This window comes from Pangasianodon hypophthalmus, chromosome 8 (assembly GCF_027358585.1).
Source record: "Pangasianodon hypophthalmus isolate fPanHyp1 chromosome 8, fPanHyp1.pri, whole genome shotgun sequence".
NCBI classification, from domain to species: domain Eukaryota; kingdom Metazoa; phylum Chordata; class Actinopteri; order Siluriformes; family Pangasiidae; genus Pangasianodon; species Pangasianodon hypophthalmus.
The window spans coordinates 16,582,420-16,694,722 of NC_069717.1; the positions used below are offsets into that span (position 1 = coordinate 16,582,420).

Genomic DNA, 112,303 nt, shown 5'->3' on the forward strand with positions numbered 1-112,303 from the left:
ATTCTTCACTTATATTTTTAATATTTGGGTTTGTGTATTTATATTTGGGTTGGGGCTTTTCCAATTTACATATGTTTTTAAGGCTTTTGGGGGCAATTAGCAGTCAGGAGGGTATTTATGTTTCTGCTTAGGGCAATTAGAGGACACTGGTGTATTTATTTTTTCTGTTGGGGCAATTTGCAGGCAGGGGAATATATATATTTTGGGCTAGCCTTCGCTAGCCTTCGTTCCCCACGCCTTGGGTGCGCCCATGACCCTGTCGACGGTTCACTAGTTGTCCTTTCTTGGACCACTCTTGGTAGGTACTAACCACTGCATACCGGGAACACCCCACCTGACCTGCCATTTTGGAGATGTTCTGACCCAGTCATCTAGCCATTGCAATTTGGCCCTTGTCAAAGTTGTTCAGATCCTTACACTTGCCCATTTTTCCTGCTTCCAACACATCAACTTCAAGAACTGACTGTTCACTTGCTGCCTAACATCCCACCCCTTGGCAGGTGCCACTGTAACAAGATAATCAATGTTATTCACTTCACCTGTCAGTGGTTTTAATGTTATGGCTGATCAGTGTATTCTCTTTATTTTTACTTTTGCTTTTCAGCTGACTCATTCAAAGATACACACGCACACACACACGGCTCTGTGCTGGTCGTCTCTCATCTCTCTCCTCCTTATCCCTTCTGCCACTCACTGTGACAAAGAACATTCATTAGTCACATTCCCCACAGGTGTGTGATCCTTAACACTCAGTTTCATTTATATTGGTGACAATTATAATGGTGATGCGTGCAGTGCATAGCAAGCACCAATAATAATAAATTCAGAGAACAATTAGTGTTATTTTGTCCCCTTGCACCATCCATATGTCCGGTATTAGACAAAAGAACTAATTTGTCCCTTTTCACCATCCATATTACCAGAAGTCAGAAACACGAAGCACGCAGTAAAGACAGTGCAAATAAACGCTCGAAACTCGAAAAATATGTCCCCTCCCCCAGCGTCGCCGCCCGCTAAACCCCTCCCCCCAACTCTAACGTTGTAGCTCGACCGCACTAAGGCCGGAAATGACGTCGATCCGAGCTCCTAATTCCCAATTCCGAGGTAGGCCAAATGTAGTATTACTCGTAAGTAGCGTACCCGCAAATTTCTGCGAGTTTTTGCTTAATGCGTTAACTTTGTACAGTCTCAACTACTTTTGTTACACCGGAATGCACCGATTGACTGAAGAATGCACTCGTTTGTGCACGCATTAATTCATCCGTTCTTTTAATAACGATATTTCGTTCATCGCATTTGTCTCTTAAACGAACAGACGTTAGACCACTGTCTAGTGTTAGCTAACTGGCTAATGCTGTTGAAACCATTAACGATGGTAAGCTTGGAGAAACTATAAACAGTTGGATCAACTAGATATATAGCCGGTGAATTCCAAAACTACAGAATGACAGGTAGGTTATGTTAAAAGTCTTGAGTACATATAACCTGAAATGTAAAGTAATAATGCATTTTCTGTGTTCTGATTTGCTAAATAGCTGGCAAACATAACGACTCAAGTTTTATTTACACCTCTATTTAACCATTGTGATCAGTCAATTCTTACTCAGTTAATTATCGTTTTTTTTGTTAAGGTGAAATGTCAAATGGCATTTTCCCCCAGCCCACAGACGTTGTTCTGTTAAACGTTCCGGTTATCCGGCAGCTGTACCACTGGGATTGCGGTTTGGCGTGTTCGAGAATGGTATTAAAGTAAGTGCTATTTCATGCTAAGTGATCTTGTGTAATAAGACATGTATTTAATGTGGTTCATTAAACATCACTCTGATAGTATTTCTGAAATTTCCCAGATATCTACATCCAGTGAGTGAAGAGGCGTTCCAGAGAGCTTGCTGTGATCTGAAATTAACAGAAAGCGTGTGGACTATTGACCTCGCATATCTCATGTGTCAGCTAGGCGTAAAACACTGTTTCTGCACACAAACATTAGGGGTAGACAAAGGCTTTAAAAATCAGGTATACCAAAATTTATGTAACTGATGTGTATAAAAGTTAATATTGCTTAAAAGCTAATGACTAATTTGGTCACATTGCACGAGTCATAGTTTTTATTGTATTAGTCAACATATTGTTATTAATTGTTATTATAAATCTTGACCTATTTTGCAGGCTGCACACTTTGTAGCTGCTCATATTACGCACTGCATATAAGTAATTTAGTAATTTACTGTATGGTGCTGGAAATTAAAAATAAAAAAGGATTATGAATGGAGTTGGGAAGGACAGGTCAATATGGCCAGTGTGTTCTCCAAAAAAAAAAAAGAGAGCATTTTGTTTTGAATTTCTATGCAGGTGCAGGCATCTTTTGACACCATGGCAAAAGATTTTTTTAAATTGTGCAGTGTGACCCAAGCTTAAACAAATGTTAATATTTATTCTTTTCTCCTATTGTAGTCCTTCTACAAAAAGCATTTTGATACTGAAGAAGACAGAGTAAATGAACTCTTTCTGAAAGCAGAGAGCAGTGGCGTAGTGGTAAAGAAATGGTAATAAACATGTTCTTCCGTATATATGTTGTTGCATGATTGTTCCAGTTTCACTGTAGGTCCTAGCACATAAATCAGGATTCCCACAGAATCTGGAAAATGGAAGGTTACATAGGTAACTGTGGTTCTAAGACTGTACCAGGGTGGTTTTCTTTTTGGAATACCAATTTCAAAGTCGTCACCTTGTGACTATGACCCCACATGGGTAGCCAGTAAAAGGTCCTTGCTATGTCACGCTTGTCTTATGGTTATTCACAACGACTTGAGTGACACAGGTGACCAGGTAATTTCCAGTTAATCACAGAACTATGGGTTGTGTACTTTGGAACCAGAGCAGTCTGTATATTAACTTTGTCATGTGCATTTCTAACACGTCCTATAGTGCACTTTGCTATGACAGCACTCATAAACAGTGCTGATACCATACTTCACTGAGGATTATAGTAGCTCAAATTGTTGATATGGAGCGTACTGGGAATAGCGATCACTGATCAGCAGTTGTAATAAGAAGAGATTTAGACTTATTAAATTCCACCTTTTATTTTATCTCTTTTCCCTTTTTCTGTAGTAGAGACTGCACTTCAGTCAATATAGCCAGTTGGAGTGGGTCTCACGCATGTGTTGGGGCGGAAGCTTGTGTTTGTTAGTGGTTGACAGTGAACTTGTATTTGACTGCGTATTTTCACATATGATGCCAAGATTCCTTGGAACTTTTGGGGAATTATACCTGATGAAAAGCACCATCAGACTTAATTTACACATGAATTGCTATGGGTTCTGCGTTTGCACAGCAGCACCCGCGTGCAAGGTAAATGTAAAAAGCTCCTCCAAGTGCTGCACTTAATTGCTTTGTTGCATTCCACTAATAGCCTTTGCATTTGTCTTACACCCACTGCCAACTCCTTTTCATTCCAGTATTGTAAAGCACTCAGTTTGATCAAAGAGCTTACCTTTTTCTTTCTAGGGGCATTATAGCAGCTCTTTAAGTGCTTGCTGAAAATGCCTTGGTCCCAAGCAATTTGTGCATTGACCATCTTCCAACCCCATGAGGGGTCGTCAGGACAAATAGCTTGCCGTCCTTCTTTGAAAGAGGTTGTGGAAAAGTCTGTGGAAGTAATTCACCAGTTGCAAATTTATGATTTTATAACATTAGGAAATACTCACCAACACTGCTACGCATCAACACAAACAATAAGTCATTCACTTCTCCTGACAGTGCAGATTCAGCAATAAAAAAAAATTAACAAGAAACAAAGGATTAGAGAACTTTAATTAGTGCCTTGAATTCACTTCCTTAACAACATGAGAATGGGAAAGAGATATGATATAGCATGGTCGTAGGCTGGGTCAGTGTCACGACATGGCAACTTTGCTATTGGTACTTGACAAACGTGCAAACAGTAATACACCACTAGTTCTGAAGGAAACCATCCTTGTGGTCCAGAACAAAAGGGAGTAGTGAAATTTAGTGATTGTTTTTTCAATCATGGAAAATTCCTGCAAATATTAGTCAATTGAAAATTGATTATATATATACCGGTGACAGGGTCATGGGCGCACCCAAGGCTCACTGAATGCACGTGTATATACAGTCAGGTCCATAAGTATTTGAACAGTGACACAATTTTCCTAATTTTGCCTCTGTACACCACCACAATGGATTTGAAATGAAACAATCAAGATGTGATTGAAGTGTAGTTTTTCAGCTGTAATTCAAGGGGTTTAACAAAAATAGTGCATTAAAACTTTAGGAATTACAGCCATGGAGTCCCTCCATTTTCACAGGCTCAAAAGTAACACAAACTAACATAATCATAAATATCAGGATTATTTTTAATACTTGGAGTCAATGACTGCCTGAAGTCTGGAACACATGAACATCATCAAATGCCGAGTTTCCCCCTCCAGATGCTTTGCCAGGCATTTACTGCAGCCGCCTTCAGTTTTGTCTTCAGTAAGTGAGAAGCATGCTCAAATGGGTTGAGGTCATCGGACATTTAAGAACATTTAGTTTCTTTGCCTTAAGAAGCTCTTGGGTTGCTTTCATGCTATGTTTTGGGTCATTATACTGTACTGTGAAGTGCTGTCATATCAGTTTTGTAGCATTTGACTGAATCTGAACAGAAAGTATAGCTCTATATACTTCAGAATTCATCGTGCTATTTCTATCAGCAGTCACATCATCAATAACCACCAGTGACCAAGTTCCATTGGCAGCCATACATGCCCATGCCATTACACTTCCTCCAGATGTTTGACAGGTGATGTGGTATGCTTTGGATCATGAGCCCTTCCTTTCCTTTAAAAATTAATCTTGCATCAGAACTGGGCAGGCTTTTTTTTTTTTTTTTTTTTTTTTTAAAATATATATAAGTGTTTTTCTTTTTTTTTTCTTTTTTTTTTCTTTTTCTTTTTTTTTTTTTTTTTTTTAGCAAAGTATAACCTGGGCTTTCTATTCTTGAGTGTTACCAGTGGTTTACATCTTGAGGTAAACTATCTGTATTTACATTCATGAATGCGTCTCTTGACTGTAGACTTTGATAATGATACGCTTACCTCCTCCAGAGTGTTCTTGACTTGGCTAGATGTTGTGAAGGGATATTTCTTCAACAAGGAAAGAATTCTGTGATCATACACTTTGAGTAGCTACCAAATGGAAATTCAACACTTGGAATCAACTCCTGACCTTTCATCTCCTTGATTTGTCATGAAATAATGAGGAAACAGGCCACATCTGGCTATGAAACTGCTTATCAGTCAGTTGTCCAGTTACTTTTGGGCCTGTGAAAATGGAGAGACTATGTAAAAATGGCTGTAATTCCTAAATAGTTAATTTAATATTTTTGTTAAACCCCTTGAATTAAAGCTAAAAGTCTACATTTCAATCACATCTTGATTGCTTCATTTCAAATCCATTGTGATGGTCTACAGAGGCAAAAATATGAAAACTGTGTCACTGTCCAAATACTTATGGACCCGGCTATATAATGTATGTATTGTGTTCATGTGACAATATTCAAGCCAAAAATGGTGATACAAAAAAACTGTTCCATTACTCTGACCAGTGTTTCTTGTCTGTAGCTCTGTGACTGTTCAGGAGATCCAGGCTCATCTGAGCCATGGACATGTGGCTATCGTGCTGGTAAATGCTGTAGTGTTAGTGTGTGAACTCTGCTCCACTTCAGTCAAGTACTGCTGCTTTCTACCTGTGAATCAGAAGTGTTTCTGCAGTACACCTGATTACCAAGGTCACTTTGTGGTAGTATGTGGATTTAATCGTACAGCTGGCTGCATCTTTTATAACAACCCTGCTTATTCTGACCGTAAGTACTGCACATGCACATGATAGTGTATGTATTGCTAATGGTTTGTTTATTGTTAATTTCTTTTAAATAAAACATTCACTAGGAGAACCTAGTGACTCATGCTTTATGAATTTATATATACAATATACAGTATATAAGATATTTATAAAGTGCTAGGGCTGCTTTCAAACCTATTAGTCTGTTTACCAAGGCCAAATGTGAGTGAAAATCATAATTTTAGCTTATTTACTGTTTGGTTTGGTTTAGTTTAGTTTCACATTATCATTAATGAAAAAAAAATGCTAAGGGATGTGTAGGGCTGGAAACGTAATCCAACGCTTCATTCATTGGTCAAAAATTCAACGAGAGAAAAAGTTAACCAAACTGTTGCCAAGTGCACAAATGACAAGATAATTATGTAAATAAGTAGTTTAAAACCTTTTGTGTAACACAACAGCTTTTATTTTCTCTTTTTGTCAGTTGGTCAAATTCTTTAGAACACATTGCATTTCTGCAGCATTAAAGCTCTTTCCTATGACTCAGTTTAGCAGCTGACACAAAAAGTGCTGCCCACAACCCAAAATACACCAATACAGGTCAAGACCTTCAGTTAACTCAAACTGGGCAGTTGAAGATTAGAAAAACATCTTCAGCTGTCCAGTTTTGGTGAACCTGTGCCCACTGCAGCCTCAGATTCTTGTTCTTGACTGACAGGAATAGAACCCAATGTGGCCTTTTGCTGTTGTAGCCCATCAGCCTCAAGGTTCGACATGCATTCTGTGATGCTTTTCTGCTCACCATGGTTGTAAAGAGTGAATATGTGAGTTACCATAGGCTTCCTGTCAGCTCAAACCAGTTTGGCCATTCTCCTTTGACTTCTCTCATCAACAATCAACAAGGCATTTCTGCTCACAGATGGATTGCTGGATTGGTTTTTGTTCATCACAACATTCTGTAATCAGCATATTCTGAAATACTCAGACCAGCTGGTATGGCACCCACAACCATGCCATGGTCAAAATCACTAAGATCAATTTTTTTCCCCATTCTGATGTTTGATGTGAACATTAACTGTAGTTCTTCATCTGCATGATTTTATGCATTGTGCTGCATAATTGGCTAATTGGAAAATTGCATATATGTGCAGTTGTACAGATGTTCATATTAAAGGGCCCAGTGAGTGTATATCATAATTGAATAATCTGTAAGTCCTGATCAAGTGGGTTGTTAATTATTGAGTTGATTTGAGTGTGTGCTCTGGCCGAAGCTGAAGCAATACAACATTTTTCTTTTTATAACTTGACCTTATGCTTATTCTTTTTATTATTTTATTACTTGACAAGTTATACTGTTCTTTCTGATGTAATTTATGTATCATGTTTACGTGACTGTATATGCTTAGTACAATACGGTTTATAGCAATATTGTAGATTGACAAATATTCTTATCCAAACAACATTATTGAAAGGATCAGAGTTTCCTTTTATTACCAGTATTCAGTTGGAATGGCTCAGTGACTAACAGACATTTCTTTGAACAGGTGTGTGCTGTACTAGCATTAGCAATTTTGAAGAGGCAAGAATGAGCTATGGAACAGATGAGGACATTCTTTTCATCTTCAAGGACAGCTGATCACAGGATGCGCCTTTTTCTTTTGAGTCATGGTGAGGGCTTTGTGTAGGCATATAATATATATCAATCTTGGTATAGTTACAAATAAAAGGGGAGACCTCCAGAAACTTGGGAACAAATGTATATAGCCCACACTCATGAGCTGACCCCTTAACTTGTGAACAAACATAAAAAGGCTTAAACTCTATCACCTGGTGCAAACAAAAACAGGTATAGCTGTTATGTGACATTAGTCTTAAGGTAAACCAGTACTGATACAAGTGTTAATGCACAAATATATAGACAATATAGTCCCACCATTTTGCACAAATAAATGGAAAACAAAATGCACAAATATATCTACATCTACAAATGCTCAAATACAACTATATACTAACAATGCAAATACACAGTGGATATAAAAAGTCTACACACCCCTGTGAAAATTCCACTCCTCCTTGCAAAAATGTCCTGAATCTCCTGTGCACAGCTCTCTTCAAGTCATTCCACTGGCTTTTGACAGGATTTAGATCTGGGCTCTGACTGGGCAATTCCAAAAATGTTGATCATCTGAAGCCATTCTTTTGTTTACTTGGATTTGTGCTTTGGGTCATTGTCGTGCTGGAGGTTGAAATTTTCTTCATCTCCAGCCCTCTAACAGAAGCCTGTAGGTTTTGTGCCAAAATAGATTAGTATTAGGAGCTATCCATATGCCTCTATTTTGAATAGAGACCCAGGACAAACCCCTGGTTTGAGTATTTCAGAAACTGATGATCTCCTGAGATGAGATTTTAGGCACAATAGTCTATATAGTTGACACAGAAATGGTGCAAAACCCCCCCCCCCAAAAAAAACAACAAATAAACAACAACAACAAAATCCAACGAGTGGCAGAAACAACTTTGTGATGAGAGAGAGAGGAATGGCTAGACTGGTTCTAAGATAAGATAAACTTTATTGTTCTTGAAGGAAATTCTTGAGATAGAACTGACAAGACGGCTTTGGTAACTCTAATAACCATTCTTTACAACTGTGGTGAGCAGAAAAGCGTCTCAGAATGCACAACATGCTGAACCTTGAGGCGGATGGGCTAGAGTGGCAGAAGACCACATTGGGTACTGCTGTTCTGAAATACTCATTCAGATGTTTTGATGTGAATATTAACTTTTAATGCTATTAACGCTCTAGACCTGTATCTGCATGATTTTATGCATTGCACTGCTGCCATTTGATTGGGTAATTGCAAGCATTCCTATTAAAGTGGCCGGTGATTGTATTCATATTCGGGTTGTAATGCACAGATCTGAGTGGCCTGGTGTGTTTCTGCATTACATTGATTTGCAATAGGTATTGCCATTTTCTTGTAAGTATTATTTTATGTTTGTTTATTATTCTATGCCTTTTCAAATGATGTGCAAGATACAAATGACTTTGCATTTATTTGTGGAATGTGTTGTGATCATTTCAATCTATAAAGTTATATGCTTTGCTTGGCATTTAAGTGTTTGTGGACTGTTAGATACTGTATATTTGTGCATTTGATGCTTGTATTTGTGATTTTGGTACTGTTTTTCTTTTACTTTAGCTGTAGTGTCAGCTAACCTATGAGATGAATTTTGTTCACAGAATCTGTTCTCTGAATTCTGTCCTCTATTTCACAAAATCAGTACGTGCATATATTTGCCATGCTTCTGTAACATTTTGCTGAATAACATATCTGGAATCAATAAACCATAATTTATTATGTAGTTAATATAGTTAATAGAGCCGCAATATATATCACCACATAATGCAGTGCAGCACATTTAATTTAGTTTTGAACACTTACCATGTTTATCTGCTTGAAATCAAGTGCAATGCTTCACAATTTGTAGGATTGTTTTAAGTACCAAAAATGACTACACTTAGGTGTTGTTCCTTTAATGGTTACTTATTATGGACAACCAGCAAACATCAGAATGATCAGGAATGTGGGTCAGAGAGACCATGTGAACTAAACCTGGTCATCTAAACTATGTTTAACTAAAATATTCCTCAGGGCCTGTTTGGTATCAATCTAATCCATGTTTCATTGTGAACAATGTGGTGACATCATAACATACAAGTTTAGGAAATAACATTTACAGTATATGATTTTATATTTTGCAGTGTATGATTGTTCTTCCCACACACACCCACACCAACACATACACATACACAGGAGACCTTTTCCTGTTGTTCCAAAGACACATTCTCAGGAATTAATTAACATATAAAATCCTAGGGTGACCCTACCCAACTGGGGAGCCATCCTGCCATAAAATACATTTTCTCTCTCCCATTTGGTCATTATATATTTCAAAGAGGCTCAAAGGTATAAAAAGGTATGCATTATACAATGGCGAGAAATGCGTTTACCATCAAGCATCCTATGCCCACTTCTCTGTTCATTGACTCTGTAAACTCTCTTTAAATTTACTTTCTGTACATCATGTATTTGTCTTTTGTACAATAAACCCATTTATTACTTTCTCTAACTAAAAGATTGTTCTTTGGAATCAGTTACATTAACAGTTATTATAAATTGGATTCAGATAATTAATTAAATGTACTGGAGTCAGATATTTAGTCAAAGATATTTAGTCAAACATGCATTTAACCTTTGGCTGCACCTGTTTCTGTCCTTGATCATAGGAGAGCAGTGGACTAAGATAATATTATTTTATATTTTAGTCCTACAACTTTTTTATATTTCAGCAGAAGGTATATTGTGTTTTAAATGTAGTTGTTAAATAACAGTTAATTTCATACTAGAACCTTAATTTCTAACAAAAGATTATATAGAAAAGATTATCAATCAACAATACAAAATTCTATTGAAGAATAGTTATTTATTTATTTTTGTATGGATATGTTCTTTGGGAGCTGACAATAACCACTGAAAGCACCAAAAAAATATTATTCTGGCTAAAATAAAATAGTCCTCCACTGGATTTAGGCACAAAAAGGAAAAACTTTGTTTCCAGTGGAAGTAGAAAGATTTACTCCTTGACAATATTGGGTTTGAAGGCATGCTGGACAGCCTTTGTGAGCTCCTCAGCATACAAATCATATCTCCCTGTCATCTGCAGAAAAACAGGTCACACATAGCACAAGACTTTGACACATGCACATAAAGAACATAACATAAAAAAAGAACTGAGCCTGTTTATACTTTCCAACTGTTTTCCCAATTTTAAAAGAAAAATGTATGATAAATAAATACAATAGGCCTGTGGTTATAGTTCATATCTATGACATATTTAACTCACCTTAAAATTCCACTTGTCTGCAATTTGTCGGTTCAGGTTCAAGTCTATTTCTGCGACCAGTAACCCATCTTGAGTTCTGGATAGACCTGGTGACCGACTGCCATCAGGTGCAGCCACATAGCTGGAGCCATAGAAGTGACCAAAGTCATGATGGGCTGTTTTTGAGGAAGGAAATATGAATTAGAATATTTGTAATACATTTTTCTAATTAATTTCTAATAAACCTTGACACCATCTGTTAATATCAAAGCCCAGAATATATGTTCCCTAGGCATGTTATCAATCTTTATACATATATACTTTTTATATTACAACAATATAATATATACTTTTTAAATTATAAGAAAATTATATAGTCCCCTCCAAAAGTACTGGAATTGTAAGGCCAATTCTTTTGTTTTTGTTTTTTGATTTTCATTTGTTGTTTGTTTTGGGGGGGTTTCTCCCTTCAGTCTCCTCTGCAGGTGGTGAAATGCATGCTCATTTTGGTTAAGGTCTGGTGATTGACTTGGCCAGTCTAAAACATGATGTTGACATGAAGTCCTCTGTTGTGGATTGGATCATTATCTTGCTGCATGATGAAGTTCCTACCAATTAGACTGGATGCATCTCTCTGTAAATTGGTAGACAGAATGTTTCTGTGGACTTCTGAATTCATTCTGCTACATCATCAATAAAGATTAGTGAGCCGATTCTAGAAGCAGCCATGTCAGTCCAAGACATGACACTACCTCCACCGTGCTTGACCGCTTGCATCTTATGGAACATGAGCACATCCTTTCTTTCTCCACAGTTTCTGTTACTGTGGTAGAGGTTATTCTTGATTCCAGAACTTTTAATAAATGATTTATAACCTCATATAACAAATAAATGAACTTACATATTGAGGTGGTAAGGTTGTACCTCATAAGTGTTTACAATGGAAAATATCGGTTTATTAAATACAATGCATATGCTGAATCAAGTGCAAAATTAATTAAACGTGACATTAATATGAAAATTACATTAATATGAAAATTAATATGAAACTGTATATATTGCATTCCTAGTTTTTAAAAATATACCAAATTGTTGATTTGGCCACCCCTAAAGTTCTCTCTGATTGGTCTGTTTTGTTTTTTTCAGTCTAATAATGATGGCCTACTTAACTTGCATCGACACCTCTTTGGACTACATTTTGAGAGTTCCCATGAACAGCTACCAAATGCAAATTCAACACTTGGAATCAACTCCTAACCATTCCTAAATGGTTAAAACCCCTGAATTAAAGCTATCACATCTTGATTGCTTCATTTCAAGTCAATTGTCGTGGTGTACAGATATATATATATATATACAGTTAGGTCCAGAAGTATTTGGACAATGACAGAGTTTTTGTGATTTTGCCTTTATACACCACCACAATGGATTTGAAATAAAACAAGTTGTGAAGTAAATCAAGATGTGATCGAAGTGTAGACTTTCAGGTTTATTTTAAGAGGTTCCACAGAAATATGGCATTTACCATTTAGGAATTACAGCCATTTTAAGCAAAGTACTTCCAGTTTCAGGGGCTCAACGGTATTTGGACAATTGACTGACAAGAAGTTAATTGACCAGGTGCGGTCCATTCCCTCGTTACTTCAAGACAAATGAAGCAGATAAAAGTCTGGGGTTGATATCAGGTATTGAGTTGGCATTTGGCAGCTGTTCGACTGGAGCTACCAATATGAAGTCCAAGGAGATCTCAATGCAAGTGAAGGAGGCCATCATTAGGAAGATAGAAAAAAACTTTAAGAATGGCCAAATCAACAATTTGTTACATTCTTAAAAAGAAGGAATGCACTGGCAAGCTCAGCAACACCAAAAGGCCTGGAAGACCATGGAAGACAACTAAAGTGGATGATCGCAGAATCCTTTCCTTGGTGAAGAAAAACTGCTACAAAAAAATGCTACAAAACTGATAGGACGCCGCTTCACAGTGCAGGTGGATAATGACCCTAAACATACTGTGAAAGTAACTCAAACTTTTTGAAGGCAAAGAAATGGAATATTCTTCTATGGCCAAATCAATCGCCTGATCTCAACCCAATTGAGCCCTACTGAAGACAAGACTGAAGGCAGAAAGACCCACAAACAAGCAGCAACTGAAGGTGGCTGCAGTGAAGGCCTGGCAAAGCATCTCCAGGGAGGAAACTCAGAATTTGAGTTTTGAGAACATGGGCTCCAGACTTCAAGCAGTCATTGACTGCAAAGGATTTTCTTCCAAGTATTAAAATTATGGTTATATTTGCAATTATGTCACTTTGTCCAAATGCCTTTTAGCCCTGAAAATGGAGGTACTTTGCTTAAAATGGCTGTAATTCCTAAATGTTAAATGCCATATTTTTGTGGAAGCTCTTAAAATAAAGTCTACACTTCGATCACATCTTGATTGTTTTATTTCAAATCCATTGTGGTGGTGTACAAAGGCAAAATCACAAAAACCCTGTCATTGTCCAAATATTTCCGGACCTAACTGTATATATACACTGATCAGCCATAACATTATGACCACTGACAGGTGAAGTTAATAATATTGATTATCTCGTTACAAGGGTTGAGATATATTAGGCAGCAAGTGACCAGTCAATTCTCAAAGTTGAAGTGTTGGAAACAGGAAAAATGGGCAAGAGTAAGGATTAGAGAGACTCTGACAACGGCCAAATTGTGATGGCTAGATGACTGGGTCAGAGCATCTTTAAAACGGCAGGCCTTGTGGGGTGTTCCCGGTATGCAGTGGTTAGTTACCTACCAAAAGTGGTCCAAGGTGAACTAGTGACAGGGTCATGGGCGCCCAAGGCTCACTGATGCGCGTGGGGAGTGAAGGCTAGTCCATCTGGTCTGATGACCCACAGAAAAGCTATTGTAGCACAAATTGCTGAAAAGTTAATGTTGGCTATGATGGAAAGGTGTCAGAACACACAGTGCATCGCAGCTTGCTGCGTATGGGGCTGTGTAGCCACAGACCTGTCAGAGTGCCCATGCTGACCCCTGTCCACTGCCAAAAGTGCCTACAATGGACAGGTGAGCATCAGAACTGGACCACAGAGCAATGGAAGAAGGTGGCCTGGTCCGATAAATCACATTTTCTTTTACATCATGTGGAAGGCCGGGTGCGTGTGGGAAGAACGCAAGCTGACGGAGGCAGTGTGATGCTCTGGGCAATGTTCTGCTGGGAAACTTTGGGTCCTGGCATTCATGTGGATGCTATTTTGACACATACCACCTAAGCAACCTAAACATTGTTGCAGACCAGATACACCCCTTCATGGCAACGGTATTCCCTAATGGAAGTGACCTCTTTCGGCAGGATAATGCGCCCTGACACACTGTAATGCTCATGCCATGTTTCATTATTAAGTTTCAATTGGCCTATTGTACTTTTATAATGTTAAATATTTTAATCAATTGACATTAAGGCATGTATTCAGGCAATGCTTATTTTTGCTGCATCGAAAATGTATTTTTAAATTTATATATTCAGTGTCCTAGTTATTGTATATAATGTTACAGGTCTTCTTAAACTGTTAAGTAGACTGATTGATAAACTAATTTGGGATGGTTTTCATTATGTGTTTTGCCAACAAATTAACATCAGTAGAGTGTGGAATGGTTTGCTCAAGTACAGTCCGTAAAGGACTAATGTGGCTGCAGGTTTTCATTACAAATCAACAGGACCACATGGGCCCAACTTTGGACACCTATTCTAGGTTGAGGTTCCCACAATCATGGAGGCATGGGGAAAAGGTAGAGAATTGCTTAAGGGGTCTAGAACTGAATTTGAAAATGAAAGATAAAATGAAATATCCATGCGTTTTGACAACCATTGTTGTGTTAACGATTTCACTTGTTCATTTTGAATATTTTGTTCAAGTATATTTTTATGATTATGTTATCATTTGTGTTTATTCTCTATTATCTACTTTACATCCCCTATATTTGCATTCCCTGCATTTTCATCCCCTGGCCACTTTAGTAGATATACATATTTTATAGGTACGTTTTATCATATGCTCATCTGATGGCATGCACAACTCATCAGCTAGTTTCTGCCCTGTTTATTCTGTCACAGGTGGGCACCTTTTACCATCAAGACAGATGGAGGATGAGAAGGAGACTGACGGACAGTGTCGTACAATATTATAAAAATGATATCCTAGCCTTTGTATAAAAACTATGTTGAGGCTAACTTTGCCCAATGAGGAAATGTGTGTGCGTAAAAACTTAGGGGACCTGGACTTTGGGTTTGACCGTACTTATAGACCTGCTCCACATTTTATAGAAACTCCACATTTTTACATTGCTATAAGTTAGCACTCAAAAATACACAAAAAGAGCCCCATTGGCAGAGGAGGCAATTGATGTATAAATCTGAAATGATTGACAGCTGTGCAGGTCTTTTGAATGTTCCAATAATAACTGACCTCTCTGGAACCCCACCCCCCATCACACATTAGTCTCTCAGTTTTCTTGCTTGAAATATGTGGCCTTGCTTTCAGGCAAAATAAATGGAGAATATTTTGAATTAATTAATGTGAAATAAAATCTATCAGTGTATGTATGACTTAGCTAACATTAGACATACCACAGCACACCTTCATAGGTCTTGTGGAGTCCATGCCTTGACAGGTCAGAGCTGTTTTGGTGGCACAAGGGGGACCTACACAATATTATGCAGGTGGTTTTAATGTTATGGCTGATCAGTGTATAGTAACATCAGATGCCACCAAAATCTTCATCTGAAAACTATACTTTTTCAGCCAAAAGGGACAAAATGATTCAATAGGCCTACCAAAAAGTGTCAAATCTAACCCTTTACAAATAATTTTAACGGTATTGCAGACGGTCAATGCAGACACATTCAAACGGCATGTCAAAGTAGAAACTGGAGTGCACGTATATACTTGATTGTATGGTAACCACCAAGTGCTGTACGTAACATCTTTATATTTCTTTCCTATAATAGGAATAAAGCAAGTAAAGGACATTTTTTAAATATTTTTTTTGGCAAGTGTCACTGTGATGGGCAGGGGAGACAGGGCATGACACCTCTTCCACCCAGAGAGCATGGCCAATTTTGATCTCTTGGACTCCTGGTCAAGGGTGGCTGTCGCATCATCAGGATTCTAACTCATGGATGATAAGGCGAATCCTTTTCTGTTGCACCACTCAGGAGCCAGGAAGTACAGTAAACATTTCTATGTAATTTTTCTGTATCGTATGTGAACTAAAAGAGACAAGCAAACAAACCCTGTATATATGCACACTGCATTTTCTACCTAGGACAAGTGATTTGTCTAAGAACTATACTGAAAATGTGCGTTCTGAAACCCTCTATCCTCCCCTGATGTGTCTGCACATTATTCCTTTTTGGGGTTGGCAGGTCTGTACTTAATAACAAATAGTTGCTCACTGCCACTAAAATCTTATTCCATCCACAGTAATGTAGGCAGGTTAAATAGACTAATCTGGAAATACAAACACTGTATTCTCATGGATTGTTTTAAAAAGAACGCTTGAATACGATGGCTAATTTTTTGAATTGACATTTCAATTCTTAGTTAATAAATCCTATTTAACAAATCCATAACTATTGTCCCTACATGCCTGGGCCAAGTGTAGTATGTTTAGGAAATGTTCATTATCGTTAATGCATTTTATACAGAACAGCAGCAAAAAAAAATGCACAGCTGATGGTGTTGCATGTTTCTTCCTTGTTTTCCAAAATACTGAACTATAGACCACTTTCTCCAGATTTGTTTTGGAGGTTTTTGTTAAACTTTTTTGTCTTAGAGTGTCTGTAAAAGAAATTGCTTGTCTCCTCCATGATAAAACTCAGGCTTTCAGGCTTTCAACTGTGAATGAACACATGACACATTTTTACACGACTTTCCAGCAACTTTCATCCAGATATTTGCTTCACCTCTGCCTCCCATGTCCCAGTGCCAATGCATAGATGTTTCTAGTAGTTTCTTCACCTTCTGTCACTGGATGCATACCAGCATACAAATAGTGTGCGTGGAATTGTACATTGCTGTAGGCTGCCTGGTAGCATGTTAGGTATACTATGTTGCCATACTATTTAGTACACTGGTGATGTGAACGGGTAGCATCGAAGACAATTATGTCTAAAACTGACACTATGGTGGGTCAACACCACTGATATTGTATGGTATTGTAATCCATAACAAAGCATGGTATTTTGTGTATGTTCTATTGGGCCTAAATCTAAGATTTTGTCTGAATAAGCCTATTGGTCATGGTGCAGGTACCTGTGTGGACCATTCTCAGCACAGCAGTGACACTGACATGGTAGTGTGTGTTAATGTTAGCAATAAGCAAAATCATGATTGTTTTGTATATTTTGAGAGGTTTAGCTTGCCTACTGTTAAATGAATTGCTGAGGATATGATAAAACAAATTGATACTGAGACACTGAAATCTGACTTGTGCCAACTTGTGGCAAGCCACCTAGTTTACTAGTGCCTAAATGACAGGAGTATGTATCCAGATTGCATACTTATGCATATACAGTGGACATAAAAAGTCTACACACCCCTGGCACATCTTGACTTGGCAATATTCACCCACTCTTCATTGCAGAAACGCTCCAAGTCTGTCAGATTGCGAGGGCATCTCCTGTGCACGGCCCTCTTCGGCCATTCCAAAACTTTAATCTTCTTCTGGTGAAGCCATTCTTTTGTTGATTTGGATGTATGCTTTGGGTCGCTGTCGTGCTGAAAGATGAAGTTCTTCTTCATCTTCAGCTTTCTAGCAGAAGCCTGAAGGTTTACCAATATTGACTGGTATTTGGAACTGTTCATAATTTCCTCCACCTTGACTAAGATCCCAGTTCCAGCTGAAGAAAAACAGCCCCAAAGCATGATGCTGCCACCACCATGCTTCACTGTGGTTATGGTGTTCTTCTGGTGATGTGCAGTGTTCTTTTTGTGCCAAACATACCTTTTGGAATTATGGCCAAAAAGTTCAACCTTGGTTTCATCAGACCATAACACATTTTCCCACATGCTTTTGGGAGACTTCAAATGTGTTTTTGCAAAATTTAGCCAGACTTGGATGTTTTTCTTTGTAAGAAAAAGCTTCCGTCTTGCCACCTTACCCCATAGCCCAGACATATGAAGAACACGGGAGATTGTTGTCACATGTACTACACAGCCAGTACTTGCCAGAAATTCCTGCAGCTCCTTTAATGTTGCTGTAGGCCTCTTGGCAGCCTCCCTGACCAGTTTTCTTCTCGTCTTTTCATCAATTTTGGAGGGACTTCCAGCTCTCTGGAGCTCTCTACAAATTCTTTTGTACCCTTCTCCTGACTAATACCTTTTAATAATCAGATCGCTCTGATGCTGTGGAAGCTCTCTGTGGACCATGGCTTTTGCTGTAAGATGCGACTAAGAAAATGTCAGGAAAAGCCTACTAGAACAGCTGAACTTTATTTGGGGTTAATAAAAGGCACTTTAAATGTTGGCAGGTGTGTACTGACTCCTATTTAACATGAGTTTGAATGTGATTGCTTAATTCCGAACACAGCCACATCCCCAGTTATAAAAAGGTGTGCACACTTATGAAACCACATTATTTTGTTTTTTTATTTTTACTCGCTCAACCTAAAAGATTTCAGTTTGTTTTTCAGATGAGTTGTACAGGTTATAGGTTACATTAAAGGTGGAAAAAGTTCTGAAATGATTTATCTTGGTCTCATTTTTTACATCACCAGAAACCTGGCATTTTACCAGGGGTGTGTAAACTTTTTATATCCACCGTACATGGATCATGGCATTTAATGAAAATACCGGAAGAGCATTGACAGTGAAAGAGCACACCTAATAATCTGTGTTCTCTCTCTCTCTCTCTCTCTGTGTGTGTGTGTGTGTGAAGCTACATGTTACACTGAAACAGTGATCCTGTTTCAGTTAGCCTATTCCATCCATGCCTGTTCCACCCTGATGTCCCACTTCTGCTTGGAGCTTTCAGCCCCTGAAAATCATTCACTGCTGCTGAGATCACAGTGGGATTACTGTGGATGGTACCACATAGACACCCTAAAGATGGCTGTGGATGTTCTTCCTTGGATAGCCTAAAGACTGCAATTGCTAAGAACAGAGACTGATGTCTCCACCATTGAACAGTTGATAAATTCAGTTTCATATGATAGACTTACTTAAAGTTAAAACCCTAATGATGCTCATAATTAAGTTCCTGTTAACACAGTTAGCACTATTTGATTCTATAGTATACAGTTATAGAAGAGAAATTGATTAGAATCGCACTATCTGGTGTCACCCAGAAGAGGATTGGTTCCTTTTTGAGTTTGGTTCCCCTCAAGGTTTTTTCCATTTGTCATCTCAGGGAGTTTTTCCTTGCCACCATTGCCTCTGGTTTGCTCATTAGGGATACATTTTAAATTTTACGTTTTATATCCAGATTTCTGTAAAGTTTTGTGACAATTTCCATTGTTATTTCACAATATTATTATTCCACTCTATAATCCCCCTTTCCCTCTCCCAATGATTGAAATATATCTTACAACAGAAGTGGTACTATCTAATGTAGACACACTGTTTGCACATGGCACTTAGCCTTTTTTGCGGACATTTGTTAGATTTAATTCTGATTATTCGCTGTAAGTCAAGACCTTGGTGGCCACAGATTAATTTTTTAACTAGCTCAATCTGTCAGTCCTGTCATTAACTATCTTGTCCTTCCCATTTTTGACTACTGGGTGCAATAATAACTCTGTCAAGCTAAATGGGGCAGTAATCAGTAAGCTGGGGCAGTAAAATGCCTCACAATTACGCAACTAGAAGGGTGAACAAATCGAATGAACATCAGCTTGTATCTTTCAAATAGCAAAATGTTTCAAAAATCATTGATCACTGAGTTGTGAACGAGGACATTATGAAAATTATCATTTGTTATACAGCTGATATAAGCTAGACTTATCAGTCTAGTGGGAAGAGTTGTTGTGTTATAGGAAAATGATCCATGCCAGGGTGCTGTGATACCAATGCGAAGCAAAGCGGTCTGGTTATACTTGATGTATGACTTTGTGTGCGCATGCAGAAGCAGCAGCAATGTGAGCTACATTGTTCACACACTCACCTGTCCATCTTATGTACACCGGAAGATTTAAAAGAGATATTCCCTAGATAGAACGTCAGAGACAAATCATTCCTGTCTGTCAGGGTTCCAAGTCGGAGTGTAAAATGTTTAGCGATTTTATGCACAGAGATATTAAACACACTGAAGAGTTCTGTCTTTCATAAAACTTTCTACTATCATCATGATTGTTGTCATGGGCTGCGTCTCAAATCAAAAACTCTGACCTTATGTTCTAAAGTATTACTAATCTAGAAAATTTTCACCCCCCGGCTCTTAATGGCTCATTCAGGTAACAACACAGTATTAAGAATCAAGTGGATGTAAACTTTTGAACGGGGTCATTTTTATAAATTCAACTATTATTTTCTCTTGTGGACTATATGTAAACATCTTTTATGTGAAATATCTTATTCAGGTCAGCACTAAATAAACAATAACAGACAAGTAAACAATAGCAGATTCTGAAAGGGAGATGTAAACTTTTGACCTCAACTGTAGGTAGTCACACTTCTTGATGATTAACTAATCTTGTGCATTTCATTAGTAACATCTGCTAATTACTCTCTTAATGACTGTGGAAGTAGGAATGGTGCACTTATTTTTTCCCACCTGGTTTCTGAATGTTGGTTTACTTTTTTGGGGAAAACAAAGGACTAAAAAATGATGAAAAATGAGGGCCACACAATTGTTATTTAGACCCAGATAAATAAAAACAGAGAATTGAAGGAGGGTGTACTTTCTTTTTCCCATGATTGTTTGTTAGTGAAACATGTCAGGATAGTGAAAAGACTACAGTAACATGTACCCTATTAATTAAAATGTGACTTGTCTGAATGTGACTCCCAGTAACATTTCAAAATATTAAGATACACAAAATCCATCTTCGAAATTTAATATTAAACATTAAATATAAATTTAATATTTAATATAAATATTACATTTAACATTAAATGAAATATAAAATAATTGAATGAAACAAAAGAGGAGAGAGTTTTCTTGTGATCCCATTTGTATATCAAGCAGCCCCACGTTTAGGAACCCCTGTGCTAGTCATTACAATATGATAAATCAAGCTGATGCAATAGTTATAATAATTAAAAATGTAAACAGAACAATCTTTTTTTTGTATCCAAACAGATAGACATGAACTTTGGACAGGAAGCACACAGACAGACAAAGGACAAAATTTACTTGATCAGCTAGTACCAGTTAAACAGGACACCAAATAATTTCTATCTTTAGAACTATGAAAAATTACCTTTCTTCCCATCTCCAGATGTGAATTCATTCTTGAAATACTCCTAGGTGGAAACACACATAATACAATCGGTATATTATTCAAAGGTCAAACATATTACATTGGATATTAATATGTGTGGAAGAGTATTCAAAATTTTAACCATTAAGTGACTAAAATTGGACCATTCACTTCCCAGCGGGAAAGCGAGAGGGGCGTCAAGCCAGGATTATCATGCGAGCACTCGACTTTATCCATTTTTCTCAGTGGACTTCCATATCCCCCGGATGGCTTTACAGTTTACCCAGAATGCTACCTGCAGCATTGCCATAGACTTTTAAGAGCCTGGTGGACCCCAAGCCTGACAAGAAGCAGTTGCTGGAGTTCTTGTTGTTCCGGCTCACTGGCCCAGCCCGCCAGTGGTTGGAGATCTTGATCACCATGGGAACCAGAGGGCTTTGCAATGTAGCCGAGTTTGTCAGTTTATTAAGAAATTTTTTGGGGAGGGCCATTCTGAAGGCCGAACCTGCTCGGCCGTTCATTGGGTACTATGAGGAGAGGAAGGTGGGAGATGAAGAGGAAGCGAAGTCTCCAGAAAAGCTCACGCCTCGTCGGCCTCAGGCTGCAATTTTAACGGAGGTGTGTAGACTTTGTATATCCACTGTACACACATTAGGACCGGAAAGTATTCAGACATAGTCAAGGGGCAAAGGGCTTCAGGAAACATTTGCGGCTTCAGGACAAGTACGTGAATGTCTCCGAGTAGTCCAGCTACAGTGTGAATCTGTCTGAACATCTCTAGAGAGACCCAAAAATAGCAGTATGGCGATAATCCCCATCCAACCTGACAGCATTTAAGTAATTTAAGTATTTCAATGGCCTATGAATCTCAACTTCCACTTTCATTCCATTATATTCATTTGAACAAAAGGTGTACTTTCAGTAAAATGATTTCATTTCTACTGACTGTGATTATTTCATTACTATTGATCATCCCATGATTAACAGACATGATTTTGGAATTTTTCTGGATATGCCTATGTTTCTTCTTTTTTTATTTTTATTTTTTTAATTAAAATCTACATACCATGCCCACTCTGTTGATAGCACAAGTAAAGCAGTGGTTAGCAATGGCAGCATTTCTAGCTTCAATTGACCACATGGGTTCACTGAAACACAAAGCCATAAAGACCTGTTAGCAATATTATAATTAGCTATTTTTTTGGGAGAAGAGAAAGGTGCAGGTCTCTTACCTGAGAGCTCCCACTGTAGCTGAGGGGTTGAAGATAATCTCAGCTCCATTCATGCTGTACATGAACCAGTTAAGTGGGTGGTGGCGGCCATAACAGATATTCACAGCTATCTTTCCAAACTGTGTCTGAAAGACTTGGTGGCCAGTGTTTCCCTCCATATAATATGTAGACTATTTTGAATAAGTAGAAAACAGATTAGATTTGCAAATGACCATGGAGTTTTAAAACCATGGAGATTTAAAGCATGCCAGCTTTAAATCAAATGAATAGTGGAAATGTATAGAAATCAAGGAATTTTTCAAAAAGGATTTCCCTTATTTAATGGGTACATATGTTACAGAACAACTGACTGCAACTGCAACATGTATTTTATAGCATGGTAAAAATCAAGAACTTATAACCTTAGCAAGAACAAGGAACTTTGGCAGTGCATGAGCAAAAAAATATTCTCAATCATGAAAACTGTTAAACAGCATAACAACACTGTCCAATATCCAGGTACCATATATGTTAGGCCTAGAAGAAGCTAATTTCATGATTAGCTTCTTACTGTTAGCCATCGCTTCTGGGGGAACCTACAATTAGAGGTGTGCTCACACAGGCAATCTTGACCAATCCCACCCACTCTCACAAACAATCTTCACTGGTCTCATCAGTTACTGTTGACTAATTCTGCCCATTCCTGCAAACACCTATGACCTATCCCAGTTCTTCCTGCAGACACTCTTTACCAATCTTCTGGGGTTTTCTTCTTTTTTTTTTTGTCTAGACCACCCACCAAGACAAGCACTTACCCTTAAGTGTGATTAACTTAAGTGTGGACAAATGATTGGCCAACAGTCTTCTGTTGGTTTCCAGTGTATAGCTGATTACATCTCTTTGTCCAATTGGTAGGAGATAAGTAGAGGTTTGTTTAAAAAGGGAAGCTGTCTCGGAACCATCCTGAAGGATTTTGACATTTTGAGTATAATTTCTTGTCAGGAGTGAATCATCAGGCTAATAGAATCTGTGGCATTGTTGCATGCAATCATTCTAAATGTTCCACATGCAAATTCATTAACAAGGCCACTAAAATCACAGGCCCTAAAGGATCATTTTTATTACCCATCACTTGTGCATCACTGCAGGAGTGATGAAGAATAAAAGATTTCTCCTTTCCAGCGGCAAGACACTTTAACAGCGATTGACATAACATTAATAACATGTCTGTGTGCATCACTAACTCTTGTTATGGTAGCAATTAAGTGAGGAAACTTGAAAAGAAAGAGCTCATCATATTATATATATATATATATTATTCTTTTTAATGTAGAAACGTAATTTAATTGTTTCTGAAGGCATTGTTGCATTACAGCATGTGCCTAAGTGCAAACATTTGCTGATATAATAGCCTCTGACCTCTGGGAAGGCTTTTCACTAGATTTTGGAATGCTGGTTGGGGAATTGTGCCTATTCAGCCACAAGAGCATTTAGCAAGGAGGCTTGGTGTGCAGTCAGCATTCCAGTTCATTCCAAAGGTGTTCAGTGGGGTTATGGTCAAGTCTGATCACTGACCGCACAGGCCTCCTCCACCTGTGGAGATGCTGGCAAACCAGTTGCAGTAAGGCCTCAGCAACTGGTTTGCCAGTATCTCCACATGAGGCCTTACTGCAGCCTCTTCAGGAGAGTTCAGATTTAGAATGATTAGAAGTCATTCTGAGTATCTTTGCTCACTGCAAATGTTACTGTACTATTTAGAATCAAGTAGCTGAAGTACTGCACATGCCAGATATTATATAAAATTTTAAATATAGAGATATATAGAATATAGACATCATTTCATGATGCACCCCTAGTGCCCCCCAAAAGAATAAATTTCATCATGACATATTGTGGTTATATCAAACTGTCAGACATTGCACTGGACTTAATACAGCTACTTGCTCATGCCAATATCAAGTTGTAGAATTGCATGTAACTGAGACACTCTTCACAGTTGAAAAGTGCTTGCTTTCCTATGACTGAACATAAAGGACAAGGTATATGACAATGAAATTAAACTGTTTCTGCCAAAAATCAAGTTAGTTAAATGTTACTAATGTATTTTAAATTAGATGTAGAATGAATTTAGATGCAAGCAGATTTCAGAACAGACACTTAGACTTAGCAGTTATTTTAGGTATTGATAAAAAATAACATTAATTAACCAAGCCCTACTTCATTTTTATATTTCATGTAAAAACAAAACAGACCGATCAAAGAGATAGCAGAAGCTTTAGGAGTGGCCAAATCAACAAGTTGGAGATTCTTAAAAAGAAGGAATGCACTGGTGAGGTCAGCAACACCAAAAGGCCCAGATGACCATGGAAGAAAACTAAAGTGGATGATCGCAGTATTCTTTCTTGTTGAAGAAAACCCCTTCAGAACATCTAGCCAAGTCAAGAACACTTTTGAGGAGGTAGGAGTATCATTGTCGAAGTCTACAATCAAGCGATGCGTTCATGAAGGTAAATACAGAGGGTTTTCCTCGAGATGCAAACCAATAGCTGTGGCATAGTTCCTGGTTTCAAATTATTTGCTGGGAGTTTCTTGCCTGTGTCCTCATTTAAACTATACCGTTTTTTTTTTTTTCTCTTTTCATCAATAATTTTGCTCTATTGTATTCATTTGTTGTATTTTTCACTTTCCCCTTCTGCCGCATTTTTTATTTTCTCAAAGAACACTTTTGTTTTTTGTCTAAACACAGCGAGCGGAGGCCATCCGGGCCGGCTCTGTCTAATATAATCTCGACTAATCTTTGACTAGGGTATGTTAAACACTCAACATGGCAAACATTCAGCTTGTTCATTGTGTTGAGCGCACGATGTTTAGTCATTCTTCCACCATCATTAGTAATAGCTTTATTTGTGATAAGTATATTAGTTAGCTCTCTGATGAAGAAGATTGCAGCATTAGAGGTGCACATCTAGACACTAGAGAAGGTTAGCGAGAGTGAGAGCAGCGTATTTTCTGTAGAGGAAAGTCTGGATGCCTTAGGCAGAGTTAGCAATCCCCCACCTCCGGCATTAGAGCCCTCAAAGTGGAGTGAATGGGTGACAACTCAGCGGCATAATCGCAAAGCCAAAGCTAACGTTAAGGCTTGCCCACAGAAGCACCACTCCTCTCCACTTCATGTGTCTAAAAGGTTTGCTCTCCTCAGTGAAGCACCCGCTCAGAAAGTTTGCACTGTGCAAACAATTTACATAGTCCTTAACCATTACATGACAATAAGCATACCTAATAATCTCTCTCTCTCTCTCTCTCTCTCTTTCTTTCTCTCTCTTTCTGTCGAGCTACTCCAGAGATACCAGTGATCCTTACCACTTCTACTGTCTGGACCTGCCTGATCCAGCCCTACTTCTGGTTGGAGTTCTCATGTCATGGAAACCACTCACTGCTGCTGAGGATAGCCCCATATGGACAGCCTAAAGATACATGTGATTACTGTGGATGGTACCACTTAAAAACCATGAAGATGGCTTTGGACTGCAATTGCCACAAACAATTTTGCACTCAAGTCTCCATCAGTTAACAGTTTGATAACTTCAACAAAATACACTTGAAAACTATGATGAATTTCCTGGTTACACAACTATACTTTTGACCATATAGTACACAGTTATAGAAGGGAATTATATAAATTATTGACAGTTGCACTATCCGTTGTTACCCAGATGAGGATGGGTTCCCTTTTGAGTCTGGTTCCTCTCAAGGTTTCTTCCTCATCTTGTCTCAGGGAATTTTCCCTTGCCACCATTGCCTCTGGCTTGCTCATTAGAGGTAAATTTATAAATGTATAAATTTAAAATGTATATCCTGAATTTATATTTTTCTGTAAAGTGGCTTTGTGTCAATGTCCACTGTTAAGTGTGCCAACTTAACAGCGACAATCCTTCCATACATATTAAATAGCCTAAATGTGTCCTAACATAACTTTACCTTATCAGTGATTATACACCTTTCTTTGTTATATAATGCATTAAATTATGTGGATCTTCTACCTTACAAGTTCCTCTAAGTGTTGTTATATTGTTAGGAACAATAACATAATAAATCTATATAAATCATTTACGTTACATGTCATAAATAATCAGATCTGTAATGCTATATCTGTGACGTCAGCGCATGCCACATGTATGGTGCTTAAAAGTCAAGCACCCTCCATGTAAAATGCCTTCCCATGTCCCTCTACACACATCTGTGAATATTGCCGACTTTTGTGATGTAAAAAAAAAATGAAACCAAGATAAATCACGTCAAATCTTTTGCTACCTTGAATATAATAGCAGCCAACAAAATTCAGGTGGAAAACAAACAGAAACTTTTTTAGGGAAACAAAGAAAAAGAAAAAAAACTTACAAGAACCTGGTTGCACAAGTGGGCCCACTCTTAACTAATACTTCGTTAAAGCACCTTTTGCTTGTAATACAGCACTCAGTCTTTTTGGGTAGGTATCTACCAATTAATTTTATTACATTCTACCTTGCAAAAATGCTCCAGATCTATCAAATTGCAAAGATATCTCCTGTACACAGCCCTCTTCAAGTCATTCCACAGGTTTTCAATAAGATTTAGACCTGGGCTCTGACTGGGACTATTCCAAAATACTAATCATCTTCTTCTGATTTGGGTCTATATCATGCTGGAAGGTGAAATTTTTCTTCATCTTCAACTGTCTAACAGAGGCCTGCAGGTATTTTGCCAAAATTTAGGTGGGCTTGGATTTTTTTTTTAATTTTGTGAGAAAGGGCTTCTGTCTAGCCACCCTACCTCACGGGCCAGACATGTGAAGAATAAGAGACATTGCTGTCACAAGCATAGCGTGACCAGTACTTCTCAGATATTCCTGCAGCTCCTTTTTATGTTCCCTTTGGTCTCTTGGCAGCCTCATAAGTTTCTTATTGTGCTTTTGTCCATTTTGGAGGGATGTCCTTTTCTTGGTAATATTCTTGGTAATATGTTCTTGTTGATGATGGCCTTCACCGTGTTTAATGGTACCTCTAATGTTTTGGAATTTTTTTTGTACAACTTCCCTAGGAGAGATCTAGCTAGTGGGTGTGAATTGGCAAATAATATAGGTAGAAATAGAAGATAGAAAAGAGTAAAAAAATTAATTTGAACAGTTTACAATGATTAATGAATTAACTATAAATCTATGAGATTCACTACAAATTATATAGCCTACATTTACAAGAAAAACTATAAACTGGATTTAACAACACAGCTGATAGCAGGGTGCTCACAGCAGCTACAGTTTCTGGTTCAGAGTCCACATCAGGGTTAGTTTAATTTGTCAGGGGCAAGCGTGACAAACAGTCTGTGACCTGGTTGTCAGTGCCACGCTTGTATTCCATATCATAATTAAAGCAAAGCAATCTGGCGGACCATCGGGCAACTCTCAGTCCAGCCCTTCCCATACCCTTAGTAGTCAAGAGGGTAGTCAATGCTTGATGGTCCGACCTCAACTTGAATTTGATGCCCCACAGATACGTTCTCCAACGCTCAGTGGTCCAGACGCAAGTGAGGGCTTCTTTTTCGACTACTGAATATTTCCTCTCTGTAGCGGTTAGGGCTCTGGAAGCGAAAGACACAGTCCCTTCCAATTTATCTGGATGGAGCTGGGTCAGAACACCACCGATACCGTAATCCGATGCGTCTGTTGTGACAATTGTAGGCAATGCAGGGTCAAATAAAGCCAGTGCAGAGCTCTGTGCAATCAGTTCTTTGACTGTCTGGAAACTCTTCTGAGCTTTGGTAGTCCATTTGAAGTCTAAGTTTGCTCTAAGCACATTTCTCATAGGTTCGACTATGGCTGCAAAGTTTGGAATGAATTTTGCATACCATGCCATAAGACCTAAAAACGATCTTGGCATCCGAAGGAGGTGGAGCATTACATATTGCCTCCAGGTGACTGTTATCTGGCATCAGTCCCTCTTTAGAGATGGTATGGCCCAGGAATGTGAGTTTTTCCAGGTGAAATTTACATTTCTGCTCATTTAGACACAGCCCTGCTTCTTGGAGTTTGTGCAGCACTGTATTTAGGTGAGCATCATGACTAGCAATAGAGTCACCAAACACGATGACATCATCCAGATAACACTGGACACCTGGAACATCTTTTACGATTGTGGACATCAATTTTTGGAATGCGGCCGGGGCTGAAGCTAATCCATAGCAGACTCTTTTGTAACGGAACAGACCCTTGTGTGTTATCAAGGCAGTAAGGTCTCTGCTATCTTCATGTAAGGGGACCTGATGGTAGGCATTTGCAAGATCAATTGTGGAAAACAGCACTGCACCTCTCTGCTGCGAAAACAGTTCCTCAGTGTGTGGAATGGGGTAACTGTCCACAACGATTGCCTTGTTCGGTTCCCTGAGGTCCACACACATTCTGATATCTCCCGATTTCTTCTGGGTCAATACGATAGGTGATACCCAGGGTGAAGCATCTACTCTTTCAATAATGTCTGCTGCTAGCAAACGGTTCAGTTCTGTTGACACAGCGTCCCTCACAGAAAACGGTAATCGACAATGTTTCTGTTGCACAAGTTCTTTGCACAGCCAAAACTTGCTGTGGAGATTGACACCTCAAACACAGATTCTTTGGCAGTGAGTACTGTGTTTCCTTTTATGCACAGATTCAAGGAAGATATTAAGTCCATGCCCATTAGCGGGTTTCCACTTTTCACAATGTAGAACGTAGTGGGTACTGAACAATGTCCATGTGTTGCCTGAGTGTTAATGCGTCCCAGCACAGGAAGGTTATCCTTGGAATATTTGACAAGACGCACATCAGCATGTTCCAGAGGCAATTCAGAAAAGTACTGTTTGTATATACACTCTGGCAACAAAGGTACAGAGGATCCTGTATCCACAATTAGTTCCTGCATTGTAGTACCGGACAATGTGCTCATTTGGACATTACACAAAATTTTGTTTGGTGCTGGAGATGTGCTAGTCATGTACAGGACAGTCACTTCAGGGACTTCAATTTCTCTTATCTCTTGTTTCCGCGTTGAACGGCATACCTTTGCAAAATGTCCAATATTGCCGCATGATTTGCATGTCTTATTTAGAGCCGGGCACTGCTTGGAATTAGCTAAATGACTGCTTGAATCGCAACGGTAGCAACTGCGTTCAGTCTGTACTCTCATCCGACTCTGTTGCTTTAACTGTGTACCCTTATGTGCGTTCGCTTCTTTTTTTCTCACGTGCAGTCTCTGTACTGATAGCTCGGCAGGTTTTGCGAACTCACTAGCATTGGCCATTGCATTTTCAAGCTGATTTGTGATTTGTATAGCTTTGTCCAAAGTTAAATCTGCTTCAAGCAATAAATGTTCCCGAATTCGGTTGCTATGCACTTTCTCAACGATTTGATCTCGCAGCATTTCCTCTTCTTTGTCACCAAATGCACATAAAGACACCATATCACGGAGCGCGGCCACATATTGCAGAATATTTTCGTCATGCCATTGCTCTCTGTCGAAATTTGTGTCGTTCCGCAATAATATTAACTTTCGGGACAAAGTGTGCCCTGAGTGCAGTTAGTGCAGATGCATAGGTCGTACTCGTATTTGGAAGGGTGTAAAAGATTCGCTGGGCTTCTATTCCAAGGCAATGAAGCAGTGTAGCACGCTTTCTAGTATCAGGCCAGTCATCCCCCTCTCAAACATTTGCAATGCCCCGGGGAACCTGCAATTCCGTTCAGTACATGGATACAGCCATGTACTGAACGGAATTGCAGGTTCCCCGGGGCATTGCAAATATGTAGAAGGAAAATTAACTGCTATCCTCGTCGTCAATTTGCTGTGTCACCAGCATAAATCAGAAAAGAACACACTTATCTTAATACATTCATCTGTTTACTGAAGCACTGCACGACAAAACATCACATTTCTCCTTCACTTACATGTATGCATGACAATCGCTTACAACAACTCCCCCTAGTGGTACTTCTTAACCAACAGACTTCATAATTGAACACAACACATGTAGATTAAATAAGACCATTTTGTGGACTTGTTTTCCTAGAAATAAAGCAGGCTGGAGCATTCTGAGCTAAGTTTACGTGAATACCCCAAAGAATTTGATGAAGTCACTGAATGCTTCCCCATTTAAAAGAAAAATAAATAGGGAGAAAGACCTATCACCCTAGTATAATGATCACACACAGGCTTTAAAACAGGGAAACTTGAGTTTCTCATTTGAAAATGAGAAAATGGCTGTTACATAACATCACAGGTTTTGGATAAGAATGGGAGGAGAACAACAGGTCTATAGTTAGCAATATTAATAAGAGATTAATGAGAGTGGGCTTCTTAAGTAGAGGAGTGTCTTAAGCCAAACTGAAGCTGGAAGAAACCAGATTACCTACTCATACAATCTCTTATTGCATAAATCATAGTGGTCACATAAAATGCAAGGTCACAAAGATGAGTTGATTTGTGATCATTAGTGTCACGCATAACATAATATAAACAGTCATTGCATAAAAAACATGAAATCAGTGAATGTTGTATTGTGCTTCTTCACTGGACTCCCACCCTTATCTTTGTGCAACAGGCACTATGTGACTGATGGAGCAAATAAGAGCCAGACTGACCTCACTGAAGTCTCCCACACGCGGAATATGATTTTTCCGGCTTTTTCCCAGGACAGTCCCTGTATTTGAAACAACAACTGCTGTGTTCCACAGTGTTCCTCCATGGATCTCATCCCTCTCCAGAATGGGAGACACTACCACCATGTTGTATTTTTTTGCCAACTACAAATTAAAAGGAGTATATACAGATGATTTATTGTTAATAAATAATAAACAATAAGAAGTTATTATTAAACTTCTTTTAATTATATAAATAAACATCTTCCCTCTCCCCACAACTTTTCCTTTCTTTAATTATGCCAGAATACATATCACCTGTTTAGCCAGTAATACAGTATTTTTTGGACTGAGAACAAGAGTGAGCTACAACTGAGAAGACTAGGATAGCTAGTTAACATGATATATAGACTGTAGAATATAGACTGTAGACTATAGACTGGTAGGCTAGCTAGTCAACAAGAACAAACACATGGTCTTTTGTATGTTATCAGTTGGATACCAGCTGTAAGAACCAGAGAAAGAAGCAGAATACAAAAGCAACACAAAATAAATAGAAGAACCTAGTAATAGAGCAGACTGAAGGAGAAGCAAATGGTACTTTCTAATCTTAGTCTGCACTGCACACATTACTGTATTATAAATAATTATATAAATACAAATTACTGTTACTGCTCCAGGACAATTTACTGTAAAAGCCCACATTTAAGTGGCTAGACTTTCTTGGTATTAGTTTAAATTAAAATACATTTTTATTCTAAAGTAGGCTGCATATTGCAGATATTCCTTTTCCTACAGAAATGACAAGGCAATAAACATAAACCACATCAAGAAACCCAGTCTCACAGAAAAAGTGTTCACAAACAACTTATTTACAGCACCTTGTAGACAATGAATAATGGTGTCAGAAGGACATGATGTATATCAATGTATCATATTTCACTTGACTACGTGTCCTTGTTTCTCTGTGATTGTGAAGTTTTGTTCTATGCATGTGTGTCTCTGAGCCGTTGACCCCCAGTGTGCCTTTTCTATAGTTACTTCCCAGCATTGACCCTCACCTGTCTTTTGTGTGTTTGATAATTGATTATCCTTATTTATTGCTTCCTACCTCCCCAAATAAACTACAGGTTGAGAATACGCACTTGCGTTCTGCTGCTTATATACGCACATTACAGAAGACGATAAAGGATGTAGAAAATCAATGTGTGCAGTGTGAGAACTTTTGTGCTGCATAGTTTAAGTCCGGTAAGCCATGCTCTCTCTCTCCCTTTCTCTCTGCAGTTGTTTGACTCCAATGTGTGTGCACAAACATTTCCGATGAGCATCCTTTCAATGGCATTAAACAGCAGGGGTGGATTTAGTGATTTTGGGGCCCTAGGAAAAAGAGAACAATGATTTGATCTTGCACCTGTTTCTCCTTTTGGTTATGGATCACACCTTTCTGATGCTGCCTGCTTGCATTCTGACAAAAGCTACAGACTTTGAAAATGATTTCCTTGCCCAAAATAAATGCACTTGATAATACGCATTGATTGTGTGCTATTTGAATAACATCAATATGTAAATATAGCTGCAAGCAACAATTATGGGGGATCATAATTGGGATCATTGTTCTTGGCATGACCCAAGGAATCTAGCAAGATCAGTCTCATGACAATAGGCAAAAGTACTCAAAAGCTATTAGCATTTTTAAAAATATTGTTATAATTTTTGACCACAAGGTGGCACTGTCTAGAAAGTTCTGAGTGCCTTCAGGGCATGGTGCCAATGGCAAATATTGAATTTCGTAATGACTTGCCAAGTCATTCATAAAATGAAGATGTGTTATATGGAAACAGTTTGAGATATCAAGAAGTTTTGTTGCCAGCATGCTCTGATGATGATCTATGTGAAATTTGGTGAAGATTAGATAACTCTATGAGGTTTTTGACATGACTCAAAATGGTGTACAGGCAAAATGACCTCCTGTGGAAAAATGTATCACTGGTTTCAGCCCGACAGTTCGGTTTGGTCTATCAACACGAAATCCAAAACTTATTGCTGGCATGGACTGAAGATGATCCGAGTCAAATATGTTTTTTACATATCTGTTGAGCACTAGGTGGCACTGTTCTGAAACTGTGCAGGTACCCTCAAGTCATGATGGCTAAGATACACTATATTACCAAAAGTATTCGGTCACCTGCCTTGACTCACATATGAACTTAAGTGCCATCCCATTCCTAACCCATAGGGTTCAATATGATGTCGGTCCACCTTTTGCAGCTATTACAGCTTCAACTCTTCTGGGAAGGCTGTCCACAAGGTTGAGGAGTGTGTTTATAGGAATTTTTGACCATTCTTCCAAAAGCGCATTGGTGAGGTCACACACTGATGTTGGTCGAGAAGGCCTGGCTCTCAGTCTCCGCTCTAATTCATCCCAAAGGTGTTCTATCGGGTTCAGGTCAGGACTCTGTGCAGGCCAGTCAAGTTCATCCACACCAGACTCAGTCATCAGTCATCCAGTCATCAGTCATCCATGTCTTTATGGAGCTTGCTTTGTGCACTGGTGCACAGTCATGTTGGAAGAGGAAGGGGCACGCTCCAAACTGTTCCCACAAGGTTGGGAGCATGGAATTGTCCAAAATGTTTTGGTATCCTGAAGCATTCAAAGTTCCTTTCACTGGAACTAAGGGGCCAAGCCCAACTCCTGAAAAACAACCCCACACCATAATTCCTCCTCCACAAAATTTCACACTCGGCACAATGCAGTCCGAAATGTACCGTTCTCCTGGCAACCTCCAAACCCAGACTCGTCCATCAGATTGCCAGATGGAAAAGCGTGATTCATCACTCCAGAGAACGCGTCTCCACTGCTCTAGAGTCCAGTGGCGGCGTGCTTTACACCACTGCATCCGACGCTTTGCATTGCACTTGGTGATGTGTGGCTTGGATGCAGCTGCTTGGCCATGGAAACCCATTCCATGAAGCTCTCTGCGTACTGTACTTGGGCTAATCTGAAGGTCACATGAAGTTTGGAGCTCTGTAGCAATTGACTGTGAAGAAAGTCGACGACCTCTTTGCACTATGTGCTTCAGCATCCGCTGACCCCTCTCCGTCAGTTTATGTGGCCTACCACTTCGTGGCTGAGTTGCTGTTGTTCCCAAACTCTTCCATTTTGTTATGATAAAGCTGACAGTTGACTGTGGAATATTTAGGAGCGAGGAAATTTCACGACTGGATTTGTTGCACAGGTGGCATCCTATGACAGTTCCACGCTGGAATTCACTGAGCTCCTGAGAGTGGCCCATTCTTTCACAAATGTTTGTAAAAACAGTCTGCATGCCTAAGTGCTTGATTTTATACACCTGTGGCCAGGCCAAGTGATTAGGACACCTGATTCTGATCATTTGGATGGGTGACCGAATACTTTTGGTAATATAGTGTATATACTAAGTTTGGTCTGAACACGCTAAAGTGTTATGGAGATATAGCCTCATTTCCATTTCTGCATGCTTGCCTTCAAATTTGACTTCAACTTGAATTCCATATTTTTTTTTTTTTGAATTCCATAATTTTTAGCATGGTTTAACAATGATCTGATTTGATTTTGGTGAAAATCGGACAAACAGTCTAGGAGGAGTTTAAAAAAGTAGGTTTTCAAAGCATTTCACAATTGTGGAAAATCTAAGCTGAAAATTGAAACCACGGTATGCAATCAACTCAGTATGAGCCAAGGAATCAGAGAAAAAAAGAATTTTGTTCTACTCCTTATGGTTCAAAAGTTATTTGCATAAACATGAGTGAAAATTTGACCTGCTGGTGGCGCTAGAGGGCTTGAAATAGCAACTTTAAATTTACTATGGTAACATTTCAGACTGTCCTCTATCTGTGTGCCAAATTTCATAACTGTCTGATGTATGGTCTGTCGGCTGCCATAGACTAAATGGTGGAAGAAGAAGAAGCAGAATAATAAAAAAATTAAAGCTGCAAGCAGCATTTTCGGGGGCCAAGCACCCAGACTCGGTGAGCCACACATTCACAGGCATGCTACAATTGTTGCCTAAGCAATCACAGGAAAGCAGAGCCATAACTTTAGGCAAAGAGATTCAAGAGTGATTTGTAGTTTCACTCATGCTGTGTATGTTTTAACCGCAGACAGTGGTTGAATTCTCTGACTGTAGGAGGAAAGGTCTAGATGAACAAATGGGCAGCATTGCTGCAGCGTTGTGTAGACAGATGTCAAGATGATGTTGGCCAAATTTGGTGAAGATTGGACAAAATTTGGAGGAGGAGTAGCAAAAATGGCAGTTAGATGTAAGCATTTTTGGCATGTTATTGTTACTTTTGATCAGTAGGGGGCACTATCACGAAATTTGTTGCATAGCCTCAGGTCATGGTCCTGAAGATGCCTACCAGGTTTTGTGGTGAAAAAATCCAAGATGGCATAAAATCTAATTGATGTCATAGGGTGCGTTGAACTCGTCTCGAACCAGGGAATCCAGGGCTGCCTGGATTTTAAATTTTGGACACAGGGTCCAAAGTTATGACCATAAATGTACTTCCAAATTAGGCCCAAATTTGACCCGATGGTGGCGCTAGATCTCTGGCAACACTTGGCCCAAATTGGTCAGAATGTTCCTTAGATCCTGTGTGCCAAATTTCACAACTTTTTACCAGATGGTTCTATGGGCTGCCATAGACACCCTAGCCAGAAGAAGAAGAAGAAGAAGAAGAAGAAGAAGGAGAAGAAGAAAATCTAGAATAACAATAGAGTGCTTATGCACCTTCGGTGCTTGGCCCCCTAAATAGGGAGCCTATGAACCTTCAGTGCTTGGACTGAATAAGACCCCTAATAATAAGAAGAAAATCAGTACAAATACAATAGGGTTCCAGCACTTCATGCTTGGACCCCTAATAAGAACACTAATGAAAAAAAAAATGCCAACGCAATTTGGTGCTTACTTAAATATAGCTACAAGCAGCAATTATGGGGCCAAGCACCATAGGGGCAAAGTAAGGAGCTAAGCAAGCATCAGAGCATAGTCATGGTTTTACATAACACATTTCAGTGCAGTAGGCAGTAGTGCTGCAAAGATATTGCACAAAACACTATGCGACGCTTATGTCAAATTTGTTGAAGCGTTATATGGTTTGAGATATCAAAAAAGATCAGTCCCCACATGTCAAAGTGTTACTTTTCTCAATGGACATAAAAGCCTGTACACAGTCATTTCTTATAAGGATGTATTGAGAGGTCTAGAACATTTGACTGGAAAAGGACCCACCCACTGACATTCTCTGAATACTTACTCTAAATTGCTTCAGCTTCAATTCCAAGTTTTACTCTCAGGTACAGTAATTTACTGCACAGATACCAACACTTTTCTGAGCATAACATTTTTAGACGTATCATTGACAAAAAATTCCACTTTGAAATCTACCATCCACTGTAAACCTACTGACTCTTACTCCTACTTGGAGTGTGTAACCACTGCTGTTTGTTCAGAGAGTCAGCCAGACCCGGGACTCTGTTTATTCTGGGCAACGTTTTAAAATGTGCAAGTCTTCACTTGGAAAAAGATGACTGCAGAACTCACCCTTGTCCATCTTAAACTTCTTGTTCATCTAATAGTGGTATATCATTACCGAGTGCACTTAATCATATAGCTTTACATAAATTACACATTTTCCAAAACTAGACAAAAAAGCATTTCATTGTATTATAACAAAAAGAATCATTGTTAAAACATTTTCATGTAAAACAGCTTTTTTTTTTTTTTTAAATAAACAGACTGTTTTAAATGTAAACCAATTATAGTGCAGAATACAGTGCCCTCTGAAAGTGCTGGAACAGCAAGCCCAATTCTTTTGTTTTGCTATACACTGAAGACATTTGGGTTTGAGATGAATATAAGATAATAGAACAGAATTTCAGTTTGTCTTTCCTGATGTGTTAAAGAACTCGGAACATCGTACCTTTTGTGGCAGACCAGCCAATTTATAGTGAGCAAAAGTATAGGAAGAGATAAAGTAAATCAAAGTAAATAACATTTTATATTTGGTTGCATATCCCTTACTTGCAATAAATGCATCAAGCTGATGATGCACTGACATCACCAAACTGTTGCTTTTGTGATGCTTTTCCAGGCTTGTACCCCAGCTTCTTTCAGTTGTTGTTTGTTTTGGGGGTTTCTCCCTTCACTCTCCTCTTTAGGAGGTGAAATGCATGCTTAATTGGGTTAAGGTCTGGTGATTGACCTGGCCAGTCTAAAACCCTCCACTCTTTCCCCTCATGAAGTCCTTTGTTGTGTTGGCAGTGTGTTTTAGGTCATTGTCTTGCTGCGAAATGAAGCTCCTCCCAATTGGATTGTACGCATTTCTCTGTAGATTAGCAGAGAAAATGTTTCTGTAGACCTCTGAATTCATTCTGCTGCTACCATCATGAGTTACATATCAATAAAGATTAGCGAGTCCATTCCATAAGCAGCCATGCAAGCCCAAGCCAGGATACTATCTCCACCATGACTGAACGATGAGCTTATATGTTTTGGATCATGATCAGCAGTTCCTTTCTTTCCCATACTTTGACTTTTTCATCACCTTGGTGGAGGTTAATCTTGGTTCCAATGTCGCTGCTACAGCTCTCGCAATGTTTCTTTCATCAACAGCTGTTGTTTTCCTTGGCTAACCTGTTTGATGTCTAGTTGTTCCTACACCAGTGATTTCTTTCTTTTTCAGGACATTCCAAATAGTTGTATTGTCTGCCCAATGTTTGTGCAATGGCTCTGATCGATTGTCCCTCTTTTCTCAGCTTCAAAATGGCTTGCTTTTCTCCCATAGCCAGCTCTTCATGGTGCTTTATCCTTTTAAACAACAAATGCAGTCTGCACAGGTGAAATCCTAGGCTCAAACCAAGAGTAGACATTCAGAGCTATTAATTGTTTAAATCAATCTAACAGTGTACACCTGGTCAACAAGAAAAACCTGTCAGTCATATGTTCCAATATACTTGAAAAATGTGTGGGTTCAAACAAAAGGTACCATATACTAAGTTGTTTAACACATATTAGATAGATAGATAGATAGATAGATAGATAGATAGATAGATCACTTTACTCATCCCAGAGGGAAATTCAGATATTACAGCAGCACAGAAAGTTAGAAGTATGCTAAAAGTAATTTAACATTATAAATGAAAAGAAATAAGAATAAATATATATAAAAAGAATACAGTGTAAGAGTGTGATGTGGTGGTACAGTGGGGTGTAAACATTGTAGATATATGCAGCCGACTTGAGTGGAATTAAAGTGGCAGTGCAGTGCAATCATTGTCAACAGTGTAAACATTGTAAAATGATAAAATGAACAGGGATATACAGTATTGTAAAGAGTAATTATGAGAAAAGGAAAGAAAAAGGAAAAATGAATAGAAGTGAAGTGCCAGTGCATATGGATATGAATAGTGGATAGTGGTAAAGTTCAACTACTGCCCAGTGAGCTTATTCTAAGACTGGCTCAGTGCAAAATAGTGTCCCAGCACAGTGCTGAGCTGTTGTACAGTGTGACTGCTGTTGGTACAAACAACCTCCTGTACTGCTCCTTTCTACAGTGGAGCTGAATGAGTCTTCTACTCCACTGTTTAACCAGTAGGAGCTCCACTGTTTAACCGGTAGGTCATAGAGTGATGCTGTTTATTGCCCAGAATGTGGGTTTAGGAGGGTGCTGTCTTCAGAACAGGAACCAGGCAGTATGTTTTCCACAGCTCTGGCACCTTCTCCTGTTGAAGGCTCAGGTTGAAGAGGTTGATGTAAATGTCATAAAAAACGATGTAACTTGATGTAAGTTTCAGTAAATGAAAGCTGAAATTCTGATCTTTCGTTTCATATTTATCTTTTGATCTGAAACCCAAATACATTCAGTGTATAGCAAAAAAAAAATACAATTGGTCTTGCTGCTTCAATACTTTTGGAGGGGCCTGTACCTGGAAGACATCCAAGTCTTCACTTGGAAAAAGATGACTTCAGACCTCATCCTCTGGATATGAATATATTTTTTAAAAAATAAATAAAATAATAGGCTAGTCACTCTACCATGCGAGAAAGCAACACATCCCCCACGTTAAGTACACAACGGCTGCGTCCAAATATCCCTACTACCCTACTACACAGTAGGTGAAAAGCAGTACGCCAAAGGAGTAGTATGTTCGAATTCTCAGTATTCATAAAACAGTAGTTGAGAAATACCCGGATGATCTACTGCTTCCACTGAAGTTCTGCAGTATGGAAACACTGCACTATCCCATAAGGCAATGGGACTGGCGCAGAAGAGCTGTCAGAATCAAAAATGGTAGAAGTCAGCATGTCAGCTCTTTTTTAAGTGCTATAGGTATTAAACATTGTTCCTTGCTCCTTGTGGTTAAACTGTACTTTTTTAACAACACCTGAGTAAATTATTAACTTGTTGAAGGTTTAAACCAGAAAAAAACAGTTGCTCTAATCTGGTGGGCTCTTTAAGTTTTTGCGGTTACTATGACGTCGTAGGTCACATGACAATACCAACATGGCGGATGTAGTATTTCCGGATGCCGTGCTGTATCAACGGCAGAGCAGTAGATACTGAATTGAATGCAGTACGTACTCTCACAGTACGTGATTTCGGACGCAGCCAACGTGGCATGATAGAGCCATTCTATAAAGCTGCTGTTATAGGGTGAAACTACTCACTAACGATCACATTATACAGTGTTATAAGTGATATATCTTTGTGTCCTTGGAGGACTAGTGGTTAGGCCTTGGCGCTTTGACCGCCACGGCCTAGGTTTGATTCCTGGTCAGGGAATCAACCCCAGCCAAACCAAGCCCAGATGAAACTGGGGAGGGTTGCATCAGGAAAATCATCTGGCATAAAGACTGTGCCAAATCAGATATGCTGACCAAAAGAAGAAGAACAACATAAGCGTAATATATTTGATGCTTAGCTCAAAATAAATTAATCCATAGAAAAATAACAAAAAAAAAAAAAAAAAGAATTTTAGAGCTCTCACATAGAGTATGTAAAGAGCAGAGGGACAGTACTGTTCTGAGATGATGTCCCTCTCTATAACTGTTATAGTGCCCCCATAATGTTTTGTAAAAGTAACTTTTAAATGTTATAATAAAATAACCTAATAATGGTGAAAATCACATTTGGTCAATGACAAAATTCCAACACTGTTACGAGTACAGCTCTTTCCATCCCAAGCACTGCAAAAATTTCATTCCCTACTCACAGCTACTAAGACACACTTGCAGTAACAATGAAAACTTCCTTCAGAAAAGTAAGGAAATGTGCAATTATTTTCATTAGGGCTGCAATCAATAGTCTGAATATTCACTGATGATGATTATGAAAAATTATCTACATGAATTCATTTATATTCAACTAGTTATGTGCTTAACCAATAAAAGAAATGTAAGTGTGCACAGGCCTCTATTCCCGGTTAGAATGTAATAAAATAGCTGCTGGGGGAACAGCAGCACTGATACTACTGCGCCACATAGTGCTGTGGACAAAGCAGTTTTCTGTAGGATGTAGGACAACCCAAAGGTGTGATGAAACTACGCTACCCAGCACAACCACGCAGCACAGACAAATTACCTGTGTGACTCAGTGAGCAGCATGGCGAGATCCAAAGCCACAAGTACATAAAATCCTAAGGTTCTGCACTCTGACATCAATTGATTAAAATATGATATATGTTTGAAACCAATATTCAAAGTTAATTTATATCTAAGAAATTTCATCTTTAGTTTATATTTTATTTTTAAAGTAATATAATTTTACTTTTTTAATAATAAAGAAGCACTTATGGATTTTCCATTTACTACATAGTGAATTTTTTCATGTTAGAAACATAAAAGTATTGCTAACTAATAACTATTGCTATATTGCCTTTCATGATTCTCATAGTTTGTTTTAATAGTGAAAAAATTGGGTGGAGGCAAACAAAGCTGAAAACTCACTAACCCAGCAGTGGCTTGTAACCATAGATTTTGGCATAGGATGACACACAAGATCTGAAACTAGCACCAAAAAATTGGCCATTGTAAAAGAGAGACACATTTTCCTTTTGTTTCTCAGCCTTTGCACAGGAATCAAGGTCACCATGGTGCACACACATTTCTGATGTACAGACATTATCCACTCCATAGTCCTTCTTTCCCTCTTCCAATTACAATATATTTTGCAATAGGATTCATTCTGTACATTATAGATACACTGTCTGCATTTACACTTTGCCTTTGTATGTAAAAATTTAATAGATTTCATTCTGAATTGTTATATTTGCTATAAAACAAGATCTTGGCAGCTGCAGAGTATTTTTTTAATGTAGCCCAGTATTGCAACCCTGTCATTAACTGTCCTGTACACTGCTTTTCCCTGGGCATGGGGCAGCATGATACCTGCTCCAGTGGGCCTCCTTTAGTGCTTGTTGCAGTTCCAGTTTTTATTCTTATTCAAATTAATCAATTATTTGTTGATTAATTCACACAAATAAATGACTATTAAAATAGTTTTTCAGTCATAATTTTTTATCACTGGATTTGCTAAGAATGTCATAGATGATGCTATGGCCCATGCTAGCACTACTGAGAAAATGGATGCACTGACCTCTACACAGTTTACTGATAGGACAGAGAGAATTCCTTTGTTGCTCATCCAACTAATAAAACAGTTGCCCAAATTGTACTTAAAATTCTAAAATCCTCCAAGACAATCCTGAGACTGTTTCGCTTTTTAAGGAGCCTTGACTGATCTCCTACAATTGTGGCAAAAACATCACAGACCTGCTCATCTGGGGTGAATTAAATGATCAGCTTAATACAATCTGTGGCAGTATATTGGGGAAACCAAATAGAGACCGGCTGATCATTTTGTCCATGTCACATAAGGCAGAAATGGATACAACTGCAGTTAAGCAGTTTTTCAAAAAGAAAAATTTTATTAAAGAGCAGGTAGACTATCCAAAATGTGAATCATTAACAGGAACAAAAAACAGGTGGAGGTCAGGTGATTTACAAAGAACAATGTTGGTGTAATCCAAAAGCATATATATGCTTTTGGATTATGGATTTCCAGGAAACAGAGCAAGTGGCAATGTAAATGTAAGCACACGCTTCGGTGCTGTTGAGGGAGATTCCTGACAGTTAAGCACCTTTTTACAATGAGAATGAAGGATTTCTCCTATCCAGTGGTGAAACAGTTTAACAGTGATGGACACAACATTAATCACATCTCTGATTGCATTACTAGTTGTTCTTACGGGAGCAATGAAGTGATGAAATGTAGGGAAAAATAGCTCATATTCACTATCAGAACAAATAATAAGTCTTCGTGACAGCTATTTCATCATCACGCATTTCAAATATCAACTAGTTTCACTTTGTACAGCCTCAGAAGTGCTTTCATCTAAAATGTCCTCTTTCTTTGGAAACTTTTTGTACAATGCTTAACTTTTACAATACTATATACAGTATATGGAATGACAGTATTCATGTGTCATGATCTCACTGAACAATTCCATACCACAGCACCAGAGGTCCCCATCTTTACTGTACCTGTAGCATATCTCTTCTGCATTACTTGTGCAGCATGTACACTCACTGCCAACTTTAATAGAAACACCTGTACACCTGCTCATTTATGCAGTTATCCAATCATCCAATCATGTGGCAGCAGCACAATGCATAAAATCTTGCAGATACAGGTCAAGAGATTCAGTTAATGTTCACACCTACATCAGAATGAAGAAAAATGTGATCTCTATGACTTGAACCATGGCATGGTTTTGGTACCAGAAGGGCTGGTTTGAGTATTTCAAAAAGTGCTGATCTCCTGGAATTTTCACACACAAAACTATCTAGAGTTTACACAGAATGGTGTGAAAAACAAAAACATTGCGGAGGGTTTGCAGGCTGAAACACCTTGCTGCTGACATGTTAGGGGAGCTGAGAGTGCCATAACACCCTAAACTTTCAGGATTCCTTTAACTGCAACTGCAGCAGCTGCTAACATAATAATAACATAGGCCAAATAAATAACAAATTAAAGTATTTTGAGTAGTTTAAGAATTTGTATGTTAGAGATATTCCTCTTACAATGTAAATGATTACATTTTTTTATTTATTAATGAACTAATGCTTTGAATTAATGCTTTTAACTGTTATGGGTCATTAACATTGTTGTGGATCATACGCAAGACTTGAGTCTTCAGGACAGAGGAGTTTATGCTTTCCATTTTCTCAGTAACATAATGTACTTTTTTTTTGTGTCATTAACTTAAAAAAAAAGGGGAAAAAAAGAGGCTGGTGAGGGAACAACTGTATAGGTTAAAGTGTCTATAATGTAATCAATAACAGGAACTAACTTCTTGTATTAAAAACCTACTGACTGCTACAATGCCTACACTTGAGAGTCTTTCCATAAAAGTAAAATAAACATCTCCTAACAAAAAACTTCATCATATCAATGATTCCGCACATTTATATTCTGTTTATGTAGAGTGTCCACCTTACAAGTCCTTGTGAATGAGTTGTTACTTTGGAAATTCTTTTACTTTGGATTTACAGAAGTCCAGAAAGGCCATGAGGTATTTTTTTGTGATCTCAAGATAACAAAAGTTGTTTTCTCAAGATCATAATTTATTTTTCCTGTGATCTCACGATAACAAAAACTTATTTTCCAAGATCACGTAGCAGTACTATTCTAGCATTACATTGTCGTGGCCAGTGCCAGTGGCACAATGGTGATTCTGCAGTAATTACATACTATTTCCAAAGATTTTCATCACCTTTTGTCTTGTGAGCTGCAAAGCATTTAGACGGCATCTCTCAAACATCATGTGATAATTGTAGAGACATCCTGATCCCTCAAATTGGCTGGCATTGAAACTGGTCATATACTACCATCACTGTAGTGTCCATGATATTAGTATATTTGCAGATTTCTGAGTCACCTTCTCAAGTGACAGACACTAATTTGAAAATTGTCTACTACTGACAAATATAAGGCTAGATAGATAGATAGATAGATGTACTTTATTGATCCCGAAGGAGAAATTTGGGCAAAACATAGTTAAACAAAGTCACCTGAGCTCAGGATCAAATCAAGAATCTCACAGCTACAAGACAGTAACACTACCCCATACCAGCTATTTTCTCTTATGCTGGTCCCTGATTGATGTAAAAAGGGATGTGCTCATCCCTGATGTACATTACTATGCCTAATCATGCATTTCGTCATCATGAGAAAAATAAGCTGTCATCTCAAGAAAACAACATATCTTCACAGACACCAGAATATGGCTTAAGTGAAGCCATGATCCCAAACTGTAGGCATTCATATTTTCACTTTAAGCAATTTAACCCAGGATAAGGGTCTAAATCGCTTCCAGGCTACAACAACGTAGTCCAGATATGCACCCTTGAAAATTAGTAGAATCAATATTTTTCATTATTGCAGTTTCATTTTTGTATTTTATGATTTCAGCACATTAATTTAATAAATAACAAAGAGGAAAAAGATAATACTGAATTTACATTTCCAAATATTTTGAAAAAGGAACAATTCTTCGTTACACATTGATTATAGCATTTTTAAAAATCATAAAATCACTTGTTTTTGGTTTTCTGTTTCTATGTTAAAATAGTATAATGAATGAATGCAAAAGTACACAGACACTCTGAACACTGAGAAAAAAGTGAAAAAAAGTTTTTGAAAAAAAAAAACTAGAAAAAAAGACTGCAAAATGGTACAGACAAATGAGTGGCTATCATGTAAAGAAAAAAAATCTGTACTATGTTAGCTTGTGATTTGCAAGCCTTTTCATAAACACTGTGTGCTTGTGACAGAACACTGATATTCATAATCTGTAGATGATGCTGCAAATACCTATGTGAACAGTTTTCTATGAGTGGGCTGGATAATGTCATAATTCAACTATTTCCATTGGAGGCACATTGGCACAAAATGAAAAATGAAAAAAAAAAAAAGGAGAAATGATGCATGCCTGGATTTTACCACAGCAGTGGTCAACCTTTTTACCTAAGCCTGAGAAATATTAGAGATACAACCTCTTGGCAGAAGTGAGTGGTGAAGCCATCTTCAGCAGACTCTGCAAACTCTGTCCATGGCTCCCTCTCTCTGGTGCAGAAGGCAAAAGGCATTGCTGTAGGCAAAAACACAAACCAATCTTATGGTGGAAGCATCCAGTTTATCACAAAGATATAGACAGATAGATAGAGTACTTTAGTGATCCCTGAGGAAAATTGTTTGTGAAAGATTGTGAAATATGGGGGAAAAGTTTTCCCAAAAAAGGGTTCCCAAGTTGCATTCACCCTATCATCTGGAGATCTCTATGTGGACACCTGGCGATGACACCCATATGTGCTTCAGTATACACAGTATACAAAGGCATTCTAAACAATCACGTGCCTCCAACTAGTCTACACACCCCTGTTAAAATGGCAGGTTTTTGTGATGGAAAAAAACATGAAACTAAGATAAATCATGTCAGAACTTTTCCCACCCTCAGTGTGAAATTACAACATATAAAAATTAAGTGAAAATCAATCAGAAACATTTTAGGGAAAAATGGGAAAAATAAAATGTTAACAGGCTTGCATAAGTGTGCACACCCTATTATAATTGGAGATGTGGATGTATTCAGAACCAATCACATTCAATCTCATGTTCAAATGTAATTATCATACAGCCGTCTTCAATTGTTCTGATTAACCCCAAATAAAGATCAGCTGTTTCTGTAGGATTTTATTGATTTCATTTGACTGCTGAAGCCGTGGTCCACAAAGAGCTTACAAAGCATTTATGGGATCTCAGTTGTTGAAAGATATCTATCAGGAGAGGGGTACAAAATAATTTCCAAACATTAGATGTACCATGGAACACCATGAAGACCATCAACAACAAATGAAAAAACATCCAAGAACAAAAAAATAAATCACACCAAATTGGCAAACCATGTGGCAAAATGTGTTATGGTCTGATGAGACCAATTCCAAAAGGTATAATAATTCCATAATTCCAAATGGTATATTTGGTACAAAAAAAATCACTAAAAGAACATACCTATGGTGAAGTATGGTGGTGGCAGCATCAGGCTTTAGGGCTGCTTTTCTTCAGCCAGAAATTTTATCAAGGTGGCAGGAATCATGAATAGCTACAAATACCAGTTTATTTTTAGTGCAAAACATTAAAGTGTCTGCTAGTAAGCTGAAGATGAAAAGGAAATTAAACTTTCAGCACGACAACGACCCAAAGCATAAATCCAAATCAACAAAGGAATGGCTTAAGCAAAAGAAGATCGATGATTTTGAATGGCCTAGCCAGAGCCCAGAGCTGAATCCAACTAAACGGGTGCATCTCAATCAGCTCCCTAGGTCGTGAATCAGTATATCGTGTACACGAGTTTGGGCACTGGTAAGGACCCTGGCTCACTACACACTGGGACACTGATAATTCAATTTTCGGCACATGACTACATACTTGCGTTGTGAAACATCACCATTGGCATTTATCAACAACAGGCAAGACAGATAAGACAGATTTATATGACATAATTATATGTCATATAAATTTGATAGCTTAATCACATGCATTTCTGTCATGGTACTTTAAGCAGGATCATAGGCTAGCTCAGGGGTGCTCACACTTCTATGAAGGAGAGATCTACTATTTCATGCTATTATTATGGTAAGAGTCACCATGTAAAATATGCATGTACACTCAAAATTTTGAGACACAACATTTGTATTCAAATAATGTTATGCAATCAATTTTCATTCAAAGAAATAGGAAAAGTAATATACAGCAGCGGGGGCATGGTCGAATGTCAGCGGTGGACTGAGAGGAGGTGGGTAAAGCGTGATGATTCTGACCTGTGTAATATTACTGCCAGTCTACTTATTTGAGTCTCTTTGTGCACTCTGTAACTGCCGTGACGAGAGAGAGAGTGTGATATAGTTGGTGGACCTTGCAAGACACACACGCACACATACATATGCCTCGAAGCGTGAACTTGAACTTGAGGGAGTGAAAGCTGCGTGTCCGGGACAGACACAGCTCTGTTGAGCTGTTTTGGGTTTGTTGAGTTTTCGAAAGTGTGCAGACTGAATAAACATGAGCTCAGCAAAAATTCCGCCTGTCTCCCAAGTCTTCCTCCACACTCTCACACACCGGGATTTTACACTGACCTATTAGAAAGATCAACCAATGGCTGTCTTGCGATTGACTGGTCGATCGCGATTGACGTAATTAGCACCCCTGGGTTAGCTAGTGGATATTTTAAAATCATTAAACACTTAAAAGTCTTTAGACTCAAACTGTATATAGAATGTCAAATAAAGTTAAAAGTCACTAACATAAGTAATCGTTTGAGAGCTACAACAATGATAACAAGCTACTTACATTTGTAGACGAAGTTGGCTGAGAGATCATCCGCCATTTTTTTTTTGAGCTGAGAGGCTTCAGTAAAATATGACATCATTTCCAGTAAGGGAACATAGTGAGCATCAATGCTCCCTGTTTTTTCGGTGCATTGTGGGATTTTTTAGGGAGCGAAAGTTCCAGTGCCCTGGAAGGAGTTTGCAATTGAGACAGCCCTTAAAATGGCTGACTCCCTGATCAGTGCCCTGACTACTGAACTAAGGAGTTGATTAAGATGCACCCAAAATCTGCAGGATGACCTGAAGCAGGCTGTGCACAGGAGATGCCCTCACAAATTGACAGATCTAGAATGTTTTTGCAAGGAAGAGTGGGAAAATATTGCCAAAATAAGATGTGCCATGCTGATAGACTCTTACCCAAGACTGAGTGGTGCAATAAAATCAAAAGGTGTATTAGTTTAGGGCTGTGCACACTTTTGCAACTAGGTTATTGTAAGTTTTTTGTTTTTCTTCTTTTCCCTAAAAAAGTTTCTGATGGTTTTTCACTTTATTTGTATACTTTGCAATTTCACATTAAAGTTTTTTTTAATTCACAAAAACCTTCCATATTAACAAGGGGTGTGTAGACTTTTTATATCCACTGTACACCAAGTATATAGTATAGTATACAGAACTGGAATGGCAATGCCACTTCTTTTGTTTTTGCTATACATTGAAGACCTTTGGGTTTGAGGTCATTGATGCATATGCAAAAAATATCTCAGAATTTCAGCTTTCATTTCCTGATATCTACAGTAGATGTGTTAAACAACTTAGAACATGGCACCTTTTGTGGCAGACCACCCAACTTTTAGGTGAGCAAAAATATAGGAAGAGATAGTCTTAAATAACATTTTAAAATAAATAAAAAAATTTTGCACATCTAGATATGTTAAACAACTTAGAACATGGCACTTTTGTTTGAAGCCACCTATTTTCAAGTGATCAAAAATATAGGAAAATGTGACCGATAGCTGTTTCTTGTTGCCCAGGTGTACACTGTTAGATTGATTGTTTAATCATTTAATAGCTCTGAATGTCTACTCTTGGTTTGAGCCCTGGGTTTCACCTGTGAAGACTGCATTTACTGTTAAAAAGGATGAAACAACATGAAGACCAGAGAGCTGTCTATGGGAGAAAAGCAAGCCATTTTTAAGCTGAGAAAAGAGGGAAAATTTGATCAGAGACATCACACAAGCATTGGGCATAGACAATGCAACAATTTGGAATGTCGTGAAAAAGAAAGAAACCACTGGTGGCCTAACAACATGACACATAACAGATTGGCCAAGGAAAACAGTAGTTGGTGACATTGTGAGAGCTGTGAAGAAAAACCCAAAAACTACAGTCAGTGACTTCACCAACAACCTCCAGATGGCAGAGGTGAAGGTATCACAATCCAGAAGACTTTGAGAGCAGAAATATAGAGGCAATAGCACAAGATGCAAACCACTCACCAGCAGTAAGAATCGGAAGGCCCAAATGGAATTCACAAAGAAATGAGAGAGCCAAAGAGATGAGCCGCAAAAGTTCTAGAACAAGATTAACATCTACCAAAGTGATGGAAAGGCCAAAGAGTGGAGAAAGAAAGGAACTGCTCATGATTCAAAAACATACAAGCTCACTGGTCAATCATGGTGGAGGTAGTATCATGGCTTGGGCTTGCATGGCTGCTGCTGGAATGGGCTCACTAATCTTTATTGATGATGTAACTCACGATGGTAGCAGCAGAATGAATTCAGAAGTCTACAGAAATATTCTATCTGCCAATTTACAGACAAATGCATCCAATCTAATTGGGAGGAACTTCATCATGCAGCAAGACAATGACCTAAAAACATCACAAAAGAAGAATGCAACAGTTTGTTGATGTCAGTTTGTCTCCGGTTTGCAGCAGTTATTGCAAGCAAGGTGTATGTGACCAAATATTAAGTGTTATTTTCTCTAATTTACTTTAAGACTATCTATTCCTATACTTTTGCTCACCTAAAAATTGGGAGGTCTGCCACCAAAGATGCCATGTTCTAAGTTGCTTAACACATCAAGATGTAAATATTGGAAATGAAAGCTGAAATTCTGATCTATCGTCTCATATTCATCTTTTGATCTCAACCCAAATGTTTTCAGTCTATAGCAAAAACAAAAGTATTGGCCTTGCCATTCAAACACTTTCAGAGGGGACTGTATCCTGTGGCAAAGGGAAATTTTAAATTCATCCAGTGTTGACCTATCCATAATGTACAGAACCATTTCTCTTTTCTATGGAAGTCTAGAAAGGCCATGAGTTTTTTTTTTCTTGTGATCTCAAGATAACAAAAGTTGTTTGTCCGAAATCACTTTTTATTTTTAATTTTCTCATGATGTTGAAATGCATGACTAGGCATACATGCTATACATCTTGGTAGTGTGCACCCAATATAATTTTAATCAGTGGCTGACATAAGAGACAATAGCTGGCATAGTGTTCGAGCTGCTGCCTTATAGTGCCAAAGTCCTGGATTCAGTTCTGAGCTTGGGTAAATGGGTAAAGTTTTATTTTACTTTTCCCAACTATCCCTTTGTGGATCACTAAAGTACATCTATCTATGTATCTGTTTATCTAGCTGTATGTCAGGGCTAGACAATTTCCAATTACTGTCCATCACTTGAGAAGGCGACCCAGAAATCTGCAACTATATCATCATGGAGTACGTAGCTCCCCCTCTTGCTTCGCAGAGGACATAGCTCCCTTCTCTTGCCTCGCAGAGGATGTCACTGCCCCGTCTGGCTCTGTGGAGGACATCCCTCCCCCTTCTGGCTTTTCAGTGGACGTCACTTCCACCTCTGCCTCCACCTTGGGCTTCGTTCCCCTTCCTGGCTTCACAGTAGCCGTTGCTCCGCTCTCAGGCTTTGCCTTGGACATCGCTCCATCACTTAGCTATGTGGAGGAAGTTGCTCTGCCTCACTGCTCAGCAGAGGATGTCACATCTCATGCCTGCCCTGCTAAGGCTATCACTCCTTATGAACCTTGTTGACCTAAGGGCCTCCAGAAATGGAGAGACAATTTGCCTGGTTGTCCAGGACCCCCTCTTCACTGCAATCATGCTTCAGGAGCCACCTGTGAAAACAGAAGTGACCACCCTTTCAGGATCACTAAGTGTCCACGACAATATCACTGGAGATTTATGAGTCGCCTTCTCAAGTGATGGACACTAATTTGGAAATTGTCTAGCACTTACAAACATACAGCTAGACAGATAGATAGATATATGTACTGTATTGATCCACAAGGCGATACGAGGGAAAAGTAAAGTTAAATTTAACACAGTCACCCAAGCTCAAACCCAGAACCTTGGCGCTATCAGGCAGCAGTTCTGCCAATTCAATTCAATTAAATTTTATTTGTATAGTGCTTTTAACAATTTAAATTTAAATTTATTTATAAATATATACCACTGTGCCAGCTATTTCCTCTTGTGTCAGTTCCTGATTAAAATAAAAATGGATGCACTGATCCATGCTGTACAGCATGTATGATTAATCATTCATTTTGATGTCATAAGAAAAATAAGTTGTGTTCTTAAGAAAACAACCTTTGTTATTTTCAGATCACAAGAAAAAAAAACTCATGACCTTTGGATTTCTGTAGAAAACAGAAATGGTTCTGTACATTGTAGATCACTGTAGGTCTACACTGTCTGCATTAAAATTTCCCCTTTGCCATAGCATATATTTGTAGAAATTGATGTGATGTAATTCCAGTTATTTTCTTTAAAAGAAGATCTTGTTGGCTATGAGCTGCTTTTAAATCAGCCCAAAAATACAAGTGGACTTGCAGAAGACAAAGGAACAAAATGATATCCAAACTCCTCTGGTGGTAGATGACCAAAAAAACTTTTTCAAACACATTAAATCTGAAAATTGTTCAGGACATTCATATCCTTTTTCCTTTTCTTTTTCATATAGAAGTTGTCTGAATGCATAAGACAACAGTTTCATGAACTAGGCATTTTATGAACATGCAGAAAGTTGGGAATGAACTGGAATTCCACCCCAGGACTTCCCTTTGAACAACAACCAATCAGCACCACTGAATGAGGAGAGGCAAGAAGCCTGACTCACCTCATCACAGCTCAGTATAAAGTCCAGAAACCCACAAACATCTGTGAGTTGGGCATTTCCATCCACCCAGAGTCATGTTTTTGACTCCAAGTCAAGGCGGATCCCACATTGACTGCAGCATTTAGAATTTTATTTCATATATACACTGATGAATTACCATCTACATGTAACAGAATAGCCTCAAATGTTCCAAAAAGTCAGAAAGAAAAGAGTATACAACTTTTTAAATTTCAAAAACATTTCAGCCTCAAAAACAGGCATTCTAAGTAGATACCATGTATTGCTTTTACACATTGCAAAATACTTTTACCACACTTGTATTAGCAGTGTTTATGTAGGTACTCACTCCAGGCTTCCTGGAAACAGACTATATTGACACCACAAATAGCAGCTACCTCCACTATCTCACCCACTCGCTTGTGCAGCACTGTAATCTACAAAAAGATTTAGGCAATCAGTTAACGGTGTAATGGACAAATCCATAATATGTTAGAAAGTATGCCATACATGAGGACCTTAGATGCAAGACTATGATACTTATTAAGAGATTAGGTTGCCAGCATGAGGGGCTGATACTTCTATCTTACTTGGTCAAGTACAGGAGCATCAGTGGGAAGAATGATCTTGTTCTGGATGAGTCCCACCCGCACAACTTTAGGTGCTCTGAGCTGCTCTGGTGCTGCCTCAAAGACATAACCCTGCAAATCAAAATCCCTCTCCAATGCCGCATCCAGTGCAGTCTGGGGTAGGATCAACTTCCTGGGAATAATTAATGCTTTATTTAATAAGTATGGTAAATTCATAAATGAAAAAACACATAATTCTTAAAACTCAATTACAATGGCAGCTCATATCATATTAGTCTCAGTAACAAATCTTAAAATTACTTTTATAAACTCATGGCAATTTGAGTGTGTATCTTTGTTCATGTGTTATCTGGTAAGTAATATACACAGAATCCGAAACTGATGTGTTTTCGATGCTTGCTTGTCTCTTTCCTTTCATGGCATTTCTAATCACAGCAAAAGCCTGTGCTAAATTTTTTTAATAAAATCAATCAAGACTCGAACATAACATGTACCTACACTGTAAAATATGAATCAGTGGTCCATTAGATCTTAGATTCTACAAAAATGTAGAATTTAAAACTGAATTAACAGAATTGAGTCCTTGTGGCAATTTTGAGGCAGTTATTTGTGTTAATGTTATTTAATATGTTGGAGTAGAATCTAATTATTTTATTCTTAAAAACAGTCATTTAATTTGAGTAATTCTAAATAGAGATAGTACTGTGTGAATGTAATCTAATGCAAATAAATTGTTTTCGAATGAAGACCTGGTACTGTGGCATCCATCATTTCGTTATTGACCCTGCAAAGAGTTCATTGACAAAGGTAAAAAAGCTTATTCTATTTCTATCTAGAACATCCTGATACCATAATCAGACCAACAAATATCTTTTAAGATTTGCTTTAATTTAACTTAACTAGCTACTATAAACAGCTAGCTAGCTAGCTAATATTGTTAGATAACTTTTTCAATAAATGCACTGTTGGAATAAGTGTTATTTTTAGGGTATATTTGTATTGTCTACCCACCCCCATAATTTAATTGATTGTAATGAGCAATATTTGGAACTATTGTAACTTTGGACATTTCTCATTTGAACTGAAGTGGTTAAGTTAAACTTTGCTAGCTAGCTAACATTTTTTTTTGCTTTGTCATTGCCATTTGATAGTTAGCTACATAGTCAGGATAATTAGCTACTTTTCACAGCCGTTTTTATGTTGCAATGTTTATTTTTAGACCAAGGTCTGTCATGGGAAAAATTACGCCCTCCTTCACTTCTGTTTTTATTTATCAAGGCCTAAATAACAATTGTGTGGTCCTCACCAACTTTTATAAACAAACAAATAACCTCAGATGACAACACAAAAACACAACAGATTTCAATATATAGTCATTTTTTCCCAAAAAGTAAAGCAACATTCAGAAACCAGGTGGGGAAAAACGTACACCCTATAATTGTAGCATTTAAGTGTAAGAGTAAGAGTAAGAGTAAGATATTCCTTTATTTGTCCCACAGTGGGGAAATTGCATTTAGCAACAGCAGGGGTACAGTACAGAAAGAGTATGCACACAAGAACAGCAGGGGTACAGTACAGAAAGAGTATGCACACAAGAACAAGGTAGATTAAAAACTATTCTGTACATAAATGGCTTAAATAGTGCTAAAAGCAAAAATCCTAACACAAAACAAAAAAAGGAGAGGGGTATATACACATAAGTACAGGTTGGTTGAGAATAGTGTAGCTTGCCAGTAGTGTGACGGTATTGCACATTAAAATATTGCACACTGATATTGCACATAAATGTGAGTGTAAATACTGCACTGAGAGTTTATAAATAAATAAATCAGCAGTGCTCTTTATAAAGTCTTACAGCAGCAGGAAGGAAAGACCGATGAAATCTCTCCTTTACACACTGAGGGTGGAGCAGTCTGTCACTGAAGCTGCTCTCCAGAGCTGACAGGACGTCCCGCAGGGGGTGGGACTCATGGTCCAGCATAGATGTCAGTTTTGTCAGGACCCGTCTGTCACCAACCTCCCGCACTGAGTCCAGAGGACAGCCCAGGACAGAGCTGGACCTCTTGATGACCTTGTCCAGCTTTTTCCTCTCCCTCTCAGTGATGCTGCTGCTCCAACAGACCACACCATACAGGATGGCTGATGCCACCACAGAGTCATAAAAAGTCTTTAGGAGCGCCCCCTGCACACCAAAGGACCGCAGTCTCCTCAGGAGGTAGAGCCTGCTCTGACCCTTCCTGTACAGTGCGTCTGTGTTGTGAGTCCAGTCCAGTTTGTGGTTTAGATGAACACTCAGGTACTTATAAGAGTCCACTCTCTCAATGTCCATTCCCTGGATGTTCACCAGTGAGGGGGCAGTCTGCGGAAATCCACCACCATCTCCTTGGTCTTTCCCGCATTGATGAGGAGGTGATTTGGCCGACACCAGTCCACGAAGTCCTGCATCAGTCTTCTGTACTCTGTGTCATCGTCGTCACTGATCAGGCCAACGATGGCTGAGTCGTCAGAGAACTTGAGCAGGACACAGCTGTCCGTGTTGTATCTGAAGTCTGCAGTGTAGAGGGTGAAAAGGAAGGGTGCGAGCACCGTGCCCTGGGGGACACCCACACTGCAGGTCAGGGTGTCAGATACGCAGTCCCTAGCTCTCACAAACTGGGGCCTATCTGTGAGATAGTCCAGGACCCACTCCGCCAGATGTGAGTCCACTCCAGCCCATTCCAGCTTGTCCCTCAAAAGCAATGGTTGAATTGTGTTGAATGCGCTGGAGAAGTCAAAGAATAAAATCCTCACAGCGCTGCCGGGCTTCTCCAGCAACAATAACTTGAAGTAAATGTTTTCTGTAGGGATTGATTTGGAGAAATTTTGGCCCACTCTTCTTTACAACATTGCCTCAGTTCATTGATATTTGAGGGCATTTGTTTATGCACTAAGATCCTGCCACAGCATCTCAATGAGGTCTGGACTTTAACTTGGCCATTCCAACACCTTGATTTTTTTCTTCTTCAGCCATTCAGATGTTGATTTGATGGTGTGCTTGGGATCATTGTCCTGTTGCATGACACAATTTCTGCACATCTTAAGCTGCTGGACAGATGGCCTCACATTTGTCCCAAGAATATTGTGGTATAAAGTGGAGTTCATTGATGTCTCAATGACTGCAAGTTTCCGGGGTCCTGAGGCTGCAAAACAAGCCCATTCATCACTTCATGCTTGACAGTTGATATGAGGTGTTTGTGGTGATATGCTGTGTTTGGTTTTTGCCAAACATGGCGCTGTGCATGATGACCAAACATTTTCATCTTGGTCTCATCACTACAAAGGATATCATTCCAGGACTTTTGTGGTTTGTTCAGATGCAATTTTGCATATTTTAGTCATGCTGCCATATTCTTTTTGGAGAGAAGGGGCTTTTTCCTAGCCACCCTTCCATGAAAGCCATACTTGTTCAGTCTCTTTCCGATTGTGCTGCCATGAACATAAACATTTAAAATGCTTACCGAGCCTGTAGGTCACCTGATGTAGCTGATGGGTTTTTCTTTACGTCTCTGACAATTTCTTTACATCTCTGACCAGTCTGACCTTGGACTGAATATGCTGGGACGGCCACTCCTGGGAAGATTGGCAACTGTCTTGAAGGCTCTTAATTTGTAAACAATCCTTACCCAATATGATGAGCAGCAAAAATTGCTTCTCTGAAGTCATGGCTGATGTTCTTTCTTCTTGGCATGATGTAGACACATACCTGAGTGCTCCAGAACACTAAACTGCCAAAGGTTCTACTTTTATAGAGGTAGTCACACTTCTTGATGATCTCCTAATCTTGTGCATAGTAATGTCTTGCTGCTAATTACTCTCTTAATGACTATGGAAGTAGGATTTATTTTTCCCCACCTGGTTTCTGAATGTTGGTTTACTTTTTGGGAAAAAAATGACTACATATTGAAATATGCTGTCATTTTTTGTTGTCACCTAAGGTTACTTGTTTGTTTATAGAAGTTGGTAAAGACCACACAGTTGTTATTTAGGCCCTGAATAAAAACATAAAACTGAAGGAGGTTGTACTTTCTTTTTCCCATGACTGTATATGCTAACAGCTTCAACTGGTCAGTTAATCAGCATCAACCTGTAAAAAAGTAGTTTTTGAAAGTACATGTTTCCTCAGATTACCTCAGATTGTGGTGTGAATTCTTGCACTGAGAACATTATGAAAAATTCAGGTGACACAGCCAAAAATCATCTTTATAAGTCTTCTTCCTAATATAATATTTATCTTATATATCTTGTAAACCAAGTGAATTAAACCACAACACTGTTGAATTCCTGGATCTGATTAGTTAGAAGGTGTGCATTATCTCTACATAACCACATGGTTCAGACAGCAGTTCCAGCTGTAACATGAACGATAGGTTTATAGTTATGTTCTAATATGTTATTGCTTCTATAGTAACAGCTCATTCACACGGACATGGATGGAACATGCTCCAAATAATCTATGTCTAAAAATCAACGGATTTTAAAAATGTGTTGTTTAACAAAGAAAAAAATATCAATACATTGATGTGGTGAAGTTTTTTTGTTAGGAGATGTAACATCTATGGAATGATGACAAGCTGTGATTTGAGAGGGAGGGACAGCACAAGAAAAGGAGATGCTGGTGAGGGAACAAATGTTTATTGTTGTTATAAGACAAGGTTTCTCAAACAGGAGTTCATGGTAGCATTTGTGAGACTGTGATGGAAATATCAATGTAAAATGAAGTTTTAATAATATATAATTTTACAAGTAAAAACTAATTTAATTAAAACAATTAATATTCTAATTTTTAACTGTTACCTCTGTTAAATCAGCACCACTGAATGAGGAGAGGCAGGAAGCCTGACCTGCCTCATCACCTCACCCACATCACCTCAATATAAAGTCCAGAAACTCACAAACATCTGTGAGTTAGATGTCCATCCACCCAGAGTTGTGTTTTCCACACTAAGTCTGGCCGTTCCCACACTGACCTCAGCCAGGTGTCCACCATTACAAAACACAGATGCAGGATAACTTCGGATCTTCAGTGAAGATAGCAACAGTGAGTCACTAAGAGCTTGTACAGGATCTCCGGACATGTAACATCTCCGGACAAGCTGACTCAACTCAGGCTGGACAGTCGGCGTGATTAACTCTGAAAACTGTCCACATAGAATCATACGTTTTTATCCACACTCCCTGGATAATCAGATGTGATGCTACAGCCGGATGTTCAGCATGATTTCTTTAGCTTTAGTGAGGTCAGGCAGTAACGTCAGGCTAGAAGGCCTGGATCATGGCCAGTAGTCCTGTTTATCCAAAAGGTATTCAGTGGGGTTCAGGTCAGGGCTCTGTGCATGCCACTCAAGGCCTGCAAACTATGTCTTTATGCATCTCACTTTTTGCACAAGGGCAGTGTCATGCTTGAACAGGTTTGGGCTAGGCCCCTTAGTTCCAGTGAATGGAAATATTAATGATACAGCATACAAAGATATTCCGGACAGTTGTGTGCTTCCACCTTTGTGGCAACAGTTTGGGGAAGACCCACATACAAGGTCAGGTGTACACAGGTGTTACTTTAAGCCATATGGTGTATGTTAAGTTGATCCCCTCTTTATATTCATAGTAATAATTGACCCAATTTACATACCTACACATGTTTGGAGCAACTTTCTAATGGAAGTATGAAGCCAGCTTTCTTAAAATGATATTTGAATACAAGAAATGAAACCTTGATTGGCCAGAAAAATATCAAATGTATCTGTTTCAAGGCAATGTTTCATGGGCTTTCGACAAGATTAAATCTAACTATAAACTGTTAAAAAGCATGACATTTATTTATAAATTTATTTATCATTTATAAATTATGTAATCGATCACAAATCTAGTGGTATAAGCAGAATAGAACACTTGGACCATTCTGTTATACGAAAATAATACACGCTGGGGTGGTAAAAGCTCTATGCATTGCGTCAGGCCTTATCACTCCAGGCGTGTATTATTTTCATATAATAGCGCAGTCCATCATGTGTTATTCCTTAAGTATTAAATTGCACAATCAATCCACTGTTTGGAAAGAATTCTTCTGTGTGATAGCAAGCCTGTAATTCTCAGCACCTCCACCAAACCAGCCCAAAATCGGTCTGGGGTGCAGCCTCAGGTATTCGGGGAAAGTATGAAAATGACCTAAAACTGAGGGAAGTAAATCAGTTGGCTAATGAATTCCTGTTAAAGGGGTGTCCCCCAGTGTTATGCACCCAATGTCATTGTCATGAAAATGTGTGAAAATGTCAGGAAAATGTGTTAAAAATAAAATAATAAAAATTTGTAATCAATAAAAATTTATTAATAAAGTATTCAACCTCGTCATAGCGAGATGGGTATCTGGGAGCTACATTTAGCGCTGTGTTAGCTAGTGTTGCCATGTTGGGCAGTTTTATGCCAAATTGGGGTTCCTTTCTTTGGACTGTGCAAATTTGGTTGTTTTATTGTGAAATGATATTATGGTGTGGAGGATACTGGCAGAATCCTGTATCCTGCTTTCTAGGATGCTATCTTTTGCTCAGTGCACCATTTAGTGCACAATTTATGATTTATCATTGATGTCATGTTGGTTGCAAATGCCATGCTGTAGTTTTATGGATGAAGCTGGCTTTAGACTGTTTTTGATGTAGCACATGTTGTTGATGTTTTGAAGGTTGTAGCACAGCAGTTATGCTCATACCTACATAGGAATAACATTCATGAAATGTATCATTCAGGATTTAGGCCTCATCATAGCACAGAGACAGCACGGGTTAAAGTGGTAAATGACCTACTACTGGCCTCTGATCAGGGTTGTGTCTCCTTGCTTGTGTTGCTTGACCTTAGTGCAGCTTCTGATACCATTGATCATGCTATTCTCCTCGATAGACTAGAAGATGTTGTAGGTGTTAGGGAATGGCCCTCTCCTGGCTCAGGTCTTATTTGACTGATCATTACAAGTTTGTAAATGTAAATGGTGACTTCTCTATGCATACTAAGATAAAGTTTGGTGTTCCACAAGGCTCTGTTTTAGGCCCACTGCTCTTTTCTTTATATATGCTACCTCTGGGCAAAATTTTTCGTAAACATGGTATTAGCTTCCACTGTTACGCTGATACACACAGTTGTATGTTTCAGCAAAGCCAGATGACAGACATCAGCTTAATGAAGTTGAGGAATGTGTAAAGGACATTAGACACTGGATGCTTATTAACTTTCTCTTACTTAATTCTGACAAGACAGAAGTACTTGTACTAGGTCCATATGCAGCTAGAAGTAAGCGTTTTGATTACATAATAACTCTGGATGACCTTTCTGTAAAACACATTGGTGTGATTATTGACTCCAATCTTTCATTAGAAGCTCATGTAGACAATATTACTAGGATAGCTTTCTTTCATCTCAGAAATAATGCTAAGATAAGCAATATGTCACTACACGATGCAGAAAAATTAGTTCATGCTTTTGTTACCTCTAGGTTGGATTATTGTAATGCCTTGCTGTCTGGATGTTCCAGTAGATGCATAAACAAGCTCCAGTTAGTCCAGAATGCAGCAGCGAGAGTCGTTACTAGAACCTCTTATGATCACCATGCCTACTTCGATCAAAAGGTGCAGGCTATTTGTTGATACCTTGAATACTGAAGGCTACGGCAGGGGTTAGAACTTTCTCTTACAAAGCCCCACAGTTATGAAACAGCCTTCCATGGTATGTTCTATGGTATCATGGCAGCCCATAGAACCATTTGGTAAAAGTTGTAAAATTTGGCACACCAATTGGGGATGGTCTAAGGAACATTCTGACCAAATTTGGGCCAAGTGCTGCCAACGCACTAGAGCCACCTGAATTCAGTCAGGTCAAAGTTGGGCCTAATTTGGAAGCACATTTATGGTCATAACATTTGAACTGTGTGTCCAAAATTTAAAAGCCAGGCATCACTGGATTCCCTGGGTCGAGACGAGTTCAAAAAGCTTTTCTCAAAAACTGTTTTTTTGCTACTTCTCCTCTGAATTGTGTCCAATCATCACCAAATTTGGCAGACATCATCTTCAGAGTAAGCCTCATAAAACTTATCAAAAGAATTTTGATAATCTAAATGGTTTGCCCATAATGGGCCAATAAATCTGACAGAGAAACCACCAAACAGGAGGTGAGGGTGTATCTCAGCAAGGACTTTGTGCACTGACATAAAACTTGGTAGGCATCTTCAGGACCATGACCTGAATGCTTATATCTAACTGCCATTTTTGCTACTCCTCCTCCAAATTTGTCTGAACAAAGGTTATCAAAGGAATTTTTCATATTCAAAACCGTTCCCCCATAACAGACTGGCAAAGGTATCAGGCTATATCTCACTAAGACATTTGCATATTGTCATGAGACTTTTCCTCACTCTAATGTCCCCAAAAAGTTTAATGACTGCACCACCTGTGGTCAAAAACTGTGACAACTAATTTAATTTTAAGAACTTGTGCTAAATTCACAGTTCTACATTCCTAATTCTACATTCCTGATTCCCTAGGGTAAGCTGAAGTGAATACTCATCAGCATCTGAATTTCAAGAGTACTTCCTGTTTGCCAATTTGAAATACATTGAAAATTGTTTCATGCCTTACAAAAGTTATCAAATGATTTTTGATATTTTATATAGTTTTCTATATTTTATATAATTAAATCCCTTTGCCTAAAGTTATGGTTCAGCTGTCCTACGATTGCTTAGGCAACAATTGTAGACTATCTGTGAATGTGCGGCTCACCGATTCTGGGTGCTTGGCCCCCAAAAATATGTTGCTTCCAGCTTTAATTATTATTATTATTATTATTATTATTATTATTATTATTACTATTATTATTATTATTATTATTATTATTACTACTACTACTATTATTACACCTGATCTTCTGCATGTATCTCCTTCTACAGTTTTTGACAACAAACCAACTGTAACATGTCCGGTCTGATCTCGAGAAGTGTGCTGGTACACAACTTTTGGAAATACAACGATCAAACATAACATTAAAACCACTGACGCGTGAAGTGAATAACATCGATTATCTCATTACACTGGCACCTGTCAAGGGGTGGGATATATTAGGCAGCATGTGAACAGTCAGTTCTCACAGTTGATGTGTTTGAAGCAGGAAAAATAGACAACTGGGTCAGAGCATCTCCAAAGCCATAGTTCTTATGTGGTGTTCCCAGTATCCAGTGGTTAGTACCTGCCAAAAATGGTCCAAGGAAGGGGAAATAGTGAACTGGCGACAGGGTAATGGGTGCCCAAGGCTCACTGATGCGCTTTGAAAGCAAATTCTGCCACATGTTCAGCACATACAGAGAATTGAAATTATGTTACTCTCAGACCCTAGGTGCATACAGATAACACACACAAAAAAAGGATGTAAAAATACAAATGGAAATGCAAATGGATACATATAAATAGAGTATAAATGTAGATCTACAAGGCACAACAGATAGAGTGCAAACAGTGCAGATGTAAAGTGAGTAGTGCAAAGAGCTTATCAGACTGTTAAAGTGACAAAGTTAAAGTGACAAAGTAAACTGTCAGAAGAGGTAATTTACAGTCCAATGCTGTATGAGGTAGAGCATAGACTAATGCTGCACAGGTGACGTGTGAACATTCTGGTAAGAGAAAAAAACTACAAACATGCTAAGTCTATCCGTAATGCAGTCACCGCTATCTATAGTTTCTCACTTATAATCATATAATGTACAGTCAGGTCCATAAATATTGGGACATCGACACAATTCTAACATTTTTGGCTCTATACACCACCACAATGGATTTCAAATGAAACGAACAAGATGTGCTTTAACTGCAGACTGTCAGCTTTAATTTGAGGGTATTTACATCCAAATCAGGTGAACGGTGTAGGAATTACAACAGTTTGCATATGTGCCTCCCACTTGTTAAGGGACCAAAAGTGATGGGACAATTGGCTTCTCAGCTGTTCCTTGGCCAGGTGTGTGTTATTCCCTCATTATCCCAATTACAATGAGCAGATAAAAGGTCCAGAGTTCATTTCAAGTGTGCTATTTGCATTTGGAATCTGTTGCTGTCAACTCTCAAGATGAGATCCAAAGAGCTGTCACTATCAGTGAAGCAAGCCATCATTAGGCTGAAAAAACAAAACAAATCCATCAGAGAGATAGCAAAAACATTAGGCATGGCCAAAACAACTGTTTGGAACATTCTTAAAAAGAAGGAACGCACTGGTGAGCTCAGCAACACCAAAAGACCGAGAAGACCACGGAAAACAACTGAGGTGGATGACCGAAGAATTCTTTCCCTGGTGAAGAAAACACCCTTCACAACAGTTGGCCAGATCAAGAACACTCTCCAGGAGGTAGGTGTATGTGTGTCGAAGTCAACAATCAAGAGAAGACTTCACCAGAGTGAATACAGAGGGTTCACCACAAGATGTAAACCATTGGTGAGCCTCAAAAACAGGAAGGCCAGATTAGAGTTTGCCAAATGACATCTAAAAAAGCCTTCACAGTTCTGGAACAACATCCTATGGACAGATGAGACCAAGATCAACTTGTACCAGAGTGATGGGAAGAGAAGAGTATGGAGAAGGAACGGAACTGCTCATGATCCTAAGCATACCACCATCAGTGAAGCATGGTGGTGGTAGTGTCATGGCGTGGGCATGTATGTCTGCCAATGGAACTGGTTCTCTTGTATTTATTGATGATGTGACTGCTGACAAAAGCAGCAGGATGAATTCTGAAGTGTTTCGGGCAATATTATCTGCTCATATTCAGCCAAATGCTTCAGGACTCATTGGACGGCGCTTCACAGTGCAGATGGACAATGACCCAAAGCATACTGCAAAAGCAACCAAAGAGTTTTTGAAGGGAAAGAAGTGGACTGTTATGCAATGGCCAAGTCAATCACCTGACCTGAATCTGATTGAGCATGCATTTCACTTGCTGAAGACAAAACTGAAGGGAAAATGCCCCAAGAACAAGCAGGAACTGAAGACAGTTGCAGTAGAGGCCTGGCAGAGCATCACCAGGGATGAAACCCAGCGTCTGGTTTTGTCTATGCATTCCAGACTTCGGGCTGTAATTGACTGCAAAGGATTTGCAACCAAGTATTAAAAAGTGAAAGTTTGATTTATGATTATTATTCTGTCCCATTACTTTTGGTCCCTTAACAAGTGGGAGGCACATATGCAAACTGTTGTAATTCCTACACTGTTCACCTGATTTGGATGTAAATACTCTCAAATTAAAGCTGACAGTCTGCAGTTAAAGCACATATTGTTCGTTTCATTTGAAATCCATTGTGGTGGTGTATAGAGCCAAAAATGTTAGAATTGTGTCGATGTCCCAATATTTATGGACCTGACTGTATGTGGTCAATGGTCAAGACACAACATAAAAATTTACAAGAACATTACCAGGACACTTGCCAAAAAGCATCAGAATTACATGGCATATAATTGGGAAGCCTTAAACCTAGATAGGTCAGCAGTGGGTCCAGGAAAGACTGTGCTACTGTGTAACATGTCAGGAGGCATAGAAATTGCATCTATACAGAATGTTTCTTTAGAGGTAAATTTGCTCTCAGTAAAATGGATGAAATATCAGGGCACTGAGTATTGTTCTGTCTTGGTCTTTGTGGTGAAGTACCCCTTGACTTGCTAGAGTTTTACCAAATCAAATCTATTGTTGGTAAAGATGAACATGTCTTATTGGTTGCATCTGCTCTTGAAACTCTATGTTTTGATGACCTTTTCTTGTTTTTAAAGTTGACCTGAGACAGAGTGATTCACTTAAGGTTTTCAATGTAAGTGACTTAACTTACTATAAGCTATTTGATTTGCAGATGTCATATAGCTCAGATAACATCTTTTGGTTCCTTGTACCATACTGTAACTCGATTCATATCTAGGCTCGATCTACAGTCTACAAAAAATTAGGGGGGAAAAATCTATGCTTTGTGCTGCTGACATTAAAATGCTGGAACTGTTTAAGCTGTAAGACATTTCAGCCATCACATTTGGTATACAGACTCTGAATCAGGTTCACTTTTGTGTAGCCTACATGTCTGACTGCAGTTGACTAACTGGTATATATCATTTATTACTGCCTTTAAATAAAATAAATGACTAAGGAAATGTTTCTGTGGATTTTTTTTTACATCAATATAAGCATTGAAGAACTAACACTAAATGGTGTTAGGAAAAACACTAAACAGTATCAGGCACCAGTTGGGTTAGCCTGGCAATGACTTAGCAACACCACAGCAACCAACTGTATTAGCCTAGCAACCACTAGGCAACCAACTGGGTTAGCATAACAACCACCTAGCAACACTTTAGAAACCAACTTAAATATGCTAGCAAAATTTTAGGATTTATAACCTTTAAACAGTTTTTACCATTTTACCCTTTAAATATTAGAAACTTTGAGCTTTTTAACCTTTACAACTCTTAAACATTTTAATATTTTAAAATCAATTACAACAAAACACAGTGATATTGTTTTACTCTTTTAGCATGTTTAGCAGGTTTCAACATCATCACATGTTCTTTCATCTTTTAACATCAAAGTTCTTTCAATTTTTAAATTTTAGCCTTCTAGTTATGTTGGGTCACAATTTTTGACGCAGGGCCATGAAATTCGGCAGGATCCTATATGGCAATAGTGTGCTTTTGCTTTTATGAAGGATCAGAATTACAGCATTTTTTCCATAGAAATACATTTGGTCAGTTCTCAACCTACAACCACCAAAATTCACACGGTCAAACCGGGGTACACCAGGACACATTTTGCCAAATTACAGACAGATTGCATTAATCCTCTTTTTATCCATCCTGAATTCACTGTTTCAACAACATACTTTCCTCTAAAATCCATATACTTTCACCTAGAAACAAGCTTCAAGTTATTGAGCTCCCCTCCCCCCTCAAACGTTCCAGAAACCTCTAAACATCTAATAATTTCAAAATATATTTTTCAAGTTATTATGAGCATTTGTTTGGCACTAGGGCAAGAGAACTCTCCCATTCACTCACATTGAAAATCTGGTGCCATTTGTTACTAAATGTTCATGTGTTCATTTCAATGAGGGACAGATATAGCGTGTGACTTCATGGTGTTCTCAGCTGGGTCAAATATGGGTGCACCAAGAATTGTCCTGCCAAATTACAGAAAGATTGCACACCTCCTCCTCTGTCTGTCTGTGACACCTCCTACTCTGTCCCATTCATTTCAATGGGGGATAGCTAGAGCAGGTGATGTCATTTGACCCAGCTGAGAAGACCATGAAGTCACTGGCTCTAGCTGTCCCTCATTGAAATGAAGAGTTGAAGAAAAAAGGATGGATAGAAAGAGGAGGAGGAGTGCAATCTGTCTGTAATTTAGCTGAACGATTCCTGGTTCACCCATGTTTGATGCTGTGAATACTGGTGGTTGTAGCTTGAGAACTGAGTGAATTACAGCAGTTTTTAAAAATCTCATTCAAGTGAATGGTGAAAAAATTGTGAGCTATGTTCAGTGTTCATTTGTCTGAATTCACTTTGTCAACACGATATTTTCAACTTCAACATATGAGACATGATGTCAAAATGAAGTTGACTTCTGTTTAAACAGTCAGAAATGACACAATTCCAGCTCAATCTACACATTTTGGCATCAAATTGATCAGCAAGCGCTTCTGATACTAACCACATAGTTAGCTAAGAGATTAGCTAAGCATTTTCGAGTTTACTATACTTATACTATACGATACTTATTTATAGATATTATTAACTACTATATGATCATACAACGTATTCTATACAGGAAAAAGAACAGACAAGGACAAATTAGTTGATAATCCAGCACTTTAGGAGGGGAAGTGTGCCAAAAAATCATATAATAATATTAATAATAAAATTGTGTAAGAAATCTGTAGTACTGAGAGTGTACAGGCACATATGAGAGTTGAGCATTTACAAGAGAACAGGTTCCTTTAGGAACATGCAATTTGCTGTGTGAGACAATGAACATTAGGCACACTGACCTAACATACCCAAATTAATTTTTCAACTTTTCGTTGACTCTTATATCACAATGCGATTGACTGCTCCAATCTGATGCATTTTTTTCATAAAACAGCAAGGCTTGGACAGTAGTTCTGGCTGTAACATGAACAATAGGTTAATATTAATGTGTTCAATAATACTTTATTGTTTCTATAGTAACAGCCCATTCATAGGATCTCGTATGGAGAAAATGGATGTATGAATGGATTTTAAAAATGCATTGTTTAACAAAGTAAAATGTATAATCATTGATGTGATGTTTTTAGGAAACATTAAACATTTATGGAATGTGATGGGGGGCCGTCAGCCCACACACTAAAGCACTCCTCACAAGACTGCTGCCATGGTGCTGAATGGACAGCACCGGTTCAGCACCACCATTGTTTTGGACAGCATTAGAGCGCGTGGCTGCAAGGCGGGGTGGAGAAACTCAACTCGGCTGGCGGCCAGTGATTGCAGCTTCAGCTCCCTACACTCCTGCAGAAGCCAGGAGGGTATAAAAGGGGCCAGCGGCCGCTCTCAGAGAAAGAAAGGTATGATAAAGCAGGGTACTATCGTGTCTCTCCCTCTCTCTGCTAGAAGCTGATGGTAGCGAGGATGGAGAGCCTGGACCCCTGCATGCCGACTCTCGCCTTCCCTGAGAGCAACCGCCGTGCCTCCTGGGTCCCGCCGTAACACTGCTGCCCCGTGTTCACTGCGCCCAGTTCCGCGACAACTGTGATCTCACCTTCACACCAGCCTTTCCCATACACCAGAATTTAAAATAAATAAATTTAAAATAAATAGCACTTTCCCCCACTTCTGTGTCCTGTTGTCTGTGTTCTGCGCTTGCAACCTCGCAGTGCTATGGAAGAATTCTCAGTTGTAACATCTTTGTAACAGTCAAAGTTTCCCAGCTCAGGAAAGTCTTCAGGACAGGGGAGTTTACGCTTTCCTGTTTCTTAGTACAATGATAGGATGTGTTTTTTGAGAACAAGAGAGAAAGAGAGAGGCTGGTGAGGGAATGACTGTTTATCACAGCTATAATATAAATGAGAGCAGGAACTAACTTGTCTCTTGGACGGTCTACAACATTAAATTTAGCTATAAACCATCAAATTGTGCAATGTGTCAATCATTAATAAATTAAACATAGTAAACATTGGTAAATGACTGCAGAATGACTAGAATAACACACTCCAAATCAGTGACATTAACAGCCTCCACAAGGCAGGGGTGAAGGTATCACAGTCCTTGCATGGCTGCTTCTAGCACAGGCTCACTAATCCTTACTGATGATGTAACTCATGATGGTAGCAGCAGAATTAATTCAGAAATCTACAGAAACACACTGTTTGCCAGTTTACAGAGAAATGCAGAGGTCAGTGGTAGCTCAGTGGGTAAGACTTTGTCCTTCTGTTTGGAAGGTCATGAGTTTGAACTCACAGCACTGCCATGCTCCCACTGCTGGGCCCTTGATGCACACATGTATACATTTATAAATGAGATAAATGTAAGTTGCTCAGGATATGGGCATCTGCCAAATGCCATAAATGCATCCAGTCTTATAGGGAGGAACTTTATCATGCAGCAAGACAATAGCCCAAAACATGCTGCTTCATCAGGGGAAAAAAGTGGAAGGTTTTAGACTGGCTAAGTCAATCACCAGACCTTAACTCAACTGAGCATGCATTTCACCTCCTGAAGAGGAGACTGAAGGGAGAAACCCCCAAAAACAAACAGCTAAAAGAAGCTGCAGTACAAGCCTGGAAAAGAAGAATTTGAAGAAACAGTTTGATGTTGCCAGCTTGATGCAGTTATTGCAGGCAAAGGATACTTGACCAAATATTAAGTGTTATTTATTGTAATTTACTTTAAGACTATCTGTTCCAAGTACTATCTGTTGAGACAGCAAAGTGCCTTTTGCCTTGCCCTTCCAGGTTTTTTGTTGCTGGTATTTTTGGAACTTGTACTCTTGCCTGGTATCTGGACTCTTATTTTTGGATTGTGTTTTTGTAACCATGTATGTCTCTGCTGACCCTTTTGATAACGATGCTGTCTACGGTGACTGTGTTTTCTTATTATTGTTCCCTGAGCCCCCCGTTACAGAAGGCTTCACCTACCAACCTGGATCCAGCTGAGGTTCACATGCTCCAGACCACTGTGACATCCTTGAGCAATGGAGGAGCTCCTCCTAACCAGCTGAGGGGACCAGCAAGCAACTGCCATGCCAGGTGCTCTGGGTGCTCGCAGGAGTAATGCTACTACCTCCCAGAAGTGTTTACCCAACATGTATCTCAACATGTAAAAAAATATGACTGTTCTCCCAGAAAGTGTAAAAGATGTCTGACGCATTGTGCACTAGTTTTTACCAGTGCCTTTTGACAAAATCTGCCTGGTATTAATGTTTCTCACCCCAAGTGCTTAGCTTGGTGACCGCCACATTTTCAACCACACAGAGAAGGGCAAGGATACTGGGCAAAAACTGCTTACTCCTTACTCCTGTTTAGCAAGGTAAAATCACTGCCACTGATTATCCTCTGATGTTTCTTATCCTGGCTGCAGAAAGTGGATGGAATGAGTCCGTGTTTAAAACTGTGTTTTGGCAAGGCCTCAGTGACATGCTCCAGGCCAAGCCAGACTGCTGGGATGGCTCCATAACTCTCAATCAGTTAATCCAGCTCACCATCTGCACTGACAACCTGATACAGGCTTGGTAACCCAAGCCTGCTTCAACCAGACCTCTACAGCACTCCCCAATTGTAAGCAAACCTGAACCCATGGAGGTGACCCAAAATGAATGCCAGAACCCAAGGGTTCCCAGTAGAACACTGCCCAGAGCATCACACTACCTCTGCCAGCTTGCCTTCTTCCCATAGTGCATCTGGGTTCCATCTCTTCCCCAGGTAAGTTATGCACATGCACATGTCCACATGATGTAAAAGAAAATGTGATTCATCAGACCAGGCCTCCTTCTTCCTTGGCTCCATGGTCCAGTTTTGATGCTCACATGCCCATTGTAGGCACTTTCGGTGGTGGACAGGGGTTAGCGGGGCCACTCTGACCGGTCTGTGGCTATGCAGCCCCATATGCAGCAAGCTGTGATGCACTGTGTGTTCTGACACCTCTCTATCATAGCCAGCGTTAACATTTTCAATTTGTGGTATAGTAGCTCTTCTGTGGGGTTGGACCAGACGGGATAGCCTTCTCTTCCCATGCGCATCAATGAGCTTTGGGCACCCATGACCCTGTCACTGGTTCACCAGTTATCCTTCCTTCAACCACTTTTGGTAGGTGCTAACCACTGCATACCAGGAACACCCCACAAGACCTGCCGTTTAGGAAATGCTAAGACTCAGTCATCTAGCCATCTCAATTTGGCCCTTGTCAAAGTCGCTCTACATAAATAACTACATTCAAAATTAAATTAAATCAAAATAAATTGTAAATGTGTGAATTTATCCCTAATGAGTAAGCCGGAAGTGACGGTGGCAAGGAAAAACTCCCTGAGACAGTAAGAGGAAGAAACCTTGAGAGGAACCAGACTCAAAAGGGAACCTCCTCATCTGGGTGACAACAGTGCAATTATAAATAAATCCATTCTGTAACTGTGTACTACATGGACAAATAGTGCAGTTGTGCAACCAGAAAATTCATTACAGTTTTCACATGAAGTCTTCACATGAGGCCTTCTGTTCATCACTGTCCACTGATGGAGACCTGATTGCATAACTGCTCACGGCAACTGTAGCCCCAAAGCCACCACAGCAATTGGAGTCCCGAGCCATCACAGTACAACTCCCCTAATGAGATCCCCAAGTCATCTCCATGGCCCCCAAGTGGCACCAACCCCAGAAATCCCAGTGATCTTCAGGCCATCCATGTGGGGCCACCCCCAGCAGCAGTGAGCGATCTCCAACCGATGAGAACTCCAGCCAGAAGTAGGGCATCAGGATGGATCAGGCAGGTCTGGAGAGCAGAAGGGGTCAGGATCACACTATCTCAGGAGTAGCATGTGTAGCTCAACAGAGAGACAGACAGGGAGAGATTGTTAGCTTTTGTCACATTCATGATTTAAATGTCACCTCACAACCCAGTGGGTGCCCTGTAGTTGTCCGCCCATGGCCTCATCATCTCTTGGAAAAGATGAAACCATCAGCTAGTCTCCCCTAGCAAGTCTGTTTGAGGATCCAGTGTAGCTGGCAAAATTAGCATATTTGGTGGATATATTCTCACATTTGAATGAGCTGAACTTGGAACTACAAGGGCTCATTTTACTGTTTTTGATGTGCATGATAAAATCGCCACCCTGAAGAAAAAGCTGCAGCTTTGCATCAATAAAGTCAAATCAAGCAATAGGGCCTTTCGCACCGCTTTAGTTCCAGAACTATATTTACAGTACTAAAGTACTGGGTAATTTTGTGTGAACTATTTCTGTTTTATTACCGTTTAAAGGGTTGCATTCGCACCGACAGTGGGCACTAGGAAGTGACGTAAGCCAGTCGACAACGACATCATTTGTGCGTGGCGTTCAACAACGGAAACAAAGAAGAACAACGTAAACAACCGGAGGATGGAGGACGCTGTGATTGGAGCTGTGTTGCACTTCAGCGTCCGTCCATCTATCGCTGTTCTCCATACTTGCGAAATAAGTTGACACTACAGTATGTTTACACGGCGTTTTAAATCATGGCAGGTGAGGGCGTTTTTGTACCCGTTTGGCCAATCAACGTCTACTTACGTCATGGATAGTGCCAGTTGTGCTGGTTAGACCCTACTCAGGAGTAGGAGCTAATTTGGTTCTCGCAAAAGGCAGTCCGGTACTAAAATCACACCCAGTTCCGGAGGTGTGAAAATGCCAAAAAGTGGGTAGTTTCACAATTAGTTCAGGTACTATGAAAAGGTTCCCGCAGTGTGCAAGGCCCTTATGTCTCTGTGTTCCCAGTTCTAGAGAACTTTCTGAACACTAATGAGATGACACTTTATCCAGCCATTCAAGATAGTAATAGTTGTGCACCTTTCCTCACTAACTGAACAATTTGCAGAGTATTTTCCAGATCAGAAATCTCTTTGCAGCTGATTTCAAAGAAATACCTTTGGATCTGACGTGTGCTCAACAGGAGAAGCTGTTGGAATTATCATCTTCTACACCTCTCATGTCAGAATTGAAACAACAGTCACTTTTGAATTTTTGTATCTAAAGACAGAGAGAATACCCTGCCCTCTCCTTCAAGGCTGTGGAGGTTTTAATGCCTTTTGCTACTATCTACCTTCGTGAGAAAGGCTTCTCTGCTCTCTCTGCAATAATGACCAAGTACCGCAGCAGAATGGATGCTGAGGCAGATAAGTATTTCAAGCTCACTGCTCTCATCCCTAACTTTGCAAGGTTTTGCTCATCTAAACAGACTCACCCCTTCCACTAAAATTTAATTATAATTTGTGTGTAAAAGAGTAGATGGTTTGCTTTGGCCACTTTAATTTTTGTAATGTTTGTCTTTGTTGGCAAAGTAATAAATTCACAGAACAATCACTGAAATAAATATAAATATACAAAATAATACATTTTTTTAATTTGATTATGCAAGACGTGTGATTTTATATGGTAGTGAGTAGGTGGTACTTGGAATGTCTACTTTTATCGAAGGTGGTACTTGGTCTGAAAAGTTTGAGAACCACTGCTTTAAATCAACCATCTGCCTTTTATGTTATCTAAAGCAAACAAGGCCGATGTGACCACATCGGACCAGAGTGACCTAGGAGATGTCTCCACTTTCCTGCTTATCAGTATTTGACGCACATATCCCCTGAGTTGGTACTGAGAGTTCTGCTTATGTAATCTTTCAAGGCTTTTACTTCTCATCTTAAGCAGTCCACTGCATAGCCTGGTACAAAGTAAATTTAATAGGCAGACTTACTGGTGTCTGCCTAGGTGATGGAATATGTTTGTTCCGCTCTTCTTCTGATAGCGATGTGCACCGCTCTGCTCAAAGTCCTAGGAATTAAGGCCATTTGATAACAATTGACTTGTTTTCCTCATGTCAAGTTGCCCTTCAAACATAGGCCTCAGTTCAGTGTTCCTTCTCGAGTCACATTAAGACATAAGCTACATTATAAAATGGATTATGTGCAGTATAAAGTAGGTAATATTAAAATATGAAATGTATTTTCTGATTATTTTCTACAATTCCAACCCTTTGATCAATTTATTTATCACAGTAATTCCCCTAATCAGTAATAATGAGAACGCTTAATACAACAAGATAATTAGTAACAACATGATCCGTACTCAGAGGGTAAAATAATACTGTTTAGGCATAAAACCCCCTTCATGATCTCGACTACGGGAGGAGATAGTGGACAAATGTTTAGCAGAAGAAAAAAAAATTAAATCAGCTTAACAGTGTAACAGTGATTGCGCTTGCGCTTCCTAATAATGTGACAACGAAACAATATTATACTGACGAGACACCGTGAAATCCAAAACGTCTGACCTACGGCGTCATGTCAACCTCAGTGTCAGGCTGTTCGGCCAAAGTCCATGAACAATCATTTACACATTATGCCCTGCTTTTAAACGCAAGTCTAAAACTACTAAAAAGTTTTAAACAGCATAGAAAGCATTTAATAATCAACCTTAATTGTCGGTTACAAAATATAAAATAATAAGATAATATTAAATAATAGCTTTATTATCATCCTTATTATGATTAAAATCATCCATGGGATTTTAGGTCGAATAAATTATTAGACTATTAGATCCGATTTCTTTACTAAATTAGTATATGAGAACTTCAGTCTACCTATTACCTTATGGCAGTGCCGATATAAAAACTGGGACAGATTTTGGTCTAGCAACTATTCGTGAAATCAGTACATGGCTGTACACTTACCTTAGTTCTTTTCCGTATAAAATGCGTTTAATCTCTTTTAGTTCCGCACCTGGTATATGAGTTTCTAACGTCTTTTCGAGTGACTCAAATACATATTCGGACATTATGGCAGCTGTGAAGGCACTACTTAAAAACTCTCAGGTCCTCGAAACTTCATCGGGCATATGCTGCACCCTCTCATCTATTGGTTGATTTAAACAGCAGTACTGTTATGCAACCTAACATGAGCTTCGTTTCCATTAAGTTCCTGTGCAAAATGCAAGAGATAAGATAAAAAGGCAAGAAACAATATTCGGGAATTTTATTCCCTGACAGTGTTTCCATCAAATCTAAGCGATAAAAAGAGAAAATCAAAAAAAAAAAAAAAAAGAAACTGTCGTCGCATAGGTTTTGGTGTACCGACAAAAAGAAAAAGACAGACTTCCAGCTCTAATTCAATGTGTACAGCAGATTTAATTTAAATTTACTATGCTTGAAATACATTCAGTGAACACTTTTGCACCTGCTTATTCCTGCAGTTATCTAATCAGCCAATCGTGTGGCAGTGCATGAAATCAGGATTTTGATCGCGGCATGATTTTTGGTGCCAAAGGGCTGGTTTGACTATTTCTGTAACTGAGTTCCTGTGATTTTCATGCACAACAGTCTCTACAGTTTACTCAGAATGGTGCAATAAAGAAAAAACATCCAGTGTGCAGTTCTGCAGACGGAAAAGCCTTGTTGACCAAGAGGTCAACAGAGAATGGCCAGACTGGTTTAAGCTGACAGAAAGACTACAGTATCTCAGATAACCACTCTGTACAATTGTGGTGAGCAGAAAAGCATCTCAGAATGCACAACCTTGAGGTGGATGGGATACAACAGCAGAAGACCAAGTTGGGTTCCACTTCTATCAGTCAAGGACAGAAAGCTGAGGCTTCAGTGGGCACAGGCTCATGAAAATTGGACAGTTGAAGACTGGAAAAAACATAGCCTGGTCAGATGCATCTCAATTTCTGCTGAGGCATACAGATGGTAGGATCAGAATTTGGTTGCAACAGCATGAATCCATGTACCAAACCTGCCTTGTGTCAACATATCTCCTGAGTGTGTACTGTGAGTTCTGCCTATTTATTCTTTCAAGGCTTTCTCATCTTAAGCAGTCAGCTGCATATTCAAGGCTTTCTCATCTTAAGCAGTCAGCTGCATAGCCTGGTACAAACTAAATTTATTAGTCAGACTTACTGGCACCTGCCTAGGCAATGGTATATGTTTGTTCCACTCTTCTTCTGATAGCGATGTGCACCGCTCTGCTCTAAGTCCTTGGAATTAAAGCCATTTTATAACAACGAACTTGTTTTCCTCGTCATTTTGCCCTTCACACGTAGGCTTCAGTTCAGTGTCCTTCTCGAGTCACATTAAGACATACATTATAAAATGGATTATGTACACTATAAAGTAGGTATTATAAAAGTATGAAATATATTTTGTCAAATGTATGTCAATGCTCCAGGCTGGTGAAGGTGGTGTAATGGTGTGGGAAATGTTTTCTTGGCACACTTTAGGCCCGTGAATACCAATTATTGCTTGAATGCCACAGCCTATTTGAGTATTGTTGCTGAGCATGTGCATCCCTTCATGGCCACATCTGCTAATGGCTATTTCCAGCATGATAATGCACCATGTCACAAAGCAAAAGTCATCTCAAACTGGTTTTGTGAACAAGACGATGAGTTTATTGTTCTTCAGTGGCCTTCCCAGTCACCGGCTCTGAATCCAGTAAAACACTTTTGGGATGTGGTAGAACAAGAGATTGGCAGCTTGAACGTGCATCTGAAAAATCTGCAGGAACTGCATGATGCAATCATGTCAACATGGACCAGAATCTTAAAAGAATGTTTCCAACATCTTGTGGAATCCATGCCAGGAAGAATTGAGGCTGTTTTGAGAGCAAAGGGAGACCCTACCCAGTATTAGTATATTGTTGCTAATAAAGTGCCTATTGAGTGTATAACTACACTAACATATAAATAGTAATATATTTCTAGACAAATCATATCTAGGGTCATAATATAAAAAATATCATTGCTATAATCCCTATAAAAAAATCCATTGCTATAATCTTTACAATCCATAATCCATGCTTCTCCTATGCTGCTGTGTGCGGGGGCAGCAGCATAACTATATAAGACACCAACAGAATTAACAAAGTCATTAAAAGAGCCTGATCAGTCATGGGTTCCAGAGTGGACACTGTTGTGTTTGTTGCGTGATAAAACTCAATAAAGAGTCTAAACACGGCCGGGCATTTCTTCTTCTTATTTTTTTACTGAACTGCCTGCAGTGATGAAGCAGGAGACTTACAAGAAAAAGGATGGCCAACTAAACTCTAACTCAGTATCAGTACAAAGAGTGGCCAACTAATATATATATTCCTGAGTTCTATCTCACACAATACAGTACATTTCCTCCCCTCTAAATAAGGAAGTTTCCAACAAACAATTACCTTACAAATAAACATTGCAATTTTTTTTTCCAGTTCTTATAAATCCAGACAGTTTGGAGGTTTCCGTACATGGGTAGAGTAACGTCTCTCTTCGCAGGTAGGAACAGGTGACTGTGGCGCCTTACAGGGAGTTACAGTGCCATCTGGTGGTAGGGCCGTGTCACTTCCGTTGGTAGCAGGGACAGTAGGTGTAGATGGAACACTCACTGTAACACTTTCCAGAGGAACATTTGAGCTTCTCAGCTGATCAATATGCCGTCTCCAAAGGATGTCGCTGTCACTGTTTGAGAAGCAGTTGTGGAGGTCATACTGAAAACTTCGGGCCACTTTGAACATGCATCAACTACAATGAGAAATGTAGTGCCCATGAAGGGCAAAATCAACATGTATCCCTTTGCCACGGCAAAGGGGGCCATTCCAAAGGGTGTAATGGGGTTGCTTTTGGCATCTTTTGAACATGCTGACATCCTGAGCAATGCACGGCAAGCTGTTCGATCTGCTGATCTATTCCTGGCCACCATACAAAGTTTCTAGCAAGTGACTTCATCTTGACTACTCCTAAGTGTCCGACATGAAGCTCCTCCAAGACTCGAGTTCGCAACTTAGGAGGTATAATGACTCTTAAACCCCACATGATGCAACCTCCATCCAAAGCCAGTTCGTTGCTGCGCTGATAGTACTGTGCGAACCGGCTCTTTGCTTCTGCATTCCAGCCATTTTGTGTAGCTGCGTATACCTGAGACAATGTGGGATCCCTCCTGGTTTCTCTCTGAAACATTTCAGCCGTAACAGTCTCAGTGCCTCACTATCAATTTGGGCGTAGTTCTTCTCCGCAGAGGTGAGAGAACGTGAAGCGAAGGCTATTGGTCGGTCGGTCCCATCACTCATCACATGGGACAACACCACACCGATGCCATGCGGTGAGGCGTCGCATGCCACTTTCAATGGTTTATGGGGTCAAAATGAGTCAATACTGTGTCTGACATCACCTGTTGCTTTGCTTCCTGAAAAGCTGCAACAGGGCATTAAGGGGATGGAGAACAGTGGCTAGATTTGGCAAAAACCTGTTGTAGTGATTGACAAATCCCAGCAACGACCTCAACTGTGAGATATCTTTTGGTTGTGGAGCCTCTGCAATGGCTCTCAACTTGTCAGGACACTTATGTAGGCCATTTGCGTCGATTTGATGTCCACAGTATGTGATCCTGCTCTTAAAGAGCTCACATTTGTCATGTCTTGCACATAGCCTGTAATCTTCCAGTCTCTTTAACACAGTACCATGTTCTCCAAATCTCTACTGTCATTTTCACCTGTAATGATGATGTTGTTGAGGTAACATTGAGTACCAGGGCAGCCTTGAAGCACCTGATCCATAGCCCTCTGCCATAAAGCGGGTGATGAGGCAATGCCAAAAACCAGCCTGTTATAACGATACAATCCCTTGCGTGTTAATAGTCAGAAGCACTTTTGAGTCTTCCTCCATTTCCATCTGTAAATATGCTTCCGCCAGGTCGATTTTGCTGATTGTCTACCACCAGAAAGTGTGGCAAAGATATCCTCTATTCTTGGTAGTGAATATTGTTCTACATGCAGTTCGGGGTTGACAGACACCTTGAAATCTCCACAAAGTCTTACACTTCTGTCCTTCTTGGAGACAGGAATGACTGGAGTTGCCCAGGGACTCCAGTCAACCTTGGATAGTATTCCTTCAGCTTCCAATCGATCCAGCTCAATTTCGACTTTCTGGCGAATAGCATAGGGAGTTGCCCAGGGACTCCAGTCAACCTTGGATAGTATTCCTTCAGCTTCCAATCGATCCAGCTCAATTTCGACTTTCTGGCGAATAGCATAGGGAACAGGATGTGCTTTATGAAACTTGGGAACTGCGTACTCCTTCAGTGTTATTTTTCCCTTGATATGCTTCAAGGTTCCCATGCCTGATTGAAACACTGTTACAGCACCATCCAGCACTTTTCTGGTTTCTTTTGAGTACTCCATGCATCAGGAACTGTGACTTGCAGGCTTTTAATGGATTCCCAGTCCAACCTTAACTTTCGCAACCAGTCACGTCCCAAAAGTGCTGGCCCCTCTGTCTGTACTATGTACAGATCCAATTCACTCTGCTGATCACTGTACTCAACAGTCACAGGCATTACCCCAATGGTAAGTATAGGCTCACCGGTGTATGTTTTTAGTTTGACAGGTAATGGCTTTAGCTTTACATTGTCAAAATGTCTCTCAAACTCATTCTGTGACATCACGGATACAGCGGAGCCTGTGTCCAACTCCATTCGGATGATTTTTCCATTAATTTGTGGCATCGGCCAGACTGCTTGCTTCAAGTCACTTTTCAGACTGTAAATTTCCAAATTTGCCAGCCCAGTATCACTTTCTTCATCTGAATTCTGAGCGATAACATGCACATTCCTGCTTTTCTTTTTCTGAGCGTTGTACTGTCTGTCTTTCTCACTGTTTGGTACATCAGATCGACATGCTCTTTGTATGTGTCCAATTTTGTTGCATTTCCTGCAGGTTTCTGTTTCAAATCTGCACTGATTTGCTTTGTGTCCACCCGTATCGGTAACACAGTTCACTTCCTTGCATTATTTTCTTTGCTTTACTCACTGTGAACATTTTGTTCACATTTTTACTCCTGACCGCAACTCCACCGCGTCTCTGGCAGCTGTTTCCATGGCTACAGCAATTTCAACTGCACGTTTGAAAGTGAGATCAGCCTCCGTGAGCAATCTCTTCTGAATACTCTCTTGTAAAATGCCACAGACTAGTCGGTCTCTCAGTGCATCATTCAGTCCATCCCCAAACTGACAGTGTTCAGATAACTTTTTCAGTTCAGCTACGTACACTACAATTGACTCTCCTTCGTTCTGATTCCGCTTATGAAATCTGAATCGATCTGCTATGAGCAGCGGCTTCGGCGCTAGATGGTCTTGCATCATTTTTACAATGTTGTCGAAGCTGACATCAGCAGGCTTTGCAGGTGCAGTGAGGCTTATGCTTTTCCTCCAATTGCACTCAACAACACAGACACACGCTTTTCATTTTCAATATCGTTGGCTTTGAAATACTGCTCCATTCATTCACAATACATTGTCCAATCATCCGTCGCACTGACAAAAGGGTCAAGTTTTCCAATATAACCAGCCGTCTTTCTTGTTTTACTTACAGCGAAGAGTTGCACTGTCCTCCCCCTTTTCAAGGCTGCTGTTGGGCCCTTGAGCAAGGTCCTTAACCCTCTCTGCTCCAGGGGCGCTGTATCATGGCTGACCCTGCGCTCTGACCCCAAATTCCTAACAAGCTGGGATATGCAAAGAACATAATTTCACTGTGCTGTAATGTATATGTGACAAATAATTCTTATTCTTTTCTTCTTACTTTTCCCAGAAAAAAAAAACTAGGAAAAGCGCTTCGGTGACTTTATCATGTCCGTATAAACCTTGTCACCAACTGTTGTGTTTGTTGCATGATAAATCTCAATAAAGAGTCTAAACACGGGCAGGCATTTCTTCTTCTTATTTTTTTACTGAACTGCCTGCAGTGATGAAGCAGGAGACTTACAAGAAAAAGGATGGCCAACAAAACTCTAACTCAGTACAAAGTGTGGCCAACTAATATATATATTCCTGAGTTCTATCTCACACAATACACTACAGACACAGTGGAGATGGTGGTGGAGAGGAGGATGCTGTCTAAGCTCACTGACATCATGAGCAATCAATGCATAGGGGAGCACACTGAGTGTGAGGTTACTCCTGCCTCAGTCTCATCCTGCACAATGACATTTATTGCACACTGTTATAACATGCACATGACTGTATCTGTTCTTCCAGAAAATTGGTGAACTTACACATGTGAATAACAAAGCATTTTTATTTCCTTTTTTTGCAGTGGAACAACAAAAATCTAAACAAACAGAACCCAAATCTGATTTTTTTTTTCCCACACAGAACTCAAATGGACTGGATGACATTATTGGCACTCTTTAGAAATTGTAACAAGTAGTTGGATTTCAACCAGGTGATCCTCCTTTAATTTGTAATTAAATTCACCTGAGCAAAGAGCAAAGAATTGTCTGATGATTTGAGAAGTTCATCTCCAGAGATCTTAATGTTTCTGTGTTCATTGTATGTTCAATTCAATTCAATTTTATTTGTATAGCACTTTTACCAATGGATATTGTCACAAAGCAGCTTTACAGAAATAAATGAATTAACAAAAAAATATATTGTAAATATGTGAATTTATCCCTAATGAGCAAGCCAGAGGCGACGGTGGCAAGGAAAAACTCCCTGAGATGATATGAGGAAGAAACCTTGAGAGGAACCAGGCTCAAAAGGGAACCCATCCTCATCTGGGTGCAATGGATAGTGCAATTATAAATAAATCCCTTCTATTATTGTGTACTATAGGGACAAACAGTGCAATTGTGCAACCAATAAATTCATCACAGTTTTCGCAAGAAGTCAGTTAAAATCTATCCACTGTCCACTGATGGAGTCCTGAGTACGAAGGTGTTCATGGCAACCGCAGCCCCAAAGCCACTACAGCAATCGCAGTCCCAGGCCATTACAGTACAGCTCCCAATATGTGATCCCCAAGCCATCTCCACAGCCCCCAGGTGGGACTATCCCCAGCAAACCAAATGGTTCTTCAGACCGTCCATATGGGGCAAACTCAACCGATGAGAACTCCAACCAGAAGTAGGGCATCAGGATGGGTCAAGCAGCGAGGAGGAGCAGAAGGGGCATCAGGATGGGTCAGGCAGCGAGGAGGAGCAGAAGGGGTCAGGATCACTGGCATCTCAGAAGTAGCATGTGTAGCTCGACAGAGAGTGAGGGGAAGAGAGAGAGATGGAGAGATTGTTAGGTAAGCTTTTGTCCTCTAATGGTTAAGGACAATGTACTTTGAGTGCAGAGTGCTAGCAGGGACTCCGGAAGGAGTAGCTATGACAGCATAACTAAAAGGGAGAGCCAGAAGGTAACACAGACATGAGGGCACCCTGGGACATAAGTCAGCCAGCCACTCCACTGTTGACAAACCTGAGTTCAAGCGTACCAACAAATAGCCTGCACCTTTTGATCTGAGTAGGCGTGGCGGATCATAAAAGACCAAAAGTTCGCTCAGGTACTGTGCCGTGAGACCATTTAGTGCTTTATAGGTCAATAGTAGTATTTTATAATAAATACGAAATTTGATTGGGAGCCAATGCAGTGTGGATAAGATAGGGGTAATGTGGTCATATCTTCTAATTCTAGTAAGGACTCTTGCTGCTGCATTCTGGACAAACTGGAGCTTGTTTATGCATCTACTGGAGCATCCAGACAGTAAGGCCTTACCAACCTAGAGGTAACAAAAGCATGAACTAATTTTTCTGCACCGTGTAGTGACAATATATTTCTTATTTTAGCAATATTTCTGAGATGAAAGAAAGCAATCCTAGTGATATTATCTACATGAGCTTCAAAAGAAAGACTACAGTCGATAATTACACCAAGGTCTTTTACTGCTTCACATGATGAAACAGAAAGGCCATCCAGAGTTATTATGTAATCAGAAAGCTTACTTCTAGCTGCATGTGGTCCTAGTACAAGTACTTCTGTCTTGTCAGAATTAAGTAAGAGAAAGTTAATAAGCATCCAATTTCTAATGTCTTTTACACATTCGTGAACTTCATTAAGCTGGTGTCTGTCATCTGGCTTTGCTGAAACATACAACTGTGTGTCAGCAGCGTAACAGTGGAAGCTAATACCATGTTTACGGATAATTTTGCCCAGAGGTAGCAAATATAAAGAAAAGAGCAATGGGCCTAAAACAGAACCTTGTGGAACACCAAACTTTATCTTAGTATGAGAAGAGAAGTCACCATTTACGTTTACAAACTGATAATGATCAGTCAAATAAGACCTGAGCCAGGAGAGGGCCATTCCCTTAATGCCTCCTACATTTTCCAGTCTATCGAGGAGAATAGCATGATCAATGGTATCAAAAGCAGCACTAAGGTCAAGCAGCACAAGCAAAGAGACACAACCCTGATCAGAGGCCAGCAGTAAGTCATTTACAACTTTTACCAGTGCTGTCTATGTGCTATAATGAGGCCTAAATCCTGACTGATAAATTTCATGAATGTTATTCCTATGTAAGTATGAGCACAGCTGCTGTGCTACAACCTTTTCTAGGACCTTGGAGATAAAGGGGAGGTTTGATATTGGTCTATAATTAGACAGCTGACAGGGGTCAAGGTCAGGTTTTTTAATCAAGGGCTTGATAACTGCTAATTTAAAAGATTTAGGTACATAGCCAATGCTAAGGGAAGAATTGATTATTTTTAAAAGAGGTTTAATTATTTCAGGAATTATCTGTTTGAGGAAACAAGTAGGTAAAGGATCTAGTATACAGGTTGATGATTTTGATGATGAAATTAGTGAAATTAGTTCAGTCTCTTCAAGGGGAGTAAAACATTGTAATTGTTGATCTGATATTATTATATTATCGTCTACAGGGTTAGTTATAAAAATGTCCGGTTTTAAATTAATAGTCTGAATTTTTGCCTGATATTTTCAATTCATGAAGTCATCACTGCTATATAATGATTGTGTGCGTGTTTCTATTGTGGTCTTATTCCTAGTTAATTTTGCTACAGTATTAAATAAGAATCTAGTATTATTTCTATTATCTTCAATTAGGGTGGAGATATACACTGATCTAGCAGCACTAAGAGCTTTCTTATAGCTCAAAAGGCTCTCCTTCCATGCTAGTTGAAATACTACCGATTTAGTTTAGTTTTAGCTGGATTTCCATTGGAGGTCGTGGGTCTACCAGCAGGATATTGACCCAAACCATACTTCAAAAAGCACTCAGAAATTGCTTAAGACATAGTGCTTGACTGTTCTGAAGTGGTCAGAAATGAGTCCACATCTAAATCTTTTTTTTAGATATGGAATTATCATGTTGTTATCATATGTTATTATCATGTTGAAAGAGTGCCTTGGAGACCCAGGGCATGGAGAGATAGTAGCATCTTATCTTTCAGTATTTCACAGTACATCTGTGAATTCATGATGCCATTAATTAAATGCAATTCCCCGACACCTGCGGCACTCATACTACCCCACAGAAGAACAGTACCACTGCCATGCTTTACTCTGAGTACCATGCCTTTTTCGTTGTACTCTTCCCCCTTCCGACACCATACGGTTTAGATGCCATCAGTTCCAAAAAGATATACCTTTGTCTCATCAGACCAAAGTATGGAGTCCCAGTATTCCTCACCTTTGTCAACATGTGCCCTGGTAAATACTAAATGGGCTTTTTTGTGCATGAGCTTTAGCAGTGGCTTCCTTCGTGGACGACACCCTTGCATGCCACTCCTCTACAGCGTACATCGTATTGTGTCACGTGAAACAGTCACCCCACTTTGGCTTTCTATAGCTTTAGCTAACTATGATGAATTATCATGGCGATTTTCCTAAACTCTTCTTAGCACAGCTTCCGTGGATGGCCTGGAAGTCTCGGAGAGCTTGCCACAAGTCCATCCTTTTTGAATTTTTTAATCACTTTTGCTACTGTATTCTGACTGATTAGCACTGCTTTACTAATTTTCTTATAGCCCTGACCTTTTTTGTGTAAAGAAATGACTTTCTTTCTCAAGTCTTGTGACCTTTATCTTCCACGTGGTGCCATTATTGTCAGCATTGAATGGGAGGGGATTTAATGGTTAAATACAACTCTTAATTGTCAGTTATCTGGCAGCCACCTGTGTGATGATTGATTAGACTGTTAAATGTCTCTGTTATTGAATTCTCATTAATTATCATTTTAGCAAGTTTAACTCCTAAAACCTTCATTGGGGTGTACTCATTTTTGCACCATGGTCTTAAATGATTTTGTTAAAAAAAAATTCCAATTTTGTTTTTTGTACTGACAAATCTCATTTGCCACCAATAAACCAGAGTTGCTGGAATATTTTATTGTATAGTATCCCACAGAAAGTATTACTTCTCAAGAGAGACAGATGATTTTCTGAAATCTGTTGGGATGTACTCATTAACACTGAGTACTGTATAAGCGAAGGTGAAAAAAGAAAGTGTTGAAATAAAGAATTGTGGAAAGCTACTTTTGACAATTTTTACTGTTTTTGCAGTGAATCTAATTATTTTAGAGCAATTTGTGATATATATATATATATATATATATATATATATATATATATATGCTGTGAATGAGATGAAAATGGTGTAAGGCTATTTCCTCTGCATGCCATATTTCTACTATGAGCATGTGTGGCCTGAGATTTCCTTTGCTGTGTTTCATGTTCTTCATTAACACAGGATGTGCCCTTTGGGGCTGTCACGTATGACCTTTCTGACTTGCAATAGTCATTCATGCCACCTTCACTACATTCATATTCTTCATAAACCAGAGTAATCCTCTGTTTTCGTACAAAATCCTGGCTGGCTCAACTGGCTAAGAAGACTTGGATTCGTGATTGTTACAACAATATTGCAATCCTCAAAAACTTACTGGCATCCTGTGCAAATCCTCCATGCAACAGATGAAAGTTCACTGTATCTCTACTATCCTGAGGTGATTGAAGCATGAAGAATTACTGATTATTTCTCTTCAGAACGGTTAAAACGTTGTGCCATGTGCCTCGTGTCCATACCGAGAGTAGACTTTGACTACTGTAAGTGTGGCGCTTTCTAATCGTTCAAAATGCTCACTTAAGCTGTTGAATCCAAGCATAAAGTTGACATGTGACTAACTGAAACTCTTGAAACTAAGTTCTTCCTTTTTACTATTTACTGAAGTGACTGAAAACTGTACAAAACAAAATAAAGACATGGTCAAAGACTAGTGTGTTCCCTCGTCTCAATAGCTTTGTCAACTACCAAAGCAACAACCGATATCAACAAAATACTCCTTTCTTCTACTGGAAGATACATCAAATTTCAGACCTGATCATATAATAAAGAGGTTTAAATTTTTAAAAAATCTGTCCTTTAGTAATGCTTGCATAGAAGAATTTGGTCTGTCTGTAAAGTTTGCAGGGGAGAATCTCACAATTTCTTGTGTATACACAACAGTTCTTCAGTTCATCTACACACACAGTCTATGGCTGTGCCATTTTTTCAACACTTATTTCACCACAAAGAACATGTAGATTACATATTTCTCTTCTTGAATGATGTATCATCAGTGGACAGAATATTTTAACTAATTTTGAGAAAAATTAATGCAACTACAGCTATTCACTCGTAGCCCACTCAATATTTTCATCTTTATTTCTCATTGTTTATGTTTTTTTTTTAATCAAATACATTCAGTGTAAAAGGGCTATGTTTATTACGTGTTACATTCAACTGTGTGAATTTATTTGAAATATAATTGCTGTAATGGTTCTCATGTGAAGTTCTTTTTTTTAATACTTATTTTCGTTATTAAGGGTGATGCTCCAGGCCACAGGCCTCGGTTTTGCTTAAACAGAGTTTAAAGTGAGTGTCCAAGAACATGACACATTAAAACATTTGTATTCCGGGAAAACTTGATTCCCGACTGCTACTGATTTCGGAAATAGAATTATCCTATATTTTCATCGGAGTACAGAGGATGGGTTGTGACTCAGCAGGCCTGGAAACAATTTGGGTTGGGGCTGACTCAGCAAAAACGGCTGACGCATGGATTTTCAGTGTTTTGCTCTCTAAACCATCTCACCTCGCCTCATAGGATGTTTTTCTGTGCTCTCCAAATTTACCCACATGGCAAGGAACTTTCTGGCTGACGTGAGTATTCACTGCTACCACTGAAGCCAAGGATTTGCGAGTAACCACATGGTTGAATCTGACAAACTTTTCCTGCTGTGTTATATTTGAAATTCCTAAGGATTATTTCTTCATGTGCACCATGGGCCCCAACATGTATAAGAAGTAAGTTAAGAGCATATGTGATTTAGTTTATTAATCTAAAGGTGAAATTGTGAATTATTGCTCAGTTGACGTGAACGCTTTAAACACTGACGGAGGGAATTGCATTCATGTGAGCGACGACTCTGTGAGATCTCTGTGAAGTTGGCACCCCATGAAATTACATAATCACCAAAACGATGCCATTCGTTTGTGCTACGTTTGTACTGATTTGTGCTGCAAAAACAAACGTTTGTGCTGGTTTTGGTGTTTGAAATATTAAACATTATTTTTTTGGCTGTGTGAGGTCACGATCCACACCATGTCCCTCAACCCGCTCGAAATTGGCGCCGTTCATTTGTGCTTGGTTTGTGCCGTTAAACGCTGTAACTATTTCCCTTCCTTAGAAATAACAAACATAATTCAGGGCAGTGACGTCACTCTCCACCCCATGCTGTCCAAATCACTCCAAACTGGTGCCATTTGTTTGTGCTCGATTTGTGCCAGTTTGTGCCGTTAAAAGAAGCCCTGTAACTCTGATCCTTTCTTAAATATAACAAAACTTTTTAGGAACAGCTACGTCACTTTCCTCCCCATGTGGTCTAAATCGTTCCAAACCGGTGCTGTTCGTTTGTGCTCGGTTTGTGCCGTTGCAATGAACATTATTTCCCCTCCTCATTGGATTCAGGCCAGTAACGTCACTCTCCACCCTATGCCGTCCAAATCGCTCCAAACCGGTGCTCTTTGTTTGTGCTCGATTTGTGATGTTTTATGCCGTAGAAAGAAACATCATAACTTATTCCCATCCTTAGACATTACAAAATCTCTGGCGGAGCAGTGATGTCACGCAAGCCGCTCTCCATCTCGTCCAAATACCTGTCTCGTTCGTTTGTGCTCATGTGGTGCAGTTTGTTACCGTTGCTATCATTGTCTTTTTTTTTTTTTTTTTTTTTTAGATATGGAATTTTGTGTTTTAGATTTGTGCCAGATATTGTGACATGTAATGATATAAATATTTTTAAGGTAATCACCAATGCACTGTGATCTTACCTGTAATAATGTACTGTAACTACTCTAGCTGTACTAATACTATAGTGGGACTAATGTTTGATTTTGTCCAATAAAAAAACGAAAAAAAAAAACAATAATTGTGTGTTGTCTTAAATTCTCTGAATACATTTAACAGCTAATAGACGTTTAAAGTCTTTCTGCGCCCTTAAAAAACACTTATTTACCCCAAGCACTGCATAGTGGGAAAACAAACCAGGAAATAACAAAAAGATAAGCATGTGCTTTGAGATAAAATACATTTTAAAAAAGTACTAAAAGCATATGTGCAGGTCAGGACAATTTACATGATACTTAAAAAAAAATACAAGAAACTGATAGACAAATGTCAAAGAGGTGAAACTTTTTAGTAATATTGGGCAATCAAGAAAAACTCACATGAGCATGTCCAAGTTATCCTTTACTGGTCACATCAATAAGGGTATGACATCTTTATTCCATGCCATAAAATGCATTAAGTTATGATATGCACAGCAATGTACATTACATGGCAAGACAAGCAAGCTGTTATGCAGAGGAATATAAAAGTATCATAAATGTGTTCCATTTAGTCTTCCGAAGCCATCTGATTGCTTTGAGGAACAGACTGAATTTTCAATATTTCATTTAAAAATAATAAAAAAGTCATTGCTTTCTGTTAATCTTTCCTTCCAATGATCTGGGTCAGCAAGTCAGTGAGTTAAGAAAAAAAAGATCAGTCAGATTCATTAACTTATTAAGATTTTCAACATCACTCAATACATGGGAATACACCATACTGAAACATGGTGTGTGGACTCATATCCTGTATGAAGAGTTATGGAAAAACATCAAGACCTCATGTACTCTTAGATTCAGGAGAGCAAAAATTTTTCCAAATGTTGCATCTCACAGTATAGACATAATTGGGCACTGCACAGAATGTGACACATACGTGAATATGTGAAGTGAAGTGACTTGTGGCCAAGTATGGTGACCCATACTCAGAATTTGTGGTCTGCATTTAACCCATCCAAGTGCGCACAGACACAGTAGTGAACACACACCCACACCGTGAACACACACCCGGAGCAGTGGGCAGCCTTTTTTGCTGCAGCGCCCGGGGAGCAGTTGGGGGTTCGATGCCTTGCTCAAGGGTCTCACCTCAGTCGTGGTATTGAGAGTGGAAGAGAGCGCTAATCATTCACTCCCCCCACCTACAATCCCTGCCGGACCTGAGACACGAACACACGACCTTCAGGTTCACCTTCGGGTTGCAAGTCCGACTCTCTATCCATTAGGCCACGACTGCCCCCTTAAAGCATGTCAGCATCTAACGAACCAGTTGTGCTTAAATGCATGATCTGCAATGTTGATGACAGTCTCCGTACTAGCAAAGCAAAACGCAAGTTACCAGGGATCTAAAAACACGTGTGTCTAAAGAACTATAGGAAGGACAAAAACCAGTACATGCATGGGGAGCAGTTGAGGCTTACAAAATGATGGATGCTGATGACCCAGAGATCATGTTCCAGTAGTGCAAATGCTATCAGAGAACCACACCATCAATTCTATTGCAAACTGGCTCACTGAATGGCAACAAGCAGGTACTGCTTGCCCAAAGAGGCAGTCTGTGATTTCTCCTTGGCTTTGCTTGGAGCATTGGTTACGGCCGTCACTCCTTACCCAGACTTGAAAACATATGTCAATCAGTGCCTTGGAGTGCTGACAAGGACGCCCAAAGACTCAGAGCTACCACCTTACTTCATCAGATTAGACATCAGATTAGCACACTGCATCAAGCTCATCAGACAGTGGGAATGCCTAAGACAAAGAGGAAACAGAGTTAGAGAATTCTATCTCCGAGCAATGGCACAACTTTTACAATCTGATTCACTGGAAGATGCAAGGGAGCTCACTCATTCAATTGTAGTTGTTGTCTTCAATGAATCAGAAGGGACTGAGGACAACGGTATACCTGTTATCTCTGAAACATGCAAAGCACAACTGAAGAGACGATTTGCAGAGGGGGTCTTGGACAGTGATGGTTCCACGCGTCAGAAGTGTACACAACACAGCAAGCTCTGCAAATGTTGCGGCTGAATTTAAAAACATAAAACATGGTCTTTTCAAACATGATAGCCTCCCTATCCAATTGACAGTTTTGTCATATGCCACCTTGAATACCTTGAGGGTGACATGGGACTTTAGTCTGCAACATTGAAGACAACAGAACACACTGAGACAAAGGAGACCAAAAACTGCCCATAGTGAGCAAGATACAGAGGTTAAGTCACAATCAGTAGAAGAAGACCCTGTTGAAAACTGGAATGGCCTCAGTGTTCCTCCAAAAAAGCAGCTGTCCTACCTGACCACTTGCTCTGAGTGTTGCGTGCAGACACAAACCTGAAAAGAAAAAGGAGAAAAATTAGTATCTTGAAAAATGGCAACTACTATGCTAAAACGCCCATCACAGTTGACAAAATGCTTGTAAGTGTAAATAATACACTTTGACTCCTTTTCAATTCAAAACAATTCTGTTTGTATAGAGCTTTTAACAATGGATATTGTCACAAAGTAGCTTTACAGAAATAAATACATTCAAATCACATTGAATCAAAGTAAATTGTAAATGTGTGAATTTATCCCTAATGAGCAAGCCAGAGGCGATGGTGGCAAGGAAAAACTCCCTGAGACAATATGAGGAAGAAACCTTGAGAGGAACCAAACTCAAAAGGGAACCTACCCTCATCTGGGTGATAACAGATAGGGCAATTATAAATAAATCTCTTCTATTACTGTGTACTACATGGACAAATAGTGCAATTGTGCAACCAGTATCTTTAGAAGTCTGGTTTGTTAAACCTATCCATTGTCGACTAATGGAGACCTGAGTGCAAAACTGCACGTGGTAACCACAGCCCCAAAGCCACCACAGCAATTGCAATCCAAAGCCATCACAGTACAACTCCCCATATGAAATCCCCAAGCCATCTCCACGGCCCCCAAGCGGCAACATCCCCAGCAATCCCAATGATCTTCAGCCTGTCCGTGTGGGGCCACCTCCAGAAGGTAACACAGACATGAGGGTGCCCTGGGACATAAAGCGGCCAGCCACTCCACCATCGACAAACCTGAGTGAATGCGTGAGAGTGGGGGGGGGGGGCAACAGCATCCAAACATCCCAGTTCACCACAACACTCTATGCCTGTGAACCCTCCAGATCTGCTCCTTTACCTAAAAAAAAAAAAAAAAAACTATTAACAAAAGGCTTGACTAAACAAATATGTTTTCAGCCTAGACCTAAACACTGAGACTGCCTGAGCCCCAAACACTAATTGGAAGGCTGTTCCATAAATGTGGGGCTTTGCAAGAGAAAGCTCTACCCCCTACTGTAGACTTCAGTATTTGAGGAACCAACAAATAGCCTGCACCTTTTGACTGGAGTAGTAATTTCGCTCAGGTACTGAGATGCGAGACCATTCAGTCCTTTGTAGGTCAATAGTAGTATTTTATAATCAATACAAAATTTGATTGGGAGCCAATGCAGTGTGTTCTGCTCGATTGTTTGTCTAGTAAGGACTCTTGCTGCTGCATACTGGACCAACTGGAGCTTGTTTATGCACCTACTGGAACATCCAGACAGCAAGGTATTACAATAATCCAACCTAGAGGTAACAAAAGCATGAACTAATTTTTTCTGCATTGTGTAGTGACATTATATTTCTTATCTTAGCAATATTTCTGAAATGAAAAAAAGCTATCCTAGTAATATTATCTACATGAGCTTCAAATGAAAGACTGGAGTCAATAATCACACTGAGGTCTTTTACTGCTGCACATGTTGAAACAGAAAGGATCCAGAGTTATTATGTAATCAGAAAGCTTACTTCTAGCTGCATGTGGTCCTAGTACAAGTGCTTGTTTTTCTTGATTTGATATTGGCCTATAGTTGGACAATTGACAAAGGTCATTGAGGTCATTTTTTTAAATCAGGGGTTTGATAATTGCTAGTTTAAAAGATTTAGGTACATAGCCAGTGCTTAGGGAAGAACTGATTATTTTTAGAAGAGGTTTGATTGCTTCTGGAATTATCTGTTTGAAGAAAGATGTAGGTAAGGGATCTAGTATACAAGTTGATGATTTTGATGAGGAAATTAGTGAAACTAGTTCAGTCTCTCAAAGGTGAGTAAAACATTCTAATCTTTGATCTGTTATCATTATATTATTATCTAAAGGGTTAGTTATAAAATTATCTGGTTTTAAATTAATAGTCAGAATTTTTTGCCTGATATTTTCAATTTTACCATTGAAAAAATTCATGAAGTCATCACTACTATATAATGATTGTGTGCGTGTTTCTTTTGTGGTCTTATTCCTAGTTAATTTTGCTGCAGTATTAAATAAGAATCTAGGATTATTTTTGTTATCTTCAATTAGGGTGGAGAGATACATTGATGTAGCAGCACTAAGAGCTTTTCTCCTTCCATGCTGTTTGAAATACTATGCCATTTACAATCTAATTTTTGTGAGTGGTCTGTTTTAAGGTGCATGTGTGATTGTTATACCAGGATGCTAGCTTTTTCTCTCTAATTATTTTTCTTTTACATGGAGCTACCTTATCTTGCATATATTGGAACATTGATTCTAAGCATTCAGTTGCCTGGTCAAGTTCTACGGGATCAGACAGTGATCCAATCATGGTTGGTAACTCTGGGAGATTACTGGTAAAACTCTGTGCAGTTGCTGACATGAATGTACATTTGACGCAGTAGCATGGCAAGGTGCATTTATTATGATTAAGACACATTTTAAATGAGATGAGATGAGATAATTATCTGAGATAGCTTCAAAACGTAGCCATATTTCTATATTTAATCTGAATGTTAGTATTAAATCAAGAGTGTGACCACTATGAGTGGGTCCTATTACGTTCTTATTAACCCCGACTGAATCTAGAATGGACATATCCGCTGTTCTCAGAGGGTCTTCAAAATGAAAAATAAAGTCTCCTTTTGTATTCTGTGACATTGGATCATTCTGTGATTATCTCAACAAAGAGTGCACAAAAAAGAAATGTTTGATTTGGTGAAAACCATCATCATAAAAGGAGTAGGAAAAGATGCTTACAGTACGCAAAGAGCGCAAAAATGCTGTTGGAAACATATCAATGTGTTCACCTAAAATCAGGTGAGAGGCAGGTCAACACGGATTGCAGTGTTGCTAACATAATCACATGAACAATGAAACTTGTACCAAGTGCAAAAATTAAGACTGTGTGCCCTTCTCCATACTGCAGTCAGAATACAAAATCTTCAGGTACCATCTCTCTCCTACCAGTCAATGTAGATATTCTACAAACTGGTGGACTGACAAGCCTCCAAGCAGCACTGGAAGATGGATTTCACCTCAACAGATCCAAGTGTCTGAAGCCACTGAAATCACCCAAGAGTGCCCAGATAGCTGGAAAATAAAGGACGTTTCATCAATGAAATTCCTCTGCACTGGCTCAGTCACACACATCTGCATCACTGGACTACTACAGCTACTGTGTATTGAAAGAAATGTCTGAAAAGAGGAGATATTTTGAAGAATGCTTTTGTCCATATAATGAAAGTCAAAGAAAGTCAGAGATTTTAGGACAACATGAGGGCGAGTATATGATGACAGAATTTTCATTGTTGGGTGAACTATTCCTTCAACTGGTCTGCCATTATGATCTATGGCTGGTTTTAGAAGGGTATTGTGCACTTTTCAAATGGCCAAACTGATGAGACCAGGTTAAACAACCTAAGAACAGCAAACCAGCACACTAATTAGTGAATTTGGCAGGTAACTAAAACAAGTTCTTGACTTATTGCTTCAAAAATATTTTACACAAAATGAAACACACTCATGTCCTTGATTGACTGGTAATGTGCTATTAGCACGTTTGCTGTCCTGAGACCAATATATTTTATGATGTTCCTGGGACAACAACTGCGCGAGCGTTTATGATGTCATCAAGGTGTGCCGTGCTGCTGCCGATTCCGCCAAAGTTTAAAAAAAAAAAAAAAACAACAACGGTAAAACCCCTCTGTCAAGCACGCAAGTTACAAGGTAAGACCAACACAGTTTTCACATTTCCTTATTAATTTACAGTAGTCTGCTACTACGGCTGATGATCATAAAAATGCATATTTGTTTTTTAGATTAGCATTTTCCACCTTCGAATAACATTGGTGAGTTAAGTGCTGATACCAGTCAAAACTGATGAGCATTTGGCTCCAAATGAAACGGTCTGATAGGAACATTTAGATTTTAATATTATTTTTATAGTCTGCCTAGCTACAAACAAACAAACAAACAAAAAAAACTACAGACGTGCGTAATATTAAGTCCCAATATGTTCCGACATGCTAACAAAGTTTCAAACGCTGTCAATTTTCAAACAAATGATATACGTCAGCGTTGGATTTGGAACTTGATAAAGTCACCGGCAATAAAAACTACTTTTCTATATCTAAAAAAAAAAAGCAACCAGCACCGCACCAGCACAACGAACGAGACAGTTATTTGGAAGAGATGGAGAGCGGCTTGCGTGACGTCACTGCTCCGCCAGAGATTTTGTAATGTCTAAGGATGGGAATAAGTTATGATGTTTCTTTCTACGCCATAAAACATCACAAATCGAGCACAAATGAAGGGCACCGGTTTGGAGCGATTTGGACTGCGTAGGGTGGAGAGTGACGTCACTGACCCGAATGCAATGTGTTATTTGTAAGGAAGGGAAATAGATACAATGTTCACTGCAGCGGCACAAACTGGCACAAATCGAGCAAAAACGAACGGCACAGGTTTGGAACGACTTAGACCACATGGGGAGGAAAGTGCCGTAGCTGTTCCCAAAAAGTTTTTATTTTTTTTTGTTATATTTAAGATGGGATCGTAGGCACAAACCGGCACAAATTGAGCACAAACGAACGGCACCGGTTTTGTGAGATTTAGACAAAATGGGTAGGAGAGTGACGTCACCGCTCCCGAAATTCTTGTTATACCTAAGATAGGGAAATAGTTATAGTAACTGTTTTAATGGCACAAACCGAGCACAAATGAACGGCGCTGATTTGGAGCGATCTGAGCGACACAGGGTGGAGAGTGACGTCACACAGCAAAAAAAAATATGTTTAATATCTCAAACACAAAACCAGAAAAGAGTTTAAAATTGAATATCTTTAAAAAGATGAAGAAATTAGTTGAAAATGTCTGTGTTTATAGCACAGTTTTAGGTATATTTGATTATATGAGAGTTTAAACAAAAACTAAATTCTTGTTGGTGTTCATTTTTATTTCATTTAAGTTTACCAAAAAAGGTATTTTCCTTTTATTTCATTATTTCCTTTTTTTTATTTCAATATTTTGATTTGTAAATAAATATTTGAGAGTAATGGTATTAATGGTACTTTTCACTTGTCTATCTCATCATTATAGGTATTTGTATTTGTACGGAAAGCAAACAGTGATTATTAGGTAAGACATCAGTGTAAGTGAATGGAAGTTTTTGAGATTTTGAATGTGTGCTACAGGAAAACCATAAGTGTGATCAGTTATAAGAAAAAAACAGCATGATCAGTCTGAACAGCCTGAAGGAGTTTGCTGAGTTTGGTCTAAGTAGCTTGAAAGCTCAAGGAGTTACAACTGTCAGAAATTTTTAATGAAAGTCAATGGGAATTTTGGCTACTTTGAGCTTCCGTAACGGGAAAACTGTCATTCTGATCAGTTAGAAATGTCGTAGCACACAAAGTCAGTACAGACTAAAGGTCTATACCGAGTTTGGTGCATGTAGCTTGAAAGGTCTTGGAGGAGTAGCATTTAGACATTTTGGGTCTCATAATAATAATAATAATAATAATAATAATAATAATAATAATAATAGTAATAAATATAGCTGCAAGCAGCAATTATGGGGCCAAGCACAGCAGAGGCAAAGTAAGGAGATAACCAAGCATCAGAGCATAGTCATGATTTTACATATCAAGTTTCAGTCCAATAGGCAGTAGTGTTGCAAGATATTGCATAAAACACTATTTGGCGCTTACGTCAAATTTGACCATGCGTTATATGGAAACGATTTGAGATATCAAAAAGTTTTTTTCAAGGTGAAATCCATAATTTATTGCTGGCATAGTCTGAAGATGATCTGAACTGAATTTGGTGAAAATCGGACGAATGGTCCAGAAAGCAAAAATATGCTTTTTTATATCTCGTGAGCACTAAGTGGCGCTGTTCTGAAACTGTGCAGATATCCTCAAGTCATGATGGCTGTGACAAATACTAAGTTTGGTCTGAATATGCTAAAGCATTATGGAGATATAGTCTCATGTGCATTTTGGCATGCTCATTGTCAGATTTGTTTTCTGGTTGTTTGAGAATGGTTTGACTAATCAACTTGAATTTGATAACTTTTTGTCAGCATGGTCTGAAGAGGATCTGATTCAATTTTCGTGAAACTCAAACGAACAGTCAAGGAGGAGCAGGTTTATAAAAAGCATTTCAAAATGGTGGACATCATGTTTGGCTGACCATGGCATAATTGGTGGTATTGTTCTCAGTATGACCCAAGGAATCTATCAAGTCCAGTCTCATGACAATAGGCAAAAGTAATCAAAAGCTATTAGCATTTTTTGTAATTTTGTTATAATTTTTGACCACAAGGTGGTGCGGTCCTGAAACTTTTTGAATGCCGTTCAGGGAATGGTGCCAACTAAATTCAAAATGTCCAACACCCAAAATGGCCAACCTAGGAAATTTTCATATCATCTGACTCAGTATGCCACACAGAATCTAAAGAGACAAGTTTCATGTTTTTAGGACAAACCGTTCAGAAATAACAAGCAAACAATAATAATAAAAATAACAAGTTTTTTCATATCTTGTGAACACTAGTGGTGTAGGTGTGCTAAAACTGTGCATGTGTATATATGTATATGTATGTGTATGTGTATATATGCATATATAGATAGATAGATATATCCTCATGTCTATTTCGGCGTCCGCGCCATTGAATTCATTTGTCTGTTATTCAAGAATGGTTTGGTCACATATGGGGAGCTGTACTGTAATGGCTTGGGACTGCGATTGCTGTAGTGGCTTTGGGGCTGCAGTTGCCACGAGCAGCTTCGTACTCAGGACTCCATCAGTGGACAGTGGATAGATTTTAACCAGCCGGACTTCTTGGAAAAACTGTGATGAATTTATTGAAGAAACCTTGAGAGGAACCAGGCTCAAAAGGGAACCCATCCTCATCTGGGTGCAACGGATAGTGCGATTATAAATAAATCCCTTCTATTATTGTGTACTATATGGACAAATAGTGCAACTGTGCAATCATCATATCATCTCAGGGAGTTTTTCCTTGCCACAGTCGCCACTGGCTTGCTCATTAGGTATAAATTCACAGTGATAAATTCAAATATTTACAATATATTTTTGTGAATCCATTTATTTCTGTAAAGCTGCTTTGTGACAATGTCCATTGTTAAAAGCGCTATACAAATAAAATTGAATTGAATTGGTCTATCAAAAAGCTTTTAATAACTTTAGCATGGTCTACCAATGATCTGAGCCAAATTTGGCAAAGATCAGATGAACCATCTAGGATGAGTTTGAAAAAGTAGGTTTTTCAGAAAATTCAAAATAGCAGAAAATCTAGTCAGGTGGAAATTGAAACCATGGTATGCATTCAACTTGGCACGAGCCAAGTTGAATCAGAGGAAGGAATCAGAGGGAAAAAAATTGTTTCTAGCCCTTATGGTTCAAAATTATTAGCATAAACAAGGTGCAACTTTTGACTAATCAATGGTTTGACTAATCAAATTCCGTGACTTGGTGGGTGAGCTACAACAGTAGAAGACCACATCAGGTTCCACCCCTGTCAGCCAAGAACAGGAATCTGAGGCTGTCATGGGCTCACTCAAACTGGACAGCTGAAGATTAGGGAAAAAAAATCGCCAGGTCTTTGTCCACTCTTCAACTGTCCAGTTTGGGTGAGAGTCTGTGCCCAGGATAGACTCCGATTCTTGTTCTTGGCTGACAGAAGTGGAACCTGGTGAGGTCTTCTGATGTTGTAGCTCATCCACCTCAAAGTTTGATGTGTTGTGCATTCTGAGATGCTTTTCTGCTTACCTCAGTTGTAAAGAGTGCTTATTTGAGTTACTAGACTTACTGTCAGCCCAAACCAGTCTGGTCATTACTTACTTCCACATCATTCACAGTCTGTTGTGAAAGCTCATGTAGCACACTGGGTGTTGTTATAATGATGTTAATCAATTATTTAATTGTATAATTGATGCATTGAATTAACTTATACCATAATGATGGGAAGAGAAGAATATGGTGAAAGAAAGGAAGGGCTTATGATCCAAAGCATACCACATCATCTGTCAAACATGGTGGAGGTAGTGTTATGGCATGTGCATGTATGGCTGCCAATGGAACTGGTGTTTATTGATGTGACCACTGATAGAAGTAGCATGACTGCTGATAACACCTCAATACTCTCCTCCCAACAAACTAAGGCAACGCAAGTATGATACCTCCCAACTCGCATTAAGCTAGTGCAGTAAAAGTTAAGGACTTTCGAACCAAGTTAAGATAATATGCAGGTTGGAATGAATGTTTTGATGGTTCACTCAGGTCTTAGTCTAAATGAATTCCAAAAAAATTGCCATAAAATCTAGCATTCTTTCATTCTTCTACTGCACAACTCACTTCTTCTGTGTAACTCCTTTGTATGTGTGTGTGTGTGTGCATATGTGTTAGATTAGTTTCTATGTGATAGTTTAGAATAGTATAATAAAGTGTTGTCTATATTCAAAGTGAAGTTGTTCTGTGATTTATTCTTATAATATAATGCCCCTAAACTGCCCGATCTTGTTACCTTGTTAGGAAATAGTGCTGTCATCATAATGAAATATTACTGTCAAAGGCCATGAGAGTAATAACTTTCCAGAATTAATGTGTGCCCTTCCCAAAATTTTCAGTGTATGAATAAGTTGGTTAGTTGCTGTAAGTTGATTTTGATAATATTTCCCTTGAATTAATTAATATTCCCCTTGCGCTAATGCTTTCCCTACAGACTGTATATAGCATATATAAATGTTCACGTCTCATTTTTCCACAAGTACCTAAACATATATTGCAAAATAATTAATAGTTAGCTGAACAAACTACAATTACAGCTTGTGCAGGTTTGATATGTATGGCAATAATACCCCAAGAGGTGCAATAGCTTACTGATACTAACTTGTATTGCGAACACACATGTAACTATCTTGGTTGAAATGTTTTGTAGATATAAGGCTGGACTAGCAACATTTGATTTTATTAATGTCTTGGAACAGTATCCTTCACTCTTCTATGAATTCATGTCCTACATTGAGACCAAGCTGACAGATGAACCTGTGGAGTACATCTTTCACATGCATCTTAGCTCACCTGGGAGCACAAAATGAGTTGGGGAGGTCAGAGCACTCAGCCAATGGAAAGATTTATTTCTCTACCTGGGAGATATTAATTGCTGTTAAAGGACACCAGGTAAAATATGCTAAGGGTTATGATACTGAGGGACAATGCAATATAACATGGAATGGTTGCAGAATGTTGAAGAAACAACTTCGTAAAAGTTACATTAGATTTTACTGGATTTATATTTATTGTTCCTCACACATCTGCTTTCAGAAAAAAAGGAAGGCCCATCCATACAGGACATACTGATGTTTGGAACTGGCTTAAAGGAAATCCCTCCTGCAGGAATCAAGACACAGCTATGTTTTGAGTTGGGTTCCTGCTTTGTTTGTAGTAGTGCTTGCTCAAATATGATAAAGATTCCAGATTTAAACAGTTATGATGAGTTCAAAGAAGCCATTGATTATGGCATACAGAATTCCCCAGGTTTTGGGCTTTGAGCAGAAAAGGATCTTAGCATGCAGAAAACCTTGAAACTTGAGGTGGATGGGCTACAACAGCAGATGACCACAGGAGTGGAACCTGATGTGGTCTTCTGCTGTTGTAGCCCATCCACCTTAAGGTTTGATGTGTTATGAGATACTTTTCTGCTCACCACGGTTGTAAAGGGTGCTTATTTGAGTTACTATAGGCTCCTGTCAACTCAGCCCAGGCTGGTCATTCTCCTCTGATCTCTCTCATCAACAAGTTGTTTCAGCCTGCAGACCCTCCTCACACAGGATGTTTTTTTGTTTTCCACAACATTCTGTGTGAACTCTAGAAACTGTTGTGTGTGAAAATCCCAAGAGATCAGCAATTTATGAAATACAGAAACCAGCCCATCTGGTACCAACAACCATGCCATGGTTATAGTCACTGAGATCACATTTTCCCCATTCTGATGTTTGATGTGAACATTAACTGAAGATCTTGACCTGTATGATTTTATGCATTGTGCTGCTGCCACATGATTGGCTAATTGGACAACTGCATAAATGTGCAGGTGTACAGGTGTTCCTGTTAAAGTGACCAGTGAGTGTATATTGCCCTTGTCTAATGCAAAGTGATTTAAAGACTCTAGATGATGTCTAGAAGTCTATACTTAAGTGTTATGTATGTCTCAACAGCAGTTGCCCAGTTGACTGTTTGAGGTAGACCACTTTTTGTCCCTGTAAGCCCACAAACAGAGATAGTCATTGCCATACAGACTGTTTGGAGCATGCATTAGGATGTCAAACTGCTGTAAGGTTTCTGGTGGCATACCAGATGGAAAGCAAGAATGATGATTATGTATGGTGTGACAGTTACAAAATTGTCTCTACTCATCCAACTTTTTATGCAAGAGACCCAAAAACGCATATTGCAGCATGCACTTGTGTTCATGCCTGGCATTGAAGAGGTGCCACTCTCTCAGTTCACTGAAGAGATCAATCCATAACTGACTCCAAATGGTGGACTGCAACATACACATACAACATGTATTTCTGTTAACTGCTTTACCACTTAATTTGCTGCAAATATCTACCATTTCATATATATTTTTATTGGCTTAAAGGTACAGAGAGGGATATAGACAACCAACATTGTCACATCTTTGTAAAACAAACTACCACATTTGAAAATCAGTGGCATGCCCAAATCTAGCAGTTCATTCTTCCTCTCAGAATTGAGTGAATACCAGCTGCAACTGCTTTTTATGTTATTGACCTTAGATGAGTGTACAATTTTTTTTCCGAAGAATGACCAGAAGCATCCAGTCCTTTGGTTAGAAGATGAGGAACCATACATGTGACTGAGGGCTCCTCCAAAAACACCTGAATGCTCTGATATCAAAGCACATTGAATTTGTGTAATTCAATTTTCCGTTACACAAGCTGTACGACGGCGCACTGGGAGTACGCCAAACTCTCGCACACTGTGCATGTAGTGCTGAGCAACGATCCCTGGATTATTGTTAGAGCTTCCACTCTTTAGCCACATTATTTTCCTTGAAAAACCATCAATGCAGCCATTGCAACACCATATGGTTTGAGTTTATCATACCCATCAACATGCCACACATGTGTTGGTCCACTGGAGTAGTATACTCTTCGATCAAACCTGCATCTGGACCATTGTTTAATTCCTGTAGGATCGAGTTCTGCCATTACAGGCATAATTTCTCCTAACTATCAGGGAGTGCTTTTGTTGTAGTGTCTGCCATATTGCTCTGTAGCCGAGAGTCTGTCCTAATCTCTGCAGTTCCTCTGCAACAACTGCATGCACAATGGCAATGGGAAGGCATAGTGTCCAGAACAGATGATTTAGTACAACAAATGGAGACACAGGTTCCAGGGGTACTGTGGTCACTACTAGACGCTGATGTAGGTCTTATTAAATCAGCAAGCCTGATTAAGATTAGGGTCAGACCAGGAGCAGTTCTACCATGAAAGCAGCAATACCCACTGCGGCCTGATGCAGAACTATGGATTAAAAGAAATTGATGGATTTGTTCTGGCTGGCATACTAAGAGAAACAGTTTTTGTACCTCTCCAATTTTACCTGTCATTAAAGCAGATAAATCAAAATGGCATTTAGTGCATGACTTAAGGGCTGTTAATGAAGCAGTGGAAGACTGGCTTGCTGAGGTACCTTACCCCCCACACATTGGTAACTAATGTCCCTCCTGATGCCAAGTTTTTTACAGTGATTGATCTTTGCTCATCCTATTTCAGCATTCCTCTAGCAGAGGAAAGTAGACATTTATTTGCCTTTATTTCTTGTTAGGTCTGCATTCTTCAGTCTTCTCTATAAAGATTTTACACTCTCAGAAATAGAATGCTTAGTTCTAAGAAAATCCAAAATTAATTCATATGTGTGGCCCTCCCAAGAAATATTTGTGGATAAGCTCTGCCTCCGACAGGTCACCTGATACAGGTCCTAGTTGTGAGGAGAATGGAACTAACATCATTAGGAATGCAACCAGTAGGTGCTATAATCTTTATTTTAGATTTTATTAAATCCTGAAAAGTTTGTAAAAATGGAATATTTCTGCTAGAGGTGCCATAGAAGCATCCAATATTTCCTTCCAAACTGATGCCATAATATGGACGGTACATTCCCAGTTAAGGGGGAGAATTCAAGGTAAATTATGGCTTGGTCATTACCTACCTTACCAGGTCATTTCCGGGTGTTTCCATCACATGTCCCTCAGAAACATTTCCATTTTGTTGTAAACCATTTTCATTGTGTTTTCAGCTTATCGCAGAGTTTCTGTATTGGCATGTGTTTCATGAATTTGCATGTGTTTCATGAATTTGCATGTGTTTTCTGTATTTGCATGTGTTTTCTGTATTTCGCTTTTTCTATACAGTTGTCTGTATAGTGTTGTATGTTGGCCCCTGTTGGCCACCTTATTTTTCTTCATCACCAGGAAAAGCGAGAGATGGGAGATGGAAAGATGAATCTATGGGTACGTCTCAATCAGTTCCCTAGTCCAGTAGTCAGGGCACTGATCAGGGAGTTGCCCATTAAGGGCTGTCTCAATCTCAAGATCCTTCTAGTGCACCTAAAAATCCCTTAAAACACTGCAAAAACCAGGGAGCATCAATGCTCACTATGTTCCCTTACTGGAAATGACATCATATTTTATAAAGCCTCTCAGCTCGAAAAAAAAAAGCCAGACAAACTCTCAGCCAACTTTGTCTACAAATTTAAGTAGCTAAGTTATCTTGATTACTTATGTTAGCGATTTTTAACTTTATTTGACGTTCTATATACAGTTTGTTTGAGTCTTTAAGTGTTTAATGATTTTAAAAAATCCATTAGCTAGCCTATGATCCTGCTTGAAATACCATGACAGAAAGATGTGGGATTAAGTCCCATCCATTTTCTGTACCGCTTTTCCTACACATGGTTATGGGGAGCCTGAAGCCTATCCCAGGGGACTTGGGGCACAAGGTGGGGGACACCCTGGATGGGGTGCCAACCCATTGCAGGGCACAGTTGCACACACACTCACTACAGACAATTTAGAGATGCCAATCAGCTTATAACCTTTGGACTGGGCGAGGAAACCAGAGTACACCCCTGAAGCACAGGAAGAACATGAAAACTCCATGCACACAGGGTAGAGGCGGGATTCGAACCCCCCAACCCAGGAGATGCGGGGCAACAGCACATTAAGCCACCTTGCTGCCTACCCATGTGTGATTATGTTAGCGAATTTATATAACATGTAATGTCAAAGACATCGGCCCTGCCTGTTGTTGATAAATGCCAGTGGTGACATTTTACAACGTGAGTACGTAGTCATGTCACCGGAAATTGAGTCATTAGTGTTGCAATGTGTAGTGAGCCAGGGTCCTTACCAGTGCCAGAACTCGTGTACATAATATACTGATTCACCACCTAGGATGCTAGGGAGCTGATTGAGATGCACCGTGAGTTTGTTCTCAGCTGAGATAATCATGTGTTAAAGAGCCTGTGGTCCCTTTAAATGGGCTTCAAAGGATTGACCAATCAGAGTGTGTTATTCACAAGCAGCGAACTCAGTGTTACTGTGAGAGGAGCAGGACTTGCATGATCTTTAAGAGCCACTGAGTGCTAAGTGTATTTAGTTCGTTAAATTTATTTAGCCGTTTGGTTAATTCACTTACCTTCAGTAAGGTGTATTTTGCATGCATATTAAGTAAGTACAACTGTACTATTACTGTTGACTTTAATTAAGCCAGATACATAAAGCCATAATGCTAAATTAAATACTAAGTAGTGGCAGAATTCAAAGTAACAACCATACTAATGCCAGAAGCACAACCACATACATCACCCTAAGGTGATGTATGTGGTTGTGCTTCTGGCATTAGTATGGTTGTTACTTTGAATTCTGCCACTACTTAGTATTTAAATTGTAGTGTTGACTTAAAGAATATAGTAGTATGTGTGAATATAGTAGGATGTAGTGTGCTGTTATGGCATGTGATATTGTCATTTGTATTTAATTAATATAGAGCTGTGCTGTTATTTGTAGCTGGTGCATGCATACTGGGTCAATCGCAGTCAGTACGTGAAGAGCTCATGTTTGAGAACAGTCTCTGCAATGCTTATAATAAAGAATGTTATAGAGAATATAGGGACCATAGTATAGTCCATTAATTCATATTTGCATGAAATTGAGGCAATAGTTAAATAAAAAAAGACTCATGTTCTAATGTTAACAATATGAAAGACCATGGTTTGGGAATAACTGCCACAAAATAAAGTCTTTCTAAGTTTGCACATTTTAGCCCTACCTTTACATCCTAGGTAAATGTCTGCCGAAAATGTCATTTGGCACTCATTGCATCACCAAGCCAATCTCACAGTACAACTGTTACAACCAGTCTAGGTAGGCCGCAACATAAACAAGGGTGTCTCCCCCAACCTCTCGGTTCAATAGCCGCCAGACCAAAACAAGAGACTCAAGTATTAGCCAGTAGTTTATTCTTTTACTGAGGCAATCTCTTCAGGGACAAAACATCTATTTTCTCAAAAGAGAAAAACTAACTTACCTGTTAAAGACAAAGAAAAGGAAAATACAGTAAAGTAACCTAACTCCCTAACATAAACAACTAATAAACCCTAAAAAAAAGAGAAATTAAACAGGCTCACACACCCTACAGCTTTCTGGGTAATGTTAGTTTCATATCCTGTAGATGTATATTACAAAAATAATTTCTGGCTTGAGAATAGGTAAACACTCTCATATGAGATTAAAAAAAACACACAGATGCAACAACAGGATTTCAGAAAGTTGTTTTATCAAAATGAGCTTTCATCTGTGTCTGAGTGGCTTTCAATGAAGCAGTGGCTGTTTGCATGGTGTAAATACGGTGTGAAGCAGTAGCACATGCATGGTGAAAACACTCATGAAAAGAACTCACGTAATCCAGTACATTAGATTTTACTGACAGTACTTCAGAACACAACTGCTCCTGGAACATCTTGAGTGGTCCTCACATGATGTGCCCAAACACCAATTTCACAGAACTAAACCCAAGTGATTCCTGAACAGTTTCACGAATAGCACACAAAAGGAATGGAATACCTTCATTCCACTCACGAACAGTGTCAAGACAGTACGAGCGAAGCATGGATTTTAATGTCTGGTGAAACCATTCCAAAGCACCTTGACTCTCTGGATGATAAGTACTGGACACTTGATGTTTCACTGCCAACTTTTGCAACACCTGGGAAAAGACCTTAGAAGTAAAGTTATGGCCTTGAGCTGTTTACATAACATTTGGCAGGCCAAAGATTGAGGAAAACTTAACCAGTGCTTTGACGATGGCTTTTGCATTAATTTTATGCAAAGACTGCTTCAGGGAAATGAGTAGTAGTACACATCAAGGTCAACAGATACTCATGTCTGGTTTTGGTTTTTGGCAAAAGTCCTGCACAATCAAGAATAATTCATTCAAAGGGCTATAAATGAGAATGGGATAGAGAGAAGTTTCTGGTGTGGCTTACCAGCCAGCTGACAAACATGGCAGGAGTGACAGTACTTTGAAACATTAGCTTTTAGGCCTGGCCAAAAGTAATAGCCCAATATACAATAATAGGTCTTGTGTACTCCCAAATTATTTGACAACACATAATCATATGGTAAATTCAGGATCTGAAATCTGTACCCACTTGGAACTACAAGATGATACACTGAATTCCACCCCTTATCAGCAGTTTGAGAAGGTGTCCATTTCTGCATGAGCATTTCACCATCACAAAAATAAGCTACACTCTTACTAGATATCTCACTTTTTGGAATAACCTTAGCGGAGACTAGAGACTAGAGACAGATCAGCCTTTTGGGCCTCAACAAAGTGCTCTCAACCCATTTTTAGAGGGATTTCTTGTCTGTAACTCAAAAGTTTTTATGGTCTAAGAGGGAAGAGTCAACTCACCCAAATTAAAAGGATTTTGCATTTGCAGACACGATCATTAAAGTATCAGCAAGACCCACCTGATCATCACCCCTAAGAGCCTTAGTACATGTCTTTACACGTGCAAGAAACACAACAGGTTTGTCCCCATCACCAATTTCTGGTGTGTTGCTCACCTCAGGCAGTGGGAGCACCTTCCCACTGGCTGAGTCATTTAACAAGATGAGGGATACCCCTTCAACTGATAACTGTGAGTGCACTGCTACTTTTAAGAAACCCAGAGACCAATTCAGATTTTAAGTAGACAGTATGTAAAGGAACTTGCACACAACTCAATTCAGTTACATGAACCTTGGAAAAGGGTAGTGCACTCTCCAGAATGAAGGTTTGTGCAGCTCTGGTGTCATGCAAAAAAGTGATGGGTTTATGATTTTTCCTGTTAAGTTTCAGTAGGAAAGGTTCAGAACTGTTATCACATGAAAGTCTAGTAGAGACTTCATTAACTTTGGGGACTGTCAGTACAAACCCAACACTTTTGGGCATTTTGCTTCTTTCTACTGGATTTCTACCTTTGACTAGGTTACTTCAAAAACATGGGGGCCATCAGCTAATCACACTGCAGCACACACTTCACAGTTTTAGCATTAAGCTACTGTCACAAAACTTTAGTAGTATGTTCATCTGTGGTTGAGAAGAGAATGATTTAAGCTTGAATATATTATTTTTAGCTCAAGGTGTTAAGTATTAATATAATATGTTAAGCAGAAGTGTAGCAATAAGTTTTTTCCTTAACGTGATGCATATATTCTTATTTTTTTCTTTCTTCTGGAAAGTTGTATACCTTATTGTTATCTGGGTACAGTCATGTTGTAGTTCAACTGTTGAAATTTAACATAAAGTGACACAACTGCAACCTCCTGGTGGCTTCCTACATTTCTACAAACGAAGGTGAACCCGGACTCGTAACCCGAAGGTGAACCCGAAGGTTGTGGGTTCGAGTCTCGGGTCCAGCAGGGATTGTAGGTGGGGGGAGTGAATGACCAGCGCTCTCTCCCACCCTCAATACCACGACTGAGGTGAGACCCTTGAGCAAGGCACCGAACCCCCAACTGCTCCCCGGGCGCCGCAGCAAAAAAGGCTGCCCACTGCTCCGGGTGTGTGTTCACTACTGTGTGTGTGCACTTGGATGGGTTAAATGCAGAGCACAAATTCATTTCACTTCACTAGGACACAGACTTTCGTTTGGGAAACACCCTATTTCTCATGAACCATTCTCTATAAAGTTCTTTTTTCTTTTGACTCCTACTTTTGCATACTTGTCCTAGGTTTTTAGCCCAATCTACAAAAAATTGTTGTCAAATTATCCGGAAAATGTGAATCTTCAAAATTATCTAAAACATTTTGAAATTTGCAATACAATATGGCAACCTAAGGTCAATCAATTATGATGATGAGGAGCCTCATTTACATTAACAGATTCAACTCATGAGTGCTTGCATGGATTTGCATGAAACTTGTGAGCTATGTATAAGACAATCTTGGAAAATAAAGTGTACTGTTAAATTGCTTTTTTAAATTTGATTGTTTTGCTCAATCTTTAAAAGAAATTGCATTTTGGACCATTTAGCTTTGCCCAATCAAACATATGATATTTTGCACAATATGCAAAACTTACTTTGCCAAACCCATCCTGGGATTTTTGGTCTGTCTTTACAAATATGGTGTTAAACCGCTCAGCAGAGTATGAAACTCAATAATAATCAAAAAGATGTTGACATTTGTAAACAATATGGCTGTCACATGCCAATCAGTTCTCATGATGTGGGCCTAATTTAGCTTTAACTCAATAAGGATGCATGTGTTTGCATTAAACCTGAAAGGTATATACAGGAAACCATTCTGAGGTCATATGCAAAGTTTGGGGTGTGATCATACATACTGTAGGTGGTGGGGCTATAAGTCCTACTAAGCTGAAATTTGGTAGCATACATATCTGTGCTAATATATAAGTGGACCTCAGATAATGTTATAATGAATAAAAAATGTTCTAATAGCTGTTTCTCTGGAACTGATTGAGCTAAAATTTGGTGTGCTTCATTGTTCTGCTAATCTGTAAGTGGATTTTAATTTCCATTGAGCTACTTCTAAAACATGGGTGCCTTCAACCATTTGACTTTCAGCAACTCACAATTTTAAACTCACCAAACTAAGTATGTTCATCTATGGATATTTTATTGTTCTAAGTAACTTGGCAAGAACTGGCCACTCGGGCGTGATATTTGCTGAAGGTGCTGATTGCTGCTTTTGGCTATATTTATTATTATTTTTCTTTTTCCCCCACTAAAACAAATTGTGGGGGAGTGAGCATGAATAATTATCCAAAAACTCTTGATATTTCTAAACAATATGGCCACCACACATCAATAAAGCTGTAACTCATTAGTGGATATGTGCATTTGCATGAAACTTGAAAGGCATGTAGTGGACAAGATTCTAAGTGATTTGACAGGAATACCAGGTACCGTCAAAACTGATCAAAAAGATATTGACATTTATAAACAATACGGCCACCATACAACATTGACTCTGTATTGTACTATGGATCTTGGCAGGAGCTGGCCACTAGGGGTACTATTTGCCAAAAGCATATAGCACATAGAACCCTAATGTTTTTGTTATTATTATTTACTTCTTCTTCTTCTTCTTCTACTCTGCTAAAACTGATTGTGCAGACCTAAACATATGTCTTATAGACATGAAACTTGGTCAGTTTGTAGTACTCCCTCCTGCTACTCAGGCAGGAGATATGGGCCCAATCAGCCTAATGTTGCCATTATAGTGAAGCATTTTGAGTTTTGGCTCATATCTCAAATACCATAATCCTACAGTGAAAATTCTTTGAGTTCTCACGAACAACAAAAAATGCTAATTTGCATAATATGCAAAACCTACTTTTGAGAACTTGTCCTAGGATTTTTGTCCTATCTTCAAAGTTTTGGTGTAAAAAAAAATGCAGCAAAGTGTGACCCTCAATAATTATCAGAAACATGATGACATTTATAAACAATATGGCCACCATATATCAATCAATTCTAAGGAGGTGGAGCTGGTTTACTAAAGTAGCTGTAATTCATAATTAGTGATATGGATTTGAACCAAACTTGAATGTCATGTTCAGTACAAGGTTCTGAGAATGTATGAAAGGGTTGGGGTGTGGTCATTGAAAGGGGACAGAACTAGGTTCAAATAGCTCTTTCTCAGGAACCAAAAGTCCAATTGAACTGAAATTTAGTGTGCTGCATTGTTTTATTAATCTGGACATAACTGGACATTTAATCATCAGTGGATTACCTTAAAAACATGGCCACATTTGGCCAGTCAGGTTTCAGCAGGCTTTTTATTCAGCCAGCATTAAGCTATCATCACAAAACATGGTAAGCATTGATTCTTTATTGTTCTATGGATCATGGCATGATCTGCCCACTAGGGCTCCTATTTGCCAAAAGCATGTAGCACACAGTGCTTGGAACCCTATTTTTTGTTAGGATTTTCTTCTTCTTCTTCTTCTTCTTCTTCTTCTCCACTAATTAAAATAATCAAAGTGCTAAGAAATGTTTTAATCCATCAAAGGCGTAAGAATGACTCTGAAGTGCATTCTAATCATGAAGAGAGTATTACTTTATGTTAAATCAGTATTTATGTATAAGATTATGTTGGAATGTTTTAATCAATTAGAAAATAATCTTATAAGAATAAAAGAGAATATTTGTGTGTGTGATTGAATAAAACTAAGACAAACTGAAGTGACTCTAGCTTGTGGGAAATCACTAAGCACACATTTCTCATTCATAAATCTTTTCAGTCCATGCTTACTCTGTTAGTTCTCATGAGAAAGTACGCTCTCTCTACCAAAGTTACATTATGTTTGTATCTGTGCTAATATATAAGTGGACCTCAGATAATGTTATAATGAATAATAATGTTCTAATAGCTGTTTCTCTGGAACTGATTGAGATAAAATTTGGTGTACTTCATTGTTCTGCTAATCTGTAAGCGGATTTTAATTTCCATTGAGCTACATTATGTTTGTATCTTTTTCACCAGTTTGAAGTTTGTGATTTCTTAAAAGTGTACTGTTAAAGTTTATCAAGAATATTAATCAATATAAAGACATTTTTTTTAAATAAACTGACTGAGCTCGCACCACAATTAAAGAGAAGATAGCGGGATAATGAAATAATTGTGGCAAGAGGTCAGGGGTGTGATTAAAAGAAAAAAGAGAAAACTCCACCTTATGAGATCATTGTTTTAGAATTGTATAAAAGCATGAGCCACAACTGTGTAAATCAGATGATCTAGACATCTCGGCTTTGTTGGTGTTTGTCAATAAAGTCTCTTTTTTGGGAGCCAAAACCCTTTGACTTTGAAAAGTTATTTTTCTTTTATTTTGGACTAAGAAGATTTTCCACAACATAGATTGGAGATGTCGGCAGGATTGGAAAGGAGTCAAGAGGGTTGAAAGACCACAGCTAGGCTGACTAGAGGCAGACTACACAAACAGGCCTGCCAATGAAGGTAAGAATTTTTGCTTAATTTGTTTGTGTGGTTCGCTGTAGGTCAGCCTGGGGCGGTAAGAATACTCATAGGATTCTCCAAATTAAAGATCCTAATTAAGCGAGGGTTTTTGATCTCAAAAAGGTGTAAACTGCATGCCGAACATATATATTGCTGTTAAGTGAGCCTTGATGGATAACAGTGAGCTCGTATACTGCTGTGCTAGTGGAAAGAGGATCTAGGCAGAGGTTAGCAGTTGGCACTGTTCCAAAAAAAAGGGGGCACCGGGAGAAGGACTGCATGGGCAGGACACACAAGCGGTGTGTACACTTAAGAGAAATGTAAATTACAGAGAAAAGACAAAAAAGTAGGGGTGTAAGCCTTGTATGTTATATGTTACTTGTTGGTTTGTCTCTATCTTGTCCTGAACAAGTTACCTGTCTTCGGATTTCTTAAGTGTTATCCCTGGTTAGGAGCTCTGGAGTTTTTGTCTTTTTCCTTGATGAGTTCCTGTTGGGCTTGGGCGACCTGGCCCCAAGTCACTCGGAGCACCGGCTGTTGGGGTATGCTGTATATCTCCTGTCACTGATCAGGCATATCATAGGTACCACATAGATCTTACAGTGGATGCTCCGATTTATCAACTCAGTGATCCATTTGTTGGGCACTGGTTGCTCTGTTTCGAGTACCGTCCTCTGTGCTAAGGATTGCGCTCTCATGGTGCTTGGTATTGCTAAAGCATGGTGCACAGTAGTTGGGGTTATAGAATATTTTAACCACACTATGTTAACCACAAAATGTGTACTCATATTTGATAATGTTTAATCCTCAATGTTATAGATGTATGGAACCAGTATAGTGCAAAATCTGTCATTGTACCCAGTATCTCAGTAAAAGGCTTGCTGACTAGAACTATGTGCATGGAACAGGAAGTGTATGCTGAGAAACTGAGGCCTAAAAATGACCTATATGACCTTACATATGCATGGAATCCTAAAAGTGGGTAAACTGGGAAACAGGAACATGCTGTAAATTTAAGTGAGTAAGGCTTCCTTAAACAATAAGATAAGCATATGGAGTAACCTGGTGTCTTGTTGAAAAACAGGATACACATGTAAGAGAGTATGTGTCTTGTTAAAAACAGGATGTGGAAGAGGTTTCAGGTAAAGGTATATAAGAATGCCCTTCTGAAGAGTTGGGCAGCTTTTGTCTGCAGACAACTGCTTGGCTTTATTTTTTGAAAGAATAAAGTCTAATGGCGTCAACACCCAGGCCCTCCAGAGTGATCTTTGAACTACACGAATGGCCACAACAGGGTCCTCTCAGTTCCATGATTGGGAGTGTGTGGGAAAGGTGTCCTTGCTTGACAGGTTCCACTGGATGAGGGCGATTCTTTATTGTTTAAATAAGAGTAAGTGAGAATAAGGAGACAAAAGTGAACGTATGAATCAAAACCTCTCTGTTGGAACAAGGGATTAAGAAAAAGGCACACTTATATGCTGTCGTTTGCATATCATATGGAGGATTCTCATGTGATAGAAAGGACTGTGATCCAGAACAAAGGTCTATGTATAAACGCTCATCACAGAACTGGCTGTGTAAATTATTTGGTCATTCTCCTAATTGTAGTTGTTGTAACTTAGTTAAGAAGAATGTTTAATAGTATTCATGCCACGAAATCATCATCATAAAAGAAAACAGTGACCTAGGTCAAATAAAGGAGAACAGTTGCAATCTCTGTATAACATCTACTGTATACAAGGAGATCCTACTCCAGATTGTAGAATACATGTTCACTTGACCTCATATGGGGAATTTACACACCCTTGTAATTATCACGCTATATAGTGATAATTAAAACTAAAACTCATTCAGTACTAGAAGATAAAGGAAATTGGTTTACAAGTAACTTTAAAATAATAGATAAATATAATAATAACTAAAAAAATAATTTGGGAGGTCATATCATTTGGACAAACAATGGAGCATTAAGCACAGTACAGCAATACAAAATTGATAATCCCAAAGGTAACACGCTCTTAGAAGAGCTCTAAGAGAAGCTGCAGATTATTTTTTTAGAGATACATATGATTGGGTGTATGGCTTTGTGTCTGTGGGTAAGCCTGTGTGTGTGTATGTTTGTGTATGTGTGTGTGAGCATTGCTAGAACTAGAAATAATCAGGAGAGTGTTTATTCTGAGTGTGAAATCGGAGCTAAAATTTCCCAAGAAATTGGTTTTGTAGATTATTCGGACATTCTCTTAACTGACATTCTCTTAACTTCTCTTAGCTGCCGTCATTGAGACTCAGATAAGGAAACTCAATTCCTGTTGAACAATCTATGAACTTATAGGGAACTATAAACATATGTCTAGATCTTGGCCTCATATATTTTATTTTTCAGTACCACTAGGGTTTGAACATATTAGGTTAATATACACCACAAAAAGGCCTAGAATGAGGGAATGTTTTCCTTTCACAAGAAGGATATTGAGAAAAGCAATCCAGGAAGGAAAAAGAATTAATATTTGTCGCTTGGAGTTTTATTTTTGCGGATGTCAGGCTAGAACTCATTTTGGCAACTTAAGTACATATGAGAATAGAAAACATCACCTTTATGAGAGATGCTATTCTTTTGATTATAGAGGCACATTAAACTAAGAATTAAAGAAGTGAATGAATGTGAGATTAAATCAATTATTATATAAGACACAGGGAATTAGTAATCATTTTTGGAAAGAGCCATTTCATCTAGATATCTTAGGGAGAAGACAACCACTGAGAGAAGAAAAAGAATGAATATTTGGTATGGTTAATTAAATAT

General features: G+C 39.0%; 2 protein-coding genes across 4 annotated transcripts; one reads left to right on the plus strand and one right to left on the minus strand.

The window, feature by feature from the left end:
* Positions 1 to 1,065: 1,065 nt before the first annotated feature.
* Positions 1,066 to 9,981, plus strand: gucd1 (guanylyl cyclase domain containing 1). The gene is made up of 6 exons (XM_026910769.3): positions 1,066 to 1,451; positions 1,632 to 1,749; positions 1,848 to 2,013; positions 2,452 to 2,543; positions 5,625 to 5,866; positions 7,389 to 9,981. Exons 1-6 carry the CDS (start codon positions 1,445 to 1,447, stop codon positions 7,478 to 7,480), a joined length of 717 nt encoding a protein of 238 aa, XP_026766570.1. The 5' UTR covers positions 1,066 to 1,444; the 3' UTR covers positions 7,481 to 9,981.
* upb1 (ureidopropionase, beta) lies at positions 7,987 to 73,314 on the minus strand. 3 transcript variants are annotated; one of them, XM_053235904.1, is made up of 10 exons: positions 73,118 to 73,311; positions 52,152 to 52,323; positions 51,911 to 51,998; positions 45,094 to 45,188; positions 31,001 to 31,162; positions 22,381 to 22,550; positions 22,215 to 22,296; positions 21,149 to 21,191; positions 10,750 to 10,904; positions 7,987 to 8,124 (listed from the first exon to the last, which is right to left on the minus strand). In XM_053235904.1, exons 1-10 carry the CDS (start codon positions 73,219 to 73,221, stop codon positions 8,026 to 8,028), a joined length of 1,170 nt encoding a protein of 389 aa, XP_053091879.1. In that variant the 5' UTR covers positions 73,222 to 73,311; the 3' UTR covers positions 7,987 to 8,025. The 3 variants fall into 3 exon arrangements, with proteins under 3 accessions (XP_053091879.1, XP_053091880.1, XP_026766569.1); XM_026910768.3 differs by lacking the exon at positions 7,987 to 8,124 and adding an exon at positions 10,310 to 10,563 and having other exon boundaries at positions 73,118 to 73,309; XM_053235905.1 differs by lacking the exon at positions 31,001 to 31,162 and having other exon boundaries at positions 73,118 to 73,314.
* Positions 73,315 to 112,303: the final 38,989 nt, after the last annotated feature.

Excerpts from the sequence above, each read along its gene's own strand:
- gucd1 (XM_026910769.3), top strand. Across the intron at positions 1,750-1,847 it reads TGTTCGAGAATGGTATTAAA|ATATCTACATCCAGTGAGTG; the intron begins GTAAGTGCTATT and ends GAAATTTCCCAG. Across the intron at positions 2,014-2,451 it reads ACAAAGGCTTTAAAAATCAG|TCCTTCTACAAAAAGCATTT; the intron begins GTATACCAAAAT and ends CTCCTATTGTAG.
- upb1 (XM_053235904.1), bottom strand. The coding sequence starts at position 73,221 with ATGTCCGAATATGTATTTGAGTCACTCGAAAAGACGTTAGAAACTCAT. Across the intron at positions 22,551-31,000 it reads GTGTGGGAGACTTCAGTGAG|TCTACATATTATATGGAGGG; the intron begins GTCAGTCTGGCT and ends TATTCAAAATAG. Across the intron at positions 10,905-21,148 it reads ATCTGGAGATGGGAAGAAAG|CCCATCATGACTTTGGTCAC; the intron begins GTAATTTTTCAT and ends CCTCAAAAACAG.